The 144179-nt window shown below is 42.3% G+C and overlaps 7 protein-coding genes across 8 annotated transcripts; 2 read left to right on the top strand and 5 right to left on the bottom strand.

Annotated features, from left to right (window-relative positions):
- Positions 1–73709: 73709 nt before the first annotated feature.
- Positions 73710–74811, top strand: LOC105026788 (protein atonal homolog 1-like). Its single transcript, XM_010898487.3, has one exon. It carries the CDS (start codon positions 73940–73942, stop codon positions 74789–74791), a length of 852 nt encoding a protein of 283 aa, XP_010896789.2. The 5' UTR covers positions 73710–73939; the 3' UTR covers positions 74792–74811.
- Positions 74812–75967: 1156 nt separating this feature from the next.
- On the bottom strand, positions 75968–85385 carry LOC105026789 (docking protein 3). Of its 2 annotated transcripts, none has more exons than XM_010898489.3 (6): positions 84921–85385; positions 82576–82804; positions 80296–80402; positions 78816–78915; positions 77181–77350; positions 75968–76988 (listed from the first exon to the last, which is right to left on the bottom strand). In XM_010898489.3, exons 1-6 carry the CDS (start codon positions 84975–84977, stop codon positions 75993–75995), a joined length of 1659 nt encoding a protein of 552 aa, XP_010896791.2. In that variant the 5' UTR covers positions 84978–85385; the 3' UTR covers positions 75968–75992. The 2 variants fall into 2 exon arrangements, with proteins under 2 accessions (XP_010896791.2, XP_019901715.2); XM_020046156.2 differs by having other exon boundaries at positions 82576–82801.
- Positions 85386–85603: 218 nt separating this feature from the next.
- On the bottom strand, positions 85604–97488 carry ddx41 (DEAD (Asp-Glu-Ala-Asp) box polypeptide 41). The gene is made up of 16 exons (XM_010898486.4): positions 97303–97488; positions 96741–96839; positions 96372–96522; positions 95579–95714; positions 94934–95070; positions 94653–94725; positions 93766–93919; positions 93182–93318; positions 92856–93018; positions 91175–91306; positions 89350–89421; positions 88452–88548; positions 87245–87394; positions 87024–87095; positions 86444–86554; positions 85604–86178 (listed from the first exon to the last, which is right to left on the bottom strand). Exons 1-16 carry the CDS (start codon positions 97327–97329, stop codon positions 86042–86044), a joined length of 1848 nt encoding a protein of 615 aa, XP_010896788.1. The 5' UTR covers positions 97330–97488; the 3' UTR covers positions 85604–86041.
- A 1633-nt stretch (positions 97489–99121) lies between these two features.
- Positions 99122–112806, bottom strand: fam193b (family with sequence similarity 193 member B). The gene is made up of 11 exons (XM_029119451.2): positions 112491–112806; positions 111053–111328; positions 108774–108960; positions 108122–108334; positions 104489–104957; positions 103867–104056; positions 103492–103728; positions 102393–102626; positions 100973–101939; positions 100590–100665; positions 99122–100312 (listed from the first exon to the last, which is right to left on the bottom strand). Exons 1-11 carry the CDS (start codon positions 112644–112646, stop codon positions 100216–100218), a joined length of 3102 nt encoding a protein of 1033 aa, XP_028975284.2. The 5' UTR covers positions 112647–112806; the 3' UTR covers positions 99122–100215.
- Positions 112807–113547: 741 nt separating this feature from the next.
- On the top strand, positions 113548–119860 carry mxd3 (MAX dimerization protein 3). Its single transcript, XM_010898484.4, has 6 exons — positions 113548–113727; positions 114472–114577; positions 114964–114993; positions 115503–115617; positions 116322–116529; positions 116974–119860. Exons 1-6 carry the CDS (start codon positions 113658–113660, stop codon positions 117096–117098), a joined length of 654 nt encoding a protein of 217 aa, XP_010896786.1. The 5' UTR covers positions 113548–113657; the 3' UTR covers positions 117099–119860.
- A 249-nt stretch (positions 119861–120109) lies between these two features.
- On the bottom strand, positions 120110–125422 carry prelid1a (PRELI domain containing 1a). Its single transcript, XM_010898483.3, has 6 exons — positions 125288–125422; positions 124324–124457; positions 123056–123281; positions 122702–122815; positions 122181–122259; positions 120110–121595 (listed from the first exon to the last, which is right to left on the bottom strand). Exons 2-6 carry the CDS (start codon positions 124413–124415, stop codon positions 121471–121473), a joined length of 636 nt encoding a protein of 211 aa, XP_010896785.1. The 5' UTR covers positions 124416–124457; positions 125288–125422; the 3' UTR covers positions 120110–121470.
- A 4641-nt stretch (positions 125423–130063) lies between these two features.
- On the bottom strand, positions 130064–142593 carry npy7r (neuropeptide Y receptor Y7). Its single transcript, XM_010898482.3, has 2 exons — positions 142445–142593; positions 130064–133054 (listed from the first exon to the last, which is right to left on the bottom strand). Exon 2 carries the CDS (start codon positions 132707–132709, stop codon positions 131561–131563), a length of 1149 nt encoding a protein of 382 aa, XP_010896784.2. The 5' UTR covers positions 132710–133054; positions 142445–142593; the 3' UTR covers positions 130064–131560.
- Positions 142594–144179: the final 1586 nt, after the last annotated feature.

The following is a 144179-nucleotide window of genomic DNA, read 5'->3' as shown; positions in this document are numbered from 1 at the left end:
CTAAATGAACCTGTTTGCTGTGGAGATGATTTCTTCACAGCAGCATCTGTCACAAGGTTTGTTGATACATCCCTCTCTAATTCTCCCTGGTGCCAATTGGAGAGATCAGCAGCAGCTGGTCGGGTAGGACCTGAGAGTGTGTGTGTGTGTGAACGCTGATCCCTCTGTCTGCTCTATGCCACGCTAAGGTTCAAGTCAACTCTCTGTCTGTCTGCCTGTCTGAACTGTCTTGTTTAGGTGCAGGTGCTTATAAAAAAGAAGGAACTTTGTCACTCTCCTTCACCCAACGCAACACCTTATCCTACACCCAATCAACTCCATGTACATTAATTTTCAAGGACTTCCACATGTCCCTTAATCAGTCCATGATACCAGATAGTTATTCAGGTCACCCAGACACAGGATTGACGGCCTGGTCACCCAGACACAGGATTGAAGGCCTGGTCACCCAGACACAGGGTTGAAGGCCTGGTCACCCAGACACAGGTTTGAAGGCCAGGTCACTCAGATACACTTTTGAAGGCCTGGTCACCCAGACACAGGTTTGAAGCCTGGTCACTCAGACACCGGATTGAAGGCCTGGTCACCCAGACACAGGTTTGAAGGCCTGGTCACCCAGACACAGGTTTGAAGGCCTGGTCACCCAGACACAGGTTTGAAGGCCTGGTCACCCAGACACAGGTTTGAAGGCCTGGTCACCCAGACACAGGTTTGAAGGCCAGGTCACTCAGACACCGGATTGAAGGCCTGGTCACCCAGACACAGGTTTGAAGGCCTGGTCACCCAGACACAGGTTTGAAGGCCTGGTCACCCAGACACAGGTTTGAAGGCCAGGTCACTCAGACACCGGATTGAAGGCCTGGTCACCCAGACACAGGTTTGAAGGCCTGGTCACCCAGACACAGGTTTGAAGGTCTGGTCAGCCAGACACAGGTTTGAAGGCCTGGTCACCCATGGTGATGACAGCCTACAGAACTGAGTGTGTACTGTCAGGACAAAAATCTGTCCATTGACCATTGACCACTTTTAAAAAGCAAAAACATTTTAGAAACGTGTTCCAAATTATTGGAAAAAAAACTGTACATTTTCATGTACATAAATAGTCATACTATATTCTGAATTTATTTTGTACTTTCTAGAAGCACATTTGACAACAATCACAGCTTCTCTTCTTGGTCATGCTTCTAGCAGCTTTGTATGCCTGGATCTGCCCCATTCTCTCATAAATCTTCTCTAGCTCAGATTGGATGGGGAGCGTCAGTGAACTGCGATCTTCGAGGTCTCCCCACAGATATTCAGAGGGTTTCAAGTCCAGCTTTGGCTCAACCACAAGGACATTCACACACTTATTCTGAAGCCATATGCATGCATACATGCATACATACATGCATACATACATAGATTCTGTTACAGAGGGAAGGGATGATCTTGTGGGAGTTTCTGGGGAACAAAGGGATTGGAGGCAGGAAATGTTTGAGTCTCTTCTAGAAAATTGCAAACTTTAATTTATGCCCTGCATAAAAACATCCTATAAAGGACGAAAATGCTAATTCATGTGAAGGTTCTTCGTTTTGTTGTGTAAGGGGGTTTACCCAGACTGGTACAGATCACAGCTGTCAAACTCATTCCTCGGAGGGCAGTGTGGCGGCAGGTTTTCACTCCTTTCCTTGATTAATGAGGAATTTAGCTCACATTATTTAAAAACTCAATTGACAAAACAAAAATATTTAATCACTGCTTACTGACTAATGCTTTTCAACACTAACTGGCTTATGTAGTAAGACGATAGTATAGTCTTAATGATAATGTTCCATAGTGCCATTTAAATGTTGTACATTATAGTCATTTGAAAACTCTTATCCAGTAAGTATATTCATCTTTGGATTTCTAGGTGTGATAACCACAGTCGTAATTGTACAGTACATTTATCCTTCATGAGGAATCTTATCAGTAAAGCTCTTCATGCATAAACTTTGTAATCACGACACCTTTGACTGGGTATTATATTCCTTTACAATTGTCTTGCTATCTCATTGTTTCTCACAGCTTGCTAATGCTAGGTCTCTCATAATCTCAAAATTACTGTTAAGTCTTAAATCGTCTCATGGCTGACAGTAGGTCTCTTAGCACCCCCCCACCCCCCGTAGGAAACGGCTTCATGGGCAGGATGCTTCATTGTCCTGGGGTGAAGCAGAAAGAATCAGCCACAAATCACAGAAGCAAAAACGGGAAGGAAGGAAGATAATGCTAAATTCGTTTTAGCCTCGAGCGTTGCATTACGGTGTTAGTGGACTGTCTGTTGTCCTCGATACAGGGACAAAAAGGGTGCTAATATCAATTAGCATGCAATATCAATTATCTACCAATCTCACAGCGTATTAGAAGGGATAATGGACTGAGCGACGATGCAAACCACTAGCTGAGTATCAAACAACACCCTATTTCCTTTATAGTGTACTTGGTATGCATAGGATCCTGGTGGACTACACAAATAGGCTGCCATTTGGGATGCATGGCCTTCACATTCCTGGCTCCTTTTTTCAACAATATTACCTGAAGAAAATGCTTTTGAAAAAAAAGTGTGTATAAAATAAATATGAGAGATTTTTTTTAAAACAGTGGGGTCATGGAAATGTATTATTGAAAACAGTGTCTCGGAAAGGTTGGCAGCATACAGCAGAGATGCCAGCGCAAGCGCATTTCACCATGAGAGGGAAATCTGTCTTTTTTGTATGTTGTTGTCATACGTCTTCGTATTCATGTTTACCACCAACTGATTACTCCAATTTCTGTAGCCAGTAATTGTTTGGTGGTGGTGAGTTAAAAAGGACTTGCAGTACTACTGTAAAGTGTATTACAAGACTGTGCCGGCAACATGAGCACTATTCTCTTATCTTTCACTGCTTACAGTGGTTAAAGGGAACCTGGGCGTTTGTCTGAGGACGGAGAAACGCAGGGTCCATAAATGTTTCATGGCGTGCGTCTTGTGAGTTACATCGCCCAGGGCAGGTCATAACTCACACCATTACACATTACAGTTTAGACAGAGCCCAGTCATCGCTAAATATCCCTGTATAGCGCGCTGCTTTTGAGCGCTGACAGGGTAGCACACTATAATTATGAGACGCGCACTCCTTCACAGTGTCGGTTTGTTGACGTCTTCACTTTTGACTGCTGTGATTGTTCATATTTCCGAATGCATCGCCAATGTGCGTTGAGGGAGAGATGGTCGAACGGTGCATTACTGTGGCTTCAAAACACGATGACAACTTGGTCGACAAACCAACTGCTGCCGTACGTTTTTCATGTTTATACTGACACTTATATGACACTTATATATGACTCATTCGTATGCTTATGTGATTATATCTCCGGCTCACTGAGATGGATCCCATTCCGTTTGAAGTGTAACACAGTGTTACGGGTCACCCAGGCAGAGGCACAGAGCACCGTGTGACACACACGTGCACCATAATACACACACACACTGTCACAAACACATGGGCGAGCACACATACAATGCAGACATATGTATTTATGACCGAATACTTTACTTACCAAATAGAAACCTATTCAATTACATTTTCCATTTTCACCTGAACTGTGCTGTTAACACTGAGCTGGTTCACATAGTATTGATTTGATTCTGAGTCAACTCACTTTGGATTTCCATTTAGAAATGATTTTGCAGCTGAAAAATGAGGATGCGTAACCAGGCAACAGATCAAGCCAGAGTAAACATGCAGAATAGCCCATACTCCACCATTCAAGCTCACTCTCTTCAACTGTTTCATTACAAGAAGTAGAAGAAGCAACAGTAATTTTCTTTTGCGGCTGATAATGTGCTTTTACAGGAAAGTAATAATAAAGTAATACCTTTAGCAGAAGTTATGTGCAACTACACTGATCAGAACTAACAGCTCAGCTCATGGTTTTGTAAATCCAGCATTAGCTAGTTAGCTAGGATACTATTACCACTTCTTCTGACACAAATATATAGCTTAACTAGTTTTGTTTGCCCTGTCATCAGAAATCCGTTTGGTAGTCAGTTTGTATGATTCAGCGGGGGTTATAAGTAGCAGTCGCTGATAAGAGGCTGTGTTAATGAACTGACTGCAGCAACAGATTATTTTCTTGAACTCAAACCAGCAGTGATAGCTTGCCTTGATGGGACATTTTGTGTCAGGTGGACTTGTTAGCAACATCCCTTTTGCGTCATTTTAATGAAGTTTGACTAGTTTGGCTCAGCTTGCGAGCTAGGGTTATGTAGCTTCAGCAACTGTATTTTGCTTAATAAATTCAAACAGGGTTTCATGAATATTGCCAACATTAGAAATACTGCACATCATTGTACCAAACATGTTAACTATTTCTAAAATGGAACGACTTCTTAAACAGACACAGTTATTTATATTTTTTACATTTTCACAAAAGACAACAGTGCTATACTCCCCTCAGTATGTTTTACAAGCAAGCTGGGATCAGATATTTTCAGCTACCAGACCGGTAAGCTTTTCTTCCAGACAAATCAAACAGTAGCTAAATGTTTAAAATGGGAAGGACACATACTGTACAGTGCAGATCAGTTCACAGTGGGGAACAACTGGAATAGGGAGCTAAAACATGTGGGTTTGAGTTGTGGGTCTGCAAGCGTTTGTTAGTCGGCGTTTTACAGCTCACACAGTATGTGTTCTGTTGTTCTTCAAAGTTTCCAGACTTGGCTGCAACCCTAGCCCTTGTCAAAAGTAGTTTACTATATAGGGTCTAGGCCATAGGGTGACATTTGGAAAACACCCAAGATGTTATCTAAGGTTATCCTCTGATTGTCATCATTATAGAAATTATACCAAGAACAGCTGTCTGTAATCAGTTAGTGACACCAATCTAGGCCAATCTCTACCTCTCCACACTCATCAGTTACAGCAGAACACACACTCACATTACCCTTTTTGACACACACACACACACACATTACCCTCGTAGGCACACGCACACACACATTAGGTCTGATGAACGACAATTCAAGGTCACTAGAACTTGAATCAATGCAAATGCCAGAGCAAGGTTTTGTGGTTAATTGAAAAGCTAAACCTAACATGATTAGTTCACTGAGCATGGTGAAGGTGTTGTTCTATACATAGACTTTGCTTCTGTGATTCGAATGTCTTGTCCAAGGCTATGCCTCTTGAATGCAGACTATTCAATCAATACAACTACCTGAGTGTTGCTAAGACCGTTAACTGTAAATTCATCAGGGCAATTTCTAGGGAACATGCGTGGAATGTGGAATCATAAAAATTATCACCCTGGACCCCCTAGATCACCCTGGACCTCCTTGATCACCTTGTACCCCTAGATCACTGTGTACCCCCAGAACACACGTGACCCCCTAGATCACCCTGGACCCCCTAGATCACCCTGGACCCTGTAGATCACCATGGACTCCTTAGATCACCTTGTACCCCTAGATCACCCTGGACCCCCTAGATCACCTTGTACCCCTAGATCACCCTGGACCCTGTAGATCACCATGGACTCCTTAGATCACCTTGTACCCCCAGAACACACGTGACCCCTTAGATCACCTTGTACCCCTAGATCACCCTGGACCCTGTAGATCACCATGGACTCCTTAGATCACCTTGTACCCCTAGATCACCCTGGACCCCCTAGATCACCCTGGACCCTGTAGATCACCATGGACTCCTTAGATCACCTTGTACCCCTAGATCACCCTGGACCCCCTAGATCACCCTGGACCCTGTAGATCACCATGGACTCCTTAGATCACCTTGTACCCCTAGATCACCCTGGACTCCCTAGACTACTTGAACACCGTAGACCATCCTAGACCACAACAGCTCCCTAAGGCACCTCAGGCAGCAGCATAGACAGCTAGACAATTCTACCATGTAAATGAGATATAACCCATTACATATTATTCACTACTGTGAAGCACTACTGTTGTTAGGGCCAGGGATACATGTGGTCTCAGACCAGCCAGTGATAACAAGAGAGTGATTCCTTCCCTTACTGCTGCCCCGTGAGTACAGGTCAAAGTGCACCACAGAGGAAAAAGAGTGGCATGTTTGGAGTACCGTCTTTGCAATGTATTGCAGGCTGCCTCAAAAAGACATCTCTCAAGCCTCCCAACGCTTTCTCCACTGGAAGTTATGAACAGGAGGTCCATCATGCTAACGTTCTGCTGAAACCAACTCCTCCCTGGCAAATCGGCCCAAGTAACAGAACAGATTACTGGATTTGCTTTTTATTAATTTCTTTATTTCTTGACTTTCATGCTTTTATGTTAACATTTCAACATTTTGGAAAAAATTAATTGAAAGAGACTTGAAATAATTAACCCGTTTATCTATTGCAATCATTGCAATTCAAGTAAGGCATAAAGCTGCATATTAACTACTTTACAGTACACATATGTATGTAAGATGGAACCATTCAGCTCTGAATGGTCAAAGATTGATACTGTGCCACTACAAGCGCTAAGACACCTACATACCATCTGCTACTAGTTAATTCATAATATTCTATAAAACCCTTTTTTTTGTATGAGGAAGTGATACTTTTAGCATGATGTTAAAAATCTGCCAAACAACAGATGGAATGTATGACTGCATCATAAATCACTGCTAAACCTCCCTTCCATACGGCCAAACCAACCAATTTGAAACTAATTTTAAACATTGTAGTTTCTCAGTTAACCCCGTCAGATTTTGTGTTGAACTGATTAACTCCCAGAAGCCCCGCGGGATCACGATGGCGAGGGTTGAATCAATGGAGGCTCCATACCTGTCAGGGCCAGATCCCGCTTTCACAATTAATGTAATAGAAGGAAGCAGGGGAGGAGGGGAGAGCCGGGGTGGGGAGGGGAGGGATGGAGGCAAGGGAAAAGGGGAGGAAGGGCAGCTGGAGGAGAGAGGAGAGGAGACGGCCCGCGAGGAACCACTCTCCTGTTCACCGTTTCGGTTACGTAATGTGACTGAAATTCACTTGTCTTCCAGCATCTCAGACACTATGTTATCCATCATGTCGTTAGCGCGGCATTCAGCGAGTTTAATTTTCTTGCTCCTTGGGAATCCGGGTCAATCCCAATAGATGCTTTTCCATGTGTTTCAGGCACCAGGTATCTCAGGTCATTGCACTGGTTCTGTTGCCTCGGAAGCTGGCGGCACGTTTGCCGTGTGTTTGATTTATACGTCTGCATACTTAAAGTGATTCTCAAGAGCCAGAATGGGTCCCAGTTTTTGTGTATCGCATTATCCAGTTGCGCACGTCATCCATTCAGTTTCCAGTGGTGTCAGAATAATTTTGTAACTGTATCCATGGAAAGGAAACAGAATTAAATGACCAAGGGATTAAGCTAGCCATACCATGAGCTATACATTGTTATACAGTCGGTTGTCTGTCATTACTCGCGCTGGTTCATGTGCACAAGATGTGAGCTCCCCAACCCTTTTTGGGACCATTTGGAAGAGTGGGGATCAGGAATTTGTTTGGTGGGTTTTGGGAGGAAGACATAAGGGGAACAAGATGAGAGACATATTATATGTGCATTTTAATCTCAGTCTACTGACATGCATAAACCAGATTCACAAAATCCGGGAAAACAAACTCAACACAGTGTAATGTTAATCTGAGTGCCCACTCTCCATTGGTATTCATTGCAGATTCCCCGCTCATTCTGCTTTGATAAACCTGATTTGCTGCTGTGTGTGAATGTGGGCAAGTCTGCTCCAGCACTATGGACCGCTCCTGCACTAATAAAGCACAGAATATGATCCAAATCTAATTTGTACAATTATGTTTACAAACAGTTATGTTAACAAACGTTTTGGACCCTGTGTGTTGAAGCTACCTCACTAAGAGTATATAGTCAGCTTCTTCTTATTCAGAATCAGATATTTCTTCAGTTTAAAGACAGCGTTATCCTCAGTTTAGAGTCAGTTGTATCTTCAGTTTAGAGTCAGTTTTATCTTCAGTTTTAAGTCAGCTTTACCCTCATTTTAGAGTCTTATGTATTTCTTAAGACGGGGAAGAGTGAGAAGGGACAACTGGCATCTACACAATGGTCTTTTTAACAGCATCGGTCGGGGACTTATGAAATTGATTTTAATTGGATTTCAATGGCACATTGAGACGGTTCATTGAGAGTGTGCCAGGAGAGGGGATGCTATGATGGATTGAGACAAATGTTTGTCCTGATGAGTAGACAACAAGAGGCCTCAGGCGTGCACGGCCGAGCGCGCGCGCACACACACACACAGGCATTACTATTCAATTAGCTGCTAACAAGGCTTTAGGGAGAATAGTTGGTTTCCTTTTTAAGGATAAATGATGAGTCTCTATGTCTGCCTGCTCGTTAGGAAGACTCTGAGCGGTGACTCTGAGGAAAAGACTGGAACATCTATCATAACCACAGTGGACCTTCTGAGGATTACAACCATTACAACATCCAGACGCCAACCATCTAACTTACACATCTATCATGAACAATGCAGGCCTCTGGAGAAATATTACTATCAAGAAGCCAGCCAACAAAATCCCACTATGAGCAAATGAGACACCTTCCCTCAGCTTAGATTTTCCTGAAATGTCCCCGAATCTGAACCTCTACTCCTCTACTCTACGGTTTTAACGATCTGACAGGAACTCTAAGTATTCATAATTTTAGTTGATTGGCTGTGGAGATGGGAAAGTGGATAGGGTTGCAGCTGTTCCAGTCCAACACCAACGTGGCACTCCTTTCGTTATCCTAAACAGAATTTAAAATAGTATCTAGCAAAAATAAATCATTCCATATCACGAGCTGAAATCCTAATCAGCATCCCTCCTCTCCCTTTTGTGTGGATGTTGGTTATCTAACAGCCTGACGCTTTTGTCGGGTTTAAATAAATCCTTCAAACAGACTGACTTGAGAGAGCATCTTTACCCTAGACTCACCTATTATTAATCACACACACACACTCTTTAACACATGCACACACAAGGACAAACACACACTGTTAAAAGTGCGCAAACTCAAACACAAACGCACACCTAACATTATTCACTAGTGCTCTGATGTGCTTTAGTCATTATTTTGCAGTAGGTTAGCTGCCGTCAGCTCATCAACAACTGTAACGTCTGATAAGAACACATGTCCCTCCTGGGCCTCTGTATGTCCGTCTGCCCGGGAAGCTCCATGATAAAAGAAAACCCCACATCAGAAAAGGCCAGTCCGTTTAGAGCTCTGAGAAATGAGAAGAGGGCACGTCTTTTACGGGCACCCTATGCCATGTATCTTGTGTCCCAGTCCTGTGGTCAAAATGAATGAGCTGCGTAGGGGATATGGTGCTGTTTCCCACCCACCATTCATGTGATGGAAACCTAAGCCCCCACCCGTTCGATCTCTACCTCCACCTAAGACAGACTTCGTTTGGCCCTTTTTTCACCTTCTTTTTACCCCCCTCAAAAATCAATTAGATTTTTTTTTTCATTTTAATGGTGGTATGATGATGATGTATGTGGACCTAATAAGACATGAATGGGATATGAAAGGTCGCTGAGAGCTAGACAAACGACTCCCATTATTCCACCAATCAGAGGGATGGAGACCCTCTGCATGTTCTAATTTGAATGATAATAAAATTCTGAATTGCTTTGTCCTACCAGGACACTGCCTCCATGATAAGCAGCCTGGCAAGGTCACCTCAACTCTATTAGCTCAGACTCTTAGGCTGCTGCCCAATCGCCACCCTATTCCATATGCAGTACACTACTTTCAAACAGAGGCCTGTGGTCAGTGGTCAAGGCCCTATTCAAAAAGAAGTACGCCATGAATGAAATAAGGAAGTATCTGGGCTGCTGTAAGATCCGTGATGGCTCAAATTAAAAGCGCCTTTAATAAATCATCATTCAGAGCTGGAGGCCTGTAATGAAATGAGTAGACAGAAAAACATGTTAACCCACATTGAAGGCCGCCACACTGACGCTTACCTCCAAACTGCGATAAAAATGTGTGTGTGTGTGTGTGTGTGTGTGTGTGTGTGTGTGTGTGTGATTCAGCATGACTGAGTGCGCTGCTCCAACGGTCTCCACAACACACCGATGACACAGCAGACTGTTCATTTAGCCTGCTCGCGGCCCAAATTGCGTCCTGCTTCCTCTGTCATGCACTACATTGGACATGGGGAACATTGGGGTGCCATTTGGGAGACAGTGCTATTTGCATTTGCCAGGTGCGGGGCTGAGAACCGAGCGGCCCGACACACCTGAATTAATTCTAATCAAAAACAAAGAAAATACACGGCCACCATTTTGGGCTTTTGTCCCCCGCCTATTTTCAAGTTAATTGAATGATTTCCCCTGACAGCAGCTGTGGCCTACTCACATACAGTAAAGTAAAGTTTTCACCCCACTTGGACCTCTCCACAGTCCACTGTCTGACAACATGAAATCCAAACAGACTTAATCAGGGGTTTTTGCCACAACACAAAAAAGTATACGAAGTAAAAACACAACATATTATTTTTGACATTTATTGGAGAACAACATGTCTGGCGTTAGGTTCTGCTCCTCTGTGGTAACTCACTGTTATCACGTGATCAAGCATACAAAACTACTAATAAAGATGTAAACACCAGAATATAATTAATAGCAATCCCCATAGGCAATGAGCAAGGTACACAGTGGAAAGAACACAGAAACAAACAGGTGGAGCCAGGGGTTTGGGGGTGGTTTTTGCACCAGCATGCTAGTGAAACCAACGCACATCAGAACTGAGTAAGCAACCTGATATTTAAATAGATAGTATGACATCTGATTGTGATAGGAGCGATGTTTAATATTTGGTAGGTATATTGCTCTGGCAGAAAGGTGGTGAACTTGTTCTTCAACACTTTGTGATGTTGTTAGGAATTGTCCTAACCAACTGTGAACCACCCTGAGACACCTCATATAAGTGGACTGTAATTTAACTAATTGCGTGACTTGTTTTATGGTAATTAATTTAGAAAAACCTGCAGATTTTATTTTTCCCTTTGACATGATGGACTTTTGTGTTGATCATTGGAAACATCTCCTATTTTCCTCCGTTATACTTTAATGCTATTGCACAATGTAATATGGAAAGGTCTACGCTGGTGAATACTTTTGAGAGCCACAATAGTATTGTTCTGTATCTCAGAATACGAATTTACAACAATGGTTACAAATCTTGAGAATCACGTAAATTTACAGCTAATGAATGCTCATACTGACTTTGTGCTTTACAAAGTAAGCTGATTGTAATGATAAAAACATTAGCTTTCAAGGTGGCAAAGCGGTCATGCATCTGCCTAGCTAACGGAGGTCATTGGGTCCGTGAGCGTGCCCTCAGGTGACCCATGCGACTTAATCAAACAGCATGGATGAAAGCAAAATGGTTTGCCTCAGATTCCTAGGAAGAGGTTTTCTCGGGAACTCTCTCAAATCCATTGTTAGTTCTTGAGATGTCACTAGGCCATAGATACAGCTGAATATGATAATATTGCGGAACGGAGAAAAAAAGGGTCTTTTATGTATTTAAAATACAAAATGTATTCACAGGCAATTGACTTGTGTATTGTGTCTAGCGTGACGTCTATCCCTGATAGAAGAGGTTAACACAGCCAGTCCATAATCTGCGCATACACGTCCAAAATAAATTATTTTTAGTTCCCTGCTCATTGGTGCAGAGAAGAGGCAGGACAGGGTGGCTTTGGGACGCATTAATAATAAATCACATTGTCATTGTCTTGGAATCCGTTTGAAAAGCAATGAAACGTGATAAACAGTTTCATCCGGGCGGTCGGACACGTGGCAGTCACTTGAGGGCTGGCTGTTGGACTGAGACCGAGCAGTATAAGTTACCTCAGAGCAGATCTTTGAATGCAGGTCTGTATCAGTTACTGGCGGCTACTGGCGGACTGAGCATGTTACTGATAGCACAGGAAAGCAGGTCTTTGACGGCCAAACTAAATAATGAAGCATGATAAACGATGTGACCCAGACCGTCGGCTAATATACCGCAAGTTGGGTGATAGCAAGACTGGATTGGTTACTAATGTCACAGCAGAACAGTCTGATTGGCTGGACTATGAGAGCAAAGAGGTCACAGACAGCACAGCAGAATGAGAGACCAATTGTGACTAATTGTATCAACACTACCACAGTATAGCATAGCCATTTAAAAGTCTGATGGCTGGGTCTATATCATAAAGGTCTATATCATAGCATGGAGAGGGTCAGGCCACACCTATATCACAGGAGGTCTGTCAAGTCAAAAAAAGATGAGACAGCTGCTATGTAGGGTCATTAATATCAAGAGGTTTGTAATTTCAACATAAACCTTTGGCATCTGAACCAAAATGATTTTTTTAATATTCCTTATTGTGAAGAAAATCATTCAGCCTTTCTGTGAGGTGTTGGGGCTAGTCAGTTCTTCTCCAAATATGATCCTTTCCCCATGAAAATAAAGCATCCAATTTATCAGGAAAATATGACAACCACTTTAATTAACAGCAACCAGACAAAAAATGGAATGGACCAGACAAAAAAGAAAGACATTGGTTTTTGTAATAAATAGCAATTATCTGGGTTTGTGAATTCATTTATTTTGATTAACTTCTTCTTGCCACTTAGGAAAAAACACTGATGGTAAAGGGTAGTCTGTTATTAACATTGCTACAGATCAGGAAGAGGTTGAAAGATGTTCATTTTGCATGCCAGGGCTTTGTTTGCTACGTTGAATGCTTCGGGGAAAAAACTTTTTCCTTGATCCGGCAAATAGTTGCTGAAGTAAATATTCAGGGGGTGGCAACATTCTCTAAATAATGAGACTTGGGTCCCATTCAGGTCTCTGCATCAAGCCTCGTATTGTTAATCGGTAGAAATAGGTGACACCATCTCCGGTGACACTGCCAAAATGTTACAATGTGGGCAAAAGAGGAAACGCACTGATAACTGATTGAAACTCCAACGGTCATTTGACAAAAAAGGGGTTGAATGTATTCCAGAAATACATGTGTTTTCTCAACCCTTACGTGCATCTTAATCAAGCATGTTTTTAGCTTTACTGGGAACAGAGATACACCAGGTTTATTTACATTGCTAAAAACCTGGAAATAGCAGCCAGTGTTGGGCTTCGATACACTGTTTCCGTTCTGCAGGGAGTTGAAGATGAAAGCTGCTCTGTAAGGATGAGTAGATGAGGACTGGAGCTGGGGACTAAATCGTAGCTCCGGAGAATGGAATGAGGGTCCATTTCCCCTGACAAAAAACAGTATACACAACACAAACACACACACACAGACAGAATAGAACACAACTAACTGATCCACTGATGATGTTTCCATTATGTCATTAACAGCATAGTGAATTTACACAATATTATCGACACATGCAGGACCTGATACTAATGCTGGACTGGTTCCTGACCAGCAATTCAAGGGGAAAGGTCAACCTCTCTCTCTCTCTCTCTCATTCCAATTGATGATTTAAACACTGATATAGTTGGAGGTAGAAAAACACTGACATCCATCAAACAATTCAATTAGATGTATTGATTTTTTTGCCATTGGAGAGCATCAGAAAATACAGAACAACATGAGACACCTCATATCAGGAGCTCTAATAAAATCCCCTGCATTTTCTTTCAACGTTGCTTCACCTGAATGGCTTCCTTTTAAATTAAATTATTGTAGAAGCGAGGGGCATCATCTGAGAGTCGAAGACAAGCGTGACATCCTCAGACAACCACATCATCACAATTCATTGGTCAATTTATTCTTTTTAAAGAAGAGGGAAAAGATGCACTCATCACAAAACAATAGTTCCTCTTAGATAACATCAAAGGCCATGTTTCCCTCAGGACTTTATAGCGAGTGGCACACCTGTTTTCATCTCAGAACTGCTGCCTTGATGCTTTCTCTCCCGTTGTCATGCACGCACATACACTCGCACACTCTCACACAACCACAAGCACAGCCTTCAAACTACTATCTATCGCTGCCTCCCAATGTTTCGGCCCATTCCTATTTTCTCCTCTCCTTCTCACTCCTCCTCTCCCCTCCCCTATTCTCCCCTCTTCTCCTCTCCTCATTTCTCCTCTCCTTTCCTCTCATCTTCTCCTCTGCCCTGTTCTCCTCTCTCCCCTTCTCATTTCCTTCACTCAGAACATGAAAACACACCAAACACATCCCTATCTCAGAGGAACGTACTGATGTGTGTGATTATGACGATACAATGTGGGGGAGGAGTTTCACAAACTTTGTTGTGCAAGGGATTGGCAATGCATGGGCTTTTTCCTCCTAGGACCGCTTGTGTAAGAAAAATATTTTTTCAACATTGCTCTGTGATATATTCTACCCTAACACAGATAATCTTTCATAACATACAGTAGTCATAAAATGGACCATCAAGCAATTTATTTATTTTTTTATGTCAGGACCTGTTGGGGATAGTGGAAAAAACTATGTAATTAAATAAAACAATCTATTTGGCCTATTCCAATAATTATTAATTAAATCAAAAGTATTTTTTAAAGCCATTTTTACATCAGCAGTTGTTTCAAAGTGCTTACAGATGTCTAACCTAAAACACCAAAAAGAAACAACCAGATATTGATGCAGAGTGGCTTGGATAAAACTAACTAGTAGAGTTGGAACAGTGAATGTATAAATCCACCTTATTTCTCAGACTACAGTACTAGTAAAAGTTTGGACACACTCAAATCATTCAATTCTTTAACTGGTACTGAAATGTTTTTAAAATTGTAAACCCAAATTAAAATCTGAAGGATTTACATCTACATCTTGTAGTTTCTGAATTGCATCAAAATTCATGAAAATGTTAGGAAAGATCTGAAGTGTAGAAAAGAAGACATGCATTGCTTTCACTTGAACTATGTTTAGCATTTATTTAGGTTGCAATCTGAGTCAGTTAATTGCCAATTTCTGGAATGACATTTAAAATTAACAGTTTTAGTGAATGGATATTAAGGTCAACAGGGCTATTTCTAGCATATGGAGGATTTAACCAATATGACTCTTCTTAATGCATGGGTTTTCTGGCAACGGGATTTAATGTATTGATGTTAAGGCTATGTCAACTAGTTTTAATGTATAGATGTTTAGCATAACGTGACTCAGTGCATGGATGTTAAGGCTAACATGACTCTCTGTTTAGATATTCAGGCTAACATGAGCAGTTTTACCATCTGGATGTTTGAGCTAACATGACTTAAAGTATGGATGTTGATTGTGGTTCATCTCTCTGTGCAGTGTGCAGGCTCTCTGATGCATCATTTTGTTCTGTATATTTATCCCTCAAAACATCTCCCACATTCAGGAGGTGACATCTTTCGCTCTGCTTCCAATCATAATTGTATTCATTTGATCCATTGAATGGCTAATTCACTGCAGGACAACACAATGGAAGATCTGTGATGTCGATTTTAGTGTGAAGAGTAATACCACTTTAACCGGCAAATCCTTATCTTAATACTGAAGTGAATTCTGCCCAATTTTGCCGTGTCTTGTCCTAACATAAGCCTAACATGAGCTTTGGTGTTCAGTTCTAGTGACCCCAGTGATTCTAGTGACCTAAACCAGTGTTTCTCAACCTTTTTCAGTTACTGTACCACCAACAGAATTTTGCTTAGCTCTGAAAACCCCTGTAGCAACCCATTTTACTAGTAAGCCTACGGTGTCATGAAGGTTCTCAAGTACCCCCTGTTGACAGGCGAAGTACCCCCAGGGGTCCTCGTACCTCTAGGTGGGAACCACTGAAAACTGTATCCTTTCATTACAAGGTGAGGTGTGTCATTTAATCCAACCTTGATTTCCTTGTCTCTATTCACATTGGAAATGCTACGGAAGGACTATGAAAAAAGTTGACATGCCAAATAGACCTCTTGGTCATGATTTACTTTCCCGAGTGCTGCCTGCGTGTTCCTGTCAGGCCATCTCGGACTAGGTGGGGCACATGCTACTAGTTACTTTTGTAGCAAGTCAGGAGAATTAGGGTTAGGGTCAGATAAAAGTTCAGGGTTGAAGATGGCTAAAATGTTAACACTCGTCCATTCCTCCACTTCTAATGATTATTGGCTTTAATCGTAGTGTGCCTCTCACCCTTGTCCCTCATTGGCTCAGAACTTCCTACCCTTCAGTCCTAGAAGAAGGAGAGGAAGAGAGGAGAGGAAAAAGAGGAGGAAGAGCAGAAGATAGAGGAGGGTTTGAGTGAAGGTGGAAGTGGGAGAGGAGGTGAGAGGATAGGACAGAAGGCAGAACAGAGGAAGGTTGTGACCTCGTCTTCTGTTTGTGACGATAGAATATGAATATCAAGGGCAGCACTCAGCAATGTAACAAATAGCACACTATTCCCTTTGTAGTTCAATGCTTTTGACCAGAACCCATTTTGCTAAAAGTGCACTATACAGCATAGGGAATAGCGTGGCATTTGGGACGTTGATCTCTCCACATCATTCATCCACCAGCTACTCAAAGGTATTAGCACTTATATTGGAGGAAGCCAGCTTGCTGCCCTCTTATTCCCCCTCTCTCCTTCCTGCTTCCATTTCTTTCATACTCTCTCTCTCTTCATCACTCCATCTCTTTCTACCTCTTTCCATCCCTCCTTCTCTGTATGCCTCTGTTACCATCTCTCACTTTTTTTCTCCCTCTCTCTCTCCCACTCTCTCTCTCCCTTTCTCTCTCCCTCTCTTTCTCTCTCCCTCTCTTTCTCTCTCCCTCTCTCAATCTCATTTTAATAGCTCTCTGGGCTGCTGACCGAGTGGCTCAGACTCCACAGCAAGCCAGGTCGACAGGGGGACTGACTGTTTCTGCAGGGCAGGGTATGGGAGGTAACGGTGGCAAGCTGCTGGATTTATAAACAAAGTCTGGTAATATCATATATGCCATTTGAATTATTAAAAAGGTATTTTATGACGTATTTATTCCTCTCACAGAGTTTATTTAAGAAATGCAGACTGAAGCAAACTGGGCTAGCACTGAATCCAGAAAGACTAAAATGATGATTGTGCTGATAAAGAGAATGAAAGTCATTACAGTATGATGGCCACCATAAAGGACAAAGTCGTTACAGTATGAAGGACAACATAAAGGACAAAGTCGTTACAGTATGAGGATCACCATGAAGGACAGAGTCATTACAGTAAGAGGATCACCATGAAGGACAGAGTCATTACAGTATGAGGATCATCATAAAGGACATAGTCATTACAGTATGAGGATCATCATAAAGGACATAGTCATTAGAGTAAGATGATCATCATAAAGGACAGAGTCATTACAGTATGAGGATCACAATGAAGGACGACGTCATTACAGTAAGATGATCACCATGAAGGACAGAGTCATTGCAGTATGATGGCCAACATAAAGGACAGAGTAATTACAGTAAGAGGATCATCTTAAAGGACAGATTCATTACAGTAAGAGGATCACCATAAAGTATAGAGTCATTACAGTATTTCAGAGTTAGACCATTTAGAATAAATCACTCAACAGACTGTCCACCTGACTGTCTGCCTATCTCTTTGTCTGTATTTGAGTTAGCTCTAATTGACTAAATCTGCAGTCTCTCTCTCTCTCTCGCTCTCTCTCACTCGCTCTCACTCGCTCTCACTCGCTCTCACTCTCTCTCACTCTATCTCACTGTCTCTCACTGTCTCTCACTGTCTCTCACTCACTGATAGACTCACATGCATATTTTATTTGAGCCCACAAATCAAATTTACAATTTAAGGACTATGGGTTGTGTATGTGAGGACACTTAAGGATATATATATATTACCTCTTTCTAAATACTGTGCATGCACACACACACACACACACACACACACATTTCTGTGTGGGGACAACAAGCAGATGTTATGTACAGTATCTCTCCCAGGGACCACTACTAACAGGTTTTAAAACTCAAATGCCTTTACCCTTTTGAAACTTTACTTAGTAATGTTTGCTAGAATGTCAGAAGATTTATTATTTATATTTTATTTTCATTATTTTCCACTTGCTATGCTAATATAAGCAAATGTTTCCCATGCCAATAAAAATTGAAAAAATTGAATTTACATTGAGAGGAGAGAAAGCTGCAAGACAGAGGCAGAGAAACAGACAGGAAGAGAAACAGATAGGAAGAGAGACAGAGAAATAGATGCAAAGATAAACAGAGAGAGAGAAAAACAGAAAGCGAGAAAGAGAGAAATTGTTCAGCAGAATGAGTCATGTACTTTATGGTCTATCAGTTCCTGTGGTAGAAAACAGTGGACAGCGGATACAAGCTGAATTGATCTGTCCCTAAGGGCCAATAATTCCAGCCACAATCAGAGGACAGTAGAGCTAGTTCCTTTCCTCACTAACCTGGACCCTGTACCCAGAACCTTGGCCCAGTACCTTGTACCCAGAATCCTGGGCCCAGTACCCTAAACCCAGAACCCTGGACCCAATACCCTGGACCCAGTACCCTGTACACAGAACCCTGGACCCAGTACCCTGTACACAGAACCCTAGACCCAATACCCAGAAGCCTGGACCTTGTACCCTGTACACAGGACCCTGTACCCAAAACCCTGGGCTCAGAACACCGTACCTAGAACCCTGCACCCAGAACCTTGGACTCAAAACCCTGTACCTAGAACCCTAGCCCCAGAACCCTGGACACAAAACCCTGGGCCCAGTATCATGTACCCAGAACCCTGCACCCAGAACCCTGGACTCAGAACCCTGGACCCAGTACCCTGGAAACTGGGCTGGTCATTGAAGAAAACTTGTATTACCCTTAGTTGGCCATTTACAAACAGTAACATATGCACACACATATATTTGGCACAATACAATATTGTTTAGTCTAAGTTAGACTGACAGCCACACAGACACATCTCTCATCAATCTGGTCAATATCGTATTAGGCTGTGTTATGGCTGTTGTTTTCTTATCACTTTTACTGTTTGGGTGTAGACTCGTAACAGTATAACAATAACAGTAATCATACATGACACATATTACTTCTAAGGGGCAGATAACCTCGACACACATTCGCAGCTCTGCGCAGGACAACAAGAATGTGAGAAAGACGGACAGAGACAGACAGAACCTTCCTGTGGTTGTTATTGTCTGTGAGTCACCAGAGAGATAGAGAGAAGGCCCGGGCAGAGGTCGGCGATGTCACAAGGAGGCCTGGCATGCAAGGTAGCAGCTGTCTCACATTAGTGCGGTTCCAGGTTTTTACACACCACCACACATGCCCGCACACACACCCCACCACACCACACACACCACACACACCCCACCACACCACAGCGGTAAAGGAGATGTCATCTGAGCAGAAACCTATCTGACAGGCCGGGAGTGAAATGAGGTGGGAAATCAAAGTCCCATCCTGTCTGGAAACATATGGCGTCACCCGGGGTGGTGATCTCCTCTCCTCTGTCCAGCTCCTTTCCCCCTGGCTCAACTCTGCATCCTGGTCTGTTTGGAACAAGAACAAACAACATATTCATTAGAACATTTCGACTATGGCACATTTTCTGTTTTGTTGCCTCTGTATTCCAGCATTTTGGATTTGAAACGAGAAGGAGAGAAAAAAGAGATAGGGACATATTTAATTTATTATTTCAAGTAATGTTAATCTGTTCAAATACTTTTGGTAGCTTAAAATGACTGTGTGCATGCGTTGGTTAATAAACAATTAATTGGAATATGATTGTGTGAGAATTACCCCTTCAGGTTTTAGTATTGAATCAACACTTAATAATGCTCTTAATGTTATTTTTGATTTGGATAAAATGGGAAATATTTTTCAATAGTGCAAGCGTGAATATTGTTCTACTCCGCTGTACTGTACGTCATCTGATACTTTGAGGCTGAGATTAATCCGATCCACGCTAGACTATCATCGTAGCTGCAGGACTGTGGGGGTGCTGGGGCTGCTGTGGCCACACAGATGTGGAGCCACCCTGACGTGGCACCTCCTGACGTGGCACCTCCTGACGTGGCACCTCCTGACGTGGCACCTCCTGACGTGGCACCTCCTGACCCGATCCCAAAACTCACTTTAAGGTTCTGTCCACCACCGACGTGCATGCACAGTTCATTTGTCGGGTTGGTGGGACGCAGGTCACTTCAGCTGAGGGGCACGCGACGCTATCAGTTCAATCCTCAAACATCAGCACCCCCTGATGAAAACCTCTTCCCATGGCTGTTCTTGTAGTAGCGTGCCTGGCATGAAAATACATGTTATGGTTGGTCCATTATCACCAGCGTTTACCGTAAACGCGCGCTGTTTGAAAGCGAGGAACATCGCCTGTAAAAGAGCAGTGTCTATGTGGCCCATGGTGTTGAATCCTGGCCTCTCTCCCCAGGGGCAACTACCTGTCGGTTACCCCACCTCAACTGGCCTACAGTGGGATCAATACAGAAGAGAAGTATGGGTTTATTGGCCTGGGAAACAGGAGAGACAGGAACCAAACAGGGAAGAGAATGGATGGCTCTATTCTGAAGCTGCCTATTAGTTTTCATTAGGTAGCCCTGAGCAGCAGCTAGATTTATTGGCCACATTTGATTTAAATTCAGCCCTGCAGGTAAGTACACACACACTCACAAAGTGACACACACACACACACACACACACACACTAAGAGACACAGACACTTGCACATACACATACAAACAGACTTTCTCACATGCACGCATTCCTACACACACCAGAGGGATAGACAATGATCAGGTCCTATCTGTCTCAACTCATAAATCCCCCTAGTAGAGCAGCAATGTCACCCTCATGACATCCAGACACAGAGCAGGGACTAGAGATAGACAGGCAGACTCACTCCTGGGACAAGAGACAGACAGACAAAGAGCTGGGAGTAGAGACAGACAGACAGACACAGAGCTGGGACTAGAGATTGACAGACAGACAGAAAGACAGAGACAGCCACAAAGCTGGAACTAGAGACAGACAGACAGTCAGACAGCCACAGAGCTAGAAACAGACAGACACAGATACTAGAAACAGACAGATACAGAGCTGGAACTAGATACAGACAGACAGACAGACAGACAGCCGATACAAGAAACAGACAGACAGAGAGCTGGGAATAGAGACAGAGACAGAAAGAGAAACATACTGACAGACAGACAGAGGTCCCAGCTATGACCGCAGACAGAGAGATACAGGACTCAGTTGGAACTAGAAACAAAGAGACAGAGACAGACACAAGACCCTGCTGGGACTAGAAACAAACTGACAGACAGACAGACAGGCAGACAGAAAGAGGACCCAGCTGAGGCTACAAACAGACAGGCAAACAGAGGACCCAGCTGGGATTAAACACAGACACGACAGACAGGCAGAAAGACAAGGAGACAGACAGGCAGAAAAAAGACAGAAATAATGTGTGAATGCCTCAGGTGACCTTAGTTAGCAGACAGAAAATTCACAGACAGTCAGACAGTAGAGACAGACAATCAGAGAGTAGAGATACAGACAGGTCACAGCCTGTTGTTCTGACTGGAGCACAACTAATGAGTGTAGGACCACTACTGACAGGTGCTCAGGTGTAAAACCATTCTCAGTGGAGTCTGCTTCTTTTCCTAGGCCAACAAAATAAAATTGTGTGTTTCTCTAAGTAAATTTTATTTTATTTACTTTTTTGGTCCATTATTTAAGCCTAAGTTAGTGCTGGCCAAGTAAGCAGGATACAGAGTTGACCCTCAATAAAACACAACATAAAACATTCAAAACACCGAAAGCTAGAATGGTGCAAAGTACACAAGAAAGCTTAAACGAGCAGTTCTGAAACATGGGCAACCATTAATCAGCAGTCTTAGGATCTGGATATTTAAAATTATTAATCAGAACATCAGAAAATAGATTTTCTTGGTCCTTTTGCAAAGTGTTCCAAGATGACGGGGCAGTGATGCTGGGAGCAGACGCACCAGACTGTGTGTTGGAAATATAATATACTTTAAAGTACTATTGAGATCTGAGAGGGTACAGTCAATAATTTAAGGGTGCATGAAGTGCCTAATAAATACTGTATATTGGCAGCAGAGATGTACCAGTGAGTCACGGTTGCCTTGCTGTCTCTTTTAAGCAGGGTGGCCATCCTGCTAACTGACATAAGGTACAGTGATGTCTAAGAAGTCTTATAGTTAGATATGAACATCCTGCTAACTGATATAAGGTACAGTGATGTCTAAGAAGTCTTATAGTTAGATATGAACATCCTGCTAACTGATATAAGGTACAGTGATGTCTAAGAAGTCTTATGGTTAGATATTAACATCCTGCTAATTAATATCAATCAATCAATCAAATGTATTTATAAAGCCCTTTTTACAACAGCAGTTGTCACAAAGTGCTTTACAGAGACACCCGGCCTTAAACCCCAAGGAGCAAACAACAGTAGTGTTGGATTTCATATTCATATGAGTCAATGTGATGACTATGAAGACTTATAGTCAGGTATTAACATCCTGCTAACCTTACAAGCGCTAATAGGAGCTTAACCCTGGAGAACTTCCTGGTACTTGTGTGATGTCACCAATCGTACACCATCAAATCAAATGTTGTTTACCAGGTGAAATGGTCACTTTTCATCATCCTGGTCACTTAACAATAAAATAACCAGATGCCCTGTATTTCCCAACCAGTGCACTACTTTTGAAAAGAGCCCTATAAAACTAGGGCACCAGTTGTGTTGCAGTCAGAGATTGAGGCACCATGATTGACTGATTGATTGACTGACAGTTCACATACACACGTATTTTAAGCATATCTTCATTAGTATATGTATATGTTCAGTATATGTTCATTATGTCCAATATATACTCAATATATCTTCATTATATTCAGTGTATATTCAGTGTCTCTTAATTACATTCAATACACATTCAATATACCTGTCGGTGACACAATTAATGTCCTCCCTCCCGTTTATGTCCGAGATCAATCATTTTTTCTGTTAGCATCCCCCACTGCTTTTGAGTCGCTGCATTTTCTTCATCTGGTTTAGAGTTGAGACGTGTTCTAAACAACAACGACGCGATCGGCTCCATTATCAGCACCAGCTTTACGAAGCTCTTCCACGTGGTAAATACCAAACCTCCGTCGTGTCACAGGTCTATCGGATTCCTCCTCTGCTCTGGGATCGATAGTTCCCGTCGTGGCTGGCGAAAGTTTGAGATTTCATTAACCTATTCAAAAAGACTTAGGCGCACGTCCCAAATGGCACACGCATTGTGCACTACAAATTTTAACCCGTGCTCATAGCAGATAGGGCACCATTTGGGGCTTAGTCTCGTCCCTTTCCCTGTCTCTTTGCTTGAGTTATTATAAAAGGCTAGGAAGGCCAGGTCTATTCTTTAGCCATGACGACATCTTTAGCGTCTCTTCGGGAAGCTCTTTCTGCTTTTAATGCCGTAACATTCCTATGGAATAATGGTGATGATGATGATGATGATGATTTATCCGCGTGCTGATCGATCGGCGGGTAAAGCCCTTGGTTTATCTAATCAATACTAAACCCATCCATTAACTGTATTATCAATATCCCTGCTATGGTCCCGTCTCCCCATTTAAAATACATCCCGCCCCCCGTTCCAAATGCCACCCTGCCATTCCCAATATAGTGCCCTATTTATGACCAGGGTTCATTCGGATTTAAAGGCAACAGGGTATCCTTTGGGAAGCTTGAAATACACTAACATATTCACTACACCGGCCCATTATACAGAATGCCTTGTGAGTAACAGGCGAACCCAATGAATAATCAGCTAGTTTGGTTGGTTTTGTTAGTTGGCAATGTATTTATTCTCCTTCAGGAGACCAGGCACTGTGCGGGCAGAGCTGAACAACAGCGCTTCTGATCTGTCTGATCGCTGGTGGTGTCATGTTGTTATGGTGCAAATGCTCATGCTCACACATCCCAACTATCTCCCCCTGCTGTCAACTAATTCATTCATGGCCACCACGCTGAACTCTGTCTGTTTGGGTAGCGGAAGGCCGCCACATTAATATTAGCAAAGCGCTAGATGTACAACAGTTCGCAATGAAAAAAAAAAAAAAAAAACCTCTCTTCACATCTATGCGAAAAACAGAAAGACAAAGAGCTCACAAGGCGTACGCGGGGGGGCCCGAACAGGGGCCTGACCACCAAACAACAACAGGCCTAGGAAACGCCATACTGATGGCAGTCTCAGACCGGCATTATCAATGGATTACCTTTCAACCCTGATTATTCTTTCTGCCACAGCAAACTAGCTCAAACGGAGATGCTAAATTTGAAGGTCAGCTGGTGGTTGGGTTTTCGGCTCTCCTACCTGTGTTACATTCATCAGATGACTCATGCGGGCAGACAGGGGCATTATTGGAAGGCTCTTACTAGGTGGACTTATTAAGCGTTCTGGGTGGACGTCCAGCATCCTCTCCACCTCTCCACCCTCAGCTGTTTGGTGATCCCCACGGGACCGCACGCTGACATTTCCAGCCACAACCTGCCCCCAGGGAGGCTTTCTCCTCTCCCTCAGCCTCCTGAGAAAGAAAAAAAAAAAAAAAAAAAAAGGAGAAAATAATGAAAATCAATTCCTCATTAAACAAATTTGTAAAGGCGGCATCTGAAGTGGTTCAACATTGGCTGTGGCTCTGCTGTCAGCGTGATTTGACCTTGGAAAGGCCTGAACAAGCACCGAGCATGTGTCCCAAATGGCTCCCTATTGCCTATGGGGTTTGGTCAGATGTAGTGAACGACTTAGGTATGAGGGGCATGAGAGCAGGGCTATACAGAAATGTGTTATTTTTCTCCTAATTGATAAGTCAGGTCCTACTTCCCTTCACATTCTAGGCTCTAAAGAAGTGGCTGAGGCTTGACCAATCACAGATCCGAAAACAAATGAGATGGAGGTAGGGGGGAGAGGTGGAGGGGGAGAGGGAGAGGGGGAGAGGTGGAGGGGGAGAGGGAGAGGGGGAGAGGGGGAAGGATGAGAGGGAAGACAGAAGGATGGAGGGAGAAAAAACATTCAAGTTCCGTCACAGGCCATCGAAGGGAATGTCATCTTAGTAACTGCCTCCTCCCGCTCCTCTTCATCTTTCTCTCTCCTCGTCTTTCACTCCATCTCCCCCTCTCTCCTCTTTCATTCTCCCACTCTCCACCTCTCTCTCCTCCTTTCTCTCTCCTCTCACCTGTTTTCTTTCTTTGTCTGTTGTCTCTCAGTATCGTCCTCCGTCTCTCAGTCCTCCACTCTCACTCTCTCGTTCTCTCTCTCTGTGGAATCACCCGTCCTTATGTGCTCATACATCTTTTCTTTTACAGACCACCAGCTTTTCTCTTTCAGACTGACACCCACCATTTATACTCATTTCACTTCTCCCTCCTCCATCCTCCTTTGCTCCCTCGCTCCATATCCCCATCTCGATTTCTCGCGTGGCCCCGCGGCCACTGTGCCAGAGTTTTCTCAGTGAGTTGTGTCTGCCATCGGGACCAACAGAGAGATGGATAGAGCCTGATATATAAAGATGGAGAGAGGAGGGAGAGAGGAAGATAGAGGAAGGGGGGGATGAGGGAGAGAGAGATAGGGTGTCCTCTTTAATACCACTCTAATTCCATGGTGGGTGTAATCCTTCACCAACCTCCCGGCGCCCGGCGCATGGCAGAGAAATGTCAGAGCAGCGCTGTGAGGATCAATCCAACATGCAGGCTGATATATCTTATTTAAACCTGATTTAATTTGCCGCTGGTCGCCGGTCAAGGCTTTGGGGGCTGAACAGTAAGGGAGGTGGGACAGAGAGCAATGGGATGATCCTAAATGGCACCCTATTATCTATATGGCGCTATGACCGTGATGCAAAGTAATGCATTCCATAAATAATAGTCTGTAATTTAGGATGCAGTCTATGGGTATAGATTTCTATCAAAATGTTGTGAACTTGTAAGTGGTGAGTCACAAATATATAAAGCGAGTCATAAATATGTAATGCAACTGTCAAGTAAAAATCACTGTCAAAAAATATACACATATAGTTTCATAAACAAAATGCAAAATGCTAAACAAACAATGAATGGTTAACAGGAACAAAGGAGGATTAATGTAAGATCATTTTCAAGGATCGAACATGTTTTTGTGAATGTTATAGCATTTGTCACCTGCATTTTACAGATTTTAGTGGCCTTATATGTTTGTGAGTTGCTCCACATATTTCTGAAGGCCGCTACATATTTGTGAGTAGCGCTACATATTTGTGAGTAGCGCTGCATATTTGTGAGTAGCATTTTAAGCATCAGTTACATACTTAATCCAGATTAGGACCTCCTTAATTTTGGTTATACTTAGTCGCCAGAACCTCTATTTGTTTAAAACATACTTTCAAAATAACTTCTTGTATAAATAATTTCTTGTATAAATAAAGTGTTGGGTAGCAAGTATGATTTGTGTTTACACATTTAACAATTCAGCAACATTTTAGGCTGTCTGTTGTTAATTTCTACCGCTCACAGCCAGAGGTGGTTTTAGTGATTTGGGGGCCCTAGGCAGAGACTGGTTGAGTCTCTAAATAATGTATTTCTTTACCTTCTGAGCCACAAACAATTTGAACATACCTTCTTTCTTTATGGTTGATTGGAAATGCCGCTTCCTAAGACACTTGCATTGCTGCCCCTTTATGAAGAGAGTAAATCAACAAGTTGAAAAAGGATTTAATTAAGGATATATGCTCCCATATCAGCAACGACTACAGTAAGTCATGTTGTTGAACTACAGTGAAGCACCTAGTCATGTTGTTTAACTACAGTAAAGCACCTTGTCATGTTGTTCAAATACAGTGAAGCACCTAGTCATGTTGTTCAAATACAGTGAAGCACCTAGTCATGTTGTTCAACTACAGTGGAGCACCTAGTCATGTTGTTCAACTACAGTGAAGCACCTAGTCATGTTGTTCAAGTGTAATGTTTCTCAATGATGATCAATGCATTCATATACCTTGCTCTCTTGTAGAGGGAGAACCCTCTTTAATGTCCTTGTTCTGGTTGTGCTTATTTCTTTCTCTCTCTCCTTCCATGTCCTGATTCTGGTAATTTTCTCTCTCCCTCTTTAATGTCCTTGTTCTGGTTGTGCTTATTTATATCTCTTTCTCTCTCCCCCTCTTTAATGTTCTGGTTCTGGTTCTGTAAATTTTCTCTCTCCCGCTTTAATGTCCTGGTTCTGTTTTCTCTCTCTCTTTCCATCTTCAATGTTTTGTCTCTGATTGTGTTTATTTCTCTCTCTCCCTCTTTAATCTCTTGTCTCTGGTGGTGTCCGTTCGTGATGATGGTCCATAGTGCTTTCTTCATGGCCTGTCAATGTCAAATCGTCTTCCGGAATAGTTGCAGCCGCTAAGCTATTCACATTAGTAGTACTAGCCGAAGCCGCTAAACTACTACTATTGCTGAAATTGTTGTCAGAAGAAAGAAAAGTGGTCACCTTTGGGAGGGTGGCAATAAAATATTTGTTTTCCTCCTTCTGTCTTTTTCCTGCACCGCTAATATATAATCGTTTAATAATTTCCCAAGTTTCCTATTTGTCTCTCTAACTGTAGGCTAACTGATTAAGCGAGCTAACGTATTTTGCGCTGCTGGGCAGAGAAACAATATGGGGAAAACCATTTGAGTAAGATAGGAGTGTTCATGCTTGTCTCGCACATGAATAATGTAATGGAAGGCAGGATATCATTTGTTTACATGTTTGGGAGAAACATAAATATGAAAAATAACATACTGTACTATATTTAATATTTTTGTAAATTTTATTTAGAATTTTCACCAGGGCCCCAGGCATTCTGGGGCCCTAGGCGGCTGCCAACTATGCCTAATGGTAGCGCCGCCTCTGCTCACAGCATTGTGTGTACTTTAATTTTCAAATGATCAAGATGTATAACGACTTATGTAATGCAAGTCACAAATCTGCAACCTATCTTTGGACCTCTAGAGGCCAGCCGGGAGACATAGTCCCTCCAGCGTGTCCTAGGCGCTCCGGAGGCATCCGAAACAGATGCCCAAGCCACCTCAGCTGACCCCTCTCGATGTGGAGGAGCAGCGGCTCTCCTCTGAGCTCCTCCCGGGTGACCGAGCTTCTCACCCTATCTCTAAGGGATCGCCCAGCCAGCCTGCGAGGAAAGCTCATTTCGGCCGCCTGTATCCGGGATCTTGTCCTTTCGGTCATGACCCAAAGCTCATGACCATAGGTGAGAGTAGGAATGTAGATTGACCAGTAAATCGAGAGCTTCGCCTTGCGGCTCAGCTCTTTCTTCACCACAACAGACCGATACATCGATCGCATTACTGCAGAAGCTGCACCGATCCGTCTGTCAATCTCCCGTTCCATCCTTCCCTCATTTGTGAACAAGACCCCTAGATACTTAAACTCCTCCACTTGAGGCAGGCACTCTCCACCAACCTGAAGTGGGCAAGCCACCCTTTTCCGACTGAGGACCATGGCCTCGGATTTGGAGGTACTGATTCTCATCCCCACCGCTTCACACTCGGCTGCAAACTGTCCCAGTGCATGCTGAAGGTCCTGGTTTGAAGGGGCCAACACGACAACATCATCCGCAAAGAGCAGAGACGAAATCGTGTGGTCCCCAAACCTGACACCCAGGCCCCTGGCTGCGCCTAGAAATTCTGTCCATAAAAATTACGAACAGAACCGGCGAAAAAGGGCAGCCCTGCCGGAGTCCAACATGCACTGGGAACAAGTCTGACTTACTGCCGGCAATGCGGACCAAGCTCCTGCTTCGGTCATACAGGGGCCTGACAGCCCTTAGCAAAGGACCCAGGACCCCATATTCCCGAAGAACTCTCCACAGGATGCTGCAAGGGACACAGTCGAATGCCTTCTCCAAATCCACAAAACACATGTGGATTGGATGGGCAAACTCCCATGAACCCTCCAACACTCTGTAGAGGGTATAGAGCTGGTCCAGTGTTCCACGGCCCAGACGAAAACCACACTGTTCCTCCTGAATCCGAGGTTGTACTATCGGCCGTATTCTCCTCTCCAGAACCCTGGCATAGACTTTCCCGGGTAGGCTGAGAAGTGTGATCCCCCTATAGTTGGAACACACCCTCCGGTCCCCCTTCTTAAAAAGAGGCACTGTCCCCGACCACCACGCGATGTTGCACAGGCATGTCAACCAAGACAGCCCCACAACATCCTGAGACTTGAGGTACTCAGGGTGGATCTCATCCACCCCCGGTGCCTTGCCACCGAGGAGTTTCTTGACCACCTCTGTGACTTCAGCCCGGGTGATTGACAAGTCCACCTCTGAGCCCTCATCCTCTGCTTCCTCAATGGAAGACGTGACGGCGGGATTGAGGAGATCCTCAAAGTACTCCTTCCACTGCCCGACAACCTCCCCAGTTGAGGTCAACAGCTGCCCACCTCTACTGTAAACAGCGTTGGTAGGGCACTGTTTCCCTCTCCTGAGGCGCCGGACGGTTTGCCAGAATCTCTTCGAGGCCAGCCGATAGTCCTTCTCCATGGCCTCACCGAACTCCTCCCAGGCCCAAGTTTTTGCCTCCACAACCACCCGGGCTGCAGTCCGCTTGGCCTGTCGGTACCCGTCAGCTGCCTCAGGAGTCCCACAAGCCAACCAGGCCTGATAGGACTCCTTCTTCAGCTTGACGGCATCCCTTACTTCCGGTGTCCACCACCGGGTTCGGGGATTGCCGCCTCGACAGGCACCGGAGACCTTACGGCCACAGCTCAGAGCGGCCGCTTCGACAATGGCGGTGGAGAACATGGTCCACTCGGACTCAATATCTCCAGCCTCCCTCGGGATCCAGTCGAAGCTCTGCCGGAGGTGGGAGTTAAAGATCTCTCTGATAGGAGACTCGGCCAGACGTTCCCAGCAGACCCTTACAGTACGCTTGGGCCTGCTGAGTCTGTCCAGCTTCCTCCAGCTTCCTCCCCCGCCAGTTGACAGCTCCGCCCCTCTCTTCACCCGAGTGTCCAAGACATACGGCCGCAGGTCAGATGAAACGACAACAAAGTCCCCAGTCGGAGCACTTTCCAGCACCCCTCCTAGAGACTCCAAGAAGGTTGGGTACTCTGCACTGCCGTTTGGCCTGTAGGCACAAACAACAGTGAGAGACCTATCCCCGACCCGTAGGCGCAGGGAAACAACCCTCTCGTTCACCGGGGTAAACTCCAGCACATGGCGGCAGAGCTGGGGAGCTATAAGCAAACCCACACCAGCCCGCCGCCTCTCACCATGGGCAACTCCAGAGTGGTGAAGAGTCCATCCTCTCTCAAGGAGTGTGGTTCCAGAGCCCAAGCCGTGCGTAGAGGTGTTCCCAACTACCTCTAGTCGGAACCTCTCAACCTCACGCACAATCTCAGGCTCCTTCCCCACCAGCGAGGTGACATTCCAAGTCCCTAGAGCTGGTTTCCGTGTCCAGGGATCTGGCTGTCTAGGCCCCCGCCTTCGACTGTATATTCAACACATTAATATGTTGGATGTATTCTTATACTGTTCTTCTGTACTGATCGATTGTCTGGGTTCATATACTGTTCTTCTGTACTGATCGATTGTCTGGGTTCATATACTGTCCTTCTGTACTGATCGATTGTCTGGGTTTATATACTGTTCTTCTGTGCTGATCGATTGTCTGGGTTCATATACTGTTCTTCTGTACTGATCAATTGTCTGGGTTCATATACTGTTCTTCTGTACTGATCGATTGTCTGGGTTCATATACTGTTCTTCTGTACAGATCCATTGTTTGGGTTCATATACTGTTCTTTTGTATTGATCGATTGTCTGGGTTCATATATTGTTCTTCTGTACTGACTGTTTGAGTTCCTTCATGGTGCTAAAGACATACCCAGTGGTCCTCAATTTATGTTATGTGAAAATGTTTATGTGGGCACATGTTGGCAAACATTATATGTTTTACAAATGTTTAAAACTGGTATAAGAAATCAAACCAAAAGTCAGCATGTACAATATATTAACTTGTCTTCTATATGGGATCACCTTTAAACATTCAGATCCAGCTGTAATATAGCATTTTGTACCATTAGACAGTCTAATAAGTGATATTGAAGAATTGTTTTGTCATCATGTATAATTGGGTCATAGTTTCAGAAGTTGTTGACACAGCGTGTCGAGAAGTGCTTGACTATCAGCTAAAACAATTGTCTGTTAAGTGAAGTAGAAGAAACAATTAAAGAAAATTGTTTCTTCTCCTTCCATTGATGTTGGAAAACTCACATCCCACTGCTTTGTCATCAGCATATCTGATAATTTTGTTTTTTAAAAGCAAACACTATACAAATAATAATTGTGGAAATGTTTATGTTTTTGTGTGAAGCGGGTGAGTGTTTAAAAAGCACATGAGACAAAACTCATTAAGTTGAGCAGAGCCTAGAGTTGGTGTTTTAGTGAGGTTTCACTTCTAAGCTAATTTGTTAAGTTGCAAGAATAGCCAGTCTTAAAGAAAGAAAACAAGTTAACAAAGGAGGGTTGAAACATTCATAATTTGTGATTAAAAGTATTTCTTGTAAAATGTTTGTAAGTGGTTATTTATGTTGATAATAAAAAATAAGGTACCTAATGTAATATTTAGTCAAGTTAGTGGAATAAATTTGTAAGCCAATGGTGTATTCAGAAGAAAGCACAATTTAAATTAATTTAAGCATTTTTTAAGGATAAATTCATTCAGACCAGAAGTACTTAGGCCCCAAATATTTAAAAAACGTGGTTGAATGAAAATCTTACATGATACATTTTTTCATTATAGATTTTTTAAATGTTGCTTCTACACAGGTTTATGATTAAAAAAAAATATATATATATATATATATTACGTTGGCATGAATTAAAATATATGAATTGAAAGTATTTTTAAATATATATTTTGGAAAATAGTAAAAAGACAACATATCACATGTTATTGTTTTTGGAAAAATACATGCCCATTTAGAATTTGATGCCAGCAACACATGATTCCCAAAAATAATTTCAGAATTTGTCCGTTTTCCACTTCGCCTTAGTCCCTCTCAAATGAGCTCGGGCCCATAGAAGGCATTGGCATTTCTGGATGCTTTTATATATGTTATTTTTTTTGCATGGTGGAGTTTTAACTTGCATTTGTGGATGCTGCAACCTTAACTGTAATGTGTTCACAGACAATGGTTTTAAGAAGTGTTCCTGAGCCCATGCAGTGATGTACATTAAAGAATCACCTGAGGGCCCAAAAGTCATGGCCATTCAATATTGGTTTTCTTCTTTTCCCCTTGCGTACAGAAATTACTCCAGATTCTCTGAATCTTTTAATGAAATGATGTACTCTGTACAGAGTTTCTCAAGAGAAAATCCAGAAGGCAGTAAGGACACTGCAGGGTAAATGTCTCAATGTGATAAATGACAAGGATGTGTTGTTTGACAAGATAACATCCCTGCAAGTGGAACTGCCAAATCAATGGAAGACATCACTTGCCCCTTTGACTGAGAGATAGAACACAGGAGTTTAGTCACTTCAGAGATAAAACACAGGGGTTTAGTCACTTCAGAGATAAAACACAGGGGTTTTGTCACTTCAGAGGCAGAACACAGGGGTTTAGTCACTTCAGAGATAAAACACAGGGGTTTTGTCACTTCAAAGACAGAACACAGGGGTTTAGTCACTTCAGAGATAGAACACAGGGGTTTAGTCACTTCAGAGACAGAACACAGGGGTTTAGTCACTTCAGAGACAGAACACAGGGGTTTAGTCACTTCAGAGACAGAACACAGGGGTTTAGTCACTTCAGAGACAGAACACAGGGGTTTTGTCACTTCAGAGACAGAACACAGGGGTTTAGTCACTTCAGAGACAGAACACAGGGGTTTATTCACTTCAGAGACAGCAAGGTATCTTACCCAAACCTGGCCACCTTCGCTTAAGTTGTTCTCTGCTTACCTGAGGAAGTGGGTGTTCTTAGTAGTTCTCCACTTACCTGGAAAATTGGGCAATCTTCCTTAGATCTCTGCTTACCTGTAAGAGAGGGGTTTTATTCTGTAGTTTTATCCCTAATTGATGATATCTGGACTTCAATGGAGAACCGTGTCATTACAAGTTCTGTGAGAAAATCCATTCCTCTGACAAACTGGGTCAAATAAGTAACTCACCCGTAATAATAACAGAGGAATCCCTGTGATGAGCTATGATGAGTTTCCAGTTATGGATTTAAGACTGAACATGTCTAGCTAGAATTGCCCGCGTGAGTTTGAACATACATCACATTTGATCCCGTTCTCTTTTTTCTCACAAACAAATAGGCTATAAATACATGTTAGGCCTTTGTTTACCCCCGCCAGAGGGACAGGGGGTGCAGTGCGCTACGCTATATGCAGCTGCTGTTAGTAGCCTACAGTGGATCAGACTGGAAATCACTGAGCTTTGTACTTTGTGCACAACGATGTTGTTAAATCAGATTGGTCAAGACACGTTGAGAGCCCGCAGCAGCCCTCCAATGTGAAGGACACAGAAATTGTCAAGTGAGGTATACAATCATGAAACGAAAACAGCCCCTTACCACTTTAATAACACTTTGTGTCTACGTGTTTTGTAAAAACAAATGAAGGTTGCCGTTCTGGATTGAAAAGAGCTGTGGTGTTTTTCATTTCATTCAGAAGCCTTAACAGGCTGTTACAAATTGTTTAGAAAAACAAATCACCAGCCTACAAATAGGGCTCCTCCACTGTGTACGTCCAGTATTCAAGACTGCCTGTTTACAGCTCCGTTTCTCACAATGTCTCCTCGCCTGCTACTTTTGTTGGGGGTGGGGTCATCATATCTCAGGAGCATTCAACACCACTGTGGATATATAGTATGCATGGATGCTCCCTTCTCCCCCGGTCTCACTCTCAGCCCGACTAAGCCAGAGAGGATAGACAATGTTATTGTTTGAGGAGTCATCTGGCTGTTCACCGAGCGCTTCTGACAGGCCAGTGGAACATGGAGAGGCTTCACAACACTGAGACAGCGTTCATTGTGGATGATTTCTAAATGGCACCCTATTCCCTACAAGCATAGCGCACTAGTTTTAACCAAGGCCCATTAAATCCATGACTAAGGCAAGACTTCTCAGCACAACACAGCAACATGGAATCACTCTACTGGGGAAAAGAGGATTTTCTCCTGACTTAAAGCCTTTGGTTTTGTTTGAAGGAAAAGATAAAGAAGGGGAACCCACTGGTGTTTTAGCAGAGGTAAAAAAATGACACCTGAAGACTTTTCGTTAACCGGTAGTCTTCTGATGTTTTTTTTTTTTGTTGAAATCAAACCATGAGTCATTGGACCCTCCAAACTGAGCCCCAGTCATCAAGGCATCAAACAGCAGATGCCAAGACGCTTTCAGAGACATTGTCCTCCTTTACCAAATTGATTACAAGCCGTTTCAAACAAAATACAACATCCCCCAACCATCAGCCCCAGCCAGTTCTCTGTGTTGACATAAAAACGTAGTCCCCAGTTCAAATGTCTCCCCATCTCTCCCCTCTCTCCCCCATGTGTCCAAACAACCCACTTTCCTGAGGCAGTCTAATTCCAGCCCTACAGTCTGACCCCAATCAGAGTCCCGCCCCAATCAGAGTCCCGCCCCAATCAGAGTCCCGCCCCAATCAGAGTCCCGCCCCAGTCCGAGCCCCACAGAGCCTAACACCTAACCCTACCATGGCCACTGTTACTCTGTGCTCTGAGAGCCAGCAGGATGTTAAAATTATCAGAGAGAACGTATAGTCAGAATGACGCATGAACCGACGCTTCCACTGGAGCGTACACATGGTTAAATCAGCACTCAGAACCAAGGGTCTTGTTCACTCACACGCACACACACATACATACACACACAAAAAGAAAAGTGGAGGCATATCTTCAAATGGAGGGCCAAGTCCGCCCTCTCTCTCACACACACACACACACACACACATGCACAGACTTGCACACGCTCTTTGTCTCCCAGGGTCTATGACATGAAGTACCAGAGTATGTTTGGATCTAAAACCCACTGGATGATTTTCAGTTTCAGTCAATTTATTTATTTACTGTCGCTGGGGAGTGTGTTCTGGCCCCGTTGATACACTGGAAACGTCTGGATTCAGGTTTCGGTTGAACTACACTGCGTACACTGTAGAACAGCTTTGGTTTTAAGGAGAAGAGAAGAAAGGAGAGGAATGCATGCATCTTTAAAAAAAAAAAATATGGAGACAAACAGAAGTAGCGTTCCTATTCAATTATCTCTCAGTCAGTCTGGCACTCACTACATCCCTCAACCTCTCCCCTATTCTCTCTCTCAACCATCTTCTCATTCTCTCAACCCTCTTTGTCTCTCCCTCTCTGCTCCTCTTAACCCCACCATCTCTCCGGCTCTCCACTTATCTTTCTATCTACCCCCATCTACATCCCTCCCTCTTCACCTGTGTCTCTTGCTCCTGCCTCTACAAGTCCCTCACCCCCGCTCTTGTCTTTCGCTTCTTGTTCTCTTCACTTCCCACTCCATTCCTCTTTGATATTGGGTGCTGTGGAGTACTGGTCCTGATTTTCTTTTTTCTCTTCTCTCCATCTCTAATTCTCTCTGTACTTGTCCAGGCTCTCTGGTCGGTTGTCTGGGGGACCAATCCTTGTTTAGGGTTGTCAAGGAAACAAAGATAGAAAAATTCAGTGGATTTAAATTATATTTTAAGAAAATCAATCCGCTGAGATCGAACAAAACCCACAGGAGTGGTATTGACAAAACACACACACAAATGAAGGCTTTTGATGACAGACAGATATACACACTCGGAATGTATTGACAACCGACTGACAAAAGGCCCTGACAGAAACACCTCCAGTAAAATAAGTTGGGTAAAATATTACATGATACCCACCAGCTAAATATTGTACTCAAGCTGTTTACCAAAATAAAACTCTGCTCGCCTTTCATAAACAATTCATTGAATAATCATATAGACTGTCGTCATAGAAACAGAGCCACGCCACAACATTCACACACACACACTTTTTCTTTCATTCTTGTGGAGACCCGTAATCCAGAAATCCCTAACCCTAATCCTAACGTCGATACCCTAACCTTTATTCCTAACCTCAACGCCTAACCCTAAACCTCCTAATGCCTGAACCTAGTTTCAGTCCCCACAAAGTTTCAGTCTAAGCCCCGAAAGTGAGCCTTTTCCTTGTGCCCACCAGCTTAATAAAAAGTGAGGGACCAAATATCGGGTTTTCATAACTTTGTGGGGACTCCTGTTTAAATCAGGATCACACATACACACACCATAGCATAACAGTTCATATAGTCCCTATATGTATGCATGGAATAGGGGGCCAACAATAGTGCACTAACTATGTAAAGGAATTCTAGAGGGTCAGAGGTCAACATCCGTCATTCATCTGATTTTAACCTCAGAGGTTGAACTGATTCCATCCTCATGTCATTACGTAATATCATATCAACACTGAGAAATGGCATCCTATTCCCTACATAGCACACTAATTTCCTGTTAGTGGAGATGTAGTCAAAAGTGGTCCCCTACATAGGGAACAGTGTGGCATTTGGGTCAGACACACTGAGTGATTTGTTGTTCCTCGTTAGGCGGATCTGGAATAATCAGATTGTTGCTTTGGGAGAATAATAGCTCGTTCTGCATGAGACGTTTTTCATTCCGCCGTAATTTGATTTCCTTTCCGACGCGGACCCTGGAGAGAGGAGCGGCTGGACATGGAGGTACAGTTGGTGCTGCTTCACACACACGCGTACACAACCACACTCACACAGGCACACGTACACAAACATGCGCAGACACACACACGCACACACACATACGAACACTAGGTAGCTGCTACCGTGGTGAGAAGCTGTCGCTGGGTTCCACGAGAAGCGATTATAAAAGTCTGTTCTTTTCTGTTTCTCTTCTTCCTACAGTTCCACATCCTTTCTTCATCCTGTCTTCTTCTTTGTGCATCTGTCAGGGATTTGCTCTTCGTCAGCTCCACTTGTTTTCTCCTCTTTCAGCCTATCTTCCCTCTGGTCCATATCTCCCGGGTCCACACGACGCTGCATGGTTCTGGTGCTGGTGGAGTCATTCAACGCCTACCGCATTTCTCCCACACCACCATAAACACAGCATTTGCAGGCAGCCAACCAAATGGCACCCTATCATCAGTACAGTACATTGATTTTGACTGGGGCCTGAAGGGAAAGCCATTGGGGTTCAGTCAAAAGAAGGGCACTATGCATGGAATAGGGTGTGATTTGGGATTCAGCCACTTTCTTCATTTTGCTTCTGACAAGCACAACTTCACTCTAGTGGATTAATCATTCATGTCAGCTGAGCAGTGTCAGAGAGGAGAATGGTTCCTCTTCTCATCTCTTACTCTCTCTTTCTGTCTTTATGTCTCTCTGTCCAAGGTACACCCTCTGCCACCCTAAGCCTTAAGGATTATCATTAGTAAAACAGTTTTGTTTTTAATATACAGATTTTTACTATCTCTAACAAAGTTGCAAAAGCTCAAAGAACCCAAAAATGGACAGTAACAAACCAATTATAAACAACTTTAAAATAATGTGTTTGAATTTAAGTGCAGCATTTAACACATGGTTTGTTTACTAACCAGACATTGACCAGACTGGCTTGCTTAATCTGATCTTAAAATGACATTGACCAGTTTTAACTGTAAGACAAAAAGTGAAATAAATTGGCTAATAATATATGTCTACAAATCTCTCCTTATTGTTTAATACTGTCATTTTACTTAGTTTTCATACTTTACTTACTTTAGTTTTGTTATTTGTCTTAAATATAAATACATAATTTCTACTTTCTTTGGTTTTATCACAGAATTTGTACAGTTTGTCAATTAGATGACTAACCTGACTCTTTTGACACTTTCTTTGCCTGCTGTGTTCAAACCGCTTATCAGTCCAGGGGCTCTAACAGTGGCCACAATAATTTTTTAATAGGTGCATATTTGTTAACAATAGTCATGAATATACTTTTAATGTATTTTTTTGTTATTTGTCTTGTTTTTGTGTTTTCTGAAGACCCCAGGAAGAGTATCTGTTGCTTTAGCAGGAGTTCATGAGGACCACAATGAACAAAACAAAACAAAATGATTAGTGCTCCATCTGGATTCTCTTCTCCGTTCACATTACATGTTCACGTTAGACATACACCTCAGGCAAACACATTAGACATACACATTAGACATACAGTACACCTCAGACATACACCTCAGACATACACATTAGACATACACATTAGACATACACCTCAGACATACACCTCAGACATACACATTAGACATACATACTAGACATACACCTTAGACATACACATTAGACATACACCTCAGACATACATACTAGACATACACCTCAGACATACACATGAGACATACACCTCAGACATACACATGAGACATACACCTCAGACATAGATATTAGACAAACACATTTGACATACATACTAGATCTACACATTAGACATACCTACTAAACATACACATTAGACACACCTCAGACATACACATGAGACATACACCTCAGACATACACATTAGACATACACCTCAGACATACACATGAGACATACACCTCAGACATAGGTATTAGACAAACACATTAGACATACATATCAGACATACACATTAGACATACACATTAGGCATACACATTAGACATACACATTAGACATACACATTAAACACACACCTGGTGGTGGAGCAGTGAGAAATAACCACTCCAAGACCCATGATTTCTGACAAAAGGGTGGAATAGACTGAGGCAAAAGGGTGGAGTAGACAGACACATCACTTCCACTATGGATTATCGTTCTGACATCTTATAACAAATGTAAATGACAGGACTGAGGAAGTCCTCTTGGTTTATGATAACATCTGGGTGGAGACAGTCATCTTGGTTTATGATTACATCTGGGTGGAGACAGTCCTCTTGGTTTGTGATAACATCTGGGTGGAGACAGTCCTCTTGGTTTATGATAACATCTGGGTGGTGGTAGTCCTTTTGGTTTATGATAATATCTGGGTGGAGGCAGTCCACTGAGTTCCAGAAGGGTTAATAGAAGTGTTAAGGCTGAGCTGCAGTGGTTTGAACTGATACAGTCATAAAATGTTCTAAGAAAGGGGTTAAGAATAGACCCTGAGTGGGTGCAGGACTGAACTCCTGGGAAGCAGTAGGGATAGAGAAGAGGATCATGGGTATTGTAGGAACACAGGAGGTATCATTGTGTGGAGTGATGTCCTCTGGGTCATGTGAGGATAGCAGGAACATTGCGTTTTCTTTGTTTGCTACTTCTGTCTGGCTTTCTGGCTCTCTCTCTCTATCTCTCGCCCACTACAGGGACAGAATTAAGGGTTTAGGTGTCATCCTTCGTATGGCGTGATTCTTCTTTCAGTGGCCCAGGACACATCAGCGTTCCCCTGGCTGCAGCCTCGTGAGAAAGGCCTGTCACCAGAGCACCCAGGAGGGATGACTTCACTAGATGGGAGAGAAGAGAGCGAGAGAGCGAGAGGGAAAGATATAGGAGGAAAGAGGGTGGAGGGAGAGAGTGGAGGAGAGAGCAACAGATTGAGAGATAGGGACAACAGGGAAAGAGAGGAGAGGGGGAAGAGAGAGAGCCAAGAGAGGGCGAGTGAGAAAAGGTGGTAGTGTAAACTGACAGTGAGGGGGAGAGAAAAAGAGGAGGATGACATTGGAGGGCAACTCTCCTCATTTACAATGCTCTCCCTGAGAAGCAGCTGTTCCATCTTTTATTAGTGGAACTAAAGAATGGTGTGTGTGTGTGCGTGTGTGTGTGTGTGTGTGGAAAAGAACAAGAGCATGGCATGTTGTTTTCTATTTTCCTGTACAGTACAGCTGTGTTCTTAACAGCACAGTCCCCAAGGACAGGCAGTCAGTGTTGAGAAGAGAGAGAGAGAGAGGGGGCTAAAAGTTTACCAGGACTAAACTGTCAGGAGAAGGGCTTCGGTGACATAATCAGCAAAATTCTTTGAAACCTGTATTCTCAGTCTTTTTAACAACTGGACAGATGTCTTTTCAATGTCTTTTCAATATCTTGTGCTCAAAGGGAAGCAATGATCAATGAGTAGAATTCACACAGCTTATAGCTACTGTGCATACATTTATGTGTCGACACGTGAGGTTTGAAGTATTAACAAATGTCCTGCATGTCGCTGTCAGGTAATCAGAACGGTCAGAGCCATTCATCTATCTCAACAGACCGGCATTCTACCTCTTTTCCTTTCTTTCTGTGTCTTTATCTCTCTGGCAACAAAATTGTTTTTGATGCGATGCAATTTCCTTACATTTTAGGATGTTCTCTTTTAATGGATTTATGGATTTGTGCTGGCATTGCTGTGTTTGAATTTGTCCTAATCTGTGGTGTCAAGGCAGTTCTTATTCTCCCCAGTGGGGAGAAACTCGGTCCATTTCCGCACTGTGAGTTTGACATGCTTTGCCATTCTTTTTATCTCTCTGTAAGTCGAGATGAGGCAGAGCATCAAATAGTTGGAGTCCCTCTTTATCTCTTGTTTTGTTGATTTTATCTGCTGTTTTGTTGGATTCATTCATTTGTTACATTCACTGTTTTCTCTGTATTGTAATGAAAACTGCTATTCAGAATTTTGTTTGCATGAATAAATATAGGATACTCTGCCTAATGCACCTGAATGGCTACAAAGTAGGGTCGGTGCCAAATGGTGACAGGCCTTCTATTCTGAATTGGTATTCAAGTAATAAATTATTGCTCAAATACAAAAACATGTAGCTACTAATCTTTCGCTCTGTTAACATGCAAGGCAATAATAAATAATACTGGCAGTGGCACGGATGGGATCAGCTTACCACAGACCTTCTTAGGGAGTTTTTCCTAGCCACTGAAATTCAACACTACTGTTGTTTGCTCCTTGGGGTTTAAGGCCTGGTGTCTCTGTAAAGCACTTTGTGACAACTGCTGTTGTAAAAAGGGCTTTATAAATACATTTGATTTGATTTGATTTGATAAGGACATAGTTATCAGAAATGGAATATTGATTGCTATTAGCACTCCATACTATACTGTACCATGCCGAAAAGAATATGACTATTGATTGATAACAAGCCTAATAACTTGCCTAAACAAAAGTAACTATAAGCATATAAATATTATTACAAGTCTACTCTAACAATCCCTCAACTTTGTTGTGAAGGTTGTCTTGCTATTTGGCTACAGACAGAATATTTTTTCAGCAGTGGCTAGCAGTGGCTAGCAATGACAACAGACATTTGGCACTCTAGGCAATACCTGATAGAGAGAACTACCGTAATGAATACACAGAGACCATGTTTTTCATTTCAGTGACCCAAAGGGGTCTCTTAACACTGTGCTGTAAAAGTCATGTGATGATCTCCTATGCGCAACCCACAGCGCTAATCCCAAAGTAGTACGTAGCTGAAAAGCCTGTTTTTGGCAAATTGTAAACACTACAATATCAACTTTCTTCAGTATTTGTTACAATCCATAATTGAAAGGAAAAAAAAGTCATTTTTTAAATGTTTTATTATTTGACAAGTAGGGTTCTGCCCTGAATGCACTAATGGATGGGATGCCTCTCTCTAGTAATCTCTACTGTCTACATTGAGAGAAAGGTCTTGTGTATAGTGTCTCCATGGTATTAATAAGCTCTCGGTCCCAGACTGTGCCAGTGGTCACATCTTACACAGAAATGGTGCCATCATGTTGACCGCATAGATTGTCTGTGATGTTTAGAGGCTCAGAAGCCCTGATCTGAAGTAAGATTTTCAACTCCACCCAAATGTTATAACTATGACCTTGACCTGTGGATCTTACCATGATGAATCTTTTTTTTCCCCCAGTGATGTCATACTACAACTTCAGTAGTTCAAATGTTTTTTACACATTTTAATAAGTGGCTTAGGTTTTAAGATATGCCGATCTTTATTCATACACCGGTTTTAATTTGTCCTCTTTTTAAATTAAATGTTGGCCCTTTAAATTGCTATTTTTTCATATTTGACTGTTTGCTGTTTGAGTTGTCTCTCTAACTTCTTACTTGCTACTTCCTACATAAAGCCCTGCCCCTGTCAATCAGGCAGTTGTTGCTCAAGTCACTGCCACTTATTTTCCACTTTGCTTCTAAATATAAATCCACAAGTGTTCTATAATTGATCGTTTGCAAAAAAGTGATTGACGTACCGATCAGCAGTTAGCAACAGAAACTGAAAACTCTCTGCAAAGCTCAGCGTAGATCTCAGTTCTAGAACAATGTGGATGCATTGGGAATATCCTTGGAAATTGGCCTATAAGGTAATGAATTCACTACTGTCTCAAAACAATTCTAAATATGTGCTTATCGTTCTGGGTATATATAGCAACCTCAGGTACCCTGGCGGCTTAGATGGAAATTCGGTTTTTATCGCAATCCCCAAACCCCAAATGAAACTTGGAAAAGTTCCAGCTCTTGCAACCCTAGTGCACATAGCTAGTCAAGACATACCAGAACCCTACTATTAATATAATGAATTTCAACCTTTTTATTAACAGGTATACGTCGGATCAACTCTGATTATTCAAGTGTTAACCCTGCTTTAAAAAACAAAATCTGGAGAAAAAAAGAATGTAAATGCATTGTTAGCAAACTGGACAATAGCATAACTATGGAGAAGAAGTATCCTAAATCTCCAATGAGAGGCCACTTTGTTAGGTATACACATGCTCATTCACGTAAATAGGCCTAGAGCTATTTTATGCAACTGCAACTTAATATGCTTAATGCTCCGGAAGAAATTAAGAGACCACTGCAACTTTTTCTTTCCTTTCCAAAATAGTTGAAAAAGAAGGTTTTGAGGAACAGAAGGGTTAAAATTATGTTCCTCACTCAAAGCTTTTCTTTTCAACTTTTTTGGAAAGGAACGAAAAAGTGGTCTATTAATTTCTTTCCGGAGCTGTATAATCCCTGCAAACATGGGAGAAGTTTCATTGTAGGATAACAATTGATGGGAATGGGGGAGACATGATGTAAGCAACTTTAACCTTTAACTGTTGGGCCAGATGTTTCATGTTTCTTCTTTCAGCCAGACATACATGCAAGACATGCACTGGTAAAAATGACCATCCAACCAGTCCCAGACTTGTTGATGATGTAATTTTGGTTCACAATAAGCTTGCCTGGGTTCATAAGCGTTAACTTGAAAAATGAAGAAATGAAGAAACAAAGTGGCCCCCATTACTCAAACAACAGCTTCACATTTTTTTTATCTCATGGGTTTTAAGTTATTTTTACGCAATCCAGGACCAGAATAAACTGTGTACAGTAAAACATAATCTACAGCAGAGGGGTCAATGTCACTCCAAAACGCGCCTATGTTCGGAGAGGTTGCTCTGATTAGCTCTAAACAAGAAGATCATCAGCCCAAGAGATAAAGCAGGAGAAACATCTTGTCATCCAACAAGACAACGATCCAAAATATAAAGGAAAATCAACATCAAAATCACCTAAAAAATTATTTTTTATAATCGCCGATGTTCAGATAAAAGTAGAGGAGAGGAACAGAAAGGAATGGAACAGAGACAAAAGAAGAGGAGAGGAACAGAGACAAAAGTAGAGGAGAGGAACAGAGACAAAAGTAGAGGAGAGGAACAGAGACAAAAGAAGAGGAGAGGAACAGAGACAAAAGAAGAGGAGAGGAGGTTAAGGAGCACCACATCCAATGTCTATTCAGCCATCTGTTTGTTCTGTCTGTCAAATTATATCAAAGAAATAACAAATTACAATTGTTTGGCGTGTGATCATTGTGAAAGGGTGTGTGTGTGTGTGTGTTGTTTGTGTTATGCATGTATTGTGTGTGTGTGTTGTGTGTGTGTGCCTGTGAACATGCGTGTGTGGCATCAGTCTGGATATGTGACCAAGTGTGAGCGCGGTTGATGTCTTGTTGCCTACCCTCACCACCAGGGGGCAGACCACCAGAAAGTCCAGGATCCAGGAGGGAGTTGTTCAATTCTAGGGTCCAGATGTAGAGGGATGGGTTCAATCTCAGGGTCCAGATGTAGAGGGATGGGTTCAATCCCAGGGTCCAGATGTAGAGGGATGGGTTCAATCCCAGGGTCCAGATGTAGAGGGAGTTGTTCAATTCTAGGGTCCAGATGTAGAGGGATGGGTTCAATCCCAGGGTCCAGATGTAGAGGGAGGGGTTCAAATCTAGGGTCCAGTTGTAGAGGGAGGGGATCAAATCTAGGGTCCAGTTGTAGAGGGAGGGGTTCAAATCTAGGGTCCAGTTGTAGAGGGAGGGGTTCAAATCTAGGGTCCAGTTGTAGAGGGAGGGGTTCAAATCTAGGGTCCAGATGTAGAGGGAGGGGTTCAAATCTAGGGTCCAGATGTAGAGGGAGGGGTTCAACCCGACGGTAAAGGCATCCCGGAGGAGGGTATTACTGTGTCGAATGCTGCTATATATTTAGATATTCTTCTTGTCCAGGTGTAAGAGGGGAATGTGAAGTGCAATGGGTGATACCATTATCTGTGGATCTGCTGGGGTTGTGTGAGCATCAGGGTGCGTCCAGGATGTCTGGAATGATGGTGTTGAAGCCTTTCAAAGCATTTAATCACCATAGATGTGAAGGCTACTGGAAAACAGTAATTTTTTCAGGTTGCCTTGGCGTTCTTAGGTGCAGAGACGGTTGTGTTCTGCTTGACGCTAGTTTGTATTACGACAGGGTCAGGAACAGATGAAAGATGTCTGTGAAAACGTCAGCTAGCTGGTCTGCCCGCGCGCCGGGGTAGGCGCCCTGCCATTCCATCTGGCCCCTGAGGCCTCGTGATTGAAAACCTCTTTAAAAGTTTTACTTACATCAGCTACAAAGAACGAGATCACTGGTTCGGAGCAGCAGGTGTTTCCCATACATGGTTCTGTGTTGCTTCCTCAGAAGAGCACAGGAGACATTTTACTGGTGTGGACGGCTGCCTTCTCCACACGACCTGTGGCTTGGTTTACCAAAGTCTACAAGTCAAATCCAATGAGCATCAAAGCCAACGTGCTAGGATTCCAACTCAGTCCTGTATTGACGGCTCACCTGTTTGATGGCTCGATGGAAGTCCTAGCAGGATTTCTGGTAAGCTTGTGGATTGAATGTGTCAGTTCTGACATTGGTCACAGTGCGGACGGTGCATATAATCCAGGGCTTCTGACTGGGGGGTGTACAGTATGTATGGTCACAGTGGGGACGACGTCCCACAGCCACTTATTAAGGGAGCTGGGGGTTGTTGTGGTAACACCTCAAGGTTGTCAAATGAATGCCAGAAGATAATCCGGACCACGTTTGCATTCACTGTATATCTGTTTGTTTGTTTGTCACATCAAATGTGAGAGAAGGACAGATAGTAACACCATCCTCTATCACAAGCACCATTCCAGACATCCCTCTGGACACACCTACAGACATTTTAAACCAGAACAAGTAGGAGCATCGAGTTTTATAGAATATCTTCCCAGATAATAGATGCGTCTCACTGGAAACAATCTCTTAAATTATTTCTGTCTGGGAACAACATCTCACATATAACATTATAACAATGTTTTTATTCTGTCTGTAAACAACATCTCACATATTACATTATTATGGGATTTCTATTCTGTTAGAAAACATTTCACACCTAACTACCAAGAAAACACTATCTTACTCTGCTACCCATATAGGATCTTCATTTGAGAAATTAAGGATCTTAATTTGCTAGAGCTGAAAAATCTAATCAATCAAAAATAATTTGTCAGTGTCAGGAAAAGTTAATTAGTGTGTCAATAATAATTTGTTGTAATATTTTAGGGGTTGTCAATGGAAATAATAAACATCATTAGTGTTTTCAAACTTCAAATACGCTACAAGTTTAAAATGTTCTACATTAAAGAACCACTGTCGTGCTACATGGTGATCACATTATGATCCTACATCTGTGCCAGGCCGTATGTGGAAACTGCCTCCTCTGACATTCAACCTGTCCAAGCTAAAGAGAGGTTTTCATAGGGAAATGATATAATGGTGGGTTGAATGCATTGAGTGCAGAGCAGAGCAGAGTGGACATACAGGCAGTGGACATGGAGAGTAGTGGAGGCATCAAAGGCAGATAGAGGGGGAAAGGGGGAGGAGAGAGGTGAGGGAGGAAAGAGCAGAGGGAGAGAGAAGGTGAGGGGGGCAGACGGAGGGAGAGAGACAGAGCGGAAAGGGGGAAGAGTGGAGGGAGGGAGAAGGAGAGGGAGGCAGACAGAGGGAGAGAGACAGAGCGGAAAGGGGGAAGAGTGGAGGGAGAGAGAAGGTGAGGGAGTCAGACAGAGGGAGAGAGACAGAGCGGAAAGGGGGAAGAGTAGAGGGAGGGAGGGAGAAGGTGAGGGAGTCAGACAGAGGGAGAGAGACAGAGCGGAAAGGGGGAAGAGTAGAGGGAGGGAGGGAGAAGGTGAGGGAGTCAGACAGAGGGAGAGAGAGAGAACAGAAAGGGGAAAGAGTTAGTCTCCTCCCTGCAAGCCTCACTGTGGGGTGGAGAGGATCAATCAGATGCAATTTGAGAAATGTCAACCTTCCATCTCTGTGCCATCGCACGCCATACCCTTACAGCCAAAAGGACAGTCCCAAATGGCACACAGCTCCCTATGCAGCGCACTACAGTTGTCCAGAGCCCTGGCCAACACTGGCGCACTCTCTAGGCAATATGTAGCCATTTGGGACTGTGCCAGGGAGAAGTCTACACTGTTCTTCTCACAGCTTCCTTCCAGTTAATTATAAAACATATTAGGTCGAACTGCTGTCAGCAAGACAGCCAATATGAATGAGTCACGTACTGACAAGCTAACCACCCACTTGTTCCACCGAAGATTATCATTATTTCAATGTTGCTGTTTTGTGTCCGAATGTAAGGTTTCTCAAATCCTCAATTGTAGGTTCTTCTTTGTTAATTTTAGAGATGAAAACAAAAACCACTTAATCTGACTTTGAAAAGAGAAATCCAACTATCTGCGGAAAAATCGGACTGAATAAATACATGGAAGAAAATGTACGTAAAGAAAATGTATTATTCTTTCAAAAATAAATTGTATTTGAAACACATTTTGAAATATATTGGGAATATCATTGCCAATATATAATTTGGCAAATGTGCATGTTACCTGTATTAGAAAGGCATTTCTTTCCTGTATGGAAAGAGCCTTTGTTTAAGAGGTAGTTAATAGCTATGAAGAGAGAAGGAGCTGGTTGTCAGGGCGATCGGAGACACCTGACGAGGAAGTAGAGAATCTAGGAACTATGTCTTCAGCTAAACTTGTTAACTGCAGAGGTAGAGAAGTCTATATTAAACCAGATGCATCGCAAATGGAAACCTATTTCCTCAGTGCTAGTTCATTACTCTGGACTCTGTGACATGCGCTATGTAGGAGATAGTGTGCCATTTGGGACACTGTACTCTCTGTTGTAAAAAACGATGAATATGTCAGAAACCCAAATGGAGAAAAACTGATTCATTGGAAATGGGAATCAACATTTCAACATTTGTGCTGATATTTCTCCTCATCCTCCTCTCAACTACCAGACACATTCAGTGATCTTCAACCACATGTCATCTATAAGCTTGAATGCAGCCAAAACAGCATCCTAATCCCTACGCAGTTCACTAGCTTTGACCAGGGCTGAGGAGCAAGACTTTCAGCCTCTGGTTGACTTTGACAAACAGAAACAAAAACGCTGATTGGTTGTGCTTTTCTGCTGCAGTAACCCAATAGTGTCAAATCCAATGTAATAAGTCAATAGTATAACTAGATATATAGACAGAGTACATAGTGAAAGGAATACGGGTCAATTAGGGGTCAATTAGGTGTTACATGGACTGTATGCAGCATATAGGTAATATACAATAACACCTATGATGTTATGCACATGTGCGTTGTGTGTGTGTGTGTGTGTGTGTGTGTGTGTGTGTGTGGGTGGGTGTCTGTGTGCACGTAATTATACATGTGTACATGTAATATGTGAACACTCTATAACAAGTTGGTTTTATTCTTTTTCCTCTTGAAGATGTCTTCATATCCTGTGACCCTTTTGAGATCCCGAAATAAAGTTTTCAGCATATCCTCAAGATTCAGGGAGTTCACTGAACAATGATGCTACGCTCAATCAGATTTGTAATATCTATCATTTTCTCATAAAACGTTGCCTACATTGTAATTGTGCAATGCAATTAAATTGTCTATTTTAGGCAATAACAATTTAGTTGCACCTGTCCTGTGAGTTAGGTTTCACAGTGCCCATAGAGCTTCGCTGAAAGGAACTTCACTAAGGAACAGGCTGTCATTCATGACAGGGAAACCGTTACATGACTACTGCTCTTCTTTGTGCTCTGCTCTGTTCTGCTCTGCTCTGCTCTGTTCTTTATTGTTCTTCTCTGTTGTGTTGTGTTCCATTCTGCTCTGCTCTGTTCTTTATTGTTCTTCTCTGTTGTGTTGTGTTCCATTCTGCTCTGCTCTGTTCTTTTCAGTTCTCCTCTGATATTTTCTTTCCTGTTCTATTATGTTTTATTCTGTTCCATTCTGTTCATCTTTGTGATGTTCTGTTCTTCTCTATTCGGCTCTGATGTATTGTTCTCTCTTCTGTGGTTGCAGGTTGCAACCTCCCTGTTCTATAGAGCTCTGTTAAGTTCTGTTCCACACACACACACACACACACACACACCCACTTGGTTCACACACAATCACGAGCACACATTTACCTTTACTCACACACGCACTCATACTTAAACACGCAGTTGTCTCCACTAATATATGGGCCCTTGTTATTTGTTCATTTATTGTGGAAAACTCTTGGAATATTTTTGATAATCACGTATGTATTTCTTTGGTATGCTGTTGAACAAAACTATTATTAGCACCTTCTAGAAATAATTTGAAATAATTTTATTTCAATCCCCTGATTCTTCTTTACTCTGAGTTGCAGGTGCTTGTAGTATGAAAATGACTAATTCAACCAGTTTGAATAGAGAAAATGATTCATTCTCCTGTTTTGTGTCACAGTTTGTAACTCAATGAACATGGTGGAAAGAAATACAATTGTCAGAGGTCAGACACAAGATTGTAACCAATCCTGAACAATCTCAAGGCTACAAATCCTTCCCCAGAGACCTTGATGTTCTTGTCTCCATCGTGCGTAATGTTATCAAGACGTTTAAAGCCCCCGCCAGAGCAGCAAACCTCTCTGGAAGTGGCCACAAAAACAAAACTTAAAGAAAGGCCACACCATTGTATGAATCAACTGCCACATGGATTTAAGCTGACCTCCATACACAAAGTCATGCACAAGGTAACTTGCCCCATCCGTGGCTAACTTATTGAAAGGGGACTGCATCGTAGGTAGGAGATCCAAGAGGAACCCACTGCAGGGAGAGGCATAAGAAAGGCTGAAACTGTAATTTGTCCAAACACACCAGAGCATGCTACAATCCTTCTGGGGCAATGTCCTGTGGACCTAGATGAGACCAAATGAGAGCTTTTTGGTGAAACACATCATCTCTAAGTTTGCAAAACACAAAGCAAAGGCTTGAACATGAAGTATGCCTTCCCCACAGTCAAACATGGAGGATGTTCAGTGTTGTTTCCGAGTTGCTCTTTGTGCATTGAATGTCATCATGAAATCAGAGTTCCAAGGCATTTTGTAGCACAAAATGAGACCAAATACATTGGCCGATTTCCACTTAATTTTGGAGACAGTGGTAAGTAATATGAAGGATGCCAATACTTTTGTCCGTGACTGTATATGCACACACGCATGCAAGCGAACACACGCACACAAACATACACAAACACACAGCCTAAAACAGCTTCCACCTCCTGTGCATCCACACCACCACATACCACATCAACCAATACCTGTTCTGGAACAGTAACCATGGCAACTGACACACATTGAGTTTTACCGCTCGTTGGGGAGAAAGCGCAGAGTGATTGAATGTCGTTTTCTTTAAAGGTGTAAATTAGAGAGGTTTCTCTCCCCCGGTGGTTGGAATTCATAACTGGCTTCATGGTGAGTTTGACCAAATCAATCAACTCACCGAACAGCTGAGGTGTGGGCACTCTGCGACATGCTAGGTGGCAGAACAGGACTGACACTGCTGGAGCCATCACAGCCGTCACATTTGTAGTGAGGACCTTTTGGGCAGTTACAATGAATTGAAACTCTCTACCCGTAACCCTAAACCATGATTTAACCAGACATCTCTACCCGTAACCCTAAACCATGATTTAACCACACATCTCTACCCGTAACCCTAAACCATGATTTAACCACACATCTCTACCCGTAACCCTAAACCATGATTTAACCACACATCTCTACCCGTAACCCTAAACCATGACTTAACCAGACATCTCTACCCGTAACCCTAAACCATGACTTAACCAGACATCTCTACCCGTAACCCTAAACCATGATTTAACCAGACATCTCTACCCGTAACCCTAAACCATGACTTAACCAGACATCTCTACCCGTAACCCTAAACCATGACTTAACCAGACATCTCTACCAGTAGCCCTAAACCATGACTTAACCACACATCTCTACCCGTAACCCTAAACCATGACTTAACCAGACATCTCTACCCGTAACCCTAAATCATGACTTAACCAGACATCTCTACCCGTAACCCTAAACCATGACTTAACCAGACATCTCTACCCGTAACCCTAAACCATGACTTAACCAGACATCTCTACCCGTAACCCTAAACCATGACTTAACCAGACATCTCTACCCGTAACCCTAAATCATGACTTAACCAGACATCTCTACCCGTAACCCTAAACCATGACTTAACCAGACATCTCTACCCAAAAGCCTAAACCATTCTTCTTTTTTTTTTTTTTTTTTTACAAATATGTTGTTTTTGACAATATTTTCTAAAATATGATTTACTCTCTATTAAGTTACACCTTTATTTTCTAACAGGAATTTGCAAACAGGAAGCCTAATTGTTCACTGTTTGCCATTCAGTTTAGCACATGATTTTCAAGCTGCTTACAATCCTCTGTCACCCTGTGTTAAAGCTCTTTAGATGGCATCATCTGTAAGTAGAGATATTCTGTATCATTATATGAGGTCTTAGGGAGTAGTTCAAGGAGAGTTTAGCTGACTGAATATTTGGACATAGACTAACTAGGAGTTGGTTCAGCCAGGAGAGTGCATTGTTATATCTGACATTATATTCTTACCTCTCATTAACAGGTGTCCATCTTGATTAACCTGAGTGCAGCTGCTGTATACCAAACACCACTCTCAACAGAAAGTCAATGCCTTCAGCATCAAGGCTACAAGGAGGATGATTCTGCTCTACTCTAAATGTGCAATGTGAACCAAAGTACTTTTAAATTACATTTAGACCAGAATGTGGAGTTTCTCTCTTCCTAATACAATTAAACTTGATTCTATTATGTCTCAGTGCATATTGGTTTAGATTATACCACACCACACAAATAGAATACACCTTGTATTGAGTTGAAGACATGCCAGTTGTGATGTTGTTCCGGAGGAGGTTACAGGACACAGGCACAGAGGTGTTCAAACAAAAGGTTATTTTATTAAACAGACTTGAATAAACAAAGACTCGAAACAAGGACTCACAGGAAACACTAGGGCATGAGGAACTTAAACAGGGACATAACGAGGGGCAAACGAGAAGCAGGTGAAGACTCAAGTAGACACAGGTGAACCCAATCAAAGACCATAGAAGCAGGACCAGAAAACACTGAACATAGAGATTTAACAGCCTGCAAAGTATCGTTCGTCAGAGTCGCTGCCGCTTTCTTTTTGACATTTCCTGAAGACATACATTATTAACAGCACCTCCTCTTCTGGCGCCAGTTTATTGTGATTATAAAAGATTGGCAGCTGTCAGCGTGTTTCCGGACTGGCAGAAAATGTTCTGTCACGGACTGCCTCCTTGTGGATATTGATTTGAAATATCCGTTTAGACAAAGTACGCAGTGGAGTATTTTAGCAATGCCACTTGTGTATCGTTCACGTACGTACATACGGACACCTCCAAAACTGGAGTATATCGAGACCTTTAGGTTGGTAGATTCACTGTGTTAGTGTAGTAGATATCAGGGATTGTAATAGAAAAGGTGTTTTTAATGAAATAAAATTATGATTGACAATGTTTTTCTTAAGCAAAAGGTCCCCAGAGACATGCTGCACTGTATTATTCAGGATATACTCTACATCATTCAGGACATATTCTATATCATATAGGACATTACAGTACATATCACATAGGAAATTCTCTATATCATTGAAAACATACTCTATATCATACCAGACATACAGCATATACTCTGGATCAGTGTCTCCCAACCTTTTTCAGTTACTGTACCCCCAAAATGTTTTTGCACTGCTTTCAGTACCCCTGAAGTACCCCCTCATGTTAATTTCACTTGTAAGTCTATGGTGTCATGAGTGTTTTCAAGGACCCCCTGTGGAGAGGCCAAGTACCCCCAGGGGTCCTAGTACCCCTGGTTGGGAACCACTGCTCTGGGTGTTTGAATATATTTATTCCACAAATGATGTCTGCATTGTAGGCAGGACTGATGGGTATAAAAAACTTTTCCTGAAATGTTTAATATTGAAGTGTATGTTACTCTTTCACTATTATACAAAATAGTCTGTCATATAAACAACATTTTTATTATTTCTGCACTCCAGATACTATCTGCAGCATATTGTGTATATAAAATGAGTTAAACAAAGTGTAGTCCCTTGAAGCATGCACTGTAAGACTCAGAGGTGACAGTTTCCCTGGAAACCATTGTCATTATATATGTAATTGTATTACACATTGATTGATGACATGAATAATGTATATTCTCAAGCGTTGTCCAAATAGCCAGCACGTAACTCACACAGAGATGTGCCATGATAACACATATTTGATCCTATACTGAGCTTAATCAGAAATCTGCTTCTCCTAGAACTTAATTCTTCCATAATTGCATCAGATGGTCATTTACGGGCTTTGTTGAATCCATTGTGATGAAGATTGTCTGATAGCATTATTAAATGCAATGTAATTTCAGATTAAGCCAACGTACATCTGCAAATGAAAATGTCATTCATGGATTGATCTTCAGAGATCTAGGGGTGATGTGTTCATCACCTGGGAAGGGTTTGTGTGTTCCCTTTATTTGTTTTTAGTTTTGTGTTATTCTTTTGTGAAAATAGTGCTATCTTTATCCACGGACATTGTTGAAATTACGCTCAAATACAAGTGTTTCCTAATATGTCAAAGAATAACAAATCTTTGCTTACTTTTCCATCATACCTGAGCAAACAAAACCTTTGAATTATTCCATTCCAAATATCCACTTTCCCCATACCATGTCCATAATCATTAGCATTTCTATGGTGGAAATCTTACAATTGCTTCTTGTTTGGACATGCACGCACAATAAAGACTCACCCTTTGAATTTCCGAGAATAGTATCTTTATTGTTTAATGACCTCTGCTACGTTAATCTACTCAGATCTCCTGCTCAATCCAAATATTGTTCTGACAGTTCCAATGACAGGGATCTTCAGAGTCCTGCAGGGGCCTAAGGTTTTCAGGGGCCACAGCATCATCATCATCTGTTCCCCTAATCCAGGACCCAGGTGGGTCTTTCCTCATTGTGTTGCCTAGCTCTAGCAGAATGCAGACTCAGCCAGCTGTCAATCACTCTGCTGCTTTTCTCTTCACAGCTGCAGACGACTCCCAACAAGGGAACTACAGCTGTTTATCAGATTGATGTTTTCTCTCATAACTTCTCCTCTGAGACTGAGCTCCTGTCCATCCCCACCACTGGTAGCTAAGAACAAACCAGGCTTTTCTTTTTTTTTTTTTAGATTGTGGTTTTCTGCAGACGAATCTGATAACGATCAATCCAGTTAATAAATGTGTTTGTGTTGCAACCTCACCTCTGACAGCTCTGACTAGCAGACTTGATGGAGTTCTACTAATGTTAATGATGACAACCCCCTACCCGTACTTCCAGACAACCAAAGGGCACAAGGTTGAGGAGAATGGTAGGGACATACTTCTTTCATTACCAAAGTTTGACCTCGAAGTTGGAAGTTAAGAATCCGGATTTCTCAGAATGCCATCTGTGCATCACATGACCCTTAGAAAGACACCACTACGAAGACCCTTTGAAAGTGCATGTCATTGAACTTCATTGCTAGCAAATTCTGCATCTGATTAAGGTATTCAGATATATTCAGTTATATGAAGAAATATAATCTCAGATCACAACCAAATACAATCTATAAGCGACTACTATTAAAAAAACACTAAGCATATGAGAACCCCCATAAATGCTGTTCTGTTCACAATGCATAGTTGCATAAACATAGGCAATGTTGAATGTTGGGGGAAAACGAATCTAGGCTATGTTGCAGATGGGCAAGGACAGCTGTTCTAGGGATTCATTGATTGTGAAGTATGTAGAGACTCAGAGAATTAGTTTATATCGTTAAATCTGCAATATTTCATGTTACTCAAAAATAAATCACTGGTGAGAACAGCAAAGGCATCTTACCTAGAATACCAAGGAAGACCTCTACAGTGGATGACCAAAGTAGGCAGACCATAATGCAGAAAAATATGTATCTATCTGACTGATCCGGAAAACTCTACCGGAGAAAGGCATGGCTGTATCAGCCAAGTATTCAAGACAGCATGTTTTGAGCATGTATGGCTGCTTCTGGAACAGGCTCACGTGTCCTCATTGATGATGTAACTTCTGACGCAGCACAATAAATTCTGAAATGTGCAGAAACATATTCTCTTCACAGATACATACAACCGCCCTAGAGCCTCTAAACTCTTGGACATACTTAACCTTTTCACGCGTGAGTTTCAAATATTCCTTACCGACCCCCCAGCGTGAGTTTTTTTGCACGTGACTTCAGTACTCTGCAGCATTTGAACTCACGCCAGCATTTGAACAGTCACCTTGCTAGGTAAGGAACACTACATGCATTGCATTGCAAGCTTCTCTCGTTGACTCGAATTCTAAGAGCTGCAAAAGTTGGTTGATTTATTACTGTAGCTAGCTAGAAAACGTCAGCTAACCGCTAGCAAACGTCAGCTGCCTGCTAGCTAACAAATCATGACCAGTTATTCAGTGCAGTGAAAATGAATAAACTATATAAAATGCATACAACGGGGAACGTAACTTCTAGAAAGTTTTTGCAATGGTTTTGATCGGTAGTAGTCGCTAATATAATTTGTTTTTGTGCATTAGTGTTGGCTGTCTGTTGGTACGTAACTAACACTTCTTGTCCCGATTTGAATGCTTTCTACCTGGTTAATATCATAGTATGGTCTTGAAACAATTACAATCAGGAAATAAAGTTATAAACACTGTTTGAGCTAAATGTGAGTAAATAATAGCGCGGTTTTACCAGCCATTGTTACGTTACTTGTAGCTAGGTATGCTAATGGTGCGTTCTAAACATGACGTTCTAATCACACCGGTGTGATCGTACGCTCCAGGGACCACTCTAGATTGATCACACCAGTGTGATCGTACGCGCCAAAGGGTTAATCATGCAGCATGACAATGACCCCTAATACTACCAAGATAGGTTTCAGGGCCAAGAATTAAAAAATTCTTGACTGGCCCAGTCAATGAACTGACCTGAATTAAAATGACCATGTCTTCCACATGCTGAAGACAAGACAGAGGCAAAAAGCCATACATAGCCCTTCAAATTCTTTATCTTTGTCTCTTCTGACCTGCATTTATTGACATTTCTGTCCAGCTTCAGGTGAGCTTTCAGATATTACTGTTTAAGTAACCCTTTCCCAAAATATGCATTGGCTTTCTGCGAAATGCTCTTTGATGTTAATTTTCCCGCAGATTCATGGCCTGACCTATCACCCATCAACAGTGAGGTTTTAATCCAGAAAATGTGATACCAACTTTAATGGATCGCAGGCAGAGGCCAATGGTGAGGTTATTGTGTCCTCACCCAGGTAATGCCTTTAATTTGTGTTAACTGCTTCAGCACAGGAGATTAATACTTACACAAGCAAAATATGTAATTTAATGTAAATATTTCCCAACATAAAACCACTTACAATAATTATTTTTGTGTTAAAATGTTTTTAGAATAAAATATCAAACAGAACATAATGTTAATTGAACATTTGCAATTCAGTAAAACTGGAGAATTGGTCAGGATTTTGAATTATTTTGCTAGGCACTGAATATTTGTAAATGAAGTTGTAAATGATCTGTCTTGGTTGTGAAGGCAATTTCATAATGTCATAACACAGAGAGTTCCTCAGAGTGTTGGGATGAGATGGGTGAGGAAAGTATTTTATAGTACCATCTAAGTCTAAAAGGGCACCATATGTCCTGAATAGTGCATTACTAATGACCAGGTGTAGTGTAGTACAGAGAAAGGGTTCCATTTGGGACTCAGGTTGTTTACATTTCAGAGTAGTGTTCATAAATTATATAACAAAACAAAATGTGGAGAAAGTGAAGTTGTCTGAACCCTTTCCAAATGCAATGTATAGAAAAGAATCACTCCCCTTTAAAATAATCAAATTGTGTTGCTTTGCAGCCTGAAATGAAAACGGACAAAAACTATTTCTGTTTTATTCAGCTGAATTTACAACTTATAAAATCCAAGTGAAAGATATAATACCAACTTGTCAGAATTGTTTTTTACAAATTAAAAAAAATAATCACTGAGTTGGAAAAAGAGTCACCCCCCTCCTAAAAATGACTTGTAAACCCAACCAGGTGTAGTTAATCACCTTCTCAATAGCACACAAAGCCAATTGAATTTCAACTGTGATCAGCTGTGGTCATTTTATTAGCTCAGCATGAAACAAGGTTTTCCTGAAGCATTTCAGTCCTTGGTAGTGCAACTGAAGAAAAGAATCAACTATGGGTGGCAAGGCATTGTCAAAAGATCTCCAGGATAAAGTTGTGGACAGGCATAAGTCAGGAGATGGATACAAAAAAATTCAAAGGCTTTATCAGTGCCTAGAAGCACAGTGAAGTCTATTAATTAAGAAGTGGAAGGTATTTGGTACAACACGGACCCTCCCTGGTTCAGGACGTCGCTCCAAACTGGATGAAAGAGCCAGGAGGAAACTGGTCAGAGAGGCTACCAAGAGGCCTACAGCAACTCTGAAGCAGTTGCAGGAATTCATGACAAAGAGTGGTCATTGTGTGCATGTGACAACAATATCACAAATGTGGCTTGTATGGGAGGGTTGCAAGAAAAAAAAGACTCCTCAAGAAAGGCCACATGCAGTCACGACTGAGCTTTGCCAAAACGCACCTTGAAGATTCTAAGACCACGTGGAAAAAGGTGTTATGGTCAGATGAGACTAAAATTGAATTATTTGGCCTCAACCTCAAACGATTTGTCTGGCGAAAATCCAATACAGCTCACCGTCCAAATAACACCATTCCTACAGTAAAGCATGGAGGTGGTAATATCATGCTATGGGGTTGTTTCTCTGCAGCAGGGACTGAAGCACTTGTCAGGATAGAAGGAAAAATGGATGGGGCAAAATACTGTCAAATTCTTGAGAAAAATCTGCTGTTCTCTGCCAGAAAATTGTCAATGGGAAGAAGATTTACCTTTCAACATGACAATGACCCAAAGCACACAGCAAAACTGATCACACAGTGGTTGAAGGAGAAAAAGGAGAATGTCCTTGCATGGCCTAGTCAGAGCCCGGACTTAAACCCCATTGAAAATCTGTGGAATGACTTGAAGACAGCAGTCCACAAACGGTCACCATCAAATTTAACTGAACTTGAGCAGTTCTGCAAAGAAGAGTGGTCAAATATTGCAATGTCTAGATGTGCAAAGTTAGTAGAGACATATCCCAACAGACTAAAGGCTGTAATTAAAGCAAAAGGTGGTTCAACAAAATACTGACACAAGGTGGTGATCCTTTTTCCAACTCAGTGATTATGTTTTTTTAATTTTTCTCTGACATGTTGGTGTTATATATTTCACTTGGATGTTATAAGTTGCACTGAGTAAATACAGCTGAATGAAACAAAAACTGTGTCTGTCTTCTTTTCTGGCTGCATATCAACAAAATGTGATTATTTTAAAGGGGGGTGATTCTTTTCTATACCCACTGTACATTTAGTCAATATGTATATGCCTTTTCTGGATATACATATAGGAAGGCTGTTCATATCTGTAAACACCATACGGTCAACATTCACAGGGTATTTCTCTGTCAATTTTTTTGTCTAAGTCTTTTGAATTCTATATATTTTTCTCAATAATTTTCCTCTTCTGACAGTTTGTTTTGTCCATTCTTTTTATGTACAATGTTTATTTAATAAGTGTGGGACCTGCAATCCCTCCAAAGAATGGATATCAAAATAAATCTCCCATGGTGCACTGGAGGCTATATAAATGACCCTGTGAGTGTGTACGTGTGTGTGTGTTTGTGTGTGTGTGTGTGTGTATGTGTGTTTGTATTTATGTATCTGTGTGTGTGTGTGTGTGTGTGTGTGTGTGTGTGTGTGTGTGTGTGTGTGTGTGTGTGTGTGTGTGTGTGTGTTCGTGCGTGTGTGTGGGTGTGTATGTTTGTGTGTGTGTGTATGTGTGTGGGTGTATGCTCTAAGCCTGGTCTGAACTCTTGATAGTTCTCGAGTTTGTTTTTTTAACACTGATCACAAATTGACTGGAAGAGCAGCAAGTCAGAATAAATGATGATGTTATTAACATGAGAAAATGAGCATGATGGGAAGATATCTGAGGTGAAATAAATGTCAGCTCCATTCTCTAGTTAATGGACAAGTGTGTGTGTCTGTGTGTGTGAAATCCTTCGCTGGGATGTGCCTACAGTATGGGTCCAATACACCTGTACATGTGAGTACAGGATTGACAGGCAGTACAGTCCAACGTAGACTGGATAGGAAGACAGGACAGAGAGACAGACAGGACGGAGAGACAGACACATGTACACAGACACGCGTACATGAACACATGCACAAGCACAAACACACACTGCCTTTAAATAAAACCACACAAAAAGACGAGAAAAAGAAGGGAGAGGAGTAAGGGAGAAGGGGGAGTGGGGTGAGGAGCGGGGGGATGGGTGCATGTGTCCGACAGACATGGTCATTCATTGTCATCTTTCACCCCCTCCCCACCACGCCCTTTCCCCGATACATCCTGACAACGGCACACTCCCTCCTGCTCCTACCCCTTCTTCGCCACCCCCCCCCCCCACCCCCACCTCCTGGCGTGGTAATGACCTAGAGGAGGACAACTCCCTGATGCAGTCACACTGATGATGTCACAGCCTGGCGAGGAAGCACACCTGGGATCCGATTAGGGTTGTTGGTGTGGCTGTTATTCGGTCTAATGACACATGTCAGGTCCAGCTGCAGCCAGTGTTTCAGGTGTAGTGGAAGGATGATGGGTGGGTCGCTTCCAGCCAAGATGCCCATTACACTCTGCTCCTGGCTGTCCTCCATTCAATCCTATTTATGGAACTCTGGTTCCTTGATTTATTGGGAGATTGATGACATCACAGTCTCAACCTTCTTAATCAAAATCCAGTTCAGGCAAGGAGTGAGGCAAAGAGCAAGGTGAGGAGAGGAATTTTCTTTCCCCTCCTCTTTCCCTCTCCTCCTCCTTATCTCCCCCGAGGTCTCCTCTTTGCATCCTCCAGCCTCCCCTCACCTTCCCACACCCCCACCTCACTTTCTCCCGTCCGCTCTCCCCCACCTCCCCCGCCTCCTCCCGCCTGACCTTCTCCACCTCACCTCCTCCCACCCAAACTCTGCCACCTCCATTGCTTATGCCTCCCCCTACCTTTAACTGGCAGGGAACTGGGAGGCAGGGACCTCTAGGAAGGACGAGGGGGACCACGCAGGTCCCAGGAGACGGGCTCGACTAATCCTTTATCTCCACTTAGCCGCAGTCTCCAGCCCTTCTCAGGCAGACACACCATAGCCTCGCTCCCTAAATCCGCGATGGAAATCGCTAAACGATCAGAACATTACATCAGTGCAGCTCCTGGAATGTGGATTCTTGCCCTAAAGCACCATTCCCTCACTCTCTCTTTCTCTAACTCACAGTGCCTCTTGCTCTACCTCCCCTTCATGCTATCCACCTCTCTCTTTCTCTCCATCACCCCTCTATCTTTCTTTCCATCTTTTCCTGTCCCTCTTATTCTCGCCCTCCATTTCTCTAACTTCAGATATCTAGCTCTGTACTTTGCACTCCTTACACTCTCCATTCATCTCACTCTCACTTTACCTCTCTTTCTCTCTGTTTCTCCCTGTCCATTGTACCTCCTCGCTCTTTCCGTCTCTCCTCACATCCGCTTGTCTGACTCTCAGAGGGAGAGCGCGAGTGCAGGAGAAAAAGTGGAGAAAAGAAACAGAGAGAGGGAGCAGAGAGATCAGCTTTTGTGTCTCTCTCATCTTCTCTTTCATTCCCTCGTTCTCCCTCTGTCCTTTAATTTCAGTGTCAGCCCAGGATCAATGATCTGACAGGTGCATTAGAGCAGATGGATTGTTGTCTTCATAATTATTTACACACGGACACCACCCTCAAACAGCCTATAGCATGGACCTATCCACACACACACACACAGCATAACACTATTTCCCCCAGTTAGTTCCAAAGGTGTTGCTGAGATTCGAAATAATCACATGCTTTTATTTCATGTGATTATTAGATTTCTTTATTATATATGTTTACTAAGATTTCCCATAACCCGTTACCACTTGTTTTGTAAACCCAAGCACTAATCGTTGAGCATACGTATGTAGCTGAGCTCTCTCGCTAACCCTAATCACAGAATAATAAGGCAGTTTTTGCTTCATTAAAACTTGTTCATTATGTCTTTATTACATGTGACTTTACATGTCTTTATTACTCGTGTCTCTTAAAGTGTTTTAGGCTATTAGCTGGTATTAGGAAGTGGCTGGCTTAAGCTAGACTGGATGTAATCATCTTCGTTCTAGTTCTGTACTTCTTGCCCTCTTCACTCTCCATTCATCTCACTTGATGTAATCAAGTCTAGCCTGGAAATGGCACTTCATGATGTCATACTATCAACCTAATAATCACCTCTCTCTCCTCATCTACATCATTACAAGAGACACAATTATCAATATAATAATCACAGCCCCATAGCATGATGCTCTCCCTGCCATTCTTCACCGTAGGGATGGTGTTAGCCAAGTGATGAGTGTTACCTTGTTGTCGCCAGATATGGTTCTCGGTATTCAGTCCTAATAATTTGATTATGGTCTCATCCATCAAGATAATCTTTTTTCTCATGCTCTCAGAGTCATTCATGTGGCCTGTCATTTGCCTTTGACTCAGGAGTGGGCTTCATTTAGCCACTCGACCAAAATGTTCTGATCAATGGTGTGCTTCAGAGATGGTTGTCATTCCGGCTGGTTCTCCCATCTCTGCAGAGAAACTCTAACACACTGTTTGGGTGGCCACTGGGTTCTTGGTCACTTGAGCAAGGACCTTCTTGTCCAGGTATCTCGTTTGTCTGGATGAACAGCTCTAGGAGGAGCTTTGGAGTGTCAAGATTTCTTTCATTTCACAATGTTGGATACCAATGGCCTCTTGGGAAGTTTCAATAGTTGAGTGTTTTTTTCATAACCTTCCCCAGATCAATGTGTCAACATAATTCTGTCTTGATGTCTATACAGGCATATTTGCACTGACATGCAATCGATTGAATTTGGCCCAGATAATCAAGTGTTCTAAATACATCTCATGGACAATTAAAGGTCACAGAATGCATTTGATCTAAATTTGGAGTGTCATGGCAAAGGGTCTGAATACTTATTTACATTATCCATTTCAGGTTTCATTTTCATATAAATTAGCAAGTTTCTAAAAGAGTGTTTTTGATTTTACATGGAGTACTGTGTTTAAATTGAAAGTAATTTCTATTTATTTAATCAATTATAAATTAATTCCATTACACAAAAAATTTGGAGAAAGTAAAGCAGTGACAGACAAAGACACAGAGAGACAGAGAGACCAGGAAATAATCTGAATAGAGATAACAAATGAGCTCAACAGTTTAAAAAAAGAAGACATTAAGAATGTGCAGCATGGCCATAGAGACAGGACTCCTTAAAAAACATGATCAGATACAAAATACTTCGTAAACACATTCTACTCCACTGCTTTAAATATGAGTCAATAAGAAATATTTATTTGATGACATTTAAAGAAATAAATATATATATATTTATATCTGTAAAAACAAAACAAAAAATAGAGATAGTAGACCTGGCCACTGAATATGTTTAAATGTGTATTTGTTGACAGTTTTTTAATGTATCTCCATTGCTGCCTAAACATGTTTGTTTTGCCAATAGTGGCAACATTCCTGCTAATAAAGTTCCTATTAAATTCATTTGAGAGAGAGAGATGGAGAGTGAGAAAGAGAGAGGCAGAGAGCACGTGAGAAACAGAGAGACAAAGTGAGAAACAGAAAGAGAGAGAAAGAGAGATCAGAAAAAGCGAAAATGGACAATCAAATTCTTTGTATTCTTTGAGTCCTTGCACATGCTCTACAAATAACTTCTGTCCCTCATGTTAAAAAAAACATCATACTTGACATGATCCTAAATGCAATGCTTAAATTCCAGAGTGCAAAATATCAAGTGGCTATACTAAAAAAAGTTATTTGATTCTGAGGATAGGTTATTAACCTGGACTCAAGGACTAGGACTCATAACCCCAATCCTTAAGAATGGAGACAAATGAGTTCTGAATATTCTTAATAAGCCTAGTGTGCTGTGTAAAATCTCAATTGAATTCATACCAAAATGTCAGACAACCGATCATTTTTACACCCTTTAACAACCTGATAGGCACCAAAATAAGACTACTTTATCCTTGCTTTATTGACATCCAAAAAGCATTTGATTTTATCTGTCATTCAGAACTGTTCTACAACATATATTGTAGTGGGGATAACCGAGGACATAATAAAATCTGATTTTACTGACAACGGCATCAAAATTGGCAAGAAAAAAAAGAAATATTTAACCAAAGAGATGGCCTTCGCCAGGGTTGCAGTCTCAGCCCTGTGCTCTTCAGCATTTACATCAACAAATTGGCCTACATTCTAGAAAAATTCTCAGCCACTGGTGTTACTAGCCACAATAAATTAAATGCCTGCCCTTTACAGATGACCTGTGCACTAGACCTGCTAGAGCAGTACTGACATACCTGGGCCCTGGACCTGTTAGAGCGATACTGACAGACCTGGGCCCTGGAACTGCTATAGCAGTACTGACAGAACTGGGCCCTGGAACTGCTATAGAAGTACTGACAGAACTGGGCCCTGGAACTGCTAGAGCAGTACTGACATACCTGGGCACTGGAACTGTGAGGGCGATAATGACAGACCTGGGCCCTGAACCTTCGAGAGCAGTACTGACAGACGTAAAACTAATACTGCCCACTAAACCTTTGTAGGTTTAAAAATAAGCTGGACACCTGAATGAGGCTCTGAATGAACTGAGGGACAAAGCATGCTGGGAATTTTATTGCATTAAAAAGATTAAGATTGAAATACCTATTATGATTTGGCAAAAAATTATTAAATGAGTAATTTCACCAATTTCATTCTATGGCAGTGAGGTGTGGGTTCCAGGTGCAAATCAATATTTTACACCCCATTGAAACTCTGCATGCATTTTTCTAATGATTCTCTTACATGTACAGAGGAAAACTACATGCAGGGCAGGATTAGGCCAATATCCACTAATTATAAAAACATATTACCTTTTGGAAACTATGAAAACACAGTAACCCCTTCTCATATCATTACTCAACCTTGAAATACCAAGACTTGAGAAAAGAAAAGAGTCCCTTTATCCAACTGGTCCTAGGTCTAAGCTCCGAAACCTTCATCCAACTGGTCCTGGGGCAAAGCTCCCAAACCTTTATTTAACTGGTACTGGGGCTAAGCCCTCAAACATTCACTTAACTGGTCCTGGGGCTAAGCTCCCAAACCTTCATTTAACTGGTCCTGGGGCTAATCTCCCAAACCTTAATTTAATCGGTCCTGGTTCTTCTACTAACCCATTGAAGACTCAGGACCAAGACATTCAATCAATCAGAATTAAACAAATTACAAAAGCAGTTGAAAGAAAACAATATTGCCTGATGGGAAAATAAAGCACAAAGCCAAATACAGTGCTATCTAGCCTTAAACCAAAAGTGCACCATGGCAAACTATCTGATCATGGTTACTGATCAAAACCAAAATCAAGACCTTGGCAAAGTACAGCCTCAGTAAGAACAGCCTTGCCATTTAATAGGGAAAACACAGGAAAACCTGGCTCCCAGTAGAGGAATGGCTGTGCAACCACTGTACCACAGCAGAACCTGAGACAGAGCTGCATTTCCTGACCAAATCTTTAAAATAGAAATATATATATATATATATATATATATTTGATTATATCTTTTCATGTGACAACACTCAAGAAATTATACTTTGCTACAATGTAAAGTAGTAAGTGAACAGCTTTTATAACAGTGTAAATTTGCTGTCCCCTCAAAATAAGTCAACACACAGCCATTAATGTGTAAACCGTTAGAAACAAAAGTGAGTACACCCCTAAGTGAAAATGTCCAAATTGGGCCCAATTAGCCATTTTCCCTCCCCGGTGTCATGTGACTCGTTAGTGTTACAAGGTCTCAGGTGTGAATGGGGACCAGGTGCGTTAAACTTGGTTTTGTCGCTCTCACACTCCCTCATACTGGTCACTGGAAGTTCAACATGGCACCTCATGGCAAAGAACTCCCTGAGGATCTGAAAAAAAGAATTGTTGCTCTACATAAAGATGGCCTAGGCTATAAAAAGATTGCCAAGACCCTGAAACTGAGCTACAGCATGGCGGCCAAGATCATACAGCGGTTTAACAGGACAGGTTCCACTCAGAACAGGCCTCGCCATGGTCGACCAAAGAAGTTGAGTGCACGTGCTCAGCGTCATATCCAGAGGTTGTCTTTGGGAAATAGACGTGTGAGCCCTGCCAGCATTGCTGACGAGGTTGAAGGGGTGGTCAAGCACGTCTCCAGACCTAAACCCTATTGAGCATCTGTGGGGCATGCTCAAATGGAAGGTGGAGGAGCACAAGGTTTCCAACATCCACCTGCTCCGTGATGTCGTCATGGAGGAGTGGAAGAGGACTCCAGTGGAAACCTATGAAGCTCTGGTGAACTCCATCCCCAAGAGGATTAAGGCAGTGCTGGAAAATAATGGTGGCCATACAAAATATTGACACTTTGGGCCCATGGTGGACATTTTCACTTAGGGGTGTACTCACCTTTGTTGCCAGCGGTTTAGACACTAATGGCTATGTGTTGGGTTATTTTGAGGGGAAAGCAAATGTACACTGTTATACAAGCTGTACACTCACTACTTTACATTGTAGCAAACTGTCATTTCTTCAGTGTTGTCACATAAAAAGATATAATCAAATATTTACAAAAATGTGAGGGGTGTACTCACTTTTGTGAGATACTGTATATATCTATAAAACAATTAGACAGTGTAATTTCCTGAACTTGAAGACCATTATTCAAGGTTTCAAAGACCTCTCTAATGAGAATAAGATACCTATCCTTTTGGGGTAGAACAAAGGCATCTGTGTAGTAATTGGCAGCACACTATGTTGCAACAAGCTACAAAATGAATGACAGTAACTGACAAGCCACAAATCTGTCATATACCTTTATAAATAATAATATAGCATTGTCATTATTGTAATTCTATTTTAATTTTTTTCTCAAGGGCAGGGTTTCTCCTGATTATTGTTGTTGGTTTAATAACATTCTGTTGTGAATTAGTGTTATCTCTGATATGCTTTGGCAATAGGTTGTTATGTCATGGCAATAAAGTCATTTGAATTGAATTGAGAGACAGAGAGAGACAGACAGGGAGAGGGACAGAAAAAGAGCGAGTCAGAGAAAAAAAGAGACTAAGACAGATTTGCATGTTTTGCCATGCTATGTTCCCTATGCAAACCCTTTAAATTGAAACTGAAAAACTGATTGGGGTGAATGATAACTGAACATAATGACTTGGCAGTGATCTTGTATGTCTAGTTCTGAAGGCAATAGAGTCAATAGGTTTAGTTCTGAAGGTCACTGAGTCAATAGGTCTACCACTAAATATCACTGAACAACTAGGTCTAGTTCTGAAGGTCACTAAGCTAATACCTGCTTGGTCTACTTCTGAAGGTTATTGAGCAACTAGGTCTAGTTTTGAAGGTTACCGAGATAGTAGGTCTAATATTGAAGGTCACTGAAATAGTAGGTCTACTTCAGAAGGTAACTAAGCTAATAGCTACTAGGTCTCGTTCTGAAGGTCATGTAAACAACACAGCATTTTGTCAAAAAGCAGGGGATTTAAATCACCATACCCTTATGACTTCACTTTCTCCATCATGTTCTTCCTTTATAATGGGTAACAGCTAGTACAGTATGGTCAGGATTGATAAGGATGGAGCTTTAGTGAAATTGGTGTCAAAGGTAGATTTCTGTCTTGCAGTTGACATAGCCCTATCCATAACCCTAACCTCAACCTTTTCTACAAACCTGCTTTGTTAATTATTCTAATCTTAACCTAATTATCCAAACCTTGAATGTTAATTATCCTACAATGATTGGTTGATTTTCCTAACCTGCTACATAAAGTAAAATATGATCAAGCATTAATTTCTCAGGTAAGTCAAAGCAATGGTATGTTGGCTTATTGTGTGAAGGTCATAGAGGTCAGTGGACAGAAATGACGATGTTCCGAACACAGATGGCTTCAACTGTGTTCTCAACATTGAAGACTGCTACTGCCATCTAATGGTGGGGAAAAAACAGGCACAGACACGATCAGCACACCCTCCCTCTCACTCACACACATACACACAGACGCATAAACACACACAACAGATAAGAGGAGATTGGTCAGGTGTAATTGTGTTCTTTTATCCAGATTCCTTCTCTCTATCTTATCAGCTATACCAACACAGAGAGGTGTCAGGAGACATCCTGCTGAGGAGGCTAAAATTGTTGTGTCAATCTCTACATCATATCTGGGTTTCTCACATTGGATGGATTATATTTTTGTAATCTTTAGAAGACAATGGGTTTCTTAGAATGTAAAAGCCAAAAAGCCATGTCAAAGATAGTACACTCCCCAAATGGTGCTGTATTCTGACTGGCTGTGTGTCCTGGCACAAGCAGCGCCGGTGGGTCATGTAAGATGGGAAGACAACACGTCATGTAGAGAATAATCCCAAGTGAACTGAAGAGGATTTCGTGGTGATAAGGCATTTTTATCTACAGAATGCCTGCACACACACACACACATTCACACGCAGAAACACACACATCGCTCATCTCCTCACAACTACATTTGGCTGTGTCTGTTACTCAACTTTCAGACAATGACTGCAGAGATAGCTACGCTCAGATGATTGTCAATCTCCAGCTGAATGTCTCCCAGATCCAGAATGTCTCCCAAATCCCATCCTATTCCCTATATAGTCCACTGCTTTTAACAGCTTAATGGGCCTTGACTTGGTCAAAAGTAGTGCACTAGAAGGGAACCCGTAAGCAATTTGGGATGCATTCCCATTATTTGTTCCCTTGGACAGAATCAACAATCTCCGACACAATAAACATGTAAAATGTCTTGAAGCATGACATGATATCCACTGAATAACAGTTATGATAAAGTAGTTGATTCAAAACATTATCTATCAAAGTGCTATATTGTGGGCAAGGCCACTCATAAATAAACGTGTTGATTGAATGAAAATGTGTCTCCATCTAGTGGTAGTCTATTCAGTGACACTGAGAAAAGAAACTGTTAATCTTACATTCTACTTTAAGTCAACCCTACCCTCAGGGACCCAGACATTTCACAATTTTCTTGTAGACCTGACCAGGCACACCTGATTCACTAATCAAGGGCTTGATGATTTGCTGGCAAGTTTAATGAGGTGTGCTAGCTGTGGAACAGATCAAGTACACAGAATGGCCAGGGGTCTCTTAAGAGAGGTCTGAATACCTCTGAATTACATTATTGTTTTGTTATTAGACTTAAAGGACATCAAAAGCTCTCTCTTTGTCCTATAAGTACACATTTATGAACAGATAAGTACTAAAAATGTTTAAAGAAGCACAATCGCACAGATCCACAGATCCAAAGATCATGTATCCAAAATTTGGATAACATCAATTATTCATCCTGATAGTATCCATACAGCCATCAAATGTTAATTAAAGTACATCCATTCTTTTGTATTGTCCAAAGTGTATTGTATTCAGTGACAGCTAGCGTCTCTGGTATTGTGGGGTGGTTGACGGGGGGGCTGGTCTGGATGCAGTCCTCTCTGAGAAGCCTATCAGCCATATGCTGGTTCTTGACAATAGAATCCTGACTCCTTTTAGTTAACTGACTTGCAGCCATGTCGCTCTCCCCATCTATTGTCACTGAATAGAGACCTCTTTAGTGTATATCACCGAACAGCATGACGTATAATGTCTTTTATTGACTAAAGTAAGTGACTATATATTCTGAAGTAGTTTGGTTCTTGAATTGTCTCTAATATATAACTCTCGGCTCTTTGAAGCTTTGATCAACTAAAAATTAAAGTAGCTAAGGTCTACAGCCTGAGAATACAGATAATGTTATTACTAAAGTTGCCACGGTCTAATGCATGAGAACACAGGTTATGTTTTTAGTAAATTAGCTAAAGCCTATAGCATTTTAAGTCAGATAACATTTTCTTTCAGATTTGTGTTTGTTTGGAAATTGTTTGAAACATTAGGCTAACCCCCCCCCCCCCCCTCCCCACACACACACACATCCCCAGATACACACTGACAAACAGACCACCACCATCAGCACCGGCACCCCTGCAGAGTGCGACAGGTCGGACACGAGTGTCCCTTGTTGTAGCAAGATCTCTGGCTAACGAAGTCTTCAATTAGTGTGTTGCTATGGATACACACCGACCTATAGTCAAAACTCTACTAGTTACCATCACAACCTGCAGACCATTGCCAAACCTTCTTACCCTAAAGCTTTGGTCATTAAATGATCTTATAAATTAGTGCAGCGTTTTTCAGAGATGATAGCCTATGTAGACTATCTTATCAAAGAAACATTCCGAATTCGTGTAGTTTCCCTGACTGGCGGCAATAGACTACATCCTAGTTATTTTAAACATTTATCATAGCCTACTTAATCAACCGGTATGTTTAGATAATCCAACCGTATGTTAGACTAATAACCTAACGCCTATCATCATTACACATAGCTACTGCATGGCTAATATTGGACTGTGCAATAGGCTGCCGCACGAAGTCCTAATGACCCAGTAGGCAAATATCGCACTACGCTGTTTTTTTTCCCGGCCTGATAGATGATCAGGTAGCCCGCGAGACCGCAACTACAGACAGCATTCATCTAATGAAGTGTTACCTGAACTACAATATTTAGATTACTTCCTTTCCCTAAATTAATGATATTACTAATTTTGCCTAATTAGTGGTTGAAAGCCGGGTATTAGACCCACTACTTGTCTTCCAGCTAGCTCCTTTACCCCAGAACCATTCCCATTGTTGGTGTGGACGGGTTAATGATAGGCCTGCGGCATCGAACATCAAGGGATACATCCGCATAGTCAGCCCCTGTTCCCTGCGCGTCGGACAGGCATACCCTGTTATACCCTGCACTTCTGGGACTCTGTGATAGTGTCTATTGTGTGAAAAGTGGAAGCATTCGATTGTTCAATGAGTCTTTAATTAAAGAGTGTTGTTAAGAAGATAGAAACAATGCTGTGCGCGCGCCTCTCGGTGACCGCTGGTGTGGAGAAGTGTGGTCGGCACAGTTTTCTTTAGCTGAGAGACACATACACACAGTAAGCTGTAGCTCAGCTTCACTCCACTGCCCCGGGAGAAAGGAGCTGTCTCAGAACTAGCTCTGATCTCCAGTAAAGGAACGTGTGCCGTTTATCTGCAGTAAATGAACCATGCTTCGTTGTTGGAGATCCTTCTAGGAAGGTAAGGTAGTCTGTTCATGGTCCTTCATGGTCCAGTTAACAAATTACGCGGTTGTGTGATTAGGTCGTGCGCACCTGCATTTAATCGTTAATGCAAAACATCTAGACAATATTAAAACCACAAATGAACACCTTAAATATTGGAATAGCCTAATCAATACACGAAAATGGAGCTCGTTTTAGCTATATCAGAAATGTGTTGATAACAATGGTGTATTTGGTTTTGTAACATTGTTACCGTGCATTGGTAACACATTCCAAGAGGTATAAATGGATATTCGTGTAGACTCATCCTACACTATACACTCTAATAACAACTATTTATCGTTTGTGGCTTGTTGTTTGTGTAAAGGGGCTGCAGGGGACTGTTTTGGCTCGCGTGCATCAGTCAGCGATCATCTTTCACCCCTTGTCTTCAGAAGCTGAACTCTATGTTCTTTTCACACCTCCTACGGTCCCGTCCTCCGCCTTTCCCCGGCTCCCCCCGGTCTCCCAGCTCACACCCCGCGGCAGATGGGGAGTGGAGTGGGGCACTTCATTCTAGATTCTGCAGGTCTGCAGGCTGTTGCGGCCTTGTGGTAGGGAGGGCCTCGCTGGAGAGATGAAATATTCATGTTAGGAGGAGTGAATGGGCTCCCCGGGTGGAAGGAGCGTGCCTGGGTGTTATTGAGGCCGGCCTGCAGGCCTCATTAGCCCACTGACTGTAGAGAAGGGGGAACAGGTCATGAAGATTTCCTTACAGCAGTTTCTCTACAATCAAGGCCTAGCTATTGCCTGCATGCACACCAGAAACATATTCAGAGAGCATGGAGATTCTCACACACATTTGAAAGAAAGAAGATTATGTATTTTCTCAAATGGTATCCCTTATCCTAACCTTAACTCCCACCTTAATCAACTTTAACCTTAATAACATAACCCAAACGGAATGACCCTACACCTAACCTGTCAAGCCTAAACCTAAAATTAACCAAATTCTAACATTACTCCCAATAGGATGTTTTATCCTAAACATATAACCTCTAAGCGGGAAACAGATAGTTCCCCTTATGGGGACCGCTGAAAAACCTTGTGAGGAGCGAATTGCAAGAGTTTACTATTTCAAGGAATGTTTGAACATAAAACTATATAAGGCGCTCCACTCACCACACTTTGTGTAGACAATACATTTTATTAATTGGCTGCTGAATTGTGTGTAAGAAAAAATTCTGGTCGCCCCATGTCAAGTTAAACCAGCTTAACAAACGTCTCGTGACAGTCTCGCGTCAGTGCTGTGACGTTCTTTCGGCTGTCGAGCACGCGTTGTCGTCAATTCAACCACCCTATCATCCATGATCAGCACCCGGGATCAAAACATCTACCCGCATCGATGGGATGGAGATTAAAACGTATATCGGTGCAGAGAGGTCTAACGTCTTAAGGTGGAGAAGACTAGCCTGGAACTGCGCAAGCATGGTTAGGTTTAAAATGAGGAATTTGGGTTAGGTATTAAGGTGTATTTTGTGTGTATTTGGTTTGCTTATGTTAAGAGTTATGTGTGGGAAAGACTTTAAACAAACTAAAAAGTAAACATAAAAATATGTCTCTACATGGATTGACAACATTTGAAGTCAGCAGCTTAACTCACTTTGGAGAAAAGTATTAAATACTGTAGAAATCTTTTGTGAACGCCTGCACACACAACGGCCCCGATTTTTTATTTTTTTTTATCAATAGAAACTCTACCCTTGCGTGAGAGTTATCACATTTTATCTCATTATCCTACAAAGAAAATAAGATACCGAGTCTTGGCAATATATTCTGTGGCAGTTTTTTTTTTATTATTTGCATTAAGCAGTGTCCATATTAAGTGTCCACCTTATCATTTAGAGGTTTATGGAGGTCAAATAAGCTTAGTCATCATCAATCACGTTACCCTGTCAGCAACTCTCAAGGGCTCCGCGCGCTACCATCTTTCTAAAGGACTCTTCGGTTCGACTGGGCGGTGTTGATGAATGTTATTATAATGACTGATTAGCTTCTCGGTCACATGGCCAAGATGTAAACAGTGTGAAAGTTAAGTCTCCCCATGCGAGAGAGCATATGGGAAACGGGGTAACTGTAGGTCTGGAGAGAGGGAGAGAGATAGTGGAGATACAGAGAAAGAGAAGGTGGCCCGGGACACCAGCTGATGCGTGTGAGGAGGTTTTACTTTACTCAAAGCGCTTTCAGATGTTATTTATGAGGTTGACTAAGGCGTCATGCACCGCTGGTTGTACCGCTGGTTGTATTATGTTACACCGTTGAACTGTAAATAATGAAATCCACGAGAAGAGAAGTCTGAATCGACAGGGAGGATGGTTCATGATGAGTAGGGCTTGTGATGGTGCATAGTCATGAGTTATAATGATTTCGATGATGATGATTGGGATTATCTTCATATCTTCCTCATGCCCATTGGCAGCACCATTCGCCGTACAAAAATGCATGCATTGTTTGTCATAGTAATGATTATCATTCCTACCACCATCAGCATCACTAATATAAGATATATTATTTCACCCATCTTCACCAGTAGCCCAATCCACTATACTTCATTGCTTTTATTATCAAATATTGTCTCACATGCTACTAAATGATTCATAGCTGAGACTTTACCTGCCCAGCCGAAAGGCTATCTGTTATCAGTTATCCGCGCTGTGGCGGCGACAGGTGTGTCCGTCTACCTGCCTTCCACCTGTCCATTTTTACTACCGCAAATAATCCAAAGAGGTTGTCAATTTTTACTGTTTATTTGAGTACAAACTAGAACTTATATTGCTCTGCTATGTATGCCTGTTCTCACTCCACGTGTTTACCTCTCCCTAGCCAATTCCGTTGCTTATCTTGGGTTAATTGTATAGTTAAAGGTTAAGGATGACGAAAAGTGTTTAACTGATGTTGGCAGCGACATTCGGAAAGCATGTCTTCAGATGAGGGATGGGACGATTACAAGGGCTGGGTCTTTAATCCACACTTGGACCCACTGGAACATTTATGCGTGTAATGTTCATGGAAATATTTTGTACGCAAATTATTTATTTTTGACCCGATCCAATATTCTCTTGAATCGAATGAGCACAAACATAATTCGTTTATTTTTCACTTGATCGAATATTTTCTGGAACCAAATAAACTAAGTATATTCGTTTATTTTTCACAGGATTCAATATATTCTGGAGCACATAAATGTTTCTTATGATTTTCTCCGGATGCAGTCTTTTATTAATAATCAACTATTGAGTATTAATACACTTAAGTAGGGCCGATTATAGTAATTTTAATAAGGTGTGTTTTATCCAAGGATAAAGGAATAATAACCTGGTATGAAATTTTAAGTCAAATGTCAAACAACATCATGGCTGAGTTACAATGCACAATCGTTGCAGAAAAAAGTTTGGCCCAATTGTTTTCTTTTGTGGGAGGTCTTCAATGGTGGGATGGGTGATGGTGTGGAGGGGTGTAGTACTAAAGGACCGGCTAGGACCCAGAGATGACTACCAAGAGGTTGTCTCGAGTCTACACTTCACACTGTCCTGAAGAGAGGCAACGCTGCCTTGACCTGGATTTGAAATTTTGTTTTAGTATTTTGGTTGTCGTTACTCAAACGTATTGGCAACTCTTGAGACGTTCCAATTGCTGACCAATAGAGAGTGGAAAAACTTTCTTTTAGAAGCAGTAACCTACCTCTCCGACTGAATCCTGGGCATCTACTGCGTTATTATGACCGCGAAAACAGAACTGTCTGGCTGGCCAGACTACTCAGCAGAGGACTTCTCTCTGTCAGAACATTCTAAACTGGGACACCTCACCTCCCGAACATGGGCAACGTCTCCCGGCGGGAGGCAGTCCCCTTACTCACCCAGAGAACCGGAACACTACGCACAGCACGTCTCCATGGATGTCTCGCTGGAGAAACTCATGTCGGGGAGTAAACTAACGGACAGCGGCGTCACTATAGACATGGACCTAGGTACATTACCGGGCCAGATGGGGCAGGGAGGTAACGATAAGCAGCAGGCCCACTACATTGCCCCGCAGAAACACCGGCGCGTTGCTGCCAACGCCCGGGAGAGGCGGAGGATGCACGGGTTGAACAAGGCGTTTGACACGCTGCGGAGCGTAATTCCGTCCAATAATAATAAATTGTCTAAGTATGACACCCTCCAGATGGCGCAAATCTACATACAGGAGTTGTCGGAGTTACTCACAGGGGTGGTAAAGCCGGAGAGCCGGGGAGGTTCGCTGAGTGGTTGTCTCTCACCTGAGCTCGACCACCCCGTCCCGGCCAGGCGGAACCTGATGGGGTCCTTATCTCCGGAGCCCCCGGTTAGTTCTGATGGGATGACTGAGATCAGCTACCCCCTACATAGATCCCCCTCCCCGCCGCCACAGATCAAGAGACTAATCGGAAACCAGGAAAACGCTGGTCCAGTCGGTCACCTGATCATTCTGTCTGCGTCTAAATCGGACCTGGGATCAGGGGATATGAGGATCTCCAAAACTCCAAATGGGAGTGATGGCGAGTCATCTCATTACAGTGACTTTGAAGACGGTCAGGTCGGCAGACAGTGACAGAGGCTGAATGCCACAACTACAAGAACTCTCATTCAATATGGCACTATTTAATATTTGCGATCAACTGTCTGTGTTTTAGAAGACATCCTAATTGGCACTAAAGAGTGGGTTAGGGTCACTTCTATTTTGAATTCAATTTTGAACTGGGATTTAGGTTTGTCTACTTTGAAAATAGACTGGAATTTAAATTGCATAGACTGGAATTTAAATCTCCATGCTTGCTTGTATAGTCCATTTTGAAATGTTGAATTCTGTTCTGGGTTAGATTGTGGTGTTAGACTAGTCTAGGCATCATTTAAGAAAATGATTATTTTATCATGCCATATTTATTTATAATTAGATATCAACACTGCCACATAAAAATGTAGCCTACAGCATCATATTGTTTGCTTTCTGTATTTAAACAATGCCTTGTAGGCCAACATTACTTCCTATAGGGGCTTTTCTTCCTTGCACTTTACTGACAAAATGTGGAACATCTGGTTTCACTGTCTGACTAGATTTATATCTAATAATTTAAAAACATAAAAACTGTTTTGATGTTTATGTATTTTTATTTTGTATTCTTGTAAGAATTGTTTTTGACGGAATGAATAAAGTTTCTGCTTCATTAGACATATTAGCATATTTTACATTTTCTCTTATGCACACAAAACATGACAAAAAAAAAATGTAATATAGTTAACTCTGATATGATTCCAACAGCTTTAAACGGTGTAGCCTAAGGTGTCAACTTAACATTTCCTCTGAATACATTTTAATAAAACACAAGGGATACAACCACAATATGTAAATGTTCACATACAAAAAATTCAATTTACAAATGCATGCTTTTACATGGACATTTTGATGTAGTTATTTGACGCACGAGTAAGCAACGTTATACAATATTATTCTTGCCAATACTGCAAATTTTGTCTTCACTCCAACCCCACCATGTCTCTTCCACATGCCCAGTAGACGGGGGTACAGTCACTAGTCCTACAGTGGTAAAACCACAACCCCGGTAATTATCCTTTTAGCCACTGGGTCCATGGGGGTGTGAAGGGGATATGCAGGACATGAGGGGTTGGGATTAGGCTAAACGCTAAATAATGGAATATATGAAATTACAAAATAACACAATACACCTTTGATTCTGCTGGGCTCTTTCAAAAGTGACAGTTCTTAAGGCACCCCAGTCCTTCCTGGAATTCCTCTAGTAATGATAGGCATTAGTAGAGTCACTGGCTTTTGGTGACGGCGGGCCCCGGGGGTAAACGGGGGGCTGGAACTTAGCCAGGTCTTTACACAGGATGTCAGAGAGCTTCTGTTTAAAAGTGGTGACAGAGCCTCCGGATCCCAGCGAGCCCGTCTCCTCTCCCCCGCGTAGCTGGCCCAGGAACTGGGTCTGGGCTGGAGGCGGTGGCTGTGTCAGTGGGGGCTTGTTCACCTCAGCATAAACCCAATCTGAGCTTTCTCCCACTCTCTCTCTCTTCTCCTCTGCCCTCCTAATTAAACCCTTCCTGACATTGTAATAAGTACAGGCTTCTTCCACTCCCTGTCCTGCCCCACCCAAACCCAGTTTGTCCAGGTTGATGGCATCCAGGGAGTGGCATCTCTCTTCGGAGTCCTCTTCCTCCTCTTCCTCATGAAGAGGCAGGCTGTGCTGCATCCGGAGAGGGGCTGGCGTTCGCTGCGGCACAGGGACGATTTGGTCCTTCACAGTGGCGTACAGATAACCATCCGACTCAGGAATGCGTTTCTGCCACAGGTCCGAGTCGGTAACAGGAGCTTTCATTGGAGTGCTGGGTAAGACATTGTTTCTCATGGGTAGAGGAGGGGTAGCAGACCGGTCTGGAAAGTCGGTCAGGGAATGGGTTTGGCCTTTGTGTTTTTTAGGTAGACGAGAGGATGAAGAAGAGGTGTGAGGATGTGGAGGAGAGGAAGAGTAAGGAGGGCGGGGAAGACCGAAGGAGGTGTGAGGACTGCTAGAAGATGAGGTTTTACGTGAAAGCTGAGGAGAGGAGAGAGGAGAGGGGGATGACTGAATTAGATGCTGGGTAAGGGTTTTGTGGTCTTCATGGTCCATCTCGCTGTGCTGAGCAATGGCGTCTTTGATTGTCCTGTAGATTTGAGGAGCATGCTCAGACATGAAGGTGAAAAGACCCTCTCCTGAAGTACAACGGCGCCCTGCCTCAATGCAGAATCCCCCCTGTCAATGACACACAACACCAAAGTGGATAGTTCAGTTAAGATTATGATAGACAGAACACATTGCTACCTAAAACATACTGTACATTAGATTGAATATTTTCCATCTTGACATCTAACCTCTAACTTTTACCATCCTGGGAGCTGGTAGGGCCTGCAGTAGAGAGTCAGACCTTTAGTCTGTAAACCTTACCTTGACCTGTCCAAATCGGCGTAGCAGGTAGTAGGGCCAACAGTAGAGAGTCTGACGGTTCTGAAGGTCCTGGAGCAAGATTCCGTCTTGCTCTGGGGATAGGAGGTAACTTCCTGTCAGCTGACATCTCCTTGATGCCTCATTGGTCTGAACATTCACCTGGTACTGGGCTGGGAATGAGGAGAAGATGGAGAAGACAGAGGAGGGGGATAAGGAGGGAGAAAGAACAACAGGAACAGGAGAGATAAAGAGGAGAAAGAATTGAAAAGTAAACAAAAGAAGAGGAGGATAAAGAAGAGAAAATACTTAAAAAATACCCCAGTTTTTCTCACATTCCAATTTTGTGATGAGCAATTCACATTCATAGCCTCACGGCAACAACTCTACAGCAGGGGATGGTTGAAGATCATTACATAATTATTTCAAGCACATCTCACCGGTCTGATTCTTATCACATGGCTTGTTCAATCCAGAAGTGGGTAACATGCGCTCGCGTAACACATTCCTCAGTTACATATCCACAACTGAGTTAGCGGGCATCTCACCTAACATGTGGCTCCAGAAGCACATAGGTACCAGGCAGTCCCGTATACCCAGCCCCCCACCCCCTCCTCCCCCCTTCCTCCCCCTTCCTCCCCCAACATCCCACGGCCTATGCTGGAGCAACGACTATCGTCTGTATGCTTCGACCAGGATGCAAACCCCGTTTGGCGCATTCCACCACTCGTATCTGAAGCTAGTAGGCTCCCGTCAGCTAACAGTACACTCAAGGCTCAAGCCTAGACTGTAGTGGACATGTTTGTGCTATAAAAGACAGCGGTGCCACCTGGGAGCCAACTGAATAATTCACCTTTATACAAATGAAATACATTTGCATAATCCAGAGTTCACTGACCAACGCTGTTCCTTTTGTTAACTAGCGGTAGCACGTATATTTTCTTCCCTTTTCAGCAGCAGATTTGACGATAAATAGAGTGGAACCAGTTCAAGCAGAGCAGTCGGATGCATCTGGAATACCCAATGTAATAATTGGACTACTGAAATTGTCTGGAACAGGTCCTCTCATCTGCTGCTGCTCACCACTGCAGGTATGTCCCATCCTGCACCAGCATTTTCAGCCCCCACCTATTTAGGTTTAGTTTTCTTTTTCTACTAGGCAAATTGGATAAAGCACACCATGCACATTGTTATATCCCACTGAGCCAAAAATAATTAAATTTTTCAACATATTTTCACAACGTTAACTGATAGGCTTCTGCCTCATTTCTGTTATCTTGTTAGTTTTAGTAAAAGAGAAGCATCCTCTTCTGGTTGAGCCATAATGTATCCTGTTGTGGTATTGACTGACGGGAGATGGTCTGTCTAAGAAGAAAGGACGACAGAACATGATCTCTCTAACAAGAACAGTTGATGGGAGATTATCTGTCTGTTCAGGGAGACTGAGGAGATGACCTGTCGGATTTTAAGATGTAATAAGTCTGACTTTTAGGAGTTAGTCAGTCTTCCAAACTATGCTCTGTCTGTAAAGTCAGACATTCACGAGACGATCTGATTGGAACACACTGTGGTCTGGAAGTGTAACGGATCTGTTGTCCAGGTAGGACAGACCTGTGTGTGTGTGTGTACTCTATGTACCTGTCTTCCAGGTTGTATAGATGCCATTTTCTTCCATCTTCATTCCGCCCCGGTCTGCTCTCCTCTTCTCTCTGGGGTCCATCCAGCCAACAGGCTCTGTCTATGGCAGAACAACAGGAGATGTCAGACAGTATCAGAATTGGGTTGGCTGCGTAAACATCGTCAAACGCAGTCAGAGTAACAGTAACCATGATGATCACCTGATCCTGAATCGGTCATATTCTCTGAAGGTTTATGAGGCATTTTAGCCGGTACACAACCAGGATGCACGTCTCTTATCAAGGCTTTTTATGAGTGCAACCGTGTTTAAGAGGCGGGACTCAGCAGGGAGACGTGGTGGGTGTCAGTGGTAAGGAGAAGTGATGAGGACAGGCAGTTACTATCAGCAAGCCTACTTCCTGTTAACATTGTGGGTCTGGCTGTATCCCCAACTGTCTGTAGATCGTAGAGTGTTCATGTTGACAAGAGGCCCTGGCCAGGTAACAGCTTACCCTCCTATCAGGGGACGCTACTAGACAATTTTAAATGCTGTTTTGGTCATAATATTGATTATTGATTTAGCTTCTATGTAAGTGGACGTTGAGAACGGAAACAGCTAAGCAATATGTCCTGCTGGCTATTTATTCACTGTGTTTATCGGTTCGGTCATACACTAAATTTTTCATTTTATTTTATAAAAAGAAAGCAAGAAATAATGATTTTATCCCAAAACAAATGTGCCAACATTGTTGGTACCTCTACATTTAATAGTATGTTAAATTCCAGATCCTTCAGACTACTTGGTTTCCTCACTTTCCTCACTTGTGGATTCTCCTCTTCAGCACCCCCCCAGCTTTTCAATAGGATTTAGGTAAAGGGAGACTGATTGCCATTGCAAAATCTTGATCCAATGGTCAGTGAACCATTTTTGGGTGTATTTGTAGATATGCTTTAGATCAATTTAGCCTCTTGGCAGGCGGACAGGATTTGGTCTAAAATCTCCAGGTACTTGATGGAGTCCATGTGGCCGTGTTTCCTAACAAGGTTCCCAGGGCCTTTGGAAGTAAAACAGCCCCACAACATCACAGACCCACCTTCATATCTCACAATAGGCATTACGTAATTTTCTGCATGACCATATCTCTCTTAGGTTCTTTCCTGCATGACCACAAACAACTCTTGCGTTTGTGACCAAAAAGCTACATTTTATTCTCATCCGACCATAGAATCTGGTTCCAATCATAGTTCCAATTCCAAGGTTCATCACAGATCCAGTTGTTATACTTTTGATAATAACAGCCTTATGAGTGGAATTTAATATTCAGAGCTAATCTTTTAATAGCCATTGGTGCTTCAACACTGTTTTTGCTTGCTCCTTGGGGTTTCAGGCTGGGCGTTTTGTAAAAGCATTTTGTGACAACTGCTGATGTAAAAAAGGCTTTATAAATAAATATGATTTATTGATTGATGCTAATTCTGGAGGCGCTGTATGTCCCCGTACCTGGAAGGCTAGCTGGGAGAGTGCCTTGAGCCAGTCATGATGGTCCTCGGAGGCCAGAGTGTAGATTCTCTGGGTGGTGTTCACACAGAAGGCCCTGAAGTCTGAATCTAGACACGGAGAGTTCACATTTTTTATTTAGCAAATTGCAGATTGTGAAATGTTTGAAATTAAACCAAAATGCCTCAAACTAAGACTGCTGGTTTTCTAGGTTATAAAGAATCAGATTATAACGACAGATCCTACATCAGATCCTATTTAGTGAATACTGGTCCTGATCTAAAAAGTGTTTTTCATTTACCTCACAAATGTTCCACAAATGTTCAATTTCCTTTGTTCATGTGGTTATAGACATTTTTACCAATTAAAATATTGAAAATCCAATTCTGCTTTTTATGCATGTTCAATAAAATAAAAAATTTATCTGATTTTTAGACCAGGCTAGGATACATTTGCCACTAAGATCAGAGCATCTACATATTCGTGAGGCTTCCCATTTGTCTTTTCTCAGGTCTTTGGAGAATAAAGATTCGTTAAAGATTCAAAGCTTCTGCTCATGTGCGGATCACATTCTACATGTGCGTTTATTGTTTATGCACTCTTTACGCCTTTCGAAGGCTAGCTGCAACTTGTCTACCTCGCTGCTTACTACAGCACAGTCATGTGAAAAGTCGTTTGTATTCTGTCTCACATGTATAGACATACTGATGTGTATTCGTCATGACACTGTTGACAGATAAAGATAACATAAGAAATTATACTGTAATTAATTAAAAAAATATACAGAAATGAATCTTCAAAGTGCAGGAAACATAAGCAAACCATAGCTTTGATAGCTACATTTTGTATTTCCTCCTTTAGCGGAAATAACAATTCTTATAACTGTCTACCACTCCCTTACTTTGACTGGGCGGAATGCTTGCTGACTCCTTTCTCCCTTCTCAGACTCAGGGGCATTGATGATCTTTCTTCTGAGGGCCTCAGTTAGATATTTTGATCTTGGCATGATGTGATGACCGCACACCGATATTGTTAAGACCACACTGGACCAAGTGTCTTATGTTACAACCTGACCTCAGTAAAATACTCTACTACATCCCCTGAGACCAGGTTGCAACATTTATACAACTCTGTAATGATTGAGTGACCAATGATTTTCTATTCATTTGCATCTCTTTTGGTGCACCATATTCAAATTTTAGCCATTTTATGTGATGGTAAAGATAGGGCTGTACTAACATTTTTCACATAAGGAAATTACATTTGTGTTTGTAATTGCATTTATTTTTTGGCTACTGGCTTCCTAAATGATCCTTCCCATTCAAATCTAATCCCTGTCCTTGTCCACTTGGTTTTGCAGCTGAGCTGGGTTCTGTTTAAAGACTCAGGACACTGCCCACAAGCATTCATTGACCTGCTGCTCAATTGAACATACAAAACTGTGACGTGGCCCAAAAGGTCATGTACTCCTATAATCTTCACCTGGCACAGCCAGAAGAAGACAGGCCACCTCAAAGTCTGGTTCCCCTCTAAATTTCTTTCTAAGCCTCAAGGCTACAAGGGACTTTTTCCTAGCCACTGTGCATCAATTCTTGCTGTTGCTAGCTCAATCGTGTTCCAGGCTAGGTACGTATAAAAGCACTTTGTGACAATTGGTGGTGTAAAAACGACTTTATAAAATACATTTGATTGATTTGATTCACTCACCTGACCTGGGGCACAGTTGAATGTAACATGAATTGACACAAACTTTGTTATTTTGTGTGCTTTCTGGTTTTGTGCTGTTATTTAGACCTATCAAAATATTTTGAAGCACAAAATAACACTAGCCCACTGCTTACTGCCTACTGCCATTTGTTATGTCGTTTCTTGAGTTCACCACTTCGAACAGCCTGGCTGTCTCTAATGTCCACAGGCTGTGTTTATTTTTAGAATGTTCTTTCACATAGCCCCAGGGTTTCCATTTGGTCCTTTAATCTCACCTGATCAGAAATATGAAGCAAAGACGTGAGCTACATTATCAGATTGATCAAATCAGAGGAGTGTTCGAGAAACGTGACAGGTGGGATAAATTAAACAGCAGAATATTTATGAAAGGTTAGGGGGTTGAAGTGCTGCAACCTACCATGTGAAAATCATATAGGCAATAAAAACCTGCATAGAGATTGGGATCTGCAAAAGCTTCTGAAACATTAGTAAAAGAGATACCTATTCTATAAGAGTCAGGGAAAGGTAGATCTGCACAGACTCCCCCAATGAATACTGAGAGTAACAACACGGTACCATTGTAAAGAGACGATGGAGGTGGAGGGCATGTGTCCTCTGAGGCAGGAGTCACATTGAGGCAGTCACAAAGCCGAACCAACTTCCTCTCTGAAGGGCTCCTGGTCAACTGGGAGCTGGGGGAGGAGGCGGTGTCGGCATTGTCGCAGTCAAGGTCGTAGAGCTCGAGTCTGCCAATCCCGAATATACTAGGAGGGTAGAGCATCGCCCATGTCTTCTTCCAGGTCTTCTGCAGTAGTGGAGAATGACAGTCAGTCAAGTGCTTATGGAAAGTCTACATCCCCTTGAATGTCACGTGAAGTCATTTTAGTGGCTCTGTTCAATGCATTTAAATGGTTTTCCACTTATTTACACACATTGTATCTCCAAAGAGGAGGAATTCATTTTCACAAATGAATAATTGGGTAATTTAAATACATAAAACTCTGAGGCACTAAGACAACAACATTTGTTTAGATTTGTCAACACTCCATAGCAACTGAAGCTATCAACAATGTATTCCTCAACCTTTCTTAACAGTTCCTTCTTTATTTAAAAGAAAGTCGAGTCACTCATCAGCAAAAAGCTGCTAAATGATTTGCAGTACAATGAGCACTGGTGCTATTAATGTTTTACAGCAATACAACAGAGCTACCATTATATAGCAGGTGCACAACTCTGCAATACCACAGAGCTAACATTCTAAAGGGGAAAACCTTTGCAATACAACCTAGCTAATATTCAAAAGGTGTAGACCTCTGAAATACAACAGAGCTAACATTATACAGGAGGCACAGAACTCTTAAATACAACAAAGCAAACATTCTAAAGGTGTAGACCTTTGAAATACAACAGAGCTAACATTCTATAGGAGGTGCAGAACTCTGAAATACAACAGAGCTAACATTCTGTAGGAGGTGCAGAACTCTGAAACACAACAGAGCTAACATTCTGTAGGAGGTGCAGAACTCTAAAATACAACAGAGCTAACATTCTGTAGGAGGTGCAGAACTCTAAAATACAACAGAGCTAACATTCTGTAGGAGGTGTAGAACTCTGAAACACAACAGAGCTAACATTCTGTAGGAGGTGCAGAACTCTAAAATACAACAGAGCTAACATTCTGTAGGAGGTGCAGAACTCTAAAATACAACAGAGCTAACATTCTGTAGGAGGTGTAGAACTCTGAAACACAACAGAGCTAACATTCTGTAGGAGGTGCAGAACTCTAAAATACAACAGAGCTAACATTCTGTAGGAGGTGCAGAACTCTAAAATACAACAGAGCTAACATTCTGTAGGAGGTGTAGAACTCTGAAACACAACAGAGCTAACATTCTGTAGGAGGTGCAGAACTCTAAAATACAACAGAGCTAACATTCTGTAGGAGGTGCAGAACTCTAAAATACAACAGAGCTAACATTCTGTAGGAGGTGTAGAACTCTGAAACACAACAGAGCTAACATTCTGTAGGAGGTGCAGAACTCTAAAATACAACAGAGCTAACATTCTGTAGGAGGTGCAGAACTCTGAAATACAACAGAGCTAACATTCTGTAGGAGGTGCAGAACTCTGAAACACAACAGAGCTAACATTCTGTAGGAGGTGCAGAACTCTAAAATACAACAGAGCTAACATTCTGTAGGAGGTGCAGAACTCTAAAATACAACAGAGCTAACATTCTGTAGGAGGTGCAGAACTCTAAAATACAACAGAGCTAACATTCTATAGGAGGTGCAGAACTCTGAAATACAACAGAGCTAACATTCTGTAGGAGGTGCAGAACTCTAAAATACAACAGAGCTAACATTCTGTAGGAGGTGCAGAACTCTAAAATACAACAGAGCTAACATTCTGTAGGAGGTGCAGAACTCTAAAATACAACAGAGCTAACATTCTGTAGGAGGTGTAGAACTCTGAAACACAACAGAGCTAACATTCTGTAGGAGGTGCAGAACTCTAAAATACAACAGAGCTAACATTCTGTAGGAGGTGCAGAACTCTAAAATACAACAGAGCTAACATTCTGTAGGAGGTGCAGAACTCTGAAACACAACGGAGCTAACATGCTGTATGAGGTGTAGAACTCTGAAATACAAGAGAGCTAACGTTCTGTAGGAGGTGCAGAACTCTGAAACACAACAGAGCTAACATTCTGTAGGAGGTGTAGAACTCTGAAATACAACAGAGCTAACATTCTATAGGAGATGCAGAACTCTGAAATACAGAAGAGCTAATGTTCTGTAGGTGCAGAACTCAAATAGTTTGACAGTTGAAGTTGCTCTGGTGAGCTGCTGCTGTTAAACACTGCTCCACAAGGCTCACAAAATATGTCAGAATTGTTCAGAGATCAGTTTAACTCTCACCTTTCCAAACATGTTTCTTTGAAGGTAAAGAATTCCCTCCTTGAACACCACCTCCATGGTTTGTGAGAGTAATCCACAGCTTAGTCAATGTTAGTAAGGTAATGTTGGTAATAGCAAGGATGCCAACAGAAGACCCTGAGATACAGCACATCTGCAGATCAGCAGTATCTAGATGTTTAGCTTCCCCTCCACTGCTGTCATCACCATGACATTTACCAGAGAAAGATGCAATCTCTATCTAGCTGAGCCCTGCCTGTTTCCACACAGCACAAAAAAGTATATTGTATATTTATTCTTAACATTTTGCATTCATGTACGCATTTTAGATTTTAGTAACTTAACTTTTTTCCTGAGTAACATACAGTTGTTGCTTTCTTTCCTTAACTAGGTGGAACAACCACAAAATACTGTGATAGCAACTACACTTAACTGAAGTAAATATTAGCTAAGTCAGTGCTGCAAGAAAGAGAAAAATACAAATTGAAAACGTTCTGGGATGTACTTTAAAACTTGTTTATTTTTTAAACCAAAAAAGTTCATCATGTTCATTGTGGTCACAAAGGAACTTCCTTTTCTAGCTCTCTATTTTACTGTAGAAGTGTGTCGAAATGTCAGAGTGTATATACAACAATACAGTGCCCCCCCCCCCACACACAGCCATTCAGAGATCAACACCTAACAAGACTTGGGTTGTTATTAATGGTTTATTTACATCGTCAAGACACTGACATTTTTACATTTTAAAACAAGTAATACAAACAAGCTCTCCATTTTTATTTTGCCAACCTGGTAACATTGTTAGGAGAAAACGAAAGCACCTTGCATCCATAACAGCATCAAGATTAGTAATGACAGTACAGAACTTTGAAAACCTGGGCCATCACAAACACGCGAGCGGACCCACGGGACAGAATCACCTCGCAGATCCTTTTTAACTATTTGAAGACAATCCCAAGGTTTTAAAATGTCTTTCTTTCAGTCCACCAGGGCAAAATAAGTAAGCTGTAAGCAAAAAAACTTTACAGAGTGCAGATTGTAGTCATCTTTGTAGTCATGGACCTGGCAAAACCAACCAAACGGCATACCAGCAGGGGACGGCGGTCCACACAGCAGAAGAGGACTCAGAAGTCCATGGAGCTGTGAGCCAGGTAGTCTTTGCGTCCAATGTTGGTGACCTGTTTGGTCTGCATGGCCTCCAGCTTGGGACAGTCTGTGATCCGATGTCCCAGACCACCACAGAACGTACAGCCTCTTTCCCCTGAAGAACACGCAAACCAGAACCAGGTCAGACAGGGCAGTTACACCAGACCAGGACATGGCACTGACATAATAGGTTATAGTTACACCAATAAATAGGCTGGAAAAATGTAGGGAAAGAGACAATTCACATTCAAATAGAGAAATCAGGAGAAAGAGAGAACAAAGAGAGAGACTGGTATAAAGAGAGACTGAGAGGAAGCGGATGAGAGAGGTTGGAATATACAGAGAGATCAGGATAGGGGGATCCAGAGAGCATGTTCTACCTCCAATATCCAACATGGTCTCATCTCCTGTCTGGAGAACCTGGAGAACCGGAGGAACCTTCTGCTTGGCTTCTATCAACAGGGCTTTAAGGTCCATCAGCACAGACTCATCTGGACAGTATGAAGAAAGCAGGGAGATGATCAATACCCACCAAGCAGTACAAGACTGGCCAAAACGCTCTGACTACTTAGGCTTCACAATTAGTCAGAAATGCCAAAGAGTGAAAAACCACACAGATTCACTCAAGCCCACGTCTCTATTCATGTCCCTAAGGCCACAAAAATCACGCCAACTTTAATGCAATAACAACTTTTTAATAACTTATTAAGTATTCACTTATTCGCGGGTATGTAAGAGAAAAAGTAAAAAGAGACACTCCCACACATTGTCTCTGCACACCGTCTGTTTCATTAGGTAAACCGTTTCAATGACTGAAACTGTCAAGGATGGATCACGTATCGTTCAGCGATGGGATCTTCAGAATAGGCACCGGGAAACACAAAAAGGCACTGGGCTTCGAACGTTCGACCATTCCAATTTGTTTTCATTGTAAAGAATCAGGTGGGTGAGTCGTCTTACCACAGCCTTTGTTGATGAAAGTGGTCGCGATACCAGTCTTCCCTGATCGGCCAGTCCTACCAATCCTGTGGACTGAAAACAAACACTCACCCAATAAGCCAGCAATGTAAAAGAGTTCCGGAATAATTTGGATGTAAAAAATGTAAGAAAATGTTTTCTACAAATTGTCAAAAATATGTAACAAATAAAGACCGATTGGTGGATTGATAGTGATGTCTTACCATAGTTTTCTATCTCTTCGGGCATGTCGTAGTTGACAACATGCTGTATAGCCGGGAAGTCCAGACCTTTAGACGCCACGTCTGTAGCTACTAGCACATCCTTCTTCCCCTCCTTAAATGCCTCGATGGCTTTGGTCCGCTCCTCCTGGTCTAAAAACACAGTTCTCAATGTTGTAGTAATAAAACTACAATTATTTGGAAAGCTTCTTTCTCACACCTGATGCACCAAAACAGAATAATAAAACAAAGTTAATAAATAATAAGTATAATCCAAAAGAAAATCAGAGTGGGAACTTGGGTAAGAAGCCAAAGCCAATGTAAACAAATGTACAGCTGACTTAAAAAGAAACAACAGTTCAAACCAACGCCCCCCTTACAGATCTACACATCCTATACTGACTTTTAATTTTACTCGACTAACAAATAAAAGCATTAAAAACGATATATTCAGATATTTTAAAAATATAAGAGAGTGATTTAGATGGCGCAATAATTTCTTACACTATTCAGTGCTTGTTTTTCCTAGCATGAACAGAAAATTAGTGAACTAAATGTTAGCAACCAAGAAATGACCGTGTTATGTCTGCCATTATTCCTTTAAAGAGAGATGATCACGTGTGCTTGTGAGGTCAAGAGAGAAGAATGCAGCTTCTCCATTTGAAATACTGAACACAAAATTATGTGGGGTGAATAAACGTTTCGAAACACCATTATCTCCTATATAAACATTTATTTTACTATATGACAGGATGTTACTACTAACACTATGAGAGAAGGAATACGACACCTAGTGGTGAGAGGCTGTTACTGTAGGATAGAATACAATTTTAATGTATTTTTCTCCTCAACTCTTTCAACGCTAGGATTTTGTCAGGGTAGAGGCAAGTGTTTAGTTCATGTTTAGGGCCTAGTGGACAGGGTTTAGGATCCAGGGGTCAGGGTTTGGGGCCTAGAGGTAAGGATTTAGAAGCTAGTGGTCAGAGTTTAGAGACTGGTGGTCAGGGACTAGTGGTCAGGGCCTAAGGGCTAGTGGTCATGGTTTAGGGGCTAGTGGTCATGGTTTAGGGTCTACAGGTTTGGGTTTATTGGACAGTGGCCATGGTTTAGGGGCTGGTGGTCATGGTATATTGGCCAGGGGTCATGGTTTAGGGTCTAGTGATCATGGCTTAGGGGCTAGCGGCCTGGGTTTAGGGGCTAGCGTTCACACCTTTTCCTCCGTGAATTGCCACAGCCTCCACTCCTTTCAGCAGGAGGTATTCATGAATGGCGTCCACATCAGCTTTCTTCTCAGCGAACATCAACACCTGGAGGGAGACAGGAAAGAACACCAACCTTACCTTCTGAGTAAGTACAGTGGATATAAAAAGTCTACACATCCCTGTCAAAATGCCAGATTCTTGTGATGTAAAATAATGAAGACAAATCACATCAGAACTTACACTACCTTTAATGTGACCTATAATGTGAACAATTCAATTGAAAAACAAACTAAAAAGGGCTTTATAAATAAATGTGATTGATTGAATGATTGATTGAACACAGCCACAAGAGGGTGTGTACACTTATGGAACAAGGTTTTTATTTTTCATTTTTCCCCCTCGACAATTTCCGTTTGCTTTTCTATTGAATTGTTCACATTATAGGTCACATTAACAGTAGAAAACATTCTGACATGATTTATCTTTGTCTCATTCTTTTAAATCACAGAAACCTGGCATTTTCACAGGGGTGTGTAGACTTTTTATATCCACTGTGCACTCCGCGTACATTGTCAGGACCCAAGGTAAAGGGTTAACACACTGTGCTAGGCAGACATCAAACCTACAAGTGGTTCTGACTAAATACAGTATAGGCTACCTGAACATCAACACGAATGTACAGTTTGTTGAGTATAGGCTACCTGAACATCAACACGAATGTACAATTTGTTGAGTATAGGCTACCTGAACATCAACACGAATGTACAATTTGTTGAGTACAAGCTACCTGAACATCAACATTAATGTACAGTTTGTTGAGTATAGGCTACCTGAACATCAACATGAATGTACAGTTTGTTGAGTATAGGCTACCTGAACATCAACATGAATGTACAGGTTACGAACCGGGGGAGGGGTCTTCTGTAGACACTCCAGCAGGTAAACCATCTTAGCCTCTTCCTTCACATACTCCACTTCCTGAAATTAAATTAAACAATCAACATAAACAAATTAAATCTAAAGTCAATTTGCAGTCACAGCGCCTGAGAGCCAAAAGAACACAAAGCAATTTCATTACCTTGTTCCAATGGGACAACCTGGTGAATAATTATTTCTACAACTCCATTTGAAAAGAGCTTTATGGACCCCAGTCTAGCACATTAGAGGACAGACCAGGTTATTCAACTATATTCTAACTATATTAAAAAAAGGTTATTTACAGAGGGACAGACTGTTCATGGACAGACATGTTCTATCTGGGGTTACTCTTCCTAAAATGGGCCAAAATAGTCATTTCAAATGCATTAAATGTAATTCACAGCAACATAATTAAGACCATTTACATGCTGCTCAATATAGTAATGGAACACAATAGTTAATCTACAGAAAATGTGTACATTATTTGTCTGTTGTAAATCTTTTGTTTTTCTTTAAACAGAGAACATTGTGAATGGCATATCCTCAGCTGACCGGCATATTATTCTGCACCATATTCTATTTTCTGTTGTCTGTGTTTTTTTTTTACAACGTAGCGTCCAGCCACCTAACTTCCTGTGAAAGTAGATTTAGATGCGTAGCGAGTAGTCCTTATGCAGATTATGAAACCAGAAATGTAGCAAGTAAGATAATGCAGATTGATAGAGCCGACAACACTCTGGCCTTTCAGACAATGCCATCTAAAACGTGGTTAAAGAGCAGACAGATTGGCTGCCAGACAGACCCTGCCACTTTCAGCAGATCTGATTGGCTGTATATTGTATGTGTGCAAATATTCAACAACAGGAAAACAAATTCTCCGGGAGAAAATTAAATGTGATACACTAAATGGCCAAAAGTATGTGGACACCCCTACTAATTACTGAGCTCAGGTGTTTCAGCCACACCCACGGCTCAGAGATGCATGAAATCCAGCACACAGCCATGAAATCTTCATAGACAAACATTGGCAGCAGGGGCGGAGCTTAGCCTTCTCTCCCATGGGTGCAAATCGTAGCCCCACCCCCACACACCCTTCCGCTGCTAAAATCTTACTATCTCTATCGGATTTCCCAACTAAATGATAGAGGCAGATCAAATTAATATAAGAACGTTTCATGTACTAGAATGAACAGAAGCTTGTTATTAGGCTTCAACAAAACGTACCTGCCAAACTTGGCTGCTAGCTGTTGGCCCTGGATCATAACTGTATTCCGCCCATCGCTTGCAGCTGTGATGCCGCTCTGGTCATTGTAACAATCTATCCTAAGTGAATGACACTGATAATCTCGTAATCATGGCACAGGACTTAAAGAACCTGTTGCTTACATCTTGGTGCCAGACACCACAGCACACCTTCAGAGGTCTAGTGGAGTCCATGCCTCGACGGGTCAGGGTTGTTTTGGCGGTAAAAGGGGGACCTACACAATATTAGGCAGGTGGTCATAATGTTATGGCTGAGCAGAGTAGATGTTCATCATTTCTATGCCAACTAAACAGTATCCAGCAAAAAAATCATTTGCACACACCGCAACTCATTTTAGCGCCACCTCTGATTGGCAATACAATGGGTCATACTGAAGAGCTCAGTGACTTTAAAGTCAGTTCAAGAGGCTTATATAGCTGTGATGGTCGGGTGTCCACATACCTTTGGCCATATAGTGTATTTTAATGTTCTTAAATCAATAACCGGGCCGGATGAGGTCTGCAGGCTGGCAGTACAGGGTGTGACATGGTAGGCGGATGATTGTTGTACCTGAATGACATCCAGGCTGGCAGCACCAGCCCGGCCCACGTTGATGGTAATAGGTTTTACCAGGGCACTCTTTGCAAAGTTCTGGATCTTCTTAGGCATGGTGGCACTGAACAGCAAGGTTTGTCTCTGGCCCTGCAGGAACACACAATCAAGATTGGGTACAGTCCTGTCTGCTTCTGTGTGTCTTAAGGATGGTTGTAAAACTTTCACTTTCTATTAACTTTCTCAAAATTCTCCGGTTTTAAATCCGGAAACCACCAACGGCTCCGGGGACAGACGCCGCCCCCGGTGAGTCTGGTGTCTCGCTGGCCAGAACAGGCCCGCTCCATACTTCATTATCCTCCGTTTCAGGCACATAAAAACACATTTGACAAGTGCCAGGGATGATACATTTCGAATGCTTTTTGGACCAGTTTTGTACTGTCCACCACAAATACATGGGCAGTCTAAAAAGTCAAAGCTAAAAAAATGCTGTAACACGAGCATTCGTAGTCTTGTTGTCAAAATCTGTGCCTACCTCATGAAAATGTCATACTGAAAGCCTGCAAAGTACCGACAGCTATCCAGCTTAACGAAGCCCACACAGACTGGGAAACATGCTGAAAAAGTAGTTGAGCTGCAACCTACCAATAGCTCACAACTGAGGTGTCGGAAGTCCCCTGGTCTAGTGACTGTGCTAATAACGATTAAGTGTATGTAAATGATGGCTACATAAATATGTAAAGGAAGGCTACAAGAATAGTTAGCCTACTTGTCAAAGTCTAAGTGACAGCGCATGCATGTTGACAAGGTGTCATAGAGAAATGTAGGCAAACTTTAATGAGACTCAATTACATAGATTTAATTGTCAGTCAAGTTTGACATACTAATTAACATTAAAAAAGGTTGATTCTGTGATCATAAGCCTACTCTAGATTGAGGGATTAGAACCCAGTCGGTCATCACAGGCCTGCACTAGGTTCTGGAATTATAACCCAGTTGGTCATCATAGGCCTACTCTAGATTGAGGGATTAGAACCCAGTCGGTCATCATAGGCCTACTCTAGATTGAGGGATTAGAACCCAGTCGGTCATCACAGGCCTGCACTAGGTTCAAGGATTAGAACCCAGTTGGTCATCATAGGCCTACTCTAGTTTCAGGGATTAGAACCGCAGTTGGTCAGCATAGGCCTACTCTACGTTCAGGGATTAGAACCGCAGTTGGTCAGCATAGGCCTACTCTACGTTCAGGGATTAGAACCGCAGTTGGTCAGCATAGGCCTACTCTACGTTCAGGGATTAGAACCGCAGTTGGTCATCATAGGCCTACTCTAGGTTCAAGGATTAGAACCTCAGTTGGTTACTGGTCCAAATCTCCTGTCCAAAAGAATACCTGCTGTTTAGTAGATTGACAGAGGCTAGTGTTTTTAAAATGGTAGCATTTCAGATAGTCATTTGGGGCTTTTTGTAAATATACCATCGACTTTGGTAGCCCTGCTTGTTTTGTTGGCTGATACAAGGATAAATTAACAGTTTTTGTAACATCTTTAAAGTCGGTCCACCTTGGAATGCAATATGGACAGACACTTGTGATGGTAATTCAGGATAGTGTATGAACATTAACCTCTGATACCTTAGAGCATGAGAAGATGCTGTCCAAGTTAAAGTTAATCTTTCTCCCGAGCTCGTAATCCCTCTTTACCTTAAAGTAGGAGAAGATAGTCCTGATGTCCTCCTCAAAGCCCATGTCTATCATCCTGTCAGCCTCGTCCAGAGCCAAGTACCGGCAGATATCTAGACTGATCATCTTCTTCTGGAGCAGGTCCATCAGACGCCCAGGGGTCGCCACCATCATGTGGACACCACTACACACACAGGGTTAAAATACGGTCAGAGGCCAAACTGGCCCCAACACCATTGGCCTGTTGACTGAACAGGTGACTGGCTTGGATTACTGGCTGACTAAATGAATGACTGACCTGCAGAATGGCTGGTTAATGAGCAGGTCAAATGATTTATATGACTTACTGTTTGACCACCTCCATCTGGTCTTTGACTGACATGCCTCCGATACACAGGACGGATCTCATATGTGGAGCCCCCTCTTCCTCCAGGAGCTTACAGTAGTACTCTATGATGCTGTGTGTCTGTTTGGCCAACTCTCTCTGCAGAAAGGAGAGAAGAGTGGGTCGGGTGGAGAGGGTTAAGAAAGCTCTGACTGAAATAACTTAATGTAACCGTTTCTTGTCACTGTCTATTTGGGTGAACCTGATTCAAATTTTAACCGTTTAATCTGCGTAAGGAAATTGCATTTCTGTTTATCTTAACTGCATTCATTGTTTCAAAGTCTTGTTGTTTGTTACATTTGGTCACCTCTGTCAATGGATGTGGTTACAACTGAGCTCAGACATTCAAAAGTCCAAATATGTGCAGAATATATAACATTTCAAGGTGTGTATTTACTGTGTAACAGCTGTATGTTGCTACTATGTCAGGATTGATGTTCTGACTCTAGGCACAGAAGCTGCTGCTTTCTTCATTGTCATCCTAATGAAATCCTAACCTGTAACCTTTAACCTTCTGCTCAAAAAAAACATTGCAGTGGGACCTACTGAAGGGCAAATGATGAGTCCGTATGGTCCTTCGTTCTTGCAGAAGGGCAGTTTCTTCTCTTGCTCGAGGCAGAACATGATGATGGGGAGCGTGAACACCAGAGTCTTTCCTGACCCAGTGAAGGCAATGCCAATCATGTCCCGGCCAGACAGACTGAAGAGAGAGAAAAGCGTACATTAAGTGACGTGTGTGTGTGTGTGAGAGAGAGGAGTGAGAGACGATGTGCGTATAGGTCAACCCATCCATCACACTGTAAAGTTCTATTACCAATATGTTCCAGTCCTCAACAGGAAGAGGGAAGTTAAGCCAGCAGAAGGGAACAGTCAAAAATAGTATGTCTTTGTATGTCCTTAAATCATGTTGAAGATTAATTTGGGGTTTTATTAAACAGATTTTATTAACAAAATTTCGACAACTATGGAAGTTCTTAAGGATTTGACTAGGTCACTGCGCTAAGAACTACTTCTCAATTACAGCAACATCTTAACAGCAATTATAGTTGACAGCCTGGCCAGGGGTAGAAAAGTGGGGTTTTATCATGTTGTTGGCTAGAGGGATTAGAACCAACAATCTTCCATTTACTGGCCTAACGCTCTGAGTACTCGGCTGCCCTTTTGCCGCATTTTCATGTCTCTATGTGCAGTTTGAAGTTACTATCTAGAGTATCCTTTACTACTAATAACTGTTCCAGAAGAATGTTCAGTCATTGCGCTGGTGCTGGTTAAAGAGTAGCTTGTGAAAGTAGTTCACACAATTCCTTCCTTACGTACACACAGATATACAAATGTCATCCACAGCAAGTGAACGGCAGCGCAAAAATCCAGAATTATCCCTTTACTTTAATGAAGCACTGGCAAGTGTGTAAGCAGTACGCTACTTCACTTACATGGTTGGGATTCCCTGGATCTGAATGGGGGTAGGGTGAACGATCCCCTTCTTCTTCAGACCTTTCAAGATTGCTGCGTACAACAGATTAAAGACAGTTGAAGAGGCATTCTCATCACATGACAAACACACACTATCCCTACCAATTAGACTAATAAATAGAATAGAAGATAAGGTGGAAATGTTTGTATAGCGTAACAGATGTGCTGTTCAGTGTCTCATTACGGGTGTCTCACTGTGTGTGTGTGTGTGTGTGTGTGTATGTGAGTGTGTGTATCCTACCCTGTGGGAACTTCATCTCCCTGAAGCTTTTGATTGGCGGAGGGATACCATCTCCATCCACTAAGATGTGGTACTTCTTCCTGACGCGGTCATGTCGGGCAGGAGGCATGTTCAGGATGTACCGTGGAGCCAACCAGCTGAAAACAATCATACAGTAGTTTTACCACACCGTTATAAGATATGGATGCTGTATGTTATGATCGTAGGTGGGAGGTAGCGTTCATTAATTCCTCATTGTTACATATCATCGCTTCCTATCAACAAAGGCATGTTTACAATCTCTATTGACTCCATTTGCCATAAGGCGAGTTGAATGTGTCCCTCACGACACAAACTTGTTACAAATCAGTCTGCAACATGTAGCACCACTCCAAAGACTACACGATTCTATAGAACAGACACAGTGCATCTAACATGGCCGGGGAATACATTTTATTAGTGTTACTAATTACAGCCTGTAATAATAGTTTGTGGGAATTTTGTACAGGGGGGCATTTCAAGATGTGCCAGAGAGCAAACTAGATACAAAGCACCTACTAGACAATTCAGTTATGCTACATTAGTTATAATTACACAATGCAATTACATCAACAGAGTAATATCACAGACAAGCATCATGTTTAGCAAACGGTTTCATTTCGTCACCTTGTTTTGATGGGGTCATCGTAGATAATACCTTTGGCCATCTCCTTCACTGACATGAGAGCTCGGCCCTCAGCCACACTCTGCAGAATCTTCTGCTCTTCTTTCAGCTGCTTTTCTTTGGCCGATTCTTTACGAGCTGAGGACAGAAACAGAAGTTAGTGCAAGGAGACCATTTGAGATCATTCAATTTTAGAAAGGGAACTACAATCCGAATGTGTTTCTGTGTTCTCAACTTCAAATAATAACATACGAAACATACATAATGATGTTGAGAAATGTGTAAGAGCTAGGCAAAGTACCCCTGAACAATCCTCCCAATTCACTGCATGGATGAGGTTTAAAGCAAATGTACAACCATTCCTATGAAAACTGTCAAATCATTCAGATACAAACTTTCAATCATTCCAATGTAGACAACATGTTCAATATATGCTTCCAATCATTCCAATATATGCTTCCAATCATTCCAATATATGCTTCCAATCATTCCAATGTAAACTTTCGTTCCAATATACAGCTTCGGAAAGAATTAAGAGACCACTGCACCTTTTTCTTCCCTTTCCAAAAAAGTTGAAAAGGAAGGTTTTGAGTGAGGAACAGTAGGGTTACAATTAAGAGACCACTGCAAATTGAACGCTTCCGTTCCTCACTCAAAACCTTCCTTTTCATTTTTTTTTGGAAAGGAAAGATAAAAGTGCAGTGGTCTCTTCATTTTTTCCCCGGAACCTTATACATTAAATTGTTCCATTGTGAACGTTCAATCATTCCAAGTAAACTGTATGTATGCCGGTACCTTCAGCCTTCTCCTTGAGAACCTGGTGCTGGTCCAGCAGAGAGACGTTGGAGCGTGGTCCCAGCCCATCATCCTCATCCCTCTGCTCTCCACCACTGTCCTTCTGCTCCTCCTCCACAACCTTGCCCCTCAGACGAAGCATCTTCTGTTGCTGGGGTGTGGGTTGTATTGGTTACACACACACACATCATAGCAGACGTTGTCGCAAGTCAATCTAAATACATGGAAAGTGAGTGCCAGTGTTCATCAGGTACTTAGAACAGCAGCATGGACGTGTGAGGGCATCAGAAAGGTAGAGGGCGACATGGTTAACGGTGTTTGTTTATGACCACCGTTCAGAGGGTGAGAGCGAAGGTGCGTGTGTTTTACCATTTGCTTCTTCCTGATTTTAACAGGTACGTATGGAACATAGTCATCTTCTTCAGACGGATGATCTGATCCGGACTTATCCTCTTCCGAATAGTATCTCTGGAAATGTATGTATTTTTTTTTTTTTAGGAATAGATACATCCAACAGTAGTTCTGACTGAGCTTATAGAGGATTTTTATGACAGATTGTCTATGCTCAGGATCCTTAAAAATAAATAACACCAACGAGTTCTACAAAAGTTATGTTAACACCGGTTTGTTAAAAACATAAAAATGGATTTACGTATTTGGTACAATATCAATAAAGGTTGAAATGAAATAAAAACAATCTAATCCTCGATCATGTAGGGGCAGCAATTGCTATCCAGTAACATTTAGTTGGCTAGTAGTATATTGCGAAGTTTTGGTTCAAGCAATCGATTTGTAATTTAAGTAACTTCGTTATAAGTTAGCAAATCACTCCAGCATAGTACGTACGAACAACGTTCAACGGAAGGCATGCTAGCTAGCTTGCAATGCTATCCAACTAGCTATGTTTCCCTAAATATTGAAACAGCCTTACCTTTTTTTGACGATTTTCTGATTCCATTATATTGTGTGATGCTTTTCGTTGCTACTATAGCTTTTCAAAACGCAGTTTTATCCAGATACGTTTCTCTAAAAACATGTAAATTACCCCCACGTTGGGTCAATGAATAAAAACTGAAGACGCAGTCGGTTTGTTTCTGTACGGCAAGCAGCGAGGGAAGGACACCGTGCCAACTTCAAACGCGTTTTTTCCAAAACTCTAAAAGCAGTCTGCCCACTAGCATCTACTGAACTGTTACTCGAGTATGACATGATCCGTAAAAAAAGATTTTGGCCGATAGAAATCACCATGAAACATTAACGTCTCTAATTTACAAATTGTGACATTTGTTTAAAGGAATATTTTTCTGTGGCTGGTCAAGGGCCTGAACATAATTATTTAAACATATCTTTGAATCTGCAAATTTAAGTTATACACTGAAAATTCACCACAACAAAATACGATTGGATATACATACTATTGTAGATTAAAACACACCCAGGTCTCATATTTGAAGGAACACAGATTTCATTAATGAAATTTTAAAAAGCAAACACCACACTTCATTTTGTCAAAACTGTAATATTTTAATCTTTCTGAACGAAAGATTTTCACAGTATCAAAAGTGAATAATACAAAACAAAAAAAACAGAAAAGAAGCCAATATATGCTTGGCCCCTTAATGGTATAGTATAAATCTACATTCCAAACATTTACCATAAGGTCCTCTAGTTGAACGTAACCTGGATAGCATCAGAGATGTCGAGTATGAAAACAAAAAACTTCAGAACAGAATTTTAAAGAAAAAATAAACAAAGATCTCAATGAAACCTTTTAAACAGACGTTGTGTGTTGACTAAGAATCATCGAAGCACCACTTCCTTCATAACATTTTCTGATCAGAAAGGAAAATCATCTCATTTCAGGCCTGCAGAATCAAATACAAAGTTGCATCTGAGGTTATTTTTGAGTATAACCTCTGAGGGTCAACGCGGAAAAGTATTGTCAATTGTGTACCATGGCTGAATACCTCAGTTACAGGCCTTCAACAGATCTTAAAAAGATGAAATCACTACCAAATGTCTTGTAAATGTCTTGTACATGGACAAAACACTGAAATTGTCAGGAGAGGATTGAGAAAGTATGAGGCAAAAGGTCCCAACTTAAAAAAGGGGTGTTGTGCTGTATACATGAGTCCCTAACCAGAGGGAGCAATGTGTTTAACTGGAGTGGAGATCACTCCAACTGGTGTTTCTGTACTGAAGTCCACAATTAGAGAATGTTTATCTTTTTGACTAAATGGCCACATCCTTTAAACAAGCAGGCTAATTCATATATATATATATTTTGTTTTAACCAACCGTATCTTCTCACATAAGATTTTTTCTTGGAAAAGTATTGTCATTGACCAGCATGGGGGAGGCTAAACTGTGCATTCCGCCGCTCAAACGTTGTGGATGCCTGACAGATCTTACAACGCCTGACTAGGTTACGCAGCAGCTAAACAAATAATGTCTTGTTGCATTAAACATTTGATGTACACAACCAAAGGTTTATGAATGAAACATCTAAGTAGAGAAACACAACCATCACCTCTGCTTGAACGGAAATTCATTTGGTCCATGCAGCTGGATCGGTCATAGCAATTGGGCCTAAAGATGAGGTAAAACACCTATTCACTTTGAAGAATAAAGACAAATGTGACTGACCAACACCTAATTTGGAGCTTGGCCCGATATCAGAAAAACACGGAGAGGCTTTAGAACGTTCTGATCACTTTAAAGATCATGCAGGGAGCGGTCAATCAATTTGGTTTTATTTAATTTAACACATCTTGTCAAGATGTGAATTGAAGTGTTAAACACAATCATTGGATAAATATATATATATAAAATAAAAAATAAAAATTAATGTTTATATTAATGCCGAACTGAAGATATTAAAATACCTTATAAGGGTAGGGCTTCTGACCAGAGCCTTAAATGCATACTTCCAGCTGCCACCAAGTAATGATGACATAATTAACAGTGTTGGTTCAGCCTGTGATGTCATATTCAGGGGGATAGCATTCAGCCTTTGATGTCATTCAGGGGGGATATCATTCAGCTTGTGGTGTCATATTTGGGGCGGGGCAGCATTCAGCCTGTGATGTCATATTCAGGGGGTGGAGGGGGGGGGCAGCATTCAGCCTGTGATGTCATTTTGAGGGGTGGCACAATCAAAGCAGCAGTATGGTGGAGATCATGACTGGTGAAAAACCTACACATGATGGTGGAATCTATGACAGCGTATTGTGTTTAAACAGTTTTAAAAACACGTGTCCTCCATTCCATAACGCCTATCCTCAATCCAAAACGTCTTAAAAATCACTGTAAATTGAGACAATTAATCTACAACAGTGCCTACATCCACAGATTCTGATTCACAAAGGGTTGTGTGTTGGAGTAGAGTGAGGACAACCTCCTAAATAGTCATGGCCCGTGGAACAGCTGTACCTTTGGGAAACAGAACCAACTGATAAGAATCCAATAGGTTTTTAACAAGTTTAAAATCTGCCACAGTTGCAATAAAAACACTTTATTGTATAAGGTAACTGTTTACATACTACATAGTGAAGAAGCACACAGAGGATCAGATCTCTGCTGTAGATCTGATCTGACAGACAGATGGACGTTGGTTCGAACCTCTCTTCTCTCTCTTGTGAAAGACAGAAAAGACTTGAAGAGTCAGCCTTGTGAATGATCCCTGGCTGCTGTGAGCCAAAAGCAGCAGTCCTGACAAAGGAAAAAGGTTGATGAACCAGGGTCCCTTGGCTTGGTAATGAGGAAGAGGTGTAGGCGGCCTCAGGCCATTCTGGGATCTATGGACATAGTTATGTTGGGGGGAGGGGGGGGATGGTACTGTCAGTTACTGGGCCGCATTCGAAGAAACCTTTTTTAAGGTGAAGTTGGACCAGTTTACCGCCACCTTCTGCCGGGTCTGTTTAGCAGAGTCAAGGCAAAACCTACAGAAAGAGGAGACAGAGAAGTGGAGAGAAAGAAAGAAAAGTGGGCAGGAGAGAGAAGAAACATCAGGGTCTTTCAAGACAAGGACCAGCCCTGGAATCAGAACAACTTTAAGGGCCGGTTTTGTGGACACATTAAGCTTAGTCCTGGAGAATATTTTTATTTAAATTGGACCTCAATAGAGATTTCCATTTAGCTGTGTCTGCGAAACCAGACCTTAATGAAGAGTCTCTGTGAGGCCCTAAATGTTCTGTACTGTCCCAGCTGGAGCTTTACCTTTTGAAATATTCCACCTCACGATCAATCTCATCCATTTCTTTTGGGTCTACGTCTTTAGGGAGGAACACATCATCTGAGCAATCAAGAAATATTAGATTAGAAATATCAACGACACTGTCGTTAACACTCCCACATATGAACAAATACACAAGACAACCGCAACCCAAAACCCACCTTTTATATTAATTTCATATGAGTAGCGTTTGAGTAGCCATGAGAAAACCATGTTGTCTCAGGGCGTTATTGTTCACATTTACTTTGTCCTGTTCAACAACAAAAGGTCTGAAAGCTATAGACACACTGCTGTACCCCCTCTAAAAACACACAACAGTAGCGACAGCCTGACGTACCCCCTCTAACAACATGCACAGCGAACGTACCGATGTTACCACTGGGTTTCTCGCCCTTGTTCCTGTTCTTCTTATTCTTTCCCTTGGGCTGCTGCTGGGTTTGGTTGTGACTGGCTGAATGCCCTTTTGCCTCCGGCTCCTCCCCTGGCCTCCCGCCTTCTGCCCTCCCTCTCTGGGCGCCACTCGCGGGCCCGTTGGTGGCTGGTGGCCGGGCCGGCCGGGCTTCCTCTGGCCTCCGAGGCCCGGTTCTCTGGCTGTCAGTTAAGTTAGGCGGAGGTTTGGAACCGGATCCAGACTTAGAACCGTTAGAACCCACTGTGTCAGAACCGGCGAAACCAGTTCTCTGAGGCTCGGCCGCCGCTTTGGAACCGGATTTGTTCTGGTTCTGCTCTGGGGGCAGTTGGTCCTGCCGTTGTTGCTGCTTCTTGCCCTTCTTCTGCTTGCCAGATCCTGCATTAGACCCGGCTCCAGGAGTGGGCGTAGTAGTGTTCTTGGGTTCTGCCGGGGCCTCCTCCTTAGGCTTAGCAACCGTAGCGGAGGAGGCCGGGTTCTGGGCCAAAGCAGGGGCCTTGTGGTTGCTCTCAGGCCCAGCAGAGGGGCACCTCTCCGGGGAGCGCACCCGGATCAGCTTAGAGAGGCTGGGGGTGGAGTGGAGCCTCTGGACATCCTTCGGCCCAGTACACGCCCCATTCGGCCCTAGTCCCGACACCTCCGGTACTGTGGCACTAGGAGGGCCCGAGTGGGAGACGATGGGTCCTCCAATATGAGAGTTGTCCCGGGGATGGGCCTCCTCCCAGCCGTTGACCAGGTCCAGGTGGCTCTTGAAGGTCCCCAGGGAGAGGGGTGCCAGGTCCAGGTCAATCTGCTGCAGGTCGGAGCAGGAGGAGCCGTTCAGGTGGGAGAGAAGATGGTTCCCCTCCAGAGTAGCAGCCTTTTTAGGGAAGTCGTTCACATCGAGGTTGAGGTCATACATGGAGAATGAAGCCCGGATGGAGTCCTGGAAGGTATAACGTCAATGTCTTTATTCATCACCCGGCAGACGACAGCAAGATGGGGACACCACAAACTGGCCCTCTATTCCTTATGCACTGCTATTTAAGGGTCAATCTATGGGTCGGTGCCTTCTGGGACTCAGGCACTGAAATATTTGCAATTAAAATCATAAAGGACCATAAGAAATGTCTCCTACATATAACAGCACACAGTCAAGTGACGGTGTGTAATAAATACATAAAAAAGAAACACTATTTTCAAGACATCCTCCTCAACAACTGTAAGCATCTGGGGCCCATAATCTATGAATTTGTTGTAATTACAAGAACCCGAAATGGGTGCTGAAAAGAGTTACATCTCCAATGCTTAGACATTCTAGTCCTTCAAATGTCAATCCCAGCCAACCTCTCTCTCCATATGTGCAGTACAACAATGGAATCCATGTTATGACCGTTACCTTGATGGTGTTTTTGATCTCCTCCAGGCGAGAGGTGAGAAATGAGTTGACCCTCTCCAGTTCCAGCTGAGGCCACTCCAGCAGTCGACTGGCCTCCGGTCCTCCATCAACATCCCCCTCATCAGGACAATCCTGGCCCGGGTGGTCTGGGTCGTCATTTGGCTCTGGAGGGGTGGACGGAGGGTCACTTCCTGCTCCTTCATTATAACCACCCCCCTGGTGGGCCTGCTTCTCCTGAGGTGGGGGAGAGAGAGGGGGAGACAGTTAGACAGACAGACACGCGCAAGACAGGCAGGCAAGACGGACAGACGGCTAGGCAGGCAAGACGGACAGACGGCTAGGCAGGCAAGGCCGACAGACTTATGCAGACAGGAACACAGACTGGTTAGACAGACATTCTGGGTTGGGTCAGAGAGGCAGATTGATTTCCGTTACTCCAGGGTGTACATCAATCTGCCTCACGCTACTGAAATAGAAGATCGGGTTCAGCCCTATCGTGTTTGTATTAGAAACATGTCAGCCCTCCTCTAAAAACTAAAGGTTGTATTCAGGCAGAACACTATTTTTCAGGTACAAAAAATAAAACACTGAAAAATATAGTGGCATACAAATATGGAGCAAGCTGAAACATTAGATCTCAACACAGTTTTCTGTTCTGAGTGGACTAGGTTGTTCAGACTTAACCGTCGCCAAGTTAGAAAAGTAATAAAAATGTAAATGGTGTTGTTCAGAAATAGTGCAGGGCAGAGTGAATTTAGTTATTACACACGCACACTTTACAGAGTTAGCGTTTCCTAACAAACACACCAACACTGCCCATTAGAAATAACAGGCTGTGGGACATCTTGGCTCAGTTCTAGAAATGTCTGCTATAGTTCCATGTACCTTACAACCCTAATAAAACAGTACTGCCTTAATATAAAACCATTATTGCCTTTTAATATAACATTCAAACGAAACAACTTAAAACAAAGATTGTTGGATGGCAAGTTTTCGGGAAAAGCGTATTGCTATGAACTAAAGCTCCCCCTGTGGAAATCGAAAACGCACGGAATGACCTGTATCGTGAAGTGTTCCCAACCGCGCCATTTCAAATCACCTTCTTCTTCTGTTTGTGGCGCGCGCGCTTGGCGGCCTTGGCGCTGTTGGCCGATTTGTGTTCCGAGGAGTTGATGAAGTCCAGCAACTCGTCCACATCCCGGTGGTCGATGGAGGTGGACACGGCCGGGTCCGAGTCCTGCCTCTGGGGAACACACTCCTCTTTGCGTCGGGTCAGTCGGGAACGGAGTTTCTCACGGATCTCTGCGTAGTTACGACTGGTCGGAGCTGCCGGGGGCTGGAGGGGGGTTTAGGGGTTATTGCACATCCAATTTTGTTCTCATAGAAACAAGAGCTAGCAAAACAAAAATGAGACGGTAGTGTCTTGCCACTGACTCTCCTGGGCTACAGCGTGGCTTCCCCCATGTAAACCTACCGCGTTGTGGCCAAAGAACTCGCAGTAGCAGCAGTCACAGTACTTCCCGTCCTTCTGGTTGGTTGAGGAGGAGGCGCAGGAACTCCTCTCTGAGCTGGAGTCTTCATCCTCCCCCTCCTCCATCTCAGAGGGGGGGTGACATAGCCCCCCCACCCCGTTGGACAGTTTGTGGCCTTTGCACGCCTGGTCCCTGGAAAAAGGAAACAGTACGGGGAGACCGTTACATAGACCGTTACAGAGGACAGACAGACATCTTCCTACAGACAAACAGGCACCGCTGTTGCAGCCTAATATTTGGAAAGTGTCATTTTCAGGTGTACAACGGACTGCTAAATTCCACTGCGGTGGTCATCAAGTCCCACCCCCCCAACAGTTTGATGGCGACATCATGAACAAATATCACAATCATACTCAGACGATCAACATAGCGTGACATAAACAAACAAACAAACAAACAGCCTAAACATGACATTAAGCAGATATTATTCAGGGGCCATGAGATCCTTCCTCCACCATATCATTCCCACACACACACTTCCAGGACATTTCTTTAGACGGTGTCTTAGACGAGCTCTATCAACCTCTTTACCGCACCTCCAGTCCAACCCGATCCACTACCAACCTGCAGGCGCCGGCGGGAAGGTGCTGTCCGGGAGGCATGTGACCCACGTGGGAAGTGGGCGGCGCCCCTCCGTTGTGGCCGTTGCAAGGGTGGTTGCAGCTGATTAGGGAGGGGCCCAGTTTGCTGTGCTGGCTGTTGACAGCAGGAATGTGGGAGTTCTTACAGGCAGAGGGTTTATGGAGGGCCCCTGTAGGACACTCGGGCCCCCCCGGGCCCCCCAACTTGGCCCCTGCCACGGGGCTGTGGATGTTTGGTACCAGCGTGAAGGGAGGGTGAGCCACCAGGCCGGGAGAAGAGGAGGATGAGGAGGAGGAGGAGGATGAGGAGGTGACATGGCTGTGTTGCCCACCAGAGCTCTGCTTGAGGGGCAGTAGTGAGGAATGCTGCGAGGAGGAGAGTCCAGTGGGACTGTTGGGAGGGACTGACAGGTCAGAGTGTTGGTGGTGGTCGTTGGGGTGGAAGGCTTCGCCTGGAAACAGACAGCAGAGAGCTGAATAGTTACAGAGTGCCAAACAATATTCCAAGCCACGGTCATACAGACACTGTCACAGCTGACTTCACTGAGTCGACTAGTCCATTGCTAGTTGCTAGTCTGTCGACTACGTTTTTATTTATTCAGAGCCTGGCCACGTAACACACATTGGATTCCCTCCTGTCTTGGTTGACTACTTCATTGCGGAGCTCTTCGCAGGATGGCTTAATTAATCAGTAGGGGGGGAAAAGTGCTGCTGAAATTGTTTATGGCTATATTATGTAAGAACAATGGTGGGACTAGTAAAAACTAAATTACGCTATAACGTTTTTTTAATAAGTATTGTAATGAGGGCTAGCTTATTGCCTAACATCCCCTTTACTTCATCACCAGTTAAAATGTAATGTTTGCAGACAACACATGAACTTCAGTGCAATTGTAGCCAACAATTTTCCTACCTACAAATGTAGCTGATTTTCATGACACTTTTATTTGATGTACTTCAGACAAAATGTCTAAGAAATCGATACAATGGAACCATTCAGGTTCAGTAGCAAGTGACACAAATAATGCTAACTCTACAAAAAGCGGTTTGCGTACCACTTGAAAACAGCAAGTTAGCCCGCTTTTTTATTACTGAGGTCTGGTAACAGCGGTCTCTTGTGCAAGAGAGAAAACAAATAGAAGAGAAACACAATGTAGCCAAAAATGCACATTCATTTGGAGACGTTGCTAACAAACCCAAAACCCCAGGATGTACACGCTCCGGATTGGTGCATGACAACGCTTCAAACACAGTTGTGTGTAAGACAGACTGACAGAGGCAGAAAGACAAGACAGGAAGACAGACAGAGGCAGAGAGTCAGACAGACCGAAGCAGGCAGAGGTAGGGCTGCACAATTAATCAAAATATAATCTAAATTGCAATAATCAAATCGCCAATTTAAGAGATTTTCAGCTCCAAAAAAGGTGAAAGATATGCGCTACATCCGAGGCAACGGACATGCATCGTACGTCCGTAATAGTTTTTCTTGCAGGTGCTGTAGGTATTGGTGTAGATTACATATATACATAGCAAATGCTGCAAACTCCATTGCATTAAATGGAGCAGTTAAATGAATAGTTTGACACAGAATACAACTTCAAATTGGTAATAAGAGTAAAATAGAAAACGCTGAACTTTAACTAGATCTTTATTCAGTTTAATAGCACATTATGATCCCTATTTTAAGTGAGATTATCTACACTGTTTACACCCATGTTTGAAGATTGCAAATCATAATTGCAATATTTGTCAAAGAAATCGTAATTCAATATTTTATCCAAATCGTGCAGCCCTAGGCAGAGGGAGGAAGAAGAATGGAGAGAAGTAAAAGGAGTGTGCTGGACATTCGTTTTAAACTTTTTTTTTTTTAAATGTTCCTGGACATGGCTATATTTCAAATAAATAAATAAATTATATATATATATATATATATATATATATATATATATATATATATATTTAATTAAGTTATAGAGTATAAGTCTACTGGCCAGTCTGGCAGTGAAGGGGATGTAACAGCTGCTGTTGGACAGCTCCCACTAAACAATTCAATTTAAATGACACCCAGTTGATTTGTTTATTGTTCAATTTGTTATTTTCTTAAATGACAGACTTTTAAAAATATTTTAAAACAAGTTACTACTATTGCTTTCCATTTTATAGCATATAGTTGTTTACAATTCACTATACACCTATTTGAAATGCAGGCTATTTGTGGGCAAAGCTCCATTGTCTTTTTTTTTTAAAAAGCCATTCAAAATGTCAAACAAAAGTAACATAGTGTTATAATCATTGACTCAAAGCAAGACTGAATGTTTATTCCTTATTTACAAATGTAACAATTTGAAGGTTACAGATTAGAATAATCACATCAAAATCCAATGGCATTCTCTTGTCTGAGAGCCTTCTTCTGCCATGCCAAAAATGTCTGCCCTTGTAACACAGTTTCCCACTGGTCTGCACCGGTAACACGCAGTTCCCCACTGGTCTGCCCCTGTAACACGCAGTTCCCTACATGTCTGCTCCTGTAACGCAGTTCCCCACTGGTCTGCCCCTGTAACACGCAGTTCCCTACATGTCTGCTCCTGTAACGCAGTTCCCCACTGGTCTGCCCCTGTAACACGCAGTTCCCTACATGTCTGCTCCTGTAACGCAGTTCCCCACTGGTCTGCCCCTGTAACACGCAGTTCCCTACATGTCTGCTCCTGTAACGCAGTTCCCCACTGGTCTGCCGCTGTAACACGCAGTACCCTACATTCCTGCTCCTGTAACGCAGTTCCCCACTGGCCTGCCCCTGTAACACACAGGTCCCAACTGGTCTGCTTCTGTAACACACAGGTGTGGAACTTAGGAATCTTCAATAGCAAAATGTCTTGAGGCTGATATCAGTCGCTGTCTGTGGTTCTGAAATCTAGGCTTCTCACCAGCATGAGCCCTTTAACTGACGCACCCAACTGGTTAAACACAACTTTTATTTTTTACTTAGATTTCACTTCTGATGGTTACAAGGCACTTTTTGTAGCCTATCAGCATTTGGCCACATCAGGAGAAACACTGGGATCAATGTAAAAGCAGCAGAATCTGGAAAGCCCAGCAGCTGAGCTCATACTAATATTACAAGCTCTGTTCATATAGACACAACAATCACAACTATAAATTCATACTAATATTACAAGCTCTGTTCATATAGACACAACAATCACAACTATAAATTCATACAAATAATACAACTACTCATTCACACTAATCTTACTAGCCTCAGAAACGCTTGCGAGAAGCACACTACATATCACAATATAACTTTTTAATTATTCATACGCACTGACACTAATATTACAACTGTCCTATTATGTTAAATACAAGGACCTGAGCCCAGAAGACCTTACTAGTTACGCCACTATCAGCTTGGAGATGCAATAAGAGGGTCACTGACACAATTGGATGTAACAGAAACAGGGAAAGGAGAATTAGGGGATATATAAAATAAGAATAACGTGAGTAAGAATGAATGCGTCGAAAACAAATCTGGGATATATAACAATTCCCCCATCCGTCCTCCAGGTTAATATACCTCACGGGTCTCACCAGGTGTGAATGTCTGCGTGCATGTGCTTACCAGGCGGAGTTGGTCGTCGGCACATGGTCTTGAAGTGCTTTGGGGCGGTCTTACAGAGGTCCCCGGAGGTAGAGAGGGGGTTCCCAGGGGACGACACGCTGGAATTCTGGGAAGGATGACTGTACGGACACACCTTGGCTCCGGACGTCTTAGCAGATTTCCCAGGAGCCTCGTGAGACCCTCGCTTTTCATGACACACAGGTCCTCCAGCTCCTAATGGACCACAGGACGGAGGACGGTTCAACTCAACAGGTGACGCTGATAATAAAACGAATTTAGACGGAATTTCCCTAAATACGCAAATGTCTGTAAACATCAAAAGAAATGTTTTAAAGTCAATAAAAATATTAAAAAAACATTTACATCTCAGTGATTTAAGAGAGGCTCTTATCCAGGGCGACTTACAGTCAGTAAATTCATCTTAAGTTAGCTTGGTGGGTCAACCACATATCACAGCTGTAGTATGCATATCACCCTGAATAAAGTAGTAATCAAGCAACGTCAGTGCTACAAGAGAAAATAAATGATGAATGTCTTCTTTTGTTCGGATCGGTGTATGAATTTGCCACAACCTTGAGGGCAGAGAGCGGCGTCGGTTCAAGGTCAGGGTTACAGTGTGTGTGTGTGTGTGTGTGTGTGTGTGTGTGTGTACCTTGCTGTGTGTGCGAGGTGGCACTGTGGTTGCAGTGGACACCTCCATTACTGTGAGCAGAGTTCCAGAGGCCAGACAGCTTGTGGGCCGACAGGAAGGAAGATGGGTCCCAGTCTACAGAGCTCTGCTCTGGGTAACCGTTAGCGTAGCTCTGGGCCTTACACGACGACAAGTGGGACAACGGAACCTGGGAGGAGATGAGAGTTTAAGGTTGAGAGGAAATAGGTTTTTTAAGTGCATTTTGAATGTTGGTAAATGACGGCTGGTTGTTGCCTTTTCCCCCGTCGATCCATGTCCTTTGTCATATTAAAACGCGTACATAATTGACATTTACAATGCAGTGATTGAGCGGCGGCAAAAGGAAGATTAGGTAAGAATTTAGGGTTTGATCATTGCCACAAGGTAGGGAGGGATAGTTCCCTAGGTGCTCTGTAAGTAAAAGCCATGGCCTTGTAGTGGATGCAAGACTCAAATGAAAGCCAGTGGAGTGACATAGCAACACTTGGGATGAACGCAAGACAGGCTGCAGTGCTCTGGATGAGTTGCAGGGGTTAGGTGTCACACACTGGATTAGCATGTGTTTCTCAGCTTTGTGAGGTAAGGTTGTAGTCTACAAATGTTCTAGATGCTTATACAACAGGTAGGGTGAGTTCCTAACCAATCAGTAAATGTAATTCATTAATCAATAAAAAAAATTTAAAAAAATTGGCAGAACATAGCCTAGGGTCAAATCAAAGAATCCTACACATCAAAGAAAGCTTATCACGTACATTTTGTTTTGAAGCATCTTTAACCCACATCTAAAAAGAAAAAAAACTTATACCATATCTCATACCATCACTCTTAAAAGTCAGGTGCGATGAATTTTGATACAGTGAAGAACACAGCCACCTGCACCATCTTAAACAAATCCCACGTTTTTTACTATAGGTGGACAAAGCCAGAGGGAGGAAGACAATGCTATTAACAAACATAACGTCGGACTGGGATGGTGACAAGGAGATGTTAGTCACAGGCACAGTCAATACGATCTGTGTCTTAATGTTACATCATTATCCATTCTTCGGGAGCCCAATCAGGCTGATCCACAGCAGTATACCCCGTAGGGATTAATCTGTTTTACCAGTTTAGTCACCTGAGAAGAACAACATCTGTTTCACAGCAAAGGCCTAAGAGCTATGGCTGCAGGTAGCGTTACGGCTTGAACATTTGGCTGGTAAGCGGAGGGTCGCTGGTTTGAAAACCTGAGCAGACACAGTGAAAATAAGTTCCGAATAGGATGCCTTGGAGTTCAGAGGTGGGCCCATCCAACTGGGGGTGCTTGTACTCAGGCTGCCTCACATGACAGAAACAGAGGGTAGGTTCCTCTGTCTGAGGGACGTTCTTGGTCAGATGTATAGTTACTTTATATTAACTCAACGCAGAGCAGTTTTCTGGATTTCAATAAGGAAAGTTTGTATGTAAAAAAAAAATAATAATAATCCCCCTCAAGAACCCAGACGAAGAATACAGTGAGTCAAATTGCCCCCTACATAGTGCGCTATTCGATTTGTAGTCCCTGACCCGAACCAAGTCATCACGGGTCCAGGACAGGGCACTGTGTACAGAATAGTGTGCCATTTGGTGAAGACAGTGCTTCAGCTTCTGACAGGAGGAGGCCAAGGGTGACGGATCTTATGTTGCCAAGAAACTTTCGATGTGGTATTCATTTAGCCACACACAAAGCAATGAAACTATAACAACCCCAAATAAAATGACAGAATAACCTTGCTCACAACACAGCCGGCATCCATCCCCAGTAGGAGAACACTGGGCTTAATCATCACCTATTCCAGTTCCTTCCAGCTCAGTGTTGGATGAGGTGACCAGACACACCCCATTATGTCAAGTATTTGAGACCTTGAAAAAAAAAATATCTATTTACATAAACACAAGTCCACAGATAGTCCGCTGTCACATGGCTACTGATGGAACTGTAAACAGGGCCAGTGTGCATGTTCGCTGGCTGGAGTTGCGTGTATTGTCTGTATTAGAGGAGCACTCTCTCCACCTCCTCAACCCTCTCCCCCTGCTCTAGTCTCCTTCATGTCTCGTCATCATTGCTTTGCTCCTCTCCGTGTCTTCTCCCCGTCCTACCCTGCTCAGCCAGTCCTCTCCATCTCTCCCCTATGTTTTCCCCTCCTCACCGTCTGTCCACCACTCCCCTTTGTCTCTCCACCCAATGTCCCCCTCTTCCTTCCATCTTTCCCCCACCTCTCTCCCCCTTCATTCCCTCTTACCGGTGCAGGAGCCTCCTGGGTGCTCCGTCGCTCCTCTTCCTCCACACTCTTCCGACAGCTCTGGCAGATCCAGAGCGGAACCTCTCCCAGTAGAGACTGGCCCAACGACGGCACAGCGTCTGCCAGTTTCCGGCCCGGCACCTCTCTAAAAAGGGCTTGAGACAGAGCCGGAGTGTCGGCTAGCTTCGCACCATGGCCCCCGGGTAGCCCGTTAGCAGGGCTCGGCCCCCAGTCCTTAAACTCCCGGTGACATAAGAGACAGCAGGTGTGCATGGGCTGTCGTGGGAGAGAGGGACCAGGTTGTTACAACCACATCAGTGATGGATGGGGAAACAAAAAGAGGTGAAGAGACAACAAGGGAGGTCAATAGCACAGAAGAAATAGTAAGACGGGGGGGGGGGGGGAGAGTCCAGAGAGGAGGCTGATTAGGGACAAAGGAGAGGATGGAGATGGGATCAGAGAAGAGGATGGGAACTGAGGGAAGGACGTGAATGAGCTGGACAACAAAGAGGCATAGGTTCGGTGGAAGCAGCTTGCCACATACAGTGGGGTCCCACAAAATCGCTAGTTTTCAGAGATTTGTAGTCCAGGTTCAGACTACCGTGTTCTGCTTGCGTTGTTTACCACAAAACCCAATGAACGGAACGTTACAAGGGCACATGTGTAACGTTCAAGTAGTTAAACAAGCATGCACGACACCCGAGAGTTAAACAAAGATGCAAAAAGGAGCACAACAATACTACAAACGTTGATCTCTCGTGGAAAGAACAATCATAACAAAGCAAGCCATGCATGTTACTTTAGATGGTATTCACAGCGAGTAACCATATATCAGAACGCCCCTGGGGTGTATTTTGAAAGCCAGCTAGCAAGCACATGTAATGTAAGCCCCAATGTAAATAAGCTTCTGTACTATATAGCTGCCAAGTGAGATTAAATGTCTGCAAACTTGCAATAAGCCCGCCCCGCGAGCTGGAAGCTAGCAAGTTAGCCAACCTGCTAGCAAAAATTTTGAGGGCAACATTTTACGACGTGTCGGTGGCACGCGCGCAACAATGTCAATCTTGCGGACGAATAAACCGTATACCAACAAAGACGATGTCGAAATCTAACTAGTTAACTAGACTCACTCGTTCTCTAAAACTGGAGTGTATTTATCTTCCTGGCTAGCAACCACAAATTAGAACGCTGGCTACATCTTATTAATTTATTTAGTATAGCTATTACTCCGCCCCGATCATTGTAAACGAACAAAAATACAACCCTCGTTGGACCGTAACACTAACGCAAGTCTATACAGCTATTGTCCTCAATCAACCACACAAAACCCCAGGGGATGAACAGAAATACAGGGATGGCCCTGTTAAACTGATTGATAGGATAACTAGTTAGCTAGCTGGCTAACCCACTCGTTATTTTTGCTTGCTAGGCTAGCTACCTGATTCGCCCTGGCGGCGAGTCTATCCAGCGCTGCATCTCCGCCACCCCCGCCAGCTGCATCGCCGGGAGAGACGGGGCTCTTCGATATGCTCTGCTGTCCGGGCACCATCTCCTTACTCCCAACTGCTGCTTGCTTGCTTTTCTTCCTCGCCATAACAAGCGTTTCAGAAATATCCTTTGGCCCAGTTTGCACCAGTTTATAGCTGTTTAAAAGCACAGTTTCGATTCTTCTAGGATCACAAATGCTCCCTATCTTCTCCAGTCAAGACAACAGTCAATATGGCGGAGAGCTGGCACACTCTGGGGTTCATAGGTCAAAGATAGTGCTGGCAAAATAGCTTCATCGCGATTTAACCCAGCAGTCGCCATGTTGAGTGTGGGCAACTTTAAAAATAACAAACAGGCCCCACAATTGGTGTATTTCACATTTTGAATTAATTGAAATTATGTATATTTCTACCTAAACTATTATGGATTTACAATAATCCCTAATGGAACACAAATTGTACTCTAATATCTCAATTTAAAGATAACAAATTAGAATGTGGTATGCATTCATACATGCTAGTCAACATGTCATTTCGAGGGTAATCGTAAAAATGTTGATTTCAAGACATATAGTGTAAAGATCATTAATTCGTACAGAATGTTGTAGCACCATTAAAATCAATGTACATTTAAATAAGTAATATCTCTAGTTATCACCATGCACAGATAATTGTACCTGAGACGTTGTCCTGACCTAGACTGACGAGCAATTATTACAGGTTTAAATACACAACTATTTTATTAGGAAATAATACGGTCCGGTCATAGGTTCAGATATCTTTCGTTCAAGTTAAATATGCAACGGTACAACGTCTCAATAATTATAGTCTCGGTAAGGTCTCAGTAATTATCGGACGACGGACGACGAAGGTTACTACAAATATTTAGTGGATCAGTTCGCTACTAGGCTGTTGTAATTCAAAGTCAAAGTCGCGCGCTCTCGGACCGAGGCTGCTTAAAAACAAGGGAGGGGTACTCGAATGGTGACGTAAATTACGTAGCCAAAAGCTGATTACTTCTTGGTGTAGTGCAGTCGAAGCGCGTAGTCTTGCAGCATTCTGTGTTTGCGATCACATTGTTTGGGTATATTTAGTTACCTCTTTTACAGCTATTTACAATGGACACGAACCCTTGCAATATTGAGGTACTTCTGCAAGCTGCAGAATTCCTGGAGCGAAGAGAACGAGGTAGGTTTCTCTGTCAACGTCACTTGTCAACCAGCTAAGGAACACAATAACAAAACGTACACAAACAGCGAATATTCATTAATTGCAGATAACCTTTATAAATTGTATTTTCATGTCGTGGTTATTTAGTAAACCTTCCATGTAATAAGAAGTGAAGTGTGTATGTTTTATTCGGCGTTTCATATTTGACTCATATATGACCTAGATACGGGAATCATCATTGTATGCAAAGGCGCCAAGTCCAGAGCTGTTTGAAAATGTAGCCGGGCAGCGGCACACTTTTTCAATGAAAGGGGATTACTATCACGAAGATGTTCTAAATCAACATCTTCCAATATTGTTATTTGCAACCATCTGTCGCGAAAAACGTAAATATGTGATTTTCTGTGATCAAATTGCGGGGATGGCGCCAAAACCCGAAAACAAAACCTCCGCTGAGCATCAGAAGCTGACAGTGACACTTGATGGGAATAACAGAATACACTTACTTTCTTCTTCGGCCTCCTAAAATCTTTATTTGTGTTTACTATCATATTTCCGTCCCTTCCCTCATTATATATATAATATTACTGTTCAGCTTGTAGTATGAATTCGTCATATGTCAGCAGATGTTTAAGACACAACACAGCTATGCAACAGCTAACACCCAAAATCTTTATCTGTGTACAACTACAATGATTGGTTAATTAAGCCTGTCAATTATTACCATGTGTAAAATAAGTCAGTCTTCTGTTTTCTATATAGAAGCAGAGCACGGCTATGCATCAGTGTTGCCCATCTCCAGTCAAGGAGATTGTGATAAGAAGATAAAGCAGAAGAACAAGAAGCTGCTGGCTTCTGGTAGTAACAGGTGATTACATATATTCTATTCATGGCCGGGTGGGTCCATTATAAAGATTATAGGGTGGAATTTGGGACACTGTCTGTCTGACATTCTACATTTTGGGTGCGGCACTATGAAACTTGTTGTACTTGACAAGAACTAGTCATATGACTGGGTCAGCATTTGTTCGCACTGAACTGAAACAGATGCTTTGTTTTAGTGGTTGTGATTTGCAGCTGTGATTTTATTTCATTTTTGAATGAGAATTTGTTCTTAAATTACTAGCCTGGTTAAAGGAAGTTACAAATAGGATACAGAACTCAAACAGACATTGTGATATATTTCCATAAAATCATTAACATTTGTTTTGTGTAGTACTTATAATCTATTAATAACTATAATTGTGTTGACAGATCTGTCCACAATGAGCTGGAGAAGCACAGGTAAAGCAACATTCTACCAGTCCTATTAAATGTTTCCTTTAATAACCACTGTTTATATTTTCATTGCTATATTTTGAGCTTGCTTCAATCTAAATTTTACTTAAAACACAGATATATGCAACTAAAAAAATATTTGTTTTATTGTGTTATAACATACATTACTAGTGTTATTATTGTCTTGTTGTAACAGGTGTGATCATTATAGAGTTGTCATTGTTATCAGAAGTTATCATTATTAATGTTTTTTGCTGTAACAGTTGTGATCCCTGATAGTGTCATTGTGGATTTAACAGATTATTAATGATGATTATTGATGATGTTGTTTTAATGCACAGGGTTGTTATTAATAATGTTGTTATAAAAGATTGGGTCATTATCACATTGCTGTTGTTGTAACAAGGTAATTATTAATAATGTTGTTGCTGCTTTAACAGAAAGGGTCATTATTAACATTGCTGTTGTTGTAACAGAAAGGGTAATTATTAATAATGTTGTGGCTGCTTTAACAGACGGGCTCAGTTGAGGCACAACCTGGAACAGCTAAAGCAGCAGGTCCCTTTATCATCTGACTCCATGAGGAACACCACCCTCAACCTACTAAGACGGGCCCAGTCACATATCAAGGTACCTATAACCCCTAACCCCAATTGAGAACCCCTAATGCCCTACTATAAAGCCTAACCAAAATCTAGATCCGCTGTCCCTTGACTAGAACCCCTAACCCCTATCTGGAGCCCCTAACTCTCTACTATAACCCCTAACCCCAATCTAACCTATAACCCCTAACCCCTATCTAGAGCCCCTAACTCTCTACTATAACCCATAACCCCAATCTAACCTATAACCCCTAACCCCTATCTAGAGCCCCTAACACTCTACTATAACCCCTAACCCCTATCTAGAGCCCCTAACTCTCTACTATAAGCCCTAACCCCAATCTAACCTATAACCCCTAACTCTCTACTATAAGCCCTAACCCCTATCTAGAGCCCCTAACACTCCACTATAACCCCTAACCCCAATCTAACCTATAACCCCTAACCCCTATCTATAGCCCCTAACGCTCTACTATAACCCTTAACCCCAAACTAGAACCCCTATCCCCCTACTATAACCTTTAATCCCAATCTGGAACTCTTAACATCACACTATAACTCCTCACCCCCCAGTAAAACCCATAACCCAGGAAGCTGCTATGGTGGGCTCTGTCACATGTCACAGTGAGAGGAGGAACCAGTTGGAGGTTTTTGGTGTCCCAGGGTCCAGTGTACAGAAGTGATCCCTTTGCTGTGCTATATTTAGTGCTCTATCTGCCCCCCCCATACCAGAAGCTGCAGGAGCAGGATGAGAGAGCAGAGCAGTTGAAGGGCCGTCTGCGCTGGGAGCAGAAGGAGCTGAGGGTCAGGCTGGAGAACCTACAGGGCCGTGGCGCTCTGGTTGGGCCGGGGGGAAATGCCAGTGTCTCGGAAAGAATGAGGAACGACAGCCTGGGGTCAGCAGCCATGTCCTCCTCCGAGAGGTCAGACTCAGACAGAGGTGAGACTCTTTCATCCAGACACTGCTTTTGTGACTCTCTTCTAACGACACGTGGTGGCAGACGGTTGTAAGGATGATTAGGTTCTGTTGGCTGAAGGACAGTTAAAAAAAACACTGATGTTGCCTGCAAATTTCAGCATATACGAATTGCTACTGCACCGAGTTCCCTTTTTCAGTCATCTGGCACAGCCAGAAGAGGACTGGTCTCCCCTCTGAGCCTGGGTCCTCTCTAGGTTTCTTCCTAAAATTCGGCCTTCTTAGGGAGTTTTTCCTAGCCACTGAAATCCAACACTACTGTTGTTTGCTCCTTGGGGTTTAAGGCCGGGTGTCTCTGTAAAGCACTTTGTGACAACTGCTGTTGTAAAAAGGGCTTTATAAATAAATGTGATTGATTGAGAATGCAGATTATCTTTGTTAACCTGCCGTGTTGATGTTTTTTTGCAGAGGACGTGGAGGTGGACGTGGAGAGTATAGTGTTCGATTGTCTGGACTGTGAAGGACTGGGGATGATGCCCCATGCAGGCACAGATCACTGTTACTCCAGCAGCCCTGACCGGACCTGGCTATGACCCACTACTGCTGGAAAACACACAGCCCTGGAAGGACACACCACTGTCTTACTTCAGCTAGCGCAGCTATTCCGCCTACACAGCCGATTCAGGGACGAGCGCCAGGCGACGCCACATGAAGCAAGACAATGGGCACACACAGGAGGAAGAACATTCCAAAAAAAGGACAAAAAAAAAGGACAAAAGAGGAGGAGTAACAACAGCACAACAACAAATCAGCAACAACACAACAACATTACTGTGCAGGAACAGGCCTACAAACATCTGCAACAAAGTCATCACTTTATTGTCTAACGTGTTCTCATTCTGCTCTAATTAGGAGCTGAATGTATTTTTAAAATGATATTTTGCAAAAAATATGAGCACATTTTTGTCAGTCAAACATCTGACTGAAGAACAGTCTAGCTACCATAAAAGCATTTTTTTTTTTTTTTTTTTTACTTCAAATGAGATATTGTCTTACTTCAGAGTATTCATGACCTCCAAAGGAAACAGTATTTCAACACAGAACTATAGGTGCTCAATCAATAGGTGCTCAATTAAACTGCAGTCACTTGTCATCGATTTATCATTAACTTGAAATTGAACCAGGTAGGGTGTGTTTAGTTTGATTCAGAAGTTGCGTGACGGTTTGTACGGAAATGGTTCAAAAACCGTACCGTTTCTGGTAAATTAAGCACTGCACGCCGTTCTGCTCAACTGAACACACCCCAGGAAAAAAAATTCAACCCTAATATATGGGTTGACTAGGTGCTCAAGAAAACTAGTCAGTGTTCACCAGCATTATAAAGACACCAGTTAACAGTCACACATGGTTGATTTACTGTTAATCAGATGTCTCTCTTCACATACCACCAGAAATGTACACATTTACACAAGTGTAAATGTCAACATCAAGTGAAGAAATACTGCAGAAAGTCCTCTTTATGTATTATGTAGACATCAGACCAGGCCAGGACAAGCTTTAAAGTATGGTGTTTGACTTTTGGCACCAATGGGATTATGGCAAGGTAAGTAAGGATTAAACTAGGGTCGCTATGGTATTGTTAAATACATGTTCGCTATTTTGTTATTTTCATTGGCTCACTTGCCTCACTTTAAAAAATTGATAGAATCTGTTAAACAGTTGATTTTGTTTGTCGAAAAGGTGTTTACAGTGGGTTTTCAAAAGGACTTCTTGGTAGTATGTAATCACTATAATGAAAAATCCCGCCTTAAAAACTTCTGCCTTTCCCCTCAGCTAATCATCTTAACTTCAGGTATTTTATAATGTATTTCATGATGTACAGCAGGCACTTAGTTTCTTATCTATTATTAATGTAACTGAAAATCTTTCCTTTTATTCTTATTTAAACTTTTTTGTTGTTGCACAAACCCCTCCACACGGCACTTCTATGTTCTAAATGGAACCCTCTTCACTGTATGGGGCCTACCTTTGACCCGGACCGACAACACTCCGGACAACAGTTGTGTCCTATAAGGTTTAGGATTCCATTTAGAATGCACTCCTTATATCTGAAAAGGGTTGTGGGTAATATCACTGAATAGTTATTTTAGTGAACTGGGGTGAGCATTTTTTCCATTAAGCTCATTGTTTTTCCATTGTCTACCAATGTACAGTACTAAAGATTATCTTGTTTTATGAAACTCACCCCTGACTTTAACACATTATTGCGGATCCCTGGACACAATTTAGGATTATTTTAATTTTGCACTAAAAATAATATTAATTCAGATTTCACTTTGAGCTGTCTCGATAGTCCGAGAGTAGATTCAGTATGATTGCATGTTACAGGCGTTGCAATTTTTAAAAGGCACTTTTCTGTTTCTTGTCTGTTAGCTTAATCAGAAACCACTTTGAACTGAAAGCTGCAGTGCTTGCATCCTGCACTGTGATTGAATCCCTATTCCTAAATCTGTCCTAAATCTGTGGTAAAGTACCCAATTCAGTTTGCATATTTTTTGCTTGGACATTTGTACCAGACTTTTAAATTGTGCTCTTGATTACTTTTCTCAACCATTTCACTAGATGCAACAATTTAACACAGAAATGGTTAAATATAGGAAATGCAGTAATCTTCTGTAAACATTGACAATGACTAGTATGAACTTGAATACCTTCAAACTTGATTTAATGCATTTAATATGCAAATTGAATATTGAATATGCATTACTTGATAGGCTAGACCATGATCATGCATGCAACAGAAGCCACCGGGTTCTGAAAGTTTTCTATGTTTGTGCAAAAACAATTATTTTAATATGCAATACAGCACTTGCAATTTACATGTATGCAGCTGTAGCCTCGGATGCACGGCAGGCTTAGTCAATGTCACGAGATTTGGAGGCGTGGCGTTACGAAAATAATGCAACTAGCTTAATAATACCAATATTGTAAAGTTACTGTGCATTTGATCCTCTGGGCCCAGTTTTTCAAGATATATAGCCAGTTTTCAACAATTGAATTGGACACAATTGAGTAGAATAGTCCCCATTGAAGTCAATGATTAATCTTTTAAATTATTTGCAGGCATTTAATCCTACCCAATCCAGGTAGATAGCTGTACACAACTGGGCCCTGAGGTGCAACACATTCTTCAGGATGTGAACACCTGTCAATGATGCCTTATGACCTTGTAATGTCTATTTACTGTATATCTGTATGCATTCACCAATCTTTCTATCTCCTCCGAGTCATTATGTAGCATGTTTATACTAGTGTATGTATGCCTTTTGTATGAATAAATATCTTATGTATTTAATACTAATCACATCTGGAGTCTTAGGTATACATTTTAGTCATTTACCAGATGCTCTTATCCAGAGCGACTTAAAAATAAGTGTCTTGGAAAACCAACATCTGACAATCATAAAAAGTACACTTTCCATATACAAAAACACTAAGAGTTGAAGTGCCAATGCCAGATGTTTTACCACAGCGGCCTGATCCTAGGATCCATGTTCTGTGACTTGTTATTGCTAAGAATTTAATTGAAACCATGACAAAATTATCCAGTAGAAAATATTTATTGATCTTCATCAACAAGCCGGTACTGCTGCTCAAAAATCACATTCATAATTTGTACTGACTGTTAAAGTAAAATGTAGCATTTTAGCTTAAAGGTTTGATTTGACTTAAATTACATTTCTTCAAACATACATACAAACACTAATATCCACAGAAATCCTGTTTTTTCCCAATGGCAAGAAAATTGACCAGGGCTCTAGTCCAGAACAATCTCTTTCAAACAACGACTGCAAATAACGGACTCCTCACTCTGGTAATAACTTCAATTTGAAGCAATGAAATATTATAAATCAAATATAAAATGCCAGTGTGATGAAACAAGATTAAGTGTACATTATATTTTAGATTTAGCTGATTTAGGTTAGAAAATGGTCTCGCTAGCAGAAACAAAACATTTGATTAAGCGATGAACAAACAAGCCCGAGACAAAAGTAAATCAACATGTAAAACGTCATCCTCTACCGAGAACCACTAGACCTAGCAAAGGAATCACAGGCGGGGTGAATACTTTCGGAAACCTTGTTGACTGTAATGAAAAAGACTTAGAAAAGACACAGGAGGTTAAAAGACCACACAAATGGGCACAGACGGGGCCTGCATCCCAAATAGCACCCACGTCACAATGTAGTGCACTACTTTGGTCAAGGGACAATTAGTCTAAGTTAAAACATACCTGAAGAGGGTGCTATATAGGGAAAATGGTGTGGTTGGGACACAGACCCTTAAAAGGAGGAAATGGTAGGGAGCGGTGGCACTACCTCAAATCCTAATCTTAATCATTAGTGGAGAACATGCCAACTGGACCCCAGACCACGTACCAGTGGAAGATCTGACTTGCTAGGCCGTAGCTTCAGTAGGAATGTAGTATTGGAACTGAAACTATTCATGTATGTCGCTAAACCAGCCAGGTGTAAACATAACTGGAACCCCTTAGTCCTTTGTGGAGGCATGACCCAGTCTCTTGCATGTGAAAGACAGGCTAGGCTGAGATCTTGTGCAGCTCGTTTGGTGAAGCATGGTGCTTGGATCCCCTTTGGACTGCGGGGATCCAAAGGCTTCACTTTAAAGGGTCTCCTAAATGGTATATAATTATTATCGCTACACCACAGACGACCTGCATGTGAACATTTCGGGGTGTTGTTAAGATCCGACCCAAAGCCATTTTCTATCGCTTGCGCAAGACAATCTCAACCAATCCCAGCTCTAGAATCAAACATTATTTTATAGTATTTGAAACAATACATGTGCTGAATTATACCCTAATTCCTTTATAGGACAGTACTTTGGACAAGGCCCTTGGGGAATAGGGTAGGAAATAAACGTTCCGTCAGTACCAGCGCTAGATCAGACAAACTGCTGTTTCTTCTGAGCCTGTGAGGCCAGGTCTTTGGCCTTCTCTTTAGCTGCCAGTGCAGTCTCCCTGGCCCTATCTGTGGCATGCTCCGCCAGTGTCCTGGATGGGGTCTCACCTGCGAGAGACAGACATGGAGAGAGTGACAGAAACAAGACAGTGAGAACATGGTGGTCAGAACATGAGTGAGATCGTAAGGACAGCTAGCGCTGCAAAAGTCTTGGAATTTCAGGTTACTGTGATTGGCTGGGTCAATGCACTAAGTCACTGGCATCAATCGGTCCTTCGGTCAGTATCAGCACGCTGAGGGGTACAGGGGCCGTGCTTAGAGATCTAAATTTCACTGGCACCACTCTGCCCTAGTCTTCTCCACCAGTAGCAGCAGCCATAGCACCACTAACTAACATGAAAAACGCCAGCTATTTGATTATTCATTTGTACATAAAAATACGTTTTCATTACTGTCACAACCAAGACCAAATATTGTCCTCCTCTATCAAATCCTCTGAGTAACTTGTTGCTAATACATTTTCAAGCAAATCTGTTTTGAACCCCTGGGCCCTCCCTCATGGAAAGATTTATTACATCTAATTACAGATTACTGTTCCCTATTATTGAAGGCTCAGCACCAAGTGTAACAAAGACCTGGATTGAATCTAAAGCATAATAAATAATGATTAACCTGGACTAACAGCCCTCTCACCTTGCATTTTGGCCAGGACATATTCAAAACCTTTCATGGTCTTTGTAACACTGGTCTTGAAACGGGCCAATCCAAACTCCTGCAATACGAACAAAGATGAGTGATGATGAAGGATAATTAATAAAAGACTCTGACCACATCAACTACCCGTTGGAGGTTTTCCCACTCCCCCAGCCCGGTAGATCACTTTCCAGTCCAAAGGCTATTTGTGTGTGGCAAACTGCTTCCGAAATGGATCTTAATTTGCTTGAAATAATCTTAACTCTGTCGCTTGTCAAATTGATAGACGTGTTTTTTCTCTTTATCTTTGGCACACATGCTCAGGGATTTGAGTCTCTCTAACCCAGCGCATTTCAGACACCAACAGCATGATTTGAACTAAACAGGGTTAGGTAATGGTCAAACTGGTAAACCCAAATAGCTTTATCCTTTGGTTAGCTAAGTTTTATCCTGCCCTTTCTACTGCTGACTGCGTTGTGCATGCACAAGCAACATTGACAGACACAAAGACAAATACACACCTGTACAGCTCTGGAGAGCCCATAAAGGTTGGATGAGATCCAAGCTTCCCTGTTAATCTCCGTCCAGCTAGGGTTATCAGGGTTCATTCTGTACTCACAACGCTCCTCAACCGACTGAACGGGAACCAGACATAACCACAGGTTATTCAGAATGCAGTAAATTATATATAGACCAGCGAATCTGAAGAGCAATTTAACACCTGGGTACAAGACTAGAGAATAAAAATATGTGTTTTATACAACAACTTGAACAGACATTTTAGTCATTTGGCAGACCCTCTTCAACTTCAGTCTGGACTTTACCAATGGCGAGCCATAACAGTCACGATTCAAATCCCAGTGGGTTCCACATACCATCATGCGTGCGTGGCTGATGTTCCATGTGAGCGTGGTCATTGTTCGGGCCTGGGGATCCACAATGGAATCCTCAATGATGTAAGCTAGTCTCGCCATAGTAACAGGTAGGTACTTCTCCATCCAGCGAGGGGCACGGTTTGTTTTGGTCAGCAGTCGTCGTGAGACCAGACAGTTACCATGGGTTACCTCCCGGAAAATGATGTCCTCCGTCAGAACATGGTTACTGGAGGGAAGTGATGGTTGATTAGTGTATGGCAGACACAGTAACTGAGTACTGACGAAATTGTGGGTGAAAACAGGCAGAATAATGGTGTCATCATTTGGCTATGCATCTTAGTGTGTTGACTGCCTAAAGCACATTGCGTGGATTTATGCTAGCCTTTCCTTGTTTAGATACAAGCCAGAACGCACATGAAGCTTTTGTTGCTCAGGATGCACAGTTTAAATTCATGAATTTGGAAAATGCTAATAATGCTAATTCCAGGCTGGGACAGAGGTGAACAATGGCTTCTCTACGGGCCTTCAAGAATAACTCAAGGTGAGTGTTATTTCACCCAAATGTGGATCCAGGATGAACTTCCCCTTTAAGAGCAGTGACAGCGAAATCATTAACACATGTCACTTGACTTCACAGGGTCCCAGACTTGGCCGATGCAAACTGCTGAAAACCCCAGTGAGAAGGCAGAAGGCATATTTGTTTGGTGATGTGCGGTGCCCTCGAAAATATTGCATGAAAAGCCATAACCAAACATGGGTGTTGATGTTAATCGTTCTACTTCCCATCTGCAGCAGCACGTTGCCTGATAGTGATAATTAGCTGACCAAGCAGGTCACTGGTGCATGAGACAAGAGGGACAACATCCTTGTTGGATTTGTTTTGGGGTGGTACCACCAAATCTTCAGATTTCATACTTTTTTGGGGCACTGCTCCATGATGCAAACGACACCCATACCATCACAACCGCCGAGAAAGATATACAGTAAACTATAATCTGTTGCCAAAACAGGCAGTTACTGTCAAGAGTACATATCTCACACGCATTTCCGGTGCTACTCCCTAAGAAGCAATGTCACTGTTTGAATTACTATACCTAGTCGTTATAACTGTGTATGTGGTGTTGAGTAGTGTAGGCCTTTCACAGCTTTAATAAACTTCTTAATACCACTGGGAATGCAATGTAATACCAATTTTGAGGTCCAGTTGCACAACTAACCTCTTGTTTTTTGGGCAGGCTCTTACTCCACAAGCAAGGTAACTTCCTTACCTGTAGGGATTGGGGTATCGCTGCCAGAAAGCCATGCAGACTTGGTCCCAAGAACTTCTCAGAAGCCCCACGCAAGCAAAGTATTTCACCATTGTTCCCAGAAAAAAGATTATCTTCGTTGCCTTGGCAAATACCTGTTAGAAGATTAGAAGTGACTAAATTGATGAATTGGCAAGACATTTTTTTGTTCATCTTGGATAACTTGAAATTAAGATCTCAGCAAAAATGTCAGCTAATTATGGTTCCTAATGAATTAATGGTGTTCCTAAGGCGCTGGTCTTTATTATAACATGAAATGAGTATAACAATCATTTGTTTATTTGTAACATAATGTAATTATATTACCTGAACTATTATACAATGCACGATCGCCAAAATAAAACCACTTGAAAGAATACACTTCATAGTGGTTTCCTGCCCTTCAAATGACAGCTGTCAATCAAATGACGTCAAGAAGTGTGAACGTGCTACATTTAAATCGTAGGTTTTCAAACCTCAAGGAACCCCAAACGTTTCAAAATTTGGTGGCCTTAAACAAGCACAACTGCACAATTCTTTAATCAAGGTCTTGATGACTAAGTCAGGTGTACTCGTTCTGGAATAGATCACATAAACGGAATGGCTCAGACTTCCTGGGAATTCTTTAACACTGCACCTCTCTATGATTTAAAGTTAAGTTGACAAGCAAACGTTTTATCCGTCCAAAATATACATAACTGTTTCCATGTCTCTGGACATATAACATTGCTAGTTCCGCATTGTTAATGAAAGTTTGACAAAACCTGAAAATGGTCACGTACACAAGTACCCCGAGTCCCTCGTGCCACGTTAGCTTACAAGCTAAAATTACGAGTAAGATAGCTAGCTTAGCATAGGGTGGGATTTAACGCCTTCAATTACTTAATTCGACATATTTTCATCCGAGAACAAGATTCACGTATCTTTCCACTAGAAAGCGACTTACCTCTATGGCAATAACATTTACGACGGATATATGTGCATTTTCTACCACTACTTCTCGGAAGACTATACCTTCCAGCTACATGCCAGATTGGTTAGGTGCGGACCAATGACTGTATGTCTGTCACTGCGATCCCGAAGGTCAAGAACAACGATATCCGGTGCGAGCAGACCAAAACCCACTTCTGCGTATACAAAGAAGAACCGCCAGGGGGCAGTGTATGACCGTGTCACCGAAGATTCCAAACTTAGCTTAGGCCAGGAGTCGAGCTCAGCCCTATCTTCCAAGATTCAGTGTTATTACTTAAAACGGTCGTTGTCCCAATACATAATTCGACAACATTGCTGGTTATAGAGCTCATAAACATTTAATCCAAAAAGCCATTGTTGTACCTATTTCATGTCTGGAGCCGAAAGTTGTCAATATGGGTTTGAGAAAAATTTAGCTCTTTCATTTCTTGGACCATGAGTCCTTTTTTAAACTGTTGATTCAATCCCTGGATTTTGAATGGCTAAAAGCTGTGTTATATCAGACCAAATAACAAATTATATATTTGTTTTATATTCCACAGCTAAAGACTGTGTCCATGCTCTCCAAGTTTTATTTGCATGTGAAGAAATGCCTACGCCAAAGATAGGGGCACATGCCTGGCCAAGATCAGCCACCATGGTGAGAGCAAAAAAGTTAACAAGAAGTTTAGTAGTTCTATGAAGAGCCATTGTCAGACAATCCAGTAGGGATAACTTGCTTTAAGTTAAGCCAAAATTAACTTTCATCCAGCCCTATTGATCTTTGGCTCACGTCTTTTCTTTCATTGAAAATTAACAGAAGGCGATGTTTCTCCACAGGGCCTCCTGATATGTTGCGTAAAAATAGATGGCTCAGGCTATTTTTTATTATTTTTATGTTAGATTTATAACTAATAATGAAGTAAATTAACTATTGTTCATTTCACTGACTATTGTGAACATTTCCTTTACCACAACAATGGTTTTATGAAACCATAATTCTAATTGAGGAAAATTGATAAGGCTGAAGATTTACATGGGCATATACATTTCAGATTGTCAATCATTCACAGTGTTTGGAAGATCCAGTGCTGCAGTTCAGTTTCCTGGCTCTGGCTAATTAAAGCTTTAGGACCATTACTGTACCATAAAACAATGAGTCAGGATCAAAGGTCACAATCCTTCTCTCAGTCATAATAAACCTAACCTCTTTTACTGGATGGACTTTATTTGAGAAGAAAATGTTCCCTCCTTGACTTATCTCAAACCATGTGGGATGTTGGCTAACAGTTAGGAAAATGTTTATTTAAACTGGACTTTATTGTTGAGGTTGTAGAGCTGATGTGTTTGTCTTCCAAAATGTCTGAATCCTTATCTCTCCAAAGAGTATCCTAAATAATTTTTTTGGGCTTTCTTATACTTAATGAAAAGCTTGAAATTTCACATTGTGCCATGCAAGAGGTTGATTTTAAATATCAACAACTGGAGCATCGTGAGAGATGTAGAACTAGCTGAGCATCGTGAAAGAGGTAAAACTAGCTGAGCATCATGAAAGATGTAAAACTAGCTGAGCATCGTGAAAGATTTAAAACTAGCTGAGCATTGTGACAAATGTATCAGTGGTGTACAATCGTAAAAAACGTAACACTAGCTGAGCATCCTGTCAGATGTCACATTCGCTGTGTGAGCATCATGACAGATATATCAGTGACCGACCATTGTGACTGAGGTAAAAAAAACGTAACACTAGCTGAGCATTGTGACTGACGTAACACAATCTGAGCATTGTGACAGATGTAATATTAGCTGAGCATCATGACAGATGTAACGCAATCAGACCGTTGTGAAAAATGTAACACCAGCTGAGCATTGTGACAGATGTAACTCTAGCTGAACATTGTAATGGATGTAACACTAGCTGAGCATTGTGACCGATGTAACACAAGCTGAGCAGTGTAACGGATGTATCAGTGGTTGTCCATAGTGACAGATGCAACATTAGTTGAGCATTGTGACGTATGTATCAGTAGCTGAGCATTGTGACATGTAACATTTGCTGTGCAGCGTGACTCTTTGCCCATGCCCATGCCCAAGCTGCCTGAGGGCGTTACTACAGCATGATAAGACCAGGAAATCCATGCTAATGTTGTCTTCCCCACTCGGGTTGATGCTGTTCTTCCCAGCAACACCTCATCAAAGTGGGACAGTTGATGCTTAACCCAAGACTGTTGTGGTTAGCTTGGTGCTACTTCAGCGTGGCGCTGGTCTTTTAGAAACCCTTACATTATCCTATCTTAAGGTAAATGCACAACAGTGTGGGTCTGAATAAGAACGTCTTTTAAATGACAAAACTGTTAATCTGGTCCTATTAGAGCAGAACACCACATTTAAACACCAGATGTCTTCTTACCTGTGACAGATGTCCTTCACATCAACAATTGACTAGCGCGTTTGTTTGTCCCTTGTGGCCTGGTGCTCACAGATCTGTGCTGTCCTACTAAACATGGCACATACCCAGTATATTCTTTGTCTTTCCCAAACGACTTCTGGTTGATATTTTCCCTTACTGTTTCTTATCTGCACTAATTCCCGGCACCTCTAGCAGATGGTGTATGAGGTGAGCTTTACCGCCTCACTAATTTAACTGCTTTGGGTGCCTAGAAAAGCGCTATACAAGTCAAATTATTATTAATTAGAATACAGCACATCAATAAACAAAGGCTTACTTGTACCGTATGACATTCAAATCGTATTCATGTTTGCAACATAAGTGGATCCAACTAGATGTGTGAGATTTCCCACAGTGACTCTCGCTATTTACACATCATAAGTGGCATAGCAGCGACACACTGGCTGATGTACGGCGTACATCCTGTTGTGACCCATAGAGTGCTGACTTGTCTCTGAATCCTAAACAGCACTCTTTTCTGGTGCACTTCTTTTGACCAAGCCCATTGTGCCCGGGTTAAATATCAGGTATTAAGTAGGGAATAGGTTTCCGTTTGGAACACAGGACGTTTCACAGTGAACAGCACACACGCTTTACTCTGCTGCCAGTAATATTGTACTCTACTTTGACTTGCAATCCTCTCCAACTAAAGAGGTTGTGAAAAATCAAACTTTGTCGCTTGGAGGGTGGTGACATTGTCATAGTAAAAATAAAAATAAATAAAGATCCACATGCCACTGATTCTGATTGGCTGAAACTGTACCCTATCCGCTAAGTAGTACCCACAGAACCACTGGGGCTTGATGGACCTGCTGATAGGGCTCTGGTCAAAAGTAGGACACCATTTGTACCGTTTTGGAAGCAGCCACTGATTAAACAAATGTTAATTATTTTATTTATGTTAATGACTGTTGTCGCACTGTATCCTGTTGTTACATTCAGTTTAATAAGTTCTGTTACAATCAAAGTTAACAGCTTAATCAACACATCTTAACATTCATTTGACAACAGTAGTCTATTATGCACATACAGCAACAGACACATTAAAGTAGCAGCACATTAAACAGTTAACATGCAATGCCTTCTCTTCACTGAGCTTTCACAGTCCGTCAGTAATCTCAAGGTAAGGACATTCAAGTCAGGCGTTTGCAGTTTCTCCTCAACCCCTTTAAAGTTCTTGTAATGTCTAGATATTAGTCCTTAAAGAAGGCGATGATATTTTCCTGGTATTGACCAAATGCTCTGACAACGACAATATAACTAGGGTCCGGAGTTCTTCCTGCTCAATTTTCATCATCTATACCTCTTTGGTCTGCAATGTGTACTCCAATGCAAATATTCTGTTTTATATACAGTAAAGGCTATATTATTGAGTTGCCTGATTCCAAGGGAACAGTGTAGGCCACTCAGTTAAGAGCCGGAGCGCACGATGCAATTACAATTTAAATGTTAATTGGTGCATTTCAACCTATTATTTTGTGAGGCTCAGCCGTTAGGTACCATTGAGTATTGCGGTTTGCCTGAACTTCACTGTTGCCATGGTTACCCGATGGATAATCAGTCTGAAACATGTCGCCTGAGAAAATACATAATTGTCTCATCAAGTCAGAATGTTGAATACAATCATATTTAAAAGTACTTTATCAGTTGTCTGTCCTGTCTGTGCTTTGGCCCATTGGCGGAAAAATTTCTACGACTAATTATTTGTAACAGTAACCTGAATTTTCAGTTGCTCTGTATATTGCTCTCTCTGCATCTATTCCTGGTTTATCTTTTTTAACTCACGAGGTGTTGCCAGTGATGCAGAATATTTTAACATTTTAACATTTTGACTAAGAAAATTCCAGACCAATCAGTGGTAATTACCCCTTGGGTTGTTTTGACAAGGTCTTGTGTTGAAAATGCAAACCAGAAATAGAAACAGCATCACTTTATGCAGGTCAGCATGGGTGAAGCACTCAAGAATCGTTACAAATTCTTCTCTACCCCTCATTTCGTCAAACACTAGTATGTGCTTCAAATAAGAAAACAGAAGTTATCAATTAATTGACCTATGCACCCTTAATTGTGCTTACTACAGAAAGATGGACAGGGCTACAGAGTCTAACAATGACTATTACATTCTCGCTGGAGTGGGACATGAGAAGAAGGAAGTACAGCTTCTGGACAGAATTAAGAGACCACTGCACCTTTTTCTTTCCTTCCCAAAAAAGTTGAAAAGATAAGTTTTGAGTGAGGTACAGAACCGTCCAATTTGCAGTGGTCTCTTAATTTGAACCCTTCTGATCCTCACTCAAAACCTTCCTTTTCCAATTTTTTGGAAAGGAAAAAAAAGGTGCAGTGGTCTCTTAATTTTTTCCAGACCTGTATTTTTACTTGCTACAGTTACACATGGTTATGAGGGTAACAAAAGAACACATCCGGGGGCGTCCTGACTTCACCTAACAAAATGTTTTAGAAGCACACATATCAAAAGAGGGAGGAACCTACCTGAATTTGTAATTCTAAGTTTTACATTTTCCTAAAATATTAAATGTAGGTTTTCTTGATTGTCCACTCATCAGGCATTATGGCCCGGGCTTCCAAAACCACTTTATTCACCAAACCGTAGTTTTGGCAAACAGTTACACCCCTGTAGGGGAACAACAGCTGATTGTGAGGTCATCTAATTTATCTTTCTATCTATATTTTTTCTATCGTTCTATCTATATCTATTCTATCTTTCTATCTATCCCTGATGAGCTGCTTTAACAAGAATAAGTGCTCCAATTGAGCTTCCCTTTCTGTTGGCACTAATCTCCATCCATAACCCTGCCACTGTTGGGAGTTTAATCAATCAATCAATCAATCCAACAATCAGTAAAATCAGAATGCGCTCAGAGAGTTTCCTTCCCCTCCATTCCTAACATTCAGTGTTTTATTCCCTATGAACAAATATCAGCAATACCCCATCGCTCATTCAAGCCAACACTGAAAGAATATAAACATCCCAGTAAGTCAAATGAGGCTGTTTGACTACATGTAGGCTACTGTCTTGCTGTGCAATTGCAGACTCCAAGGTCACTGTTTGGCACTAATAGCAGACATGCATGTTTAATTTGAAAAAGAAAAAGACTAAAACCTCCCCACACCACTAAAAGAATGATTTATATTTTGCTGTTGCTCTGTCTTTAAGAAACAGCAGTTCCAACATAACCAAATCACACAACGAATGACAGGCTTTTTGTCACCATGAAAGGTGAACCTAGGACATTTTCCAGGCGTGGTTGTAACACTTGTTCACATGCGCAGAATTATAGCATTCATCAACAGAAACCTGCGTGTCTGGTTGGTTGCAGCAGTTTGATGAATCCCAATCATCTTTGGAACCCCTCTTGCGCCAGTATTTAGTGAGATATTTATGTACGGTTAATAAATCAGGCCACTGGTCTTGAACAAGCCCTCTGTGTAAATACTGTCTGGTTTAGTTTCACTTGTACATCAAGCTGTCTCAGGTTCCAGAAGCAGGCTTCTGTCCTATGGGCCATTCTGGCTTACTTTACACAAGCATGAAATTGGCTCCTGTGCTATGAGCCTTTCAATCCCAAACAAAGCTTACTTCTTTTTACAGCAGCCTCAGCTTCACTTTAAGTGGGCACAAACATCCCTTCATATTAAGGAAATCTCTAAGTGGCCGCTAATATCCCTTTATACCAGGGAAAACTCCCCTAGTCAACATTGTTGTGTAGCGTCTTTGATAAGTGCAGCAGTATGGATTGGTTTCCATTTTTTCCAATATGACCCCAAAAAGCAGCCTCGGATGGCTGTTCTATCAACCAATCAGACGGCTGTGGGAGGGTGTCCTCCGTTCCTTCCGTTCAGAGACATTCTCCGCAGAGACCTGGTCTTAAAGGATCCCTCTGGGTGAATACTGTCTGGTTTATTCTCACACCTGAACACCATGAGAAACCCGTTCCTGTAGTTTTTATTCATCCAGCCATAGAGGATCGGGTTGGCGAAGGTGGAGCACATGGCTACGATGTGAAAGAGGGTGTAGATCAGCTTGTACTGTTTAAGGCTGAGCACCAGGTCCAGGTCGCTGGCCAGCTGGAAGACGTGGAAGGGCAACCAGCAGGTTGCAAAGACTACAACAACCATAACCAACATCTTGGTAGTCTTCTTCCTGCGCTGGACGGCGTCAATGCGGCTCGCCGGGCTCACGTGGTTCTTGAGCTTCACCCAGATGCAGATGTAGGCGTAGCTGATGATAGCCAGCGGGACCACGTACTGCAGGAGGAGCATCGAGAGGCTGTAGATCACCCCGTCACGGTGACTGCCGTTGGGCCACTTCTCGGAGCAGACCGACATCCTCAGGTTGATGGACGGGATCTCCTCCTGGCGGTACTCCCTGAAGATGGCCAGCGGGCCGGCCAGCACGGCGGACAGCGTCCAGGTGAGCGCCATGATGAGGAGGCTGCTACGCCAGGTGAGTCGTTGGCCCAGGTGGAAAACGATGCACCTGTAGCGCTCCAGAGCGATGATGGTCAGCGTCAGGATTGACACGTGAACGCTCAGCGCCTGGGCGTAGGGGACCATGTGACACAGCACCGCGCCGAACTTCCACTCATCCAGCAACGTGTAAACCAGCGTGAACGGCAGGCACAGCGAGTTCACCAACAGGTCAGCCAAGGCCAGGTTAGCTATGAAGAAGTTAGTGACAGTCCTCATGTTCCTGAAGCGGATGATCATGTAGATGACAAGGGCGTTGCCGACAAGGCCTAGCAAGATGATCAGACAATAAGCTATGATTAGAGTCGCTTGGACCGCAACATGTTTTGTGATGTCAGTATGGAACCCTGGCCTGTCGGGGTAGCTGTCATTACCCAGCATGCCTTGCTGCCAGTGAGCGGAGATGGCGTCAGCGTTGCCTGGCGCTGTATCTACGTCGGCTGTGCTGTTGGAAGGGTTGTAGAGGTCAAGAGGGCTCATGTTGTCTTCAGGGAAGACGTTAGCCAGAACTGCTGATATCACTGGTGGGTCAGTCCAAATATAGTCTGTATAGTCCAGTACAGGTACCAGTGTCTCAGACCAAACTCTCCCTGGTCCAGTGCCTGACTGTCGGAAGCCCGGGGGGGTATGCTGTCTGGCCCGTCAGTCGGCAGGGAAGAACACTTCAGGATCCACACATGCAAGAATGGCCGCTTGTACTGGGCTTAACTGCTGACAGCACGGAGTCCAGTTAGTTCAGATGTGTTAATGTGTTCAGACCCGCTTTGCCTGGGTGGTACAACAGTGCAGAGCTGGGCCCCCGTCACTACTGGGCAGTCCAGAATCCTGCAGTGGGAGAAACAACACATGAGCCATTCAGTGATAACACAGAGGTCACAATGCAGGGGAAAGAAAATACTGAAATCAACGGAACTAAAACTAAAAGCCTGATATGGGCCGTGGTTGATAAACTAGGATAAGGTTTTGTAAGCTGTGTCTGGTGGAGTCTAGAGCTACCTCGAGAAGGTTCTGAGATAGCGATGACTCCTTAATATACATCCTGACATGTATCATTATTCATCTAATTGTCTGGTCTTTCTCTCTGTCTGAGTGCATTTCTTGCTTTTGGTCCTCTCTCTCTCACTTCCCCTTGCTCTCACTCTCCAGTCCCATCTTTCTTTCTCTCTCCGTCTTGTCTTTGTCAGTCTTTCTCAACTTTCCCTTATTTCTCCAACCCTTTCTCTCCCTAACCTCTCTCTCTCTCTTCTTTCATCCCTGTCTAGTTTGTCTTCGTCTACCTTTCCCTCTCCTCCCCATTATATTTCTCCCTCTCTGGGTACCTATAATATCTCTGGGTACCCATAATATAATATAATGGTCTAGGTTTCCAGCTTCTAATTAATAGAGGTTTATTTAATCAATGAGCTTCTTCTTAAGTTCCCTACTGTGTGTGTGTGTGTGTGTATTTATAATACATGACCATTGGACATCCCTTTTATCTTTCTATACATGTGTGTTTAAAGAGTGTGTGTGTGTATGTGTTTATAAATCTCTATGTGTTTATATGAGAGAAGAGAGATAGACTGAGGCCCAGAGGACCCTGTTTACTGGCTCCGTTTCCTACGTATCCAAACACTAAACCAGGACACTGTCATGACAGGAGTGCTGCAGCAGTGCCACCGGTAACTTTCCTAGAATTCCCAGGTCCAGAGATCTGGCATCCTATAACCAGGATTTATGGAGGGGCAGGGAAGGTAGTCATTCAGTTCAGTGCTTCTCAACTGTTTTTGCCTCAGGACCAAAAGCAAACTATTTATAACCAGTAGGCCCGTTGCAATTTTCTTTGTTGAAATACTATACATAAATTGGTCTGTAGTCACAGTAAATGTAGCAAACGTATTAGACAAGAGAACAAGAACAGCTGCACCTATTGCAATTGAAGAATGTTGGCAAGCTCGCTTATATGAGGCTGGGAAACCTGCACTCGCTACAGTATATTGAAAATACTGTGATTATAGAAAAACCTTTCTGCATAGAATGAATTGCAGCCACCAAAGCGAGAGTCCCAAGTTGGTAATATTTAGGTCCTTTTATCAGTAATAGAGCATGTGAAGGTTAATGTGAGGACTGTGTGGCCTAACCATTAATAAGATATACATAGGTCATTTAACCTTCAAGAATATATGCTCTCATGGCCCCACACTATATGAAACCACAAAATAATATTTTCCCTTAACAAAAAACACAAAATGAATTATTCAACTCAACAGAATGCAGCTTAAATAAAATCCGTTTTCAACAGAAACTAAGATTGGAGACATAATCCAGAAATTAGGATTAACCCATTTGACCCATTAGATGAATCACAGGTATGGTACATACAAAATAATTACAAGTGACCCAGTGCCAGTATTTAATTCCTCAGAACACTCATATGAACTTAAAATCGGGATCACCTTCATCACAACGGAATTAACAACCAGACAAATGTTCAGTTATAACCAGGTTCAGTGGTTCGAACCGAGTTCACTGTTTAATGTGGCAACCAGGAAAATGTAGGTGCCAACCAGGAAAACGAATGTGTCAACAAGAAAGATTAATGCGCCAACCATTAAGACTAATGCGACAACTAGAAAGATTAATGCGACAACTAGAAAGTGTAATGCTAAAACGAATGTGTGAAGGAACGTCAAGTCGAAGACTAGCCGTGTGCCATTTGGCGCACTTTCCCCTATGTAGCGAGCCTTCTTTGACACGACACACTGGACAGAAAAAGTGCACCGTACAGAGCATAAGTGTGCTAGAAAGGATGTGGCGTCTGGTGAAGACAAACCTCCGGCGCGGTGGCTAATTAGCATCTATTCATTTCCATTCAGATTGCACCACATGCATTCTGGGCCCACATGAGACTCATGGTGATGACATAATGACTTGCTGGATTTGTGCTCTTAGCAAATGTTGTTTTCACATTACAATACATTACAGTCACACTATTCCGACCGATACTCCCCCATGGCTACTGAGGTCTAATGTTGAAGCCTCGCTCGTTGTGCATTACAGTGGAAAGAGCGGTGACGTGGGAAGTCTGATCCTGTAAGTTAACACTTGTTGGATGGAGAGTAGCGCAGTGGTAGTTCCCGACATTTACCAGTGAGTTCAAACACTTTCCAAGTCAGCTGTCAGGCCAAAACACAGCATGCGCATGTGTTGTTCATAACAGCAGGAGATTCGTGTTGCTAATGTGAATCAAACATTGTGTTTACATATGTTAATGTTATTTCAAATACATTTTGTTCAAGAAAATGTACGTAGTATCAATAGGCTGATAGTGACACTCTCCTCCTGGCAGGTAGCTGCCTGATATCAGATAACTATATAGAAGAGAAACATTTAACACAAATATGTAAATAATTTTTTTTAAAGATATATACAAACCACAGGCTTGATTGATAGCTACATAAACACTCTCTAAATTGATAACTGACTCCTATTGTGCACCAGACGAATGGAGTAGCCCACAATCTCTGCTTCACCTACAAGTATTAGAGTCCCTGAATGAGAACACATCCCTGTTCCGGGGAGTCAGAGGGGCCATTTAGGCCTGGGTTTCCGGACTTCAGACTCCTGTCTTTTTGGTCCAGACCCCGGCGTTCTGATGGTCCATAATTACGACTATGACTGACAGCCTTTTATATAGACAAGGCCATTTTTACTGAGGACCTTCAGGACAATGTACAGGTTGGATGTGGGTTCTCTCAAATCACATTAGTGTGGGAAAAGCAATATAAACCAGATGACACTGCACTATTTTGACCCTGCTCTCCCTGCGTGGGGGGGTTGCATTCATAGACAGACAGTCCAATAATTACTTTAAGCAATTTATGAACTTAGACAAATTGTAGATATTTGTCGTTATTCCCCTTTAGGCCCCCAGTTTCTATAAAACCTCCAAACCTCTCTGGGGAGTGTGAATGTTTCCTGTAGGCTGCATCAAGCTATAGTGCCAATAGTATTGTAGGTTTTAAATATTTAATGTTATATCGATTGTTGCTGCTTGCCTTCTCAGTCAAGTCACTCTGGCATTTCATACTCAGATTTTCCTGGCTACTTAAAACAAAATGCAATATATTACAATAATAATCACAAAACACATCCTTCTGCTTCTGATTCAGGCTGTCAGGATTGTAAACTCACAATCCTCTTGCCGGCAGCTAGCTCAATAGCTAATGATGGTCAATTCAATTTACTCCCTGAATTGTGAGCAAGTTTGGGTCTTCTGGAAAAACAGAATCATTACTGGCTCAAACAATGTAAGATAAGTCTATGGCTCAAATGGCGCCCTGTCCTTTAAGTAGTGCACTACTTTGACCAGGGCAAGATAAACAAGTGCACAATATAAGGAATAAGGCGCCAGTTGGTCTCTGAAACTAGATTAGAGAATTGGATTGTTCTGAAATATGAGGAAAATTATGAAAAGGTTAAAAAGTGTGGATAAGAATGTATTGAAAATCTATTTGCAAGTTGAACAATCAACACTACCCATCAGCCAAATGGTTTTACCCTATATCCCCCAGGTACCGATTCTCTGAGTGACGGCCCTTTGAAATTGACTTGTGATCGTTAGGTTTGTATATTGGAAATGTTCCAAATTGGATTCCTCCTGGCCCAGTCCTCTGCCCACAATGATATCACACACACACACAACACACATAAACCTCTGCTAAATACAATACTACAAGTAAAATACTACCGATGAAGTATTATTGTAAATCTGTATTTCTGTCTTTATATCTTTCTGTCACTTTCTCTGTCTTCATCTCTATCTGTCTCTATCCCTTTGTTTATTTCAATCTGTCTCTCTCTCTCTATATATATATATCCCTTTCTCTGTGCCTTTATCTCTTCATCTTTGTATCTCTGTCCATGTCTATCTTTCTCTGCTTCTCTTTTCCCTCTGTCTGTCTGTCTGTCTGTCTGTCTCTGTCTTTCTTTTCTCTATCTGTTTTTTCTGTTGTTACTTTGTCTATCTGTCCTCTGTTTCCTCTCTGTCCCTGTCAGGTCTGCCTTTCTGTCCAGTCTCTATCTCAGTCCCTGTCTGGTCTGTCTCTCTGTCCCTGTCCGGTCTGTCTCTCAGTCCCTGTCCGGTCTGTCTCTCTGTCCCTGTCCGGTCTGTCTCCCTGTCCGGTCTGTCTCTCTGTCCCTGTCCGGTCTGTCTCTCTGTCCCTGTCCGGTCTGTCTCCCTGTCCGGTCTGTCTCTCTGTCCCTGTCCGGTCTGTCTCCCTGTCTGGTCTGTCTCCCTGTCCCTGTCTGGTCTGTCTCTCTGTCCCTGTCTGGTCTGTCTTTCTGTCCATGTCTGGTCTGTCTCTCTGTCCATGTCTGATCTGTCTCTCTGTCCCTGTCTGGGCTGTTTCCCTGTCTGGTCTGTGTCTCTGTCCCTGTCCGGTCTGTCTCTCTGTCCCTGTCTTGTCTGTCTCTCTGTCCCTGTCCGGTCTGTCTCTCTGTCCCTGTCTGGTCTGTCTTTCTGTCCATGTCTGGTCTGTCTCTCTGTCCATGTCTGATCTGTCTCTCTGTCCCTGTCTGGGCTGTTTCCCTGTCTGGTCTGTCTCTCTGTCCCTGTCCGGTCTGTCTCTCTGTCCCTGTCTGGTCTGTCTCTCTGTCCCTGTCCGGTCTGTCTCTCTGTCCCTGTCTGGTCTGTCTCTCTGTCCATGTCTGATCTGTCTCTCTGTCCCTGTCTGGGCTGTCCATCTGTCTCACTGTCTAATTAATCCCAACACTTTCTTCAAAAGGTTCTTTGAGGAAGCACTTAAAAGGGTTTCTTTGAAGAACCCTTTTAAGAACTTTAACACATTCAAAAATTTTCTGCACAGAATATACAGAGATTCAATTTCAAGAATCACCTAAACATCCTCCAGGAACCCTTTTTAGAGTGTAGTGTAAATGTGTAAACCTTATTCTAACCCTAACCTTAACCTTCGCATGCAGTTGTTTATCAACTGGAAGTTTATTTAAATATTGTTGAAAGTTTGTTGATTATATTACTATCTATAAAACATCTCCAGATGGAAATTGGGACTCTCAAAATAAAGTCTAGCAATGTGTGAAAGTATCTGAATATTGTATTTAAACAAATTCAAATAGTATTGAAAAGCTGAAAGCTATTGAGTAACATCTATTATTTCTGGGTTGTGTGGTTGCCCCACCTCACCATCTCAACATGATTGCACTGAACTGTGAGTGACTCTGGGTTAGAGGGTCTTCTACATTGTAAATGTATTGGATCCCAGGGCCTGCAAGGTGCAGTGGCACCAATGTATCTCCCTGATTGCTCTGTGCCCTCTCTTCCTCTGCCATTACCCTGTCTCTCTCCTCTTCACTGCCATCCAACCCAGGCAGCATGCCGAATGGCACCCTATTCCCTTCCTGGTGCCCTACCAGGGCCCTGGACACATTTAGTGCACTACATAGAGCATAGGGAGTCATTTGGGATACAAGGTGTAACTGCGCCGGCAGAGAGGCGATTGAGATTATCCTCTGTGAACGGCTGATGAATGACTAGGACTGCCATTCGGCGCTGTGTGACACGCACACTGGCATGTGGGTTCCTTGTGTGTCAGACAGATAAACATCACGCTTTATATGTCCTCCATAATGTCACAGGTAAAGGGCACATTCATCGCCGTCTAAACTGTTAAAACAACTGGGATAAAAACAACCAAATTTGGGTTATTTGGTAAAAAGTAGACCGAAAACATGCTGGGTTATTTTAGTCCAGCCTGTTGGGTTGGATCTGCCAAATGTGAGTTCATTTAATGTTTGTTGTCTTATTTGTATGCTTGTTTTTTATACGCTGTAACACCAAGCTGGTAATGAGACATAGGTCTCAAACTTATTTTTCTTTATATTCATATACTAGACCCAACCTTTCCCTTCCCTTCTCAACAATCGGGTCTTCTTTTTTTTTTTTTTATAAATATTGAGGTGAATATTAAACTGTAGCGCAACATAGGATGAGGAATCGAGATATTAACGAGGAGGATTCTGTTGTGTTATGGGGGTAAAAGGCATGGGCTTCTATTCTCTGGGCAGTACATACTGTGGTGGGAAGTAGTGGACTCACTAGAAAATAGGGTGTCATTTGGTACATTAATGAAACATGCTGTAGTTTCAGATAATCCACTGTATTACCAAATGATTAAATTGCAGTAAGTTAATAAGGATCTCTATTTTTGTTTTATTCCTTTATTTTTTTTTACCAACATCTCTAATTAGAGGAAAGGGTAGAAGGGAAATATATCAAATTAACTAAATGGATGTGAAATGAATTACACAAAGTAATGTTATCTGATAGAACATCAATTAAAAAAGCAAATGTCAAAGCTTTTGGAACATCTGACTCCGCAGGCATGGTTCCACCCAGGTCTACAGCTCTGGATCGCTGCTGACCGGAGATACATCATACAGCGACAGACACATGGGCAAACAATGGAATTGTGAAGTTTTGACCTTATGTTGTGATTCTAGATGCAATGTTCTGTAGATATGGGTGTAGGTTTAGGCGGCTGAATTGTTGGAGTTTATTGAAGTAGTATGACTTAAGTGGCCAACAGTATTGCTCCAGTTTGAGACACATATCTTACTGTACTTGATTTAACAGCAATTTACTGAATATAAAAGCTAATAAAAAAAACAACTATGCTGCTTGAGTGCCAGGTGGCAGGACTTAGTGTTTGTAGGAAGATTGATTGACAAGAGGAGAAAATAAACACATATCTCTGAAATGGACATAAAAAGCAACTAATTTGTATTCCAAAATGTTGCCTCCTCTTCTGACATGAATTGTGCACATAGCAAGTTGGATTTCATTTTGATTCATTGTGCAACCCTAAGTTACGAATACACACACAAACACACACACACACACACACACAAAGACACAGACACAAACCTATACACACAACAGTTCCAGCTAGTGACTGTGAGTGTTTTTCAGCCAGGACATCCTTTAGACAGAGAGAACACCACTGTCTAAAAGGTCATCTCCGTGGAGACAGACAAGAAACGGGGACTCTGCTGGGGATCCCTCTTTTGGAGGATTTTTTTAAAACGTGGACTGAAGGACAGAAGGACATGTGATTGGCCTATTGGACATGTGACAGCGCCACAAAATATCCCCTGATACATTAGTGCACTTCGTCTAGCCACTTCATCTGAAGAAACAGAATTCCATTTGGGATGCATTTGTTCTCCTAACCTTTGGATTTTGCACAACATCTTTAACAGCAACCACAGAATAATCTCTAAAGTTGTTGTTAGGTTTCCAACAAATTTTATAACACAATAAACTGCCAAAATAAAACTCAATATAGGGCAAATGTTTGACACAAACATTTCATAACCATTAACACAACTGGACAGCTTTAGTTTCATTAAACATTACCTATGACCTAACAAATGTTCTGGGTATTTTCAAATAACCACATTTGTTTGTATAATTCTGATGTTGATAGCCCAGTTTAAACTTCCTGAGTACGTACATATATTGATATATATCAATTGATGCAGCCAGATTGGCTAGAGTTTGGGAATTAGCATCCATTACAGTAACCACACAGAACAAACTTGGAGTCATTAAACAATGAGTTTGTCAAAATCCCTTCAGAAACATTTAAAAGGGGGCAGGGGGCTGAGTGGGCCTCCAGAGCATCATCCTTCCAAACGACAACCTCCAGAAACCCATCTCTCCTACTACAGCCTCCAGAATGTATTCCTCATAACCAAAGGCTCCCTATTAAGCCCCTCAGAACCCTATTCCATCCTAGCTACAGCCTCCATGTTTAGGCTTTCCAGAACCGAATCAATTCTAATTACAGGCCCCAGAACCTAAAATCTCATAGCTACAGCTTCTAGAGCCTCCTCCTCTTAACAGCAGCCACCAGGTTAATCCTAACAGAACCTCATCCGTTCCAGCTACAGCCTTCAGATTAAATGCTCCCAGAAACAAAGCCCTTGTAATTTCAGGACCCAGAACCTTTTCGTTTCTACCTACATCCTCCAGAACCTCATCCCTCATAACTACAGCCTTCAAGTTAAATCCTTCCAGAAATGAATCCCTTCTAATTTCAGGACCCAGAACTTATTCGCTTCTAACTACACCCTCCAGAACCTCATCCTTCTTAACTACAGCCTTCAAGTTAAACTCTTACAGATTCTCATCCCTCTAGCTTCAGCCATGCATTTGGGGACCGACACATGAAAATGGAAATACAGAAGCAATGCAGACTGAAATACAGAGGAGACATGGAAATATGAAAGCAGACTCATCCATTGGAGTACTGCCTGTGTCTTGGTAACAGAAATAAAGGATGTGGATGAATATATTTTGATTTCGTGTTCAGTATTCCGTACTGAGCTGATTAACTGTTCAACAGCATTTAACATTATAAAGCAACATTATTTCCATCTCAGATCTGCTGACTCTGTGTAGTGTGTCATCTGAAATATGTTGATAGCAGATTAAGTGATTGAGACAGTGGATGGACAGAGGGACAGACAGACAAGAGTGGTTTGTCTGAAGTGCTTAGTGAGTGTCTCGAGGGCTTTCTAAAGAGCACGAATTTCGCTCAACCTATAACCTAACCTGCCATGAACCATCTAAACCAACAAAAGTGTTTTTTTTTGCTGTAAATCTTTTTACTAAAATGAAAAGAGAATTAGTCCTGCTCATGTGTAGACTAGCGATATGCAAATGTTATGATTTATATGTGACACAAGTGCAACTGTAAACTCGACGTCTTAGATACATATTAAAAAAAAGAATGACAGCATATTATTACTGACGATTTATGCGTAAATTCGTTATGCTTCCTGCGGTTAGCAACTACATTTGTGCTATTTACTATTCAATAATGTCTCCGTAGATTACAGTTCCAAATACAGGGCTTATATAGTTAATTCAGAATCTGTATGCTTATATCATGAAAAAATCTGTGCACAACGTTCCTGAAATAAGAGATGATAAAAGTGCGTTAATAAGCGACAGAAAGAACTTTTGATCCATAGCCTATTACGCGTGATAAATACCGTCACACTTTCAAAAAGTATTGATCCTGATATTATCAACAAGACAACCAAGAGTCATGTTTTAAAATATAAATCAGTTCTCAGTAATAGCTGTACATAATTAATCAAATATGCAAACATATTCAGTAAAATATATTAACACATTCAAAGACGTACCTTTCCTCTCTATCACTGGCTATAAAATTCCTTCGTATACGGATTATTTAATTGGATGTTTCATGGAACAAGTGAAAATCCTGAAGCTCCTGCGAAGCTCACAACCCAGCCGTATACAAAGAAGCGCACATATTGAGCTTTTCTCTCACCCCCAGTCTCTGTGCATGTGCCCAGTGCAAAGCTGTTTCTCCGCTCTTTCAGCGCGTCCCATGAGCAGTGCACGAGCAACGCACCGAACTAACGTAAACCCCTAGGGAACGTAATAGCCAGGGGGTAATATGAAGCGGATGGATGTTAATTTACTTCATAACACGAATATTCTATTTCGTATTGGTTTTAAACATGTGGGCTACCAAAGTAGGCTTTATTAATTTAAATGTCAATCTTCCATGTCGGACTGTGGTACCTGCATTTTAAAACGAACGCCCCCCCCCCTCCCAAAAACGTAGTTTGCATTGCCTAATGGAAATGGAAAATAGGCAAGGTATAACAAACAATAGTTTAAACTTCAATAATAAAAGTAATTTCGAAGTAGACATAACACACACATTCCCAAAGGGTAAAGGCCGTTTGAATCTCTCACTTCGTTTTATGTGTTTTCTATAATCAAATTCTGAGAAAGAAGAAGCAAAACGATGAACTGTTTTTCCTTCAGGGAAGCTGATGCACAGTAACATGATAAAAACAGACACTGTGCCTCTGGAACCATTCTGTTTCTTCTTCAGGTCACAGATCTGTATTGTTACAGTATCTATCATGGTGGAATAGTTTACCATGTTGGTTGGTTATTAGAACATGAACTGTGCCTTCAAAACAGGGTCATTTCTTGACCTGTGGTGCCTTCAAAACAGGGTCATAGCTCGACCTGTGGTGTCACCCAAGTCATTGTCTGTAATGTCACAGAAGTCACTAGACCGGTATGATAATAAGCAAAGGTGGTTGCTGGAAGGTCTTAAAGGATCATAAAGACATATTAATGCCCGTAAAAAGATAAAGATACATTTATAGGATGCATCTTACAGCCTGATGATCTATATAGTGCAGTACTTTAGACCTGAGCCCTATCAACCCAGATGAAAGGTACTGTACTATAAAGGAACTGAACAGGTAGAGTGCCATATGGGACCGGTATAGTTTCAACTGGTTCTGTTTTATTTGCCTATGAAGCATTTATATATTGGAACAAATTACACCTCCTAGAATATTTTTCGATATTTCTTGCAAGGTTTTTATTGCACGTAGGAATCAGAGGGGGACCAGTGAAGAGGAGACACAGAGGTTGAAGGGTGGCGACAGGTACAGGTTTTCGTCAGGGAGCAGTATAGGTGCCCACTCCTATTATATGTTTTATGTCCACAGTACACATACGTTATCTGCTAGCCTTACAATAGATCGGATGAGAATGTTGTGGAGTATAATGGCATTGATTGCATGGTCTAATGCAGTGTAATACCCAGGCAGTGGTGTCGGTCCTCCGGTGCTGTACAGAGATGTGCCAAGGGTGGGTTGCTGTAATGACAGACTGCAAAAGCAATACAGTTCACATTGATCGGGCCACGCAGCTATACTGTCTCCTCCGTAATTTGCACTTTCAATTAGGAACCGAGCCCATGACAACGCCAGCCCACAGGACATCAGTCAGGACTCCGTGTGGCAACATGGGGAGTCTGTGTCCCCAACACAGAGCACTATGCAGAGATTATAGAGCGATTTTAAGTGCATGAGTGTTGAACAG

This window comes from Esox lucius, chromosome 4, assembly GCF_011004845.1.
Source record: "Esox lucius isolate fEsoLuc1 chromosome 4, fEsoLuc1.pri, whole genome shotgun sequence".
Classification (NCBI taxonomy): domain Eukaryota; kingdom Metazoa; phylum Chordata; class Actinopteri; order Esociformes; family Esocidae; genus Esox; species Esox lucius.
This window is presented reverse-complemented; position numbering and strand designations above follow the sequence as displayed.

Bases quoted from the DNA above. Each gene is read 5' to 3' on its own strand.
- LOC105026788 (XM_010898487.3), top strand. From the start codon at position 73,940: ATGACCGCGAAAACAGAACTGTCTGGCTGGCCAGACTACTCAGCAGAG.
- LOC105026789 (XM_010898489.3), bottom strand. From the start codon at position 84,977: ATGGAGGTGGTGTTCAAGGAGGGAATTCTTTACCTTCAAAGAAACATG. The intron at 80,403-82,575 runs GTACCGTGTTGT...CTCCGTGTCTAG, and splicing joins TCCATCGTCTCTTTACAATG to ATTCAGACTTCAGGGCCTTC. The intron at 78,916-80,295 runs GTACGGGGACAT...GTTCTGCCATAG, and splicing joins TCTCCCAGCTAGCCTTCCAG to ACAGAGCCTGTTGGCTGGAT.
- ddx41 (XM_010898486.4), bottom strand. From the start codon at position 97,329: ATGGAATCAGAAAATCGTCAAAAAAAG. The intron at 96,840-97,302 runs GTAAGGCTGTTT...ATACATTTCCAG, and splicing joins CAGAAAATCGTCAAAAAAAG to AGATACTATTCGGAAGAGGA. The intron at 87,096-87,244 runs GTAAGACATCAC...GTTTGTTTTCAG, and splicing joins CGAAGAGATAGAAAACTATG to TCCACAGGATTGGTAGGACT.
- fam193b (XM_029119451.2), bottom strand. From the start codon at position 112,646: ATGGCGAGGAAGAAAAGCAAGCAAGCAGCAGTTGGGAGTAAGGAGATG. The intron at 108,335-108,773 runs GTACACACACAC...GTGGTCCATTAG, and splicing joins CACCTCGCACACACAGCAAG to GAGCTGGAGGACCTGTGTGT. The intron at 104,958-108,121 runs GTAAGCACATGC...GTCTGTTTCCAG, and splicing joins CCGACGACCAACTCCGCCTG to GCGAAGCCTTCCACCCCAAC.
- mxd3 (XM_010898484.4), top strand. From the start codon at position 113,658: ATGGACACGAACCCTTGCAATATTGAGGTACTTCTGCAAGCTGCAGAA. The intron at 113,728-114,471 runs GTAGGTTTCTCT...TTTTCTATATAG, and splicing joins CCTGGAGCGAAGAGAACGAG to AAGCAGAGCACGGCTATGCA. The intron at 114,578-114,963 runs GTGATTACATAT...TTGTGTTGACAG, and splicing joins CTGGCTTCTGGTAGTAACAG to ATCTGTCCACAATGAGCTGG.
- prelid1a (XM_010898483.3), bottom strand. From the start codon at position 124,415: ATGGTGAAATACTTTGCTTGCGTGGGGCTTCTGAGAAGTTCTTGGGAC. The intron at 123,282-124,323 runs GTAAGGAAGTTA...ACTTCCCTCCAG, and splicing joins CGATACCCCAATCCCTACAG to TAACCATGTTCTGACGGAGG. The intron at 122,816-123,055 runs GTATGTGGAACC...GTTCCCGTTCAG, and splicing joins TCAGCCACGCACGCATGATG to TCGGTTGAGGAGCGTTGTGA.
- npy7r (XM_010898482.3), bottom strand. From the start codon at position 132,709: ATGAGCCCTCTTGACCTCTACAACCCTTCCAACAGCACAGCCGACGTA.